At 31.5% G+C, this 141,025-nt stretch overlaps 20 protein-coding genes and 1 pseudogene across 27 annotated transcripts in view; 10 read left to right on the forward strand and 11 right to left on the reverse strand.

The window, feature by feature from the left end:
• Positions 1-558: 558 nt before the first annotated feature.
• On the forward strand, positions 559-3,395 carry LOC126673869 (plant intracellular Ras-group-related LRR protein 9-like). 2 transcript variants are annotated; one of them, XM_050368179.2, is made up of 4 exons: positions 559-1,526; positions 2,263-2,429; positions 2,506-3,169; positions 3,273-3,395. In XM_050368179.2, the coding sequence occupies exons 1-3, from the start codon at positions 762-764 to the stop codon at positions 3,152-3,154; spliced, it is 1,581 nt and encodes a 526-aa protein (XP_050224136.1). In that variant the 5' UTR covers positions 559-761; the 3' UTR covers positions 3,155-3,169; positions 3,273-3,395. The 2 variants fall into 2 exon arrangements, with proteins under 2 accessions (XP_050224136.1, XP_050224135.1); XM_050368178.2 differs by having other exon boundaries at positions 560-1,526; positions 2,506-3,395.
• Positions 3,396-20,674: 17,279 nt separating this feature from the next.
• Positions 20,675-23,426, reverse strand: LOC126673111 (serine/threonine-protein phosphatase 7 long form homolog). Its single transcript, XM_050367097.2, has 5 exons — positions 23,313-23,426; positions 22,457-23,223; positions 22,281-22,368; positions 21,790-22,185; positions 20,675-21,696 (listed from the first exon to the last, which is right to left on the reverse strand). The coding sequence occupies exons 1-5, from the start codon at positions 23,409-23,411 to the stop codon at positions 20,836-20,838; spliced, it is 2,211 nt and encodes a 736-aa protein (XP_050223054.1). The 5' UTR covers positions 23,412-23,426; the 3' UTR covers positions 20,675-20,835.
• Positions 23,427-23,602: 176 nt separating this feature from the next.
• On the reverse strand, positions 23,603-27,416 carry LOC126673109 (uncharacterized). Of its 2 annotated transcripts, XM_050367095.2 has the most exons (4): positions 26,893-27,416; positions 25,087-26,307; positions 24,579-25,013; positions 23,603-24,501 (listed from the first exon to the last, which is right to left on the reverse strand). In XM_050367095.2, the coding sequence occupies exons 2-4, from the start codon at positions 26,303-26,305 to the stop codon at positions 23,675-23,677; spliced, it is 2,481 nt and encodes an 826-aa protein (XP_050223052.1). In that variant the 5' UTR covers positions 26,306-26,307; positions 26,893-27,416; the 3' UTR covers positions 23,603-23,674. The 2 variants fall into 2 exon arrangements, with proteins under 2 accessions (XP_050223052.1, XP_050223053.1); XM_050367096.2 differs by lacking the exon at positions 26,893-27,416 and having other exon boundaries at positions 25,087-26,476.
• Positions 27,417-27,741: 325 nt separating this feature from the next.
• On the forward strand, positions 27,742-34,450 carry LOC126673114 (protein DETOXIFICATION 16-like). The gene is made up of 8 exons (XM_050367104.2): positions 27,742-28,096; positions 29,861-30,405; positions 30,606-30,692; positions 30,792-30,848; positions 30,919-31,157; positions 31,268-31,386; positions 32,007-32,093; positions 34,250-34,450. The coding sequence occupies exons 1-8, from the start codon at positions 27,818-27,820 to the stop codon at positions 34,298-34,300; spliced, it is 1,464 nt and encodes a 487-aa protein (XP_050223061.1). The 5' UTR covers positions 27,742-27,817; the 3' UTR covers positions 34,301-34,450.
• A 5,903-nt stretch (positions 34,451-40,353) lies between these two features.
• On the forward strand, positions 40,354-43,100 carry LOC126673113 (protein DETOXIFICATION 16-like). Its single transcript, XM_050367103.2, has 8 exons — positions 40,354-40,969; positions 41,059-41,603; positions 41,717-41,803; positions 41,879-41,935; positions 42,026-42,264; positions 42,338-42,456; positions 42,745-42,831; positions 42,924-43,100. The coding sequence occupies exons 1-8, from the start codon at positions 40,688-40,690 to the stop codon at positions 42,996-42,998; spliced, it is 1,491 nt and encodes a 496-aa protein (XP_050223060.1). The 5' UTR covers positions 40,354-40,687; the 3' UTR covers positions 42,999-43,100.
• A 9,627-nt stretch (positions 43,101-52,727) lies between these two features.
• On the forward strand, positions 52,728-58,675 carry LOC126673112 (protein DETOXIFICATION 16-like). Of its 4 annotated transcripts, none has more exons than XM_050367099.2 (8): positions 52,728-53,041; positions 56,236-56,777; positions 56,979-57,065; positions 57,149-57,205; positions 57,289-57,527; positions 57,621-57,739; positions 57,929-58,015; positions 58,499-58,675. In XM_050367099.2, exons 1-8 carry the CDS (start codon positions 52,751-52,753, stop codon positions 58,571-58,573), a joined length of 1,497 nt encoding a protein of 498 aa, XP_050223056.1. In that variant the 5' UTR covers positions 52,728-52,750; the 3' UTR covers positions 58,574-58,675. The 4 variants fall into 4 exon arrangements, with proteins under 4 accessions (XP_050223056.1, XP_050223055.1, XP_050223057.1 ...); XM_050367098.2 differs by having other exon boundaries at positions 56,233-56,777; positions 58,499-58,669; XM_050367102.2 differs by having other exon boundaries at positions 52,949-53,041; positions 56,228-56,777; positions 58,499-58,668.
• Positions 58,676-65,276: 6,601 nt separating this feature from the next.
• Positions 65,277-68,702, forward strand: LOC126673918 (protein JOKA2). The gene is made up of 7 exons (XM_050368235.2): positions 65,277-65,604; positions 65,909-66,858; positions 66,931-67,048; positions 67,146-67,367; positions 67,475-67,624; positions 67,713-68,321; positions 68,406-68,702. Exons 1-7 carry the CDS (start codon positions 65,569-65,571, stop codon positions 68,505-68,507), a joined length of 2,187 nt encoding a protein of 728 aa, XP_050224192.1. The 5' UTR covers positions 65,277-65,568; the 3' UTR covers positions 68,508-68,702.
• A 252-nt stretch (positions 68,703-68,954) lies between these two features.
• On the forward strand, positions 68,955-74,459 carry LOC126673920 (serine/threonine-protein kinase STY13-like). The gene is made up of 7 exons (XM_050368237.2): positions 68,955-69,661; positions 69,754-69,886; positions 69,969-70,164; positions 70,246-70,370; positions 70,469-70,627; positions 70,717-73,650; positions 73,823-74,459. Exons 1-6 carry the CDS (start codon positions 69,531-69,533, stop codon positions 71,029-71,031), a joined length of 1,059 nt encoding a protein of 352 aa, XP_050224194.1. The 5' UTR covers positions 68,955-69,530; the 3' UTR covers positions 71,032-73,650; positions 73,823-74,459.
• On the reverse strand, positions 69,842-73,516 carry LOC126673919 (pentatricopeptide repeat-containing protein At1g08070, chloroplastic-like; annotated as a pseudogene).
• Positions 74,460-75,667: 1,208 nt separating the features above from the next.
• Positions 75,668-76,156, reverse strand: LOC126672911 (uncharacterized). Its single transcript, XM_050366861.1, has one exon. The coding sequence runs from the start codon at positions 76,154-76,156 to the stop codon at positions 75,668-75,670; it is 489 nt and encodes a 162-aa protein (XP_050222818.1).
• Positions 76,157-80,134: 3,978 nt separating this feature from the next.
• LOC126673934 (pachytene checkpoint protein 2 homolog) lies at positions 80,135-84,129 on the forward strand. The gene is made up of 14 exons (XM_050368264.2): positions 80,135-80,509; positions 80,607-80,670; positions 80,778-80,884; positions 81,135-81,202; positions 81,321-81,424; positions 81,501-81,605; positions 81,722-81,811; positions 81,904-81,979; positions 82,518-82,587; positions 82,690-82,760; positions 82,889-82,979; positions 83,199-83,326; positions 83,615-83,743; positions 83,840-84,129. The coding sequence occupies exons 1-14, from the start codon at positions 80,323-80,325 to the stop codon at positions 83,978-83,980; spliced, it is 1,431 nt and encodes a 476-aa protein (XP_050224221.1). The 5' UTR covers positions 80,135-80,322; the 3' UTR covers positions 83,981-84,129.
• An 18-nt stretch (positions 84,130-84,147) lies between these two features.
• LOC126673933 (pentatricopeptide repeat-containing protein At3g48250, chloroplastic) lies at positions 84,148-86,220 on the reverse strand. Its single transcript, XM_050368263.2, has one exon. It carries the CDS (start codon positions 86,133-86,135, stop codon positions 84,282-84,284), a length of 1,854 nt encoding a protein of 617 aa, XP_050224220.1. The 5' UTR covers positions 86,136-86,220; the 3' UTR covers positions 84,148-84,281.
• A 15,404-nt stretch (positions 86,221-101,624) lies between these two features.
• LOC126671186 (protein DEHYDRATION-INDUCED 19 homolog 5-like) lies at positions 101,625-104,892 on the forward strand. Its single transcript, XM_050364920.2, has 5 exons — positions 101,625-101,869; positions 103,408-103,550; positions 103,760-103,837; positions 103,934-104,154; positions 104,475-104,892. The coding sequence occupies exons 1-5, from the start codon at positions 101,785-101,787 to the stop codon at positions 104,569-104,571; spliced, it is 624 nt and encodes a 207-aa protein (XP_050220877.1). The 5' UTR covers positions 101,625-101,784; the 3' UTR covers positions 104,572-104,892.
• An 837-nt stretch (positions 104,893-105,729) lies between these two features.
• On the reverse strand, positions 105,730-107,517 carry LOC126673123 (elongation factor Tu, chloroplastic). Its single transcript, XM_050367111.2, has one exon. The coding sequence runs from the start codon at positions 107,392-107,394 to the stop codon at positions 105,931-105,933; it is 1,464 nt and encodes a 487-aa protein (XP_050223068.1). The 5' UTR covers positions 107,395-107,517; the 3' UTR covers positions 105,730-105,930.
• Positions 107,518-108,245: 728 nt separating this feature from the next.
• LOC126674922 (probable serine/threonine-protein kinase WNK3) lies at positions 108,246-112,388 on the reverse strand. The gene is made up of 8 exons (XM_050369468.2): positions 111,962-112,388; positions 111,819-111,856; positions 111,465-111,692; positions 111,150-111,373; positions 110,891-111,048; positions 110,207-110,390; positions 109,746-109,874; positions 108,246-109,620 (listed from the first exon to the last, which is right to left on the reverse strand). The coding sequence occupies exons 1-8, from the start codon at positions 112,046-112,048 to the stop codon at positions 108,902-108,904; spliced, it is 1,767 nt and encodes a 588-aa protein (XP_050225425.1). The 5' UTR covers positions 112,049-112,388; the 3' UTR covers positions 108,246-108,901.
• A 1,510-nt stretch (positions 112,389-113,898) lies between these two features.
• Positions 113,899-116,307, reverse strand: LOC126671100 (50S ribosomal protein L19, chloroplastic-like). The gene is made up of 5 exons (XM_050364811.2): positions 115,983-116,307; positions 115,495-115,704; positions 115,319-115,405; positions 115,061-115,194; positions 113,899-114,268 (listed from the first exon to the last, which is right to left on the reverse strand). Exons 1-5 carry the CDS (start codon positions 116,136-116,138, stop codon positions 114,163-114,165), a joined length of 693 nt encoding a protein of 230 aa, XP_050220768.1. The 5' UTR covers positions 116,139-116,307; the 3' UTR covers positions 113,899-114,162.
• Positions 116,308-119,009: 2,702 nt separating this feature from the next.
• On the forward strand, positions 119,010-119,927 carry LOC126672912 (uncharacterized). Its single transcript, XM_050366862.1, has one exon. The coding sequence runs from the start codon at positions 119,010-119,012 to the stop codon at positions 119,925-119,927; it is 918 nt and encodes a 305-aa protein (XP_050222819.1).
• Positions 119,928-121,063: 1,136 nt separating this feature from the next.
• Positions 121,064-126,100, reverse strand: LOC126675439 (uncharacterized). 2 transcript variants are annotated; one of them, XM_050370082.2, is made up of 9 exons: positions 124,608-126,100; positions 123,538-124,217; positions 123,255-123,460; positions 122,815-122,895; positions 122,623-122,709; positions 122,250-122,382; positions 122,085-122,156; positions 121,354-121,509; positions 121,064-121,255 (listed from the first exon to the last, which is right to left on the reverse strand). In XM_050370082.2, the coding sequence occupies exons 1-9, from the start codon at positions 125,027-125,029 to the stop codon at positions 121,185-121,187; spliced, it is 1,908 nt and encodes a 635-aa protein (XP_050226039.1). In that variant the 5' UTR covers positions 125,030-126,100; the 3' UTR covers positions 121,064-121,184. The 2 variants fall into 2 exon arrangements, with proteins under 2 accessions (XP_050226039.1, XP_050226038.1); XM_050370081.2 differs by having other exon boundaries at positions 121,064-121,258; positions 124,608-126,097.
• Positions 126,101-132,961: 6,861 nt separating this feature from the next.
• LOC126675559 (high-affinity nitrate transporter 3.1) lies at positions 132,962-133,992 on the forward strand. Its single transcript, XM_050370213.2, has 2 exons — positions 132,962-133,177; positions 133,277-133,992. Exons 1-2 carry the CDS (start codon positions 133,045-133,047, stop codon positions 133,756-133,758), a joined length of 615 nt encoding a protein of 204 aa, XP_050226170.1. The 5' UTR covers positions 132,962-133,044; the 3' UTR covers positions 133,759-133,992.
• Positions 133,993-134,577: 585 nt separating this feature from the next.
• On the reverse strand, positions 134,578-136,669 carry LOC126675306 (manganese-dependent ADP-ribose/CDP-alcohol diphosphatase). 2 transcript variants are annotated; one of them, XM_050369927.2, is made up of 2 exons: positions 136,463-136,669; positions 134,578-135,760 (listed from the first exon to the last, which is right to left on the reverse strand). In XM_050369927.2, exon 2 carries the CDS (start codon positions 135,725-135,727, stop codon positions 134,765-134,767), a length of 963 nt encoding a protein of 320 aa, XP_050225884.1. In that variant the 5' UTR covers positions 135,728-135,760; positions 136,463-136,669; the 3' UTR covers positions 134,578-134,764. The 2 variants fall into 2 exon arrangements, with proteins under 2 accessions (XP_050225884.1, XP_050225883.1); XM_050369926.2 differs by having other exon boundaries at positions 136,418-136,668.
• A 1,650-nt stretch (positions 136,670-138,319) lies between these two features.
• LOC126674089 (quinolinate synthase, chloroplastic-like) overlaps positions 138,320-141,025 on the reverse strand; it is a 3,890-nt gene continuing 1,184 nt past the window's right edge. Inside the window, exons 2-7 of the mRNA XM_050368464.2 lie at positions 140,949-141,025; positions 140,633-140,851; positions 140,351-140,530; positions 139,127-139,615; positions 138,816-138,977; positions 138,320-138,731 (exon numbers count right to left, since the gene is read on the reverse strand). The exon at positions 140,949-141,025 is cut by the window's right edge and continues 208 nt beyond it. Of these exons, the coding sequence (XP_050224421.1) occupies positions 138,663-138,731; positions 138,816-138,977; positions 139,127-139,615; positions 140,351-140,530; positions 140,633-140,851; positions 140,949-141,025 (1,196 nt within the window). The 3' untranslated portion in view covers positions 138,320-138,662. The remainder of the gene's footprint in view (positions 138,732-138,815; positions 138,978-139,126; positions 139,616-140,350; positions 140,531-140,632; positions 140,852-140,948) is intronic.

Consider the following 141,025-nt stretch of genomic DNA (forward strand, 5'->3'; position numbering starts at 1 on the left):
TTGGTTCTAGGCTTTCTGCCTCCTTTCTTATACCAAAAAAAACATATTAGATATTTAGATTAAATATAACTACTAGTTGGTGATTAATAAATACTAAATATATAAGTTAATTTGATTAATTCAGGTGCAAGTATAGACGATGTGTATGATAATTTTAAATAGTTAAGTTTTTTTTGATTAAACATAAGTATTTATCTTCTATCGATAAGTTTTTATTTATAAAATATTTTTTAGCTTTATTTTCTTTTAGAATATGATTTTTAGTGAAGTGTAAAAATAATAAAGTTTTGAAGTAATAAAATAATATAATATCAAAAGTGAAACAATTATTTTATTCGTGAGATTATCTTCAATAACATATAATAATATATATATATATTTTATTTTATTTTATAAAAAATTTAAGTTTTCATTTAATAGATAATATTAACCGATACCTATTTGTTTTATTATTAGAAAATTTAAAATTAAGTAAAAGTATAAAACAAAATAATTAATTTATTTCCAATACTTTTTTTCTAGTAAAAGAATAAAACAAGACAAAGGAGATCAGCCTCGGGTTTTTCACCCAATGTCCACGTCAAACTGCCGCTCATCATTTTTCGCCTTCAACTTCACCAAAAACTGTAAATTTGTAACTAACTAACTAACCAATTCATCATTCACACACTCTAATCTAAACTTAAACATCTCTCTGCCAAATTTCATTCGTAAATCACAAACCCTAATTTCATCCATTCTCTGAAAAGTCAAACCAAATCATGGATCCGAACCCGAAATCCTTCCCGATTCTTTCCTACGTCATGGCCCGACTCCCCTCATTCCGGCCCAAATCCCCGTCCGCCACCGGAACGGACACCTCCTTCGACATCGAACAACCGCCGCCTCGCTCGCCTTCCGATCCTTCCTCAAGCCAATCGTTACAGCTCACCTCTCAATTACCACACTTAACCGACCCGAAACTCTTGGAATCAATGACCCAAGCCATATCCGACGTGTCACAGCTTCGATCCGTACTCCAAACCCTAGGACCCCGACCCGACCACGAAACGGTCGACAAGGCGAAATTAAAACTCGCGGAAATTGAATCGGACCTATCCAAACAGCTGGAGGAAATCGTCCTGACGCCGCGGCCGGTGGAGGTGGAGAGGGGGGAATGGCGGTCGCGGTTGGCGGATAAGGAGCAGGGGAGCAGAAAAACCGCGGAGAAAGAGACGAGTTTGTGTAAAATGGTGCTGCAAATGGATGAAATGCATCAACAGTATGAGAAGATGTTGAAGGATGCGGAGCAGCGGTTGGTTAAAATTTATGAGAAAGCAGAGAGGGGAGAAGATGAGGAAAATTATGTAGATGAAGATAAGGATAAAGAAGAGGTGAATGAGGAGGTGGTTGGGATAATGCAGGAGGCAAATGTGAAGGTTTTGGAGACGGTTGATTTATCGAATCGGGGATTGAGGATTTTGCCGGACGCGTTTGGGAGGATTTCCGGATTGAAAGTTCTTAATTTGTCGAATAATCAGCTCGAGGTTTGTTAGCTACCTGTTTTTTGTTAACATTATTGTTCTTATTGCATTGGATTGATATAATACTTGCTTAAATTTGATGTGTCCTTTTACATGATTGTAGCTATTAAGTTGCACTTGCTCTGGTGGGATTTAAATCTCAAATTATTTCTTGCTAGAGCTACTTAGAATTGGTTAGCTGAGAGCACCTATTTTGTGTTTTCTTTTGAACTCGAGAGCATCTAATCGATGTTGGAATAGCTATTGCACACCTTAGCTAAGGGCAGTGGAAGAAGTTACATTGTCTGTGTTTTGATGTATCATCAATAGATTGCATCTGCAGTTTAATGTGTGGAATGTTGTGCACTTTTGTGGCAGAAGATGTTTTGCTTCTGACTATAGATTCTGTTATTATATTGTTTGAATTTATAATTGGTTTTAGTTATAGTAGCATTAGAATCTGTTTTTTTGTCTGTTAGTTTACTAGGTATTATAGTTTGTAGCCAAGCTATCTCGCTTCTCCTTGCAGCAAATGATGATTCCTTATGCTCACCGAATGATATTTCATTAGTTATGTCCTATAAACAGTAATAATTCACTGATTTGTTGCTATGTGATAGTGTGATTAAGACAAACATCTATTCATCTTCTTGTTATGGTGCAGTCATGAAATATATATACACGCCCCTATATATATATATATATATATTCATGTGTATGCTATCTTCTTACATTTTCCTGACCTGTGCGAGGGGAACAGGCTATTCCTGACTCAATATCTGGGCTAGAAATTCTTGAGGAGCTAAATCTGGCTTCCAATCTTCTGGAAGCTTTGCCAGATTCTATTGGATTGCTACTCAACTTGAAAATTTTAAATGCATCCAGCAATAAGCTCGAGTCCTTGCCTGACTCCATTTCTCATTGCCGGTGAGCATAATTCGTTGTGAATTCATCCTCTTACCTTCTATCAACTTTTTATTCACTATGTATTTGCATGGTTTAGGTCATTACTGGAGTTGGATGTGAGCTTCAACCGTCTTAAATATTTGCCGACTAATATTGGCTATGAACTGGTGTATCTTAAAAAACTGTCAATCCAATTGAACAAGCTGCATTCTTTTCCCACTTCTATTGGCGAGATGAGATCTCTGCAGTACCTGGATGCTCACTTTAATGAGCTTCAAAGCCTTCCCCTTTCATTTGGGAGACTGGCAAATCTCGAGATCCTCAATTTGAGCAGTAATTTCAGTGACCTGACATCACTCCCAGACACTTTTGGTGATTTGACAAATCTCAAGGAACTTGATATCAGCAATAATCAGATTCAAGATCTGCCTGTTACATTTGGTCGGCTAGATAACTTGACGAAGTTGAACTTAGACCAAAATCCTCTAATAATTCCACCACCAGATGTCATAAAGGAGGGGGTTGAAGCTGTTAAGCTTTTCATGGCTAAAAGGTGGCTTGACATACTGGTGGAGGAAGAACGAAAGAGCATGCTTGAAGTACAAGAACAGACACCGACTGGGTGGTTGACACGAAGCACATCTTGGTTGAAGAACTATGCTACAAATGTTACTGACAATGTCTCGGAATATCTGACTCCAAGAGCAAGATCTCCAAGGGACGCTTATCTTAATCAGCAGTTTTGACATCATGGCTTGATGGTAAGATCTTATGCTTTTATGCAGTAGCTTTCATATTTCTATATTCAGCTAATAAAAGATGAAAATCTAACAAATTTTGTTTTGCTCCCATTCTTGTTCCTAGAGATGCTGTAAGTTCTGATGGAAAATAAATAGGTAGTGTTTACTGTTGTTTTTTCAATTTGCTGTTGAACTTTTCAGATTGTTTTATTAATGAGTATAAATCAAAAAAGTTCAAATTCTCATATGTAATCCTATAATTGTATGTGGTAAACTGGCATTTGTTCTTTGAAGCATTTGGCATTACGATTTGTGGAAAGTCTTGGAGACAATAGTTATGACTTTTATGTGGAGTGTTGAAGAGCTAGTATACAAATCTTAGAGCATCTCCACTCCATGTTCTATATTTTGTGCTATTTTTAGCACAAAAAATAGCATAATTCTAAATATAGCATAAATTATTAAATTTTGCTCCATTGCAAAATGTTAAATGAAATGCTAAATCTATATTTTTTTATAGTTAATTTTATTTTAAATTCAATAATCATAAATGTTCAACCAAAAATTCAAATATATGATCCCTAAAACCTACATAGATGATTAACTCTTAATTAATCAATAAAAACGAATTGTGCTTCTCTTTTCTTTTCTTTTTTTGTAAATCTTGAATAATCAATTTAGCCAAAATTTAGCCAAAAATGAGCAATCACGACGAATTCTTTTTTTATCAACAATAAGCAATTTATTCCACAAATTTTTAACAGTGGAGCTGAATTATGATGCTCTTCAAAAGAAAAAATAGAGCGATAGATAAAAAAAGAATGTACAATACAAAATTTGTTAAAAAATAATGGAGAAAAAAAATAAGAAAAGTAATTCGTAAACTTTAGAAAAATACACAAGTAAATAATTTCACACGTCATTATAATTATTAATGGCAAATCTGTAAATAATATGAATATATATTAGACTTTAGCATATGCTAAAATTCCTAACAAATTTGGCACAAGTTTTAGCATATGCTAAATTTAGCACATAGAATAGCATAGCAATGGAGATGTATTTTTTATTTTAAATGCTAAATTATAGCATTGTGAGATTGTTTAGCACATGAGTGGAGATGCTCTTAAGATTATCTTTACTTGCACTATGAATATTCAATTAGTACGCTCACATTTGATATTGTCAAAATGTTAAACTTCTTTCTTTTAAGATATTTTTGTAATCTTATTATATGAGCATCAAATATAATTGCTCCATTATAATTCACTTTCAAAAAAATAAAAGGAAATTGTACGAATTTTATTTTTGTGAAAGTGTAACTATTTTTTATTTTTACGGGACAAATGGAGTAGTACAATGCATTGAAAAAAAAATACTCCATTGTTAAAAAGACAAAAAAAGTTATTACATTAATAAGCGTATGTATGATTTTTTTTTACGAAAAAACTCAATTTTATTTAAACAAACTAAATTTTTTTATATATATATTTTTCATAAATTTCCCATCAATTTGGGACGGAGTAAATAAATAATATGCTGTGCTAATTGTATTCAATGGTAATATAAGACCGTATGAAATTAAAACAATATTTTTTTAAAAATAATTTAATCATAAATTTTAATAATTTTTTTCTCAGTCTAATTTAGAATTGATAGTTTATAGACAATTTAAAAAGACACAATTTTAATTATATTATTCCTTTATTAATTAATTGTGTATTTTTGATAAATAGTGTAAATTCGATCCGCTACTGCTCATTAATACCGTGGATTAATAAAGAACAAAGAAGAATGAAAAAAGATTAACTTCATGTATATAAGTTAATAACATTTGTTGCTTCAGAATTATAATGAGACATTAATTATCTTATAAATTATGCTTAGCCATTACAATAAAAAAAAAGGAGAAAAAATATTGGAAGTTTTAGTGTTTCAAGTCATCAAGTGTGACACTATAAAAATGACAACAAAATTTCTAAAATAGGAATAGAGGGACTAGTATTATTTAAAATTAAAATAGTCATAGTAGAATTTTTCTTGGGTGATCTTTCAAATCTTCAAACTTTTTTGTAATAATGGCAGCAAAAAGTATCACACAGTCTCCCATTAGGCTCTACCTCTGCTCTCACATTTTTTAGAGTTTGTGAATTTTGTTAAGCTTAATTGCTCTTGCAGTTCGAAATACATGGGGTTACTTGTTTACCAATGAGCTCGAAATTGTCGCATATTTGGCTTCTATAATGCCAATACTTGCAGCTACCAATTTCACAGACGGTATCGTTGGTTATTTTTCTTTGCTATTAATTTTTTTAATCTCCCTTTTTTTTTCTGCCAAACATTCTTATATATTTAGTCGTATATCCATACAATGACACATAATCATTATGATATCTTTCTTTTCTAGTTTTTATAATAAAAAATCTAAAAATTTAAATAAAATTATATATATTAGAAACTAATATCCTAATACAAAGCTTGCAACATCTTTTCTGAAAACAAAATACATGTATTGCGAGAGGATGTGGTTAGCAAAAGATTGGAGTTTATGTGAATTTTGGAGCTTATTATCTTATTGGTATTCCTTGTACTGTAGTTCTCACTTTTGTTTTCCATCTTGGAGGAAAGGTAATAAACATAAGTTTTGTTTTATTTTATTTACAAAAATAAATTTAGGTTAAGGTAATTTTTATTTGACAGTAAAATAAATTCAATTTTTTGTGGGTTATAATTTTATTCAAAAAATTTAATTTTTGTAATAATGTCCCGATTTCATTATTTCCTTACAATTCTAGCCAATTTTTTTACAATCAATTTTAATTTTTAATTTTATTCTTAAATTAAATTCGGAACTAATAAAATCCATTTTTTAAAATTTCAAAATTTAACTTTTAATGTTAAAAAAATCAATATAATGTTAAAATTTAATTCTAAATTCACTAACTTTTTCGGTGGTGAAGCAAAAAAAAAAGAAACAAATTTAAAACTAAAATGGCTAAAAAACTAAATAAAGCTAATAGGTATTTGTATTAAGGTGAAATATTAAAAAAATATACTGATTGAAAAAATGGATGAAATCAAAAATTTATATTTTGAGGTGAAGCAAAAGATATTATTACCAAAATAAATTTTTTTAAATAAAATTACAATAATTCAATAAAATTTGAATTTATTTTTCTATTAGGTTTTGTTTCTTGAATAAAACCTTCAAATATTTGAAGCTACAAATCAATAAATTAACTGCTGTAAGTAGCATCAGCTTTCTTCTAATTAATTTGATATTTTTGCTTTCCTCAGGCCAAAAAGGCAAGGGATAGAGTGTATGCTTCCAGCATCCCCATCAACGATAGTGCCACACCGATTTTACTATACAACTATCTCTCTGAATATTTGTAATTGTTTTGCTCCCTTCCCTTGTTCCTAGAAATGCTGCAAGTTTTGATGGAAAACAAATAGGTCAAAAAAGTTTTCGATTTGCTGTTAAACTTTTCAGATTGTTTTATTAAGGGATAATGTCATAAAAATTCACCAATATTACACGTTTTCTCATTTTAATCACGCAGTTTAAATTTTCTCATTTTCATGCACGAACTACCACTTTTTTTCAAATTCATACACGGTGCTGAGGTGTCATGGCTCCATTGGTGTAACTTGCTGAGGTGGAAATCATTTTACACCAATGAATGAGTGCCACCTCAGCACCGTGTATGAATTTGAGAAAAAGTGTCAAGTTCGTGATTTTTTTTGACATTAACCCTTTTATTAATGCGTGTAGAACAGAAAAGTTCTATGCTGTCCTACAATTTGCGGTTTACTGGATTGGTAATTGTTCTTTGGCGGCAAAACCCATGCGGAGGCCCCTCTAATTTACCAGTTTTGTTCGAGAGACCCCTCCTTCAAAGTTTGTCACGTCTGGATCCCTATACTTGTCAATTATCCAATTTTAAGGTTATTATATGGACAAAAAATGGCAAGTATAACTCACTTGCGTTATGTGAGAGTGTGAAAATAAAAATTAGTTTAATTTTGTAACTTTTAATCCCTCTAAAAATATGTACAATACATATAAATTAAAGCATCTCTAAAGAGTTTTTTCCTTTTCTTCATTTCGTACAAACGATGCGTTTAATTCTTCTTCTTCTTCTTCACTTTATCTTCTAAAATTAAGAGACCATCTTTTAATTTTTCTTCTGCTTCTTCCGTAATCACCAGCTGGCCAAGCTAATGCAGCTTTTGTTAATTCCACCACAACATAACATTTAAATCTATAAAAGCAAAACTGAAACGAAAAATCTAGTCAATTAAACAAAATCCAAAAACTGTAAGAATCATCAATTTCCAATTTGTCTATGATTTGAGCCTTAGCTATATCTAAGTTTCTACCTAACATCTTTTGCACCTAAATCAATGGCGCAGAATTAAAGACCAATAAATGCATAAACAAAAAACTTTCAGAACCCACACCCGATTTGAGGGCAATACAGTGGAACGAAATAAATGATGACCATAGAGCCAAAATTGCGAATTCATTTCTGGAGAATTCAATCAAAATTTTTTGAATAGATCAATAAGCATGAGGTAAATAAAAGTACCTGTATTATATTCATCAGGTTGCAGCTGCTTGGCCCGGGCCTTGTCGACTAACTCCTTAATTGCTTAGGCCGCAGACAAGATTGGTGGCGCCGGGACCGGAGGTGGCGATACAGACTCCAGGTTACACTTTGACGTTCGAGTGCTTCCACGAGGATGTCAGCTCCTTTTTGAGGCTCGTCAAGGGCAAAACGGGGAGCTTGAGAAGTTTCAAGAATGTTGGTGGTGGTGGTGGTGGAAGGGACAGCTGCGATGGATTTGGAAATCTCGTTGGAGATGTGCAGATGACTGTGGGGGTGGGATTTCGGGAAAAAGAAATGGTAAATCGGGAAATGGAGATTGATGATCTGGACAAAGGTGGAGCGGTGGGTTTGGGAATGGAGGTGGTGGCTGCAGATGTAGCCGTCACCCATTGATATCTGGATTCACATTAGGAAGAAGATGATGGAAAAATAACAATTTTACCATCAAATTTGTTTTCTTTTACATTTTTATATTAAATTGTGAGTTAGTGTGATATAAGTCCTAAAAAATAATGCCATGTGGACTTTAAAACATGTGAAGGAATGCCACATCGTTTTTTTCTGTTAAATAACGGAGAGTGGATTATACTTTCCATTTTTCGTCCATAAAAGGGCCTTAAAATCGAATTATTGACAAGTACAGGGATTCAGACGTGTCAAACTTTGAAGGAGGGGTTTTTCGAACAAAATAAATAAAATAGAGGGATTTCCGCATGGGTTTTGCCTCCTCTGGCATTACGATTTGTGAAAAGTCTTGGAGATCATAGTTATGACTTTTAGGTGGAGTGTTGAAGAGCTGGTATACATATCTTAAGATTATATTTACTCGTGCAACACGATCAATGAGTATGCCCACATTTAATATAGTTAAAATGTCAGAAGCCTGATGCCACTCGGGCCAATTAAATTTAAATTTTTAATATAAAAGTCCAAGATCTTTTAATTGTCTCCCGGATTGGGAGGATCTTAAAAAAAAAAAAGAAAAAAAAAGAGTAGGAATAAATTAATATTCCTCCGTCCAATTTAAAAAATCTCATTTTTATTTTTCACATATCTATCTATATCTATACTATATATAAAAGCACGGATGGGGGGGGGACATGCAAATTTACTGAATAATCCTTTTCAGTTTACTACTAAATAAAGGTTTTATAGTCATTAACTAATTAGTTATTTAATTAATCACTATTTTAATTAAAGTCCTAATTAGAATAAGTATTTAAATTCTCTCCAATTTAATTTTTAGTATGTAAAAAATAACTAAATTGTCTCCAAATTAGTAGGAATACCTATCTTTTAGTTTGATTGAACTATAAAATTAAAATACTGTATTTGGTCAAAATATTTTTATTTAAATTTCTATTTTATTATTTTTAAAAATATTATTAATAAAATTAAATTAATTATGGCTATTATGGCTATTAGTTAAAAAAAGAATAAATTCAATATGAAAAAAATTTAATAACCGAATATATTATATATAATATGTTATGTTAAAAAATTTAATTATTTCATCTTAGAATAGAATTGTATCATATATAATTAACCTATTTAGCTTTTTTTTTTTTTGAGAATACCTATTTAGTTCTTCATCATGCTCTAATCCGTAATATATAACATTGCTAAGATGAAATAGAAAGTTATATTACAATTTGACTATTTTTCTAGCCAAAAAAGTAGCCAATTGCTGTTTAGGACCAGAGACGGATCCACCTTAGGTACAACGGGTGCATTGGACCCCCCTTGAAAATTAAACAAAAACTATATACCGAATATTAGCACTTAGCATAATTAGCATAAAAAGGTGAGAAGTCAAGCCTATGAAATCAATTTAATGATATTTTTCGGAAAGTAATAATTATTTTTGGGGTCCAATTTATATAATTTTCAAAATTAAAATGGCTGGTGTTGGTAGAAAATTAACTTATTATCTTTTGGGTCCCTTTTTAGTATTATTTTAGAGAAAATTAGGTATTTACCTAAAATAAAAAAATAATAGGAAATAGTACCTCAACACGGAAAAGATATCAAAAATACATCAGAAAGTTAGGTTTTTTGTTTTTTTACTCTCCGGGTCCAATTATTTATAATTATACTCTGGCTATATTCTCTCTTACTCTTACATAAACTGACACAACACTTGCACCTCTCTCTCTCTCTCAGAACAGCTACAAAAATGAAAATAATGCTCGCATCTTTGTAACAAAAATGGAAAATCTGTCAAAATGAAGCTCTAAACACAATTATGTAAAGGAATATGAGTGATTATTTACCCTTATTAATGAGTTGTTGTGTCGCCTGTTTCCATTTTTATAAATTCGTTAATTTTGTTTGTGGGTTTGTAAATTTGTTTCTGTTAATGCTTTCTTATATGTAAAAATTGTTGTAAAGGTGACTTGGGTTTTATCCTTTGGCTTGATTTCAGTGTGATTTCACATGAATAAGAGGTTGATGATCGAAATATTTTTTGGTTTTTAATAATTGTTTCCGTTATGGAGCTCAGTCTCGGTTGTGATCGTGATGTGTGTTTTATGATCATATGGATATTTTTATGTTGATGTTTATAATTTTATGTTGATGTTTATGATTATATTTTTTTTATTATCTTATCTTAAATATTATCATAAGATTATCATTGTAAAAATTAATTTTACACAATTTATCATAACCTTACCATTATATTATAAGAATCTTATCAATGATATTGTTTTAATATTTTTTATATAATTCATGCAAAATTAAATAATATTATCATGATATTATTATAGGCTTATTGTAATATTATTTTAATATTTATAATTTTTTTTATTGTTCATAAATTTTTTACCATTATATTATCATTAACATTATCATGATATACTTTATCATGAAAGTACCATTACATCATCAATAACTTATCATAATTTATCATTTAAATTTATCTTACGTATATTATCATACTATTATCAATATTATCATAATTTTTTCATAACCTTATCATCATCTTATCATAATATTATCATTAAATTATCATAAAATATTATCATAACCTTATAATAATATTACCATAATTTTATTATAAATATTTATTTTATGTACTTTATCATAATATTATCATAAATTTAACATTAACCTTATCATAATTTTTTTCATTTTTTCCGCATAAACTATTTTACATAATTTATGAAGAATTAAATAATATTATCATAAAGTTATCATAATATTATTTTAACTTTATCATAATATTATCAAAGTCTTATTATAAAAATTTATTTTACACACTTTATCATAACTTTATCATAGTCTTATCATGATATTATCATAACCTTATAATAATATTATCATAATTTTATTATAAATATTTATTCTATGTACTTTATCATAATATTATCATAAATTTAACATTAACCTTATCATAATTTGTCTCATTTTTTCCGCATAAACTATTTTACATAATTTATGGAGAATTAAATAATATTATCATAAAGTTATCATAATATTATTTTAACTTTATCGTAATATTATCAAAGTCTTATCATAAAAATTTATTTTACACATTTTATCATAGTCTTATCATGATATTATCATAATATTAAATAATATTTTGGTTTTGGACACTATTTGTAAGTTTAATTAGAATGGTCTAATTCCAGGGGCATTCTTGTCTTGATGGATACTAAACTTCTAGTGTTTAGTATTCATTTTATTTCTTGTTATTTAAAGAGAAATTATGATTATGTAATGGAATTATTTGAAAATATAATTGTTTATAGTTTTAAGAAACTAAAACTTGATACCAAATTGTATCTTTTAGTAATTATTTTTTGGCAGTCTGGAAACTTAACTTTACAAGCGGTTGAGGTTATTACAATGTTGTCAATTGTGCAACCTTTATTGAGGAAGTCATTTTTTTATTTTTAATTGACACATAAGATCGGTTAATATTTTATTGCAATATAATCATGATTTTATTATGAAAATTTAGTTTACGTACTTTATTATAATCTTATAATTACATTATCTTATTGTTATCATTATATTATTATAACTTTATTATAATATTATCATAAAATTATCATTAACCTATCATAAGATTATCACTACATTATCATAATATTTTCATAAAATTATCATTTATCATATATTATCATTATATTATCATAAATATTTATCATAACATTATCGTAAGATTATCATAAATAATTTTATCATATTCTTATCATAAATAATTTTATCATGTTCTTATCACAGCCTTATCATTACATAATCATTATATTATTATAAAATATTATCATAACTTTATCATAATATTATGATTATATTATCATAATCTTATCATCTGTATTATCATTATATTATCATAACCTTATAATAAGTATTCTCATTATATTATCATAATATTATCATAGATCTATCATAATATTATCATAGATCTATCATAATATTATCATAGTTTTATCATAGATTTATCATAATATTATCATAGTCTTATCATAATATTATCATAACCTTATTTTAACCTTATTGTAAATTTATCATAATATTATCACAACCTTTATATAATTATGTTTTTTTTTATCATAACTATATCATAATACTATCATAACTTTATCATAATTATGTTCTTATCATAATGTTTGAATAATCTTATTATAAATTTTTCATAATTTATTTTACGTAATTTATACAAAATTAGATGACATTTTCATAAACAATATCATAATATTATCGCAACCTTATTAAAGTATTATCATAATCTAATCATAATATTATAATTTTATCATAATTTTTACATAAATTATTTTATAAGGATTATTAGCCTAATGATCTTCCTTTCAATAAAAAAGTCTTTAACTTAATTACCACTAGGAAATTCAAGATCTGAATTTGCCATTTTAGTATTTAAAAGTAAAAAAGGAAATGACATTTCTTTTACCAAATAACCAACAGCCTCCAAACCAAAAAGTATTCACTACTAATATTATCATTAACTAACTTTATCATAATATTTCAATACAAGTCATGTCTCATATATACCACCTACAATTGTGCTCAAAAGACGTAAAAAACGAATTCTGTTAGAGCCTTCTTTTCCTTGGCATGCGTCCTGTATTTATGACCTTTATCTTGCAATTTTTTTGTTTCCTGCCCAGTTTTGTTCTTCAATCAGCTCTAACCTTACAGTTTCTGTAACATGAGCAAATGATTTGTTAAATCCTTAACCGACTTCATTAAATATTAATGGAAACTAACACATACAACTTACACAACAACAACTAGTATCAACTTCATATCAGTGTCACTGTTATGGGATTTATCTTTTCCTTTGCCTAAAAAAAATTAAAACACCATCCATAGAGAGCACAAATGAATTGCTAGTAGTAAAATGACATCAACACCACCTTATTCTCGATAAGATCTCTCCCCTTAGTGGTAAAGTAGGCTCCACATTAACTTTTTTTCTGGAGTATTTTCTCTTCTAGTTGCAAGCAAGTGTTAACTAAGTAATCAATGAGATGGTCTAGACAAGAAATTGCAAGTTTTTCCATTGTATTAATAAGAAATACTTTTTTCGCCATCATTATACTAAGGACAACAAAAATTGATTAGAAACCATAAAACGGAAGCTAATTTGCAGATCAAAGATGATCAATAAACGTAAAATCAAGATTAAACATAATTTTTGAAATCAGTAACATAATCAAAAACCCAAAAAAATCAATAAACAAACTACTTAAGATTGAAATCAAACGATAAATCCAAAAAATAGGAATCGTGATCATAATACAGAGACCGAGGAGGATGATTGGAAATTAATTAAAAAATTAAAGATTTTTTAATTGCAAAGTTACAGTTTTGAGATCGAGAGAAAGATTGAGTTTAGAGGGATAAATATCAGCGTCCAAAAATTCTTGGCGATTACGCGGCTGTGAGATCATCCTCTTCGTCCTCGACATTGAAGAAAAAGAAGAAAACAAAAGAGAGGAGATAGGCGAACGAGAAGCAGAGTAAAATAATTCAAACTGATAAAGAGTATTTATTTTTATTTAGATAGGTAAAAGAATAATTAAATTAAATATTAGAGTAAAAACATAAAACATCAAAAGTTGGAGCGTATTTTCTTTAGCTTTTGGTGCGTGAGGTATTTTTTATAAATATGTTGAAAATAGGAGTACTTTTCCTAATTTTCTCATTATTTTATAAGTCCAAGAATATTATCAGAAGCTTAATGTATTTTTTGTTCTTTTAATTATTTGATTTTTATAATTACATATATATTATTTTAATTGAAAAAATATAAAACTAGAACAAAAATATTTTTTATATATATTTTATTTAAATGATATGAATTTTTCTTTTTAGATATAAAATAGTTTTATAAAAATAATAGAAGTGTTAAAAAAAAATTAACATCATTAAGTTAACACGTTGTTCAAAATTATATGATGAAGATAACGTTACTATTGATTTAATAATTACATCTATCAATCAAGAATTACGATGTAGTATAATAAGCTATCCACACAATTTGAGAGACCAAGTTTATATAGCTTATTTTTCAAAAAAAAAAAACTATATCAATATCGCCAGCATAAATTTTTTCAACGGACATATAGGACTTGGAAACGTAAATTTATTGCATCTTAATTTGATAAAAATTAGGATTGGGTAGAGAGTAACAGTACGAAATATGCACCATTTTATTTATATTGTTATCCTTTTTTAAACGTAGTGAAAAAGGATAAAATATTTTATAAAAAATAACAATAAAATTATTTTGTAGCAATTATACAAGCTGAAAGATTAAAAGAGAATACTATGATATACTTATATTAATTTATTAATTTTTAAAAATAAAATATTATTAGTATATATCTTTCATTTAGATGTCTATATATATATATATATGCTAATTTGGACCCCCCTAATATAAAAGTCTGTATCCGTCACTGTTTAGGACTATATATTAAGATAATTGACCAATAATACTAATTAAGGTAAAATTCTTTGACTATAAAACTAAACTTCTTTATAATTGTTTTTGAGGGTTCAAACGGTCTATATGTTAGTTTAATAAAGAAACAATTTTGTTTTGTCTATACTAAACTTCCGTATAATTGTTTTTGATGAGTTGATTTCATCGAGGCAAAATTGGTCCACTTTCTTTTAGTTTGTTTAAATTATCATATTAATTCATTAATAATTTATCTCCTAAACTATTTTAGTTTGTGTTGAATATGATACAACGAAAACTTATTCTACTTTTTTTTTATTGGTTGGCACTTTAGCCAATAAATAACAATATTAAATTTATAATCCAACTCATAAAATATATTTTCTAATCCAACAAAATTTATAACTAATAATATTAAGTATAGTACATAATTAACATAATTATAATAAATTACAAATAAATATTATTACGCCAATTAATTTTTAAAATTGATAAATTAAAGTATTAGTATTTATTTATAACAAAACTTGGACCAATTTAATATTAAAATTTAAATAAAATAATTTGATATAATTATTATAAAATTAATTAATATATAAATTGACGAGTCACGCTACCGCCACGTGCGTAGTACGTAATGCGAAACTAGTAATAAAAAAAACACAAAATACATATTCTTTCCGTCCTATAAATATAGGCCAAATTGTTGTTTTGGATGTCATAAAATATATGTCAAATTTTTATTTTAGTTATGTCAAAGCATCTCCAATGCAATGCTAAAATGGGAGTGCTGCCATAATTTTACATTAAATTTTAAAATGCAATTCCAATGTAGTGGTATAGTTTGATGCTATATCACATGCTAAATTTAGCACGGATTATAGCATATGCTAAACTATAACAACCAATAACATTTCTTCATAAATTACAATTTTACCACGGTTATTTTTTTGCATTTATTTTTTTAACATTTTTTTACCTTTTTACTTTCTTCATATTAAATTTTGTTTTTTAATTTAATTTTACGATCTCGATTTAATTTTTTAATAGTAGACCATATATCAATATCATAAAAAAATTATATAATTTATTTTTAAATATTTCATCGATTCTCTTAATTATTTCTTTTAAAACGATCATTATTATATAAAAAAAATTGTAAAAAATAATCAAATAATTAGAAATTTATAATATCAAAGATAATTATCTTAATAAATAAGTATAATATTTATTTTTAATTTTATGCATTGGAGAAAAAATATAGCATTTTACCACTTTTTCATGCTAAATTTAGCATAAAAAATAGCACTCCATTGGAAATTCTCTTAGTTAAGTTGAGATTTCAATTTCATCCTTCATTAATTCAAGTACTCAATAACTATTAATAATTACTTAAGTCAATATAAAAATTTATAACATTTTTTAAAATTTATTTATAATCTCAATAACCAATTGATGTTTTCAAATCATACAACTAAAACTATTTAAAATATCTAAATAATTAATATAAAAGTATAGTAGGAAGTTAATTAAAACTAATTAATTTGACTTCTATTTTTTAATTCTCACACACATTCAATTTGGCCTATATTTATGGGACGGAGGGAGTATATTTTTTCTTATTTTGTCCTTATTAATTGTGTTGTGTAATTGTACATATTATTAATACTGATAAAGTCTGCCTTCTGATTCAATACTTACACCTGCAATAGGGTCGAAGCAAAGCAGACGGTGTTTGTCCGATTAACTCTTTGATGCTAAAGTCAATAATGGATTGAGCAGAATTTTTGTGTATATTGTAATTAAGTTGTATGTTTAGACCAGTGTTTCAACCGGTTTAACCGGTTCAATGACCGGTTCAACCGGTTTAATAAATTTAAAAAAATTAAAAAAAATTCTAGTTAACCGGTTTTTTTACCGGTTCAACCGGTCCAACACCCGGTTTTTTACCGGTTCAATCCGGTCCAATCCGGTTCAGCCCGGTCCAACCAGGTCCAATCAAAAGATCTGTTTTTCACCTTTTCAGACCGGACCACTGACCGGTTCGCGGTTCAACCGGTCCGACCGGCCGGTCCGATCAGGTTTTTAAAACACTGGTTTAGACAATCCTCAATCTCTTTATATGATAGTAGTGTGTGAATACCACGTAGAGTTCAAATGAAAAAGAAATTCCTATCTGGCATGTGAATCTTGCCATAAGAGCCGCTGTTATAAACAGTATGGGCTAACATAATCTTGCCATAATTTATCGAGGAAATTACATTCTATATCTCATATATAGTAAAGTTATACATTAGTGACTCAAAAAATAATTATGTGCATTAATCTCTCATTGACTTATAAAAGTTTTCGTTTATACCTCAAAATATTTTTAATACTATTTTACCCCTATCTACTTACATCAGTTGTACTAATCTTGTCTTATACCTTCCATGACTACCAATAGCAACAGAGTAGACCACCATCACAATAAATACCACCGCCACCACCGCGCCGCCGCTGAAAAAATCATATCCTCCATCAAACTCTTCTTTTTCCATCTTTACCACTGTCTTTATCGGAGTTTTATCGACGGCATAGCCCATCGGCAACATCAAATACGCAAGCTCCTCCAGGAAAAGCCTTACCGGCATCACCATATCTATCTCTTCTCCAAAATCAACACCATGTTCTACACCACCACCATCAACATCGTTCTTTTCTCTGCCTCCAGCCGGAAATTAATCGATAATTGGACTTATTTCCAGGAAGACGGCGGAGCCGCCACCGGTGGCTGTTGCAATTATAGACGGTGTTCACGCTCATGCTCCTCAATATGATGAAGATTCAATTGTCATCGTTTGAATAAAGCATTTCGTTTCATGAAGAAATGTTGCGAAGAAGATTTGTACCAGATGGTGATTTTTAGTTTTGTCTTTTTTTTTATAAAATGAATTTTTAGTTTGTTTGACTTGCTGCAGCCTGCCATTGTTAGTTAAAAATGTGATCTAGGATAATAAGTAGTTCAATTTGATGATGAATGGACGCAAAGGGATTTATGGCAGATGGTAGTTCTAAATTATTTCACTATTATGGACTTTATGACTTGTTGGATCCTTTTCTCTGTTAGTAAAGTGTGATATCTTCTTGTTGCGTTATTTGCTTTTAGTATTATCATTTTCTTTTATTAACAAGTCTTTCCTTTGTTTTTATGTTGATTAGAGATCCCCACAAAAAGGTCAAAAGTAACATTCGGGTATCATGTGAAGTTCATACTTTATTTGTTAGGATTGGTTTCTAATTATGTGTGCACTTAAAAATAAAGAGATGTTCTTTATATGTCGCAGCCGCACCCGGTTTATAGGGGTTTGAAGAAGTATACACCAATTTATCCTTATTCTGTTTATATTTGATTGCCATTTTTTATTGTGCAAAGTCTATCTAAAGTAAAGTAAATTCGGCGTAATTTAATGTAATTTAAATGTCAACTAAAAGTAAAGTCAACTCAATGTAAATTAAATATAAATTTACAACTTTTGTTATTTTTCTTTTTTTTGTGCATCTTTATGATGGATTTTTGATTCATTTTCAAGTTAAATGAGTGTTTGTGTCCTCATTAAGAGTTCATGTTCTGAATATGTTGGATTAGAGCTTTAATCATTGTTCTATACAAGGCCATGACTTTCTTCACGAGTTTATTTTTAATTTGCTGAAATTTTTCTTATGTAATTTTGCTAAATTTAAAAAATAAATTAAATATCAACTGAAAATCAACCAAAAATCAACTGAAAATCAACCAAATGTCAATCAAAATATAAAAAAATTGACTTTTCATTTTTCTTTTGCAGCACATTTTCAAACCTATTATTACCATTTTTCTGCTTCCTTAAGGTTGACTAGCGTCAATTTCGACTGTTTAGATGAATTTTCTTTAATATGTTTGAGCTCTTATTTTATAATTTTGTCAATTTTAAAATTCAAACAAATGCCAACTGAACATCAATTAAATGTTAAAAGAACATCAACCAAATTTAACTAAATATTAATCAAATGTCAACTGAACATCAACCAAATGTCAACTAAATATTAACGGCAACCTAAGATTAGCCGAATGTCAAATAAACATCAACCAAATGTCAACTACATATTAACGACAACCGAATGTCAACTAAGCATCAACCAAATGTCAACTAAATATCAACGACAACCTAAGATCAACCGAATGTCAACTAAACATCAACCAGATGTCAACTAAATATTAACGACAACCTAAGATCAACCAAATGTCAACTAAACATCAACGAAATATCAAATATTTTTCATTGACACATAAGTTAGGACATAAATTAGTTTCAACTTGGATTGTACTTTTTAATGTTTTGAGCAAAAATTAATAGTACAGATTGAATAATTTTAAAATCAACCTAATATCAACTTAATATAATTTTTTAATTTATTATGTGTTTATAAAAATGCTAATTTGTAAATCATGTATACAAGTAGATTTAAAATAAATTCTAATGAAACTATACAGTTCTTTCAAAATGTATCAGATTTTATTATTGGATGAAAAAAAAATTAAAGTTTTATGGACATAAAAATCAACTAAAAAGAGTTCATATGGACTGTATTCAACTGAAGGACATAATTTTGACTATTAATGATATTAGAAACAATATATTTGTATACATGAAAACATAAAATGATAATTGCAATTAGTTATAGAACTAATTGCATGAAAAAAATATTGGATGTTGAACAAGTAAAGTACCTGCAAGAGTCTCAATTAACAGAAAATTTTCATCTAGATCATTAAAATTAACAATATTTACTTGACATCAGATGTTAATCTTTTGTTAAGTAAAATGTAATTGCTACTCTTATCTATTGATTAAGTTTCACATTTCAAAGTTTTATTACTGAAACAATTGCCATATTTGACTATCATTTGTAAGATTATTTAAGTTTGTAAGTCTCCATTAACAACACAATTGCAATCAGATTTCAGTAGCAGAATTGCAATTAAATTTCAGTAGCAGAATATCAGTGTTACATCGCCATCGCCGATAAACTTTTCTCCAAAAATATTCACCGCCACGGCCGCTGCCGCCATGATCGGAGATTCATCGATAGAAGATCTTGATGCAATGCAAAACAACAGTAACAAGGCGATTGAGACCAAAGAACACGAGCCCATATCTCTGCTCGACGCCACTTTCGGTGGCCGGTCGTTGAGTCATCTCTCGTCTTTTAGAGAAGCCAAATATTCTAGAATGGTAGAAAATGTCACACAACAAAATTACCGCTAATCAACATTGCAAAGACTCTCGACTCCGCGACCTACCTTTGTGGCTCCATCGTTGTTGTACTCTCCGTCCTCCAACACATTTATAGCCCAGAAATAGTCTTCCAGTTCATCGCCACTCGCCGGAGAGCTCAATTTTCGCCGCAATGTAATGTTGCCGTACTTAATTTGTTTTTCTTTGTGTTGGGAAGGAGGGCACAATTGTCCTATTTTATTATTAAATCAGCTTATTTAGATTTTGGGGTTAATGACCATAAAATTTGGTTTTTGTTAATTATTTCCGAAATTATCACCCAAAATTTCTTAATTCCAATTTTATGCCTTCCAGACCGCGGAACTGTTCCGCGGTTTGTGTAAACCGCGGAACAGTTCCGCGGTCTGTCCTACGTGGCTCCTCGCTGGAGGAGCCACATAGGAAAAGCAAACCGCGTAACAGTTACGCGGTTTGCTTTTCCAACGTGGCAAACCGCGTAACTGTTACGCGGTTTGCTTTGTGCAGTCAGGGAATTTAATTCCCTGACTGCACTGATTGGGAGAAGAAAAATTCTCCCAATCATTTTAATGTAATCATTTTAAAAAAAATTAAATAAATAAAATATTTATTTAAAAATGAAAAAAAAATTATTAAAAAAATTACGTTTTAATTGCTGAATTTTTTAAATTTAAAACGTTTGAATTAGTTAATTTTTATAACATTCTACAAAAATAAATTTATAAAATACTACAAAATAATTATATTAACAAATATTCAAATATAATTTATACTTAATAACAATAACATATTTAATAAAATAAAAATTACAAATTAAAAAAGATTACCACATCAGATAATAATGTACAAAGTACAAAAAAGAAATCATCTAGGAGTCCTATCGTCATATCTACTAGTGACCGGGAGGTTCGAGCGCAAGTTGTTTCTGTTACGGTTCGCCCGACGGCCTGTACTGATGGTGAGGTAACGTCGACCTGGGCGACCATCACCATCACCCTCTCCTGCATCGGCGTCCTCGTCGTCGGCTCCGTCGTCACCCTGCTGGTCCTGGGGAATGGCCGTACTCGTCGTTGCTGGTGGCGGGGTAACAAATTCTCCTTGTTGGCGGAACATCATCGCCTCCATGCTGTCTAGACCCAACCAACTGCTACCATATGACAGAAAGTCTGTAGTCCCAGGTGTCTGTGGAAGTCCCTGTGAAGCTGGAAAGTCCTGTGTACCCTGTGTAGGCTGATCCCACTGCACCTGAAAAGGAGGCACCGTAGGTGGTACATAAGCAGGCGGCGGAGGAACAAAAGGCGAAGAAGGTCCCGGTGGCACTGGATATGAACACGACCCCTGAAAATAGTGATGTGCCGAATCCCCGTAAAACTGGCCAGAAGAAGAAGGAGGACCCGATGAAAAGGGTGGCGGTGCAGAGCTGGACCCCGCGTAATAGTAATGCCCTCTGAAAGGATGAAAAACCACTGGGGGAGGCATAGGATCGGTAGGACGCTGAGGTGGTGCAGGGGGGTGACGCCGCTGTCGCCGTCGATGTCGCAGTGTAGTCGGATCTATCGGCGCGTCAGGTATGACTGGTAGTCGATGCGGCGGTATAGAAGGCTCGATAGGGGGCGATGTAACATCACGGCGGTCCTCTCTAGTGCCTCTCTGTGTGCTGGCTGCGAACCGCCGAAGCTCAGTGTCAACAGGAGCATCCCTACGTACACGCTCCACAAAATCGGCCTGCAAATAAAGATATAATACGTTAAAAAAGTAGAAAATTAACCCACAATTTATTGATTAATTAATTGAAAAACATATAATTTAAAAAAATACCTGTGCTCCGAGCTCAGCGCCCTGTCGTGTGATCCAGCGACGCGTGACATACCGAAACCAATCCATATACTCGGAATGATAATGAGGTGGGTCCTGGAGGGGCTGTCCTGAAATTACAAACCGGAGCCGGTCGTCCCACACACGAATGTAGTGAGAGTGTGTCTGGATCCAAGATGAGCTGCTCTTCAGGGTAAGGGAGTGTAGTGAGTGGTCCTGAAGTGGGGCGTCTGGAATACCCTGTTGCAGTCCGAACTGCTGCAGAACTCTGTCTGCCTGGTGCCACTCCACAATATGAAAATAAATAAGTGGAACCGTGGCCCGCCAAAAAGCGCGCCCATCTAAACAATACGCTGGGATAGTGTCCAGCATATCATCAGTGTACGGCTGCCAAATAAACTGCATGTATAAAATATAAGACATTTAGTATTAAAACATTCCCACAATGAGCTATTTAACATACGAGATAATAAAACCGAAACATAATTTCTTACATCTTCGTAGCGAGATGTGTCAAGCCGAACACGGATGTCAGGCAGCGAGTGTCGAGCCGCACGGCTGGCGTTTCTCCGGCCTCCCCATCTGTTATTCAAGAACAACAACACATTAATCCGTCAATATTTAAGAAATAGAATAAAATTAAAAAATATTAAATAACAGTAAAACACACCTGTCGCCGAGTGGTAGATGTGGTGAAATAGTGGGATCGGCAAGAGCGGGAGCAATAACTCTAAGTCGGTCCAATGCCCACAGCTGCAGTATCCACAACGGCCCGCCCATGTTGCGGCGATTCGCAGACCGCAACGAACATGAGCAAAGCTCGTGATATAAGTAAGCCAGTGTCGCTGATCCCCAGCTGTAGGTCCGAACTGCCGCCAAGTCCTCTAAAAGTGGAAGAATCCGTAACGAAGTCTTTCCACTACCGAGGTCAGTGAAGCACAATCCTGTGACAGCGAGCAAGAGATACGCCCGTGTGTACTGATGGACAAGCTCGTCAGTCGCCTGGTCTGGTAACGCACTGAAGTTGGGGAAACACTCTAGGATCCAAGAAGTCCGGACGGTGGAATTTGCAGGCTTAACAGGATATCTGCCCGCAGGAATCCCCAAAACCCTCTCTGCCACTGCAGCCCAATCATGTACAATACCTCCTGTAACAGCATGACCGTCTACTGGTAGTCCGGTCTGAATGGCCACGTCCTGTAGTGTAACCGTGCACTCTCCGCCGGGTAAGTGAAAAGTGTGGGTCTCCGGCCTCCACCTCTCCACAAGGGCTGTGATCAGCTGCATGTCGACGCTATAGTGACGCATAGCAAAACAGCCTGCAAATCCAGTAGGCTCGATCATCGACCGAATACGGTGGTCCAAACTAGCGAACGGCAAAACAGCGCTCCTTCTAGTCGTACAGCTAGTGCGAGACAGAAATCCCTCGTCAGATCCCTGAAAAAAATAAACATTAAGTTAGTTCAAAAATTTAATTAAGTTGCAAACGTAACTGTTGACAAAAAAAAGATGCAAACGTAAGTTACCGTGCCATCCCAGACATCCTGAGAGATATGGTCATGCTGTAAAAAAAGTAGCGCCGGTCTTTCAGGACCCGGCTGCATGTGATCGTGAGCAGCTGCCATGGCTGCAATTTGTTCAATACAAATTATTAAACAATTAAATCATAATAATATCAAACACTTGTTCACAAATAATATGAAAAAATTAAATAAAAATAACTTCATTAATTAAACTAAAAGGACATGGTAAATGGAAACATAGTACATGGTAAATGACTTCATTAATAAAAATATGAAAAAATCATATGAAAAAATTAAATAAAAATAACTTCATTAATAAAAATAACATCCGTAGTACATGGTAAATGGAAACATAAATTCTCACATCACTGAACTCTAAAAGGACATGAACTAAGGTTATGACCATATGTAAGACATCTTCTACAGTAGTTGCTATTCCGCCTGTCCCTAAATGTCTGGTCCATTTCATTCCTACGCCTACTCTCAACCGGCCTACCCTTCTTCCTCATCCACTGTCTGTTAGGAACAAATGGAATTTCAGTGGAATTGATCCAACGATTTCGATTCCATAAGGGTTCAAATGAAACAGAGCTCCACGCTAAGATTCCGTACTCGCATTTGTAATACCATGAAATGTAGTCACGGTAGTTCTCTCCGTATTGGTTGCAGGCAGCTATCGCATGGGAGCACGGAATTTTCCACTGTTGAAATTTTCCACAGGTGCATGTCCCGTCCAGTAGACGAACTTGCTGTGTATTGCCACCCTTTTGTCTTACATTGTCGCACTGGGTCAAGACATTGAATACCTTCTGTGCCACGTTGAACTGTGAAGCCGTATGAGTCTTTGACTTATTTTCCCAAGTCTCAATTCTGTGTGCACAGACTGGAGTCCACACGAAACCGGATGCCAACCACATTTTGTAGTCGTTCACATGCTTAATGAATACGGAGTTGACCTTGTTAAATATTGCTTCCAACATGGCTGTGATAGGGAGGCCCCGAATATTCTTTAACATCGCGTTGACCGACTCAGCGTAGTTTGTTGTCATCACACCATGCCGCATTCCAGACGTGTCGCCACTCATGCTCCATTTTCTAACATCAAGGCGGTCAAGATATGCATAACCCTCAGGTGAATCCGCCTCTATCAATGACATGTACCGATCTCTTTTATGCTCTTGGTATGCGCGTCCTACACGTCGATTAAACCGTCAATATTTTCCAATCAACCAAAAATTTATGTATTATATTAAATGACAAGAAAATTACCAGCTTTTTCAGCAAGTTTTTTGAGATATTTTTTCTTGAAGGCGTTGTGGAAGTTGCTCACTAGGTGTCTAATACACCACTTGTGGGTATCACCCGCCCACTCAGGCCCCTCCATGGCACTCATAATACCGGAGCCGCGATCAGATATGATACACACCTTTCGCTCACCCAAAACATACCTCTTCAACATCCTCATGAAATACCTCCAGGATGCGGCAGTTTCCGACTTCACAATGGCAAAAGCTATCGGCATGATGTGATTGTTCCCTTCAATTGCAGAAGCAATCAGCAAAGTCATTTCGTATTTTCCATATGTGTGGGTGCCGTCGATGTACACCACAGGCTTGCAATACTGAAAACCCTTCACCACTGGCTCGTACGTCCAAAACATATGCTTGAAAGTTCTGAATTGTGGATTGTTTTCAATTGGTGTACCTGTGCATACACCGTTATTAGTAATTATTAAATCGAACTTATTTTTAATACTCGAAATTTTTAAAAAAATTACCGGTAGCATGCCAGACTGTCCTGGGATTAGCAACGCTGACATTCGTCATAAAATTGCAAATCTCCTTGAAAGAGTCGTCCCATTGTCCGAACCTGTTTGCAATGGCCTTTTCCTTGGCATACCAAGTTTTTTTGTAGCCGGGCCTAACTCGCAGTTTTTGAAAAATCCCCTCTTGAAGCGTTTTAATCCTAATGTCACGTTGCAGATGCAATTGCGTGTCGATGTGTTCAGCTATCTGTCGCGCTCTTAAATTGCGATGGTCTTGGTTCATTGATTGGCCGCTGCATTGGTGGGGGCCGTTATATCTTGTTATTATCCAGTCTGACTCGCCTTTTAAAAGCGACGCACGCAACCTCCAATTGCAAGTGTCATTGTTCACACACACAAGAACTATTGTTTTACCAGATGTTACACTGCTCTTGTATTCTTTATTAGCTGCAATGTGATAACTCGCCGCGCATGTCTGGACAGCATACCTCGAACTAAAAACCATCCCCAATTCAAACTCTTTACCTGCTTCCCATATTGCATTTTCTTTAGGCCACAGATTCATATTGACACACATGTCGTCAACATTCTGATGCGTGTACTCATGAGGAAGGCGCGACTCAAAATGATCTGTATTTTGTTCCGTCCGACCACCGACATTCTCACCATGGGTGCCATCTCCATTATCACCACCGATGTCATCATCATCATCATTCTCGTTGTCATCAGCAACGGCCCCGTAGAAGTGTTCTTCTTCCTCATCCTCATCACTAAAATCATCACCATCGTCTACATCCGCACAGTCGTCTACATCCGCACAATCGTCTACATCCACAGAGTCGTCTACATCCGCACAGTCGTCTCCATCCGCACGTACTTGAGATAACGGATTGTACACAATATAAAACTCAAGTACCCTCATTTGTGGCGTCCGCGAAACATTACGCCACATTGCTTGCATATGAACATCTGTCTCAATAGGAAAACCATCATATTTTTGAAATCTTCCATGTTCATCGAACCGAGGCACTCGTAGATAAATCTTCACTATCTCGTCACCATCCTTCAGCCCAATTACCCTTTTAATTACGACTTGTAGTTGTGCAAAATTCACTACACTCGTCAGCTGAACCAGTTCTGATTTACCAGAAACATAATCAACTCCACCCGGAGTCGATAATATTGTACCATCCCAATAAATTTTTAGGGCTGGCAGCTCATTTGTCGTCATTACTACATTAAAAAAATATAATTTTAACTACATTTTTAGGGCTGACAGCTCATTAAAAAGAGGGTTACTCTCATTTAAAATATAATTCAAATATTCTACATGTCAAGTTCAAATTTTTAATAATTAGCCGATTTAAATGTAAATACGAATATTTTATGTTAACTTTTTCCCCAAACCTACAGTTATAAAAAAATTATATTTTCTCTAAATACTGTTAAAAACAAATACCTATTATATTTAATTTTTTAGTATCGAATCTATTTATATAATATAAAACATAAATTTTAATATTTTCACTAATTCCAACCTAATATATAAATATTCTAAAAATTTCATATATCCGATTTTCTAATTTTAATTTACTCTATTTTACATTTATATAAATTTTATACACATTATTCTAATTTTATTTACACATTAATCTAATTTATTTTATAATATATATTTTTAAAAAAATTAACTAAATCTAACTATATTTATTTAACTAACTACATTTCAAACACTATTTTAATCTAATTACATTTCAAACATCATTTAAATCTAACTACATTCAATAATTAAAAATAACATAAATATAAAAAACTCACCCGGTAATTCCGCCAAAAATTAATATTCTCCGCCAAAAAATAATATTCCGCCACGAAAAATAATATTCCACCACGAAAACCGACTCCGCAAAATCTTCTCCACAATAATTCCCCGATTTAATAAATTTTTCTCTCTCTATCTCTCTACAATTTTCTCTCTCTCTCACTATCTCTCTCTCTCACTATCTCTCTCTCTCACTATAAATTTTTCTGGTTTGTGAAAATATAAGGGGGAACGGATTCCCCCTTATATAGTAGTTGTAGACCGCGGAAATGTTCCGCGGTCTACAACTACTCAGTCAGGGAATAAATTCCCTGGCTGCCAACTACTCAGCCAGGGAATTTATTCCCTGACAGAGGGAATAAATTCCCTCTGTAAACCGCGGAAGAGTTCCGCGGTTTACAGTGACGTGTCACTGTAAACCGCGGAACTCTTCCGCGGTTTACACTGACGTGGCTCCATCTGCGTCCAGATGGAGCCACGTCTGCAGACCGCGGAACACTTCCGCGGTTTACAACAAACCGCTTAAGTGTTCCGCGGTCTGGTTGCTATAAATTGGGAAAATTAGCTAATCTCAAGCTAATTTTAGAATTTTTCTTAATTTTGAAAATAAAAACGTCATTAACCCTAGATTTTGAGGTATTTATGTAAATTTTTATTTTTTCTTGAGAGATTTTTGCATTTTTTTATTATGTGAGGTATAAATGATAACCATTTGATGTTTTGAGGGATTTATGTGCTTAGCCCTAATTTATCACCCCATGACCTGCATGTTTACATTATATAAAGCTTCAGATCTCCATCATATCGCTGGCTTATTAAAATTCCACCGCAAATGGCCCATACTGCCTTAATAACTCTCAATTACTTTGTGTTTACTCATACGAGAGACCAACACTCTCAAAACTCATCATCCGGATAAACATGGATCATGAAGACCTCCCTAGATCTACACTCGAGTCTCCTCTTGTTGTAAACCATGGAAATGGTGGCGAACGCGTCGAGAATATTTGTACGAAGACGGAGATTATAGCAGAGCTGAAGAAGCAGATGAGCTTGGCAGGACCTTTGATTGCTGTTAGTTTCTTTCAGTATAGTTTACAAACGATATCAGTTATGTTCGTTGGCCATCTTGGTCAGCTTTCTCTTGCAGGCGCTTCAATGGCTACTTCCTTTGCCGGAGTTACCGGTTTCGGTTTCCTGGTAAGCCTATTTTTGTTATCTATATTTTCACCTCAGATTTTTTAATTAAAATCCATAAACATACATATTTTTTCAGTAAAAATCCGGCTAGTCTCTGTTTGGCATCAGAGAAATTGATAACTGTATTTTTTTCAAAAAAAATTCAGTTAAAACGAGTCAAAATATGGAGTTCATAATTTTTTTAAGTAATAAATTTAACCTTAATTAAATATAATAAATTTTAAATAATAAAATAAACATTTATTGGTATTTCTTTCAACAGACTTCCATGCTGAAATGTGGTATATTAATTATCTTCTCTGCAAATCATTTAACACCGTCTAACTATTCGATCTGTCACACTATCTAATACTCCCTCCTTTTTTTTAATTGTTACTTTAGATAAATATATTTTTTCATCAATATTGTCTTTTTAGGAATTTAAGATAATATTTACTATTATCTTTCAAATTTATCCCTTCCCTAATAAATAATTATATGACTCAATTAATAAAAACATTTATTACATAATAAGGTTATATGAGTATTTATTTCTAAATTTTAAGACAAAAACTTTTTTTGCTAAATGGACAACTAAGAAAAATGGAGAGAGTATATCATATGGCATTCTAACTACTACTTACCCCAAATTAATACTCCATACCATTCTCTTTCCTTTAATTGTCCATTTAATTAAAACTATACAAATTAAAATTATGCTCTTTTTATCTTAACTTATAAAAATAATACTACTATTACTCCTTTCGTCTCAAAAAGATAGACAAAATGGCTCTTTTGGAAGTCCTAAAATATATACAAAATTAATATATTAATTTAAATAATACCAATATTACTCTTTATTAATTTTAACCACTTTTGATATATCTTATAAATTATCATTAATTATCATTTTAAACAATACATAATTTGATAACAAATTTATCTTTTCAAAATTTTAATGATAATTCCAACACAATAATTACTTTTCTCATAATATAAATTGATATTTACATAATTAAATTAAAGGTTATTATTTGAAGTTACTAAAATATACTCCCTCCGTCCCACTTTAGAAGTCTCATTTGACTTTACACACAGATTAAGAAAACATTAATCATTCTTGTCTTTTCATGTTTTTTCATGTTTTGCCCCTATTAATGATAGTGGAATTTTCCATAGAGCTCTTTTAAGATAACTAAAATAAGGGTAAAATAGGGTATTCAATGGAAAAATATTCTAAAAATAGTAATGGGACTTTTTAAATGGGACATCCCAAAATAGAATATGGAACTTCTTAAACGGGACGGAGGGAGTAATTACTTTAACCATCATTTTTTTAATTTATGTGCAATTCTATTTTGCCTATTTTTGTGAGATGGATGGCGTATTTTTTAAATCAAAACATAAAGTTATTTATCAGTAATGGGTAAATTTAGAAGATAAGAAGTAAAATCATTTTAAAAATTTAAATGGATAAATAAATATAGATAAATATATTTTGGTAAATGAATAACTAAAAAAAAGTAAAGGGAATAATAGTTACATGTGGGTGCTTGCACCATATACCGTCAGCTTTTGCAATTTTCATGCATTATTTTTTACTTTAATAATTTGAAATGAAAATAGAATTTCTCATATTTTTTTTATGGATGTGGGCGCTGCAGTATAGAAATTTATGATAATACTTTTAACGTCTATGCTAACAAAAGTAAATAAGGTTTAGACAACAAATCCTTTTCATTGATTGCAAATTGAGGAATTAATTTGTAATCTTTGGCAGTATAGCAGGGAATGGGAAGTGCACTTGAAACATTTGCTGGACAAGCCTACGGAGCAAAACAATATCATATGCTTGGCGTACACTTGCAGAGAGCTATTCAGGTTCTTGCACTTATGAGCATTCCGGTTTCGTTTCTTTGGGCTAATTGTGGCCATATTTTCATCCTCTTCGGACTAGATATGGAAATCGCAACTTATGCTCAAATTTATATCCTGTGGTTAATCCCAACCATTCTTCCTTTCGGTATCCTTCAGTGCCAAGTCAGATTCTTACAGGCACAAAAACTTGTGCTACCTATGTTGATTGGTACTGGAATTAGTAGTTCAATGCATATTCTTATGTGCTGGACATTCATACTCAAATTTGGCTTCGGCCACAAAGGGGCTGCTCTGTCCGTCGCCATCAGTTATTGGATGAATGTGTTGTTTTTGGCAATTTATATCAAGCTTTCTCCTGCATGTTACAAGACTTGGACTGGTTTTTCGAAGGCCGGCAGGGAAAATCTTGTTGATTTCATTAAGCTGGGAATACCTTCTGCTCTTATGTTCTGGTGAGTTTCATTCTATATAAAAATAGATTATAGATATGTCTTTTGGAGTTTCATAAACATTTTTAAAAACTAAAATAAAATGTCATAAGTACTATCTCAGATAAGTTTTCGTGCAATATAGGTAATAATAATTGAACCAACTCTAGCTAGGACTAATTGATGTACATTCAATTAATTGTTTGTATTTGGCCTTGTGTCAGTGCGGAATACTGGTCATTCGAAACACTGGTTCTGATGTCAGGTCTTCTTCCCAATCCAAAGCTAGAAACGTCAATGATGTCAATCAGGTTTGTAATTCAATTACAAAATGATTTCAAACTGTAAAAAAGAAAGAAAAAAAAAACAAATTATAACCGTTGATGAACTCTTACAATTTGCATATGCAGCCTTAATACAAGCTCATTGGTCTTCAGAATCCCGAGTGGTTTGGGAAGTGCTGTAAGGTAAATAAAACTTACTACATATTTAATGGTCTCGTAAACGATTGTACTGTCTCTTGCTTTGTAATAAAAGCACGAGAGTGTCAAATGAATTAGGTGCAGGGAAACATCAAAATGCTCGGCTCGCAGTGCGGGTAGTAATATGGCTGGCCGTTACAGAGGGAATTTTATTAAGTTCAATTGCAGTTGTAGTTCGAAATAAATGGGGTTATCTGTTCACTAATGAACCAGAAGTAGTTACATATTTAGCTTCCATAATGCCATTACTTGCGATATCCAATTTTAGTGATGGAATACAGGGTGTTCTTTCAGGTTATTTTTACTATCATTTTCTCAATTTCGTCGTTAATTTTTATCTTATCTAATGTTTTATTAATTTTCTAATGTATAATCTATGACATTATTACTGTATTAAAATACAGGTATTGCTAGAGGTTGTGGTTGGCAAAAGATCGGAGCTTATGTGAACTTAGGATCTTATTATCTTGCTGGTATCCCTTGTGCTATAGTTTTGACATTTGTTTTCCACCTTGGAGGAAAGGTAAACACAATGTTTGTTTCCTTAAAATGCTGTTGTTCGACTAATCTATATACTATATATTATATATTGTATTCATTTTCAACAGGTAAAACTAAAGTTGAAATAAAGAAATTATTAGATTATTTGGTTTTAAAAATTTATATCCTTGAACAATTACTAACGTTTTAAACTTGAATAAGTTAAACTGGTTTTTACATGAAATGGTTAGATTTTTATTAATTTTCTAAAAATAAATAAAGATAGTTTTTTAAAAATATATATTTAAGTTATAAAATGCGGAAGTTCGGATATGAACCTATGTTAAGCTAAAAGTATGTAATCTTACCAATAAGGTATAACTCAATTGGTATAAAGCTATAAGCGTTAGGCTGCAACCTTCTAAATTGTGGGATCGATTTCTCCCACAAACGCTCCCCCTCCTCTAATTATTAAAAAAAAGTATATAATCGTCCACCTTTAAATAGTTTAACTCTTTTCTTATATATTTAACTTTTTGATATATTATATAATACTCATTTTATGATCAATGTAAATTATTTTTCTTTAATTTTTAAAAATATTTCTTGTTTTATCTTTAATTATCCTGGTGTAACTAATAGCTTGCTTTGATCGTAATGCAGGGACTATGGATAGGAATAATTACTGGAAGTTCCCTACAAGCAATTTTGCTTTTAGTGATAACGATGCAAACAAATTGGGAGACAGAAGTAAAATACTATACCCCTTTTTTTTATGCTATATATCAATAATTTAAGAGATAATAATCAAAAATCCATGAGGTCTAAAATCACACATTTAAAAAAAACATTTTTTATGCATGGTCAAGTTTATTTACATTTTCTTTCAGTTACTTATGTTTTTTTTTTTAATAATTGGGGAGAGGGAGCGTTGGTTCAATTACTTATGTTGGTTTACTCTGTTAAGAGTAGGGGTGAGAAAAAACCGAACCAAACCATTAATCCGATCCAAACCAATCCGATTAATTTTGGTTTGATTAAAATGGTTAAAATTGATTGGTTTGGTTTCAAATTATAAAAAAGTATGGTTTTTGGTTTTGGTTTGGTTTCAACTAGTGGTTAACCGAACCGACCGAAAAACCGAAGTTTACAATAATATTATTTTTATTAATATTTATATATGTATAAATAAATATAAAATTTATTTATTGAAATATTTATATATAAATATAATATGTGTGTATAGATACATATATGAAAATAAAATATATAAACTAATACACACATATAAATAAAAATTATTACGTATAATTTTAATTTTTACGTATAATTATATATAATATTTATCTAAATCTATATTAACCAAACCGAACCAAACCGAACCGAAACCGATGCTAAAATTTGGTTAACCGAACCGAAATTTTACGTAAATATTTGGCGTGGTTTGGTTTTTATATTTTCCCTTAAAATATGGTTTGGTTTTGGAGTTTATTAAACCAAACCAAACCGAACCGAACCATGCTCACCCCTAGTTAAGAGTCAAAATGTTAAAAACAAAGTTCAGTTTAATCCAAAAATTTATCTTTCCTTCCTGAAGTCCATAAAATCATAGAATTTAAAAAATGTAATTATTTATAAAATTGTAATTATGTAATAATATGTCAAATCAGCATATTCTTATTAATTCTATTATTTATTATTACTATTAATAACAATTTAACAGTATTTTCAAAAATATTGTAATCTTGGTAACTATTTTTTTGTATATGTAATATTAATTATAATTTTTTTTATAAAAATACCAAAAAAGAAAATATTTTTATTGTATATATTATAAGTATAATTTTAGTGTATTTTACCGTTTACTATAAAATACTAATATTAGTAGTATAGTTTTAGTATATCTTAGTACATTAATAATTTATTAAATTTTCTATAATTTCTTACCAAATAATATAGTAGTAAAATATTTGAGATTACAGTAACACTATTACTACAATTTAATAAGATTGTAGTTAAACAATAAAATATATTAAGATTACATTAAGTAAAAACATAATGGCATTATTCTTTTGATATTTTATAAAAAAAAATTAAGTTTTTAAAATAGTCAACTACTAATTTTTTTTAAATGTGTTTTATTTTTTAAAATAATAATAATAAAGAATGTTTGTTATTGTTAAGAATGTGCTAACATAAAGTAAATATAAATAATTTATAATTACGTAATTAATTACATAATATTGTTCTAAATTTATTTATTTATTTTGATTTTATGGAATTTATGAAGGAAAAATAAATTTACAGATTATATTAAGTTTTATTAGTAGTTATTTGACCCTTTAGTTGAATCAACTGACGTAGTTAAGTCATATCAATAAACCTAATTAAATGTCAGAAAATTGATTTATATTTTTTAAATATAAAATATATTTAGTTGTTTAATTATTCTTTTGATATTTTATAAAAAAAAATTAAGTTTTTAAAATAGTCAACTACTAATTTTTTTTAAATGTGTTTTATTTTTTAAAATAATAATAATAAAGAATGTTTGTTATTGTTAAGAATGTGCTAACATAAAGTAAATATAAATAATTTATAATTACGTAATTAATTACATAATATTGTTCTAAATTTATTTATTTATTTTGATTTTATGGAATTTATGAAGGAAAAATAAATTTACAGATTATATTAAGTTTTATTAGTAGTTATTTGACCCTTTAGTTGAATCAACTGACGTAGTTAAGTCATATCAATAAACCTAATTAAATGTCAGAAAATTGATTTATATTTTTTAAATATAAAATATATTTAGTTGTTTAATTTTATCTCATTAATCTTTTAGTAATTATTCCATAATTTAATCTAATTATTTTTTCAATCGATCTTTCAATTTTTCTCAGGCCAAAAGGGCAAGGGATAGAGTGTATGCTTCCATCATCCCCATCAATTAGAGTGTAACGCCCATTTTATCATAGAGATATGGAATAATTACGACTAGTTTTAATTTGTTTGATAATAACAATCTCATATATCAAAGAAATAATTATACTATTAATTTAATGTTCAAATTGGCTGATAATAATATATATGCATTTCTATCAGTTCATCTTTAATAATAGGATAAGTCTATTTAAGGTCTCTTAACTTTACGAATTTCATTTATTTGGTCCTTAAACTGTCATTTGGCGTTATCTGGTCCATTAACTTTATATTTTTTTTTATCTGATCCCTGAACTTCTATTTGATCTTATCCGTCTCTGAACTTTGATTTTTTAATTTTTCCGGTCCTAAAAAATGTAAAGTTAAAGTATAGGATAAATAAAAAATATAAAGTTGAGGAATCACATAAAAAAATATAAAATTAAAGGACCAAATAAGTCCAAATGAACGTTTAAAAACTAGATAAACAAAATTCGTAAAGTTGTAACCTTAAAATAAATTAATCCTTAAAAGTAATAGCATAAAATAAGACGCATAGCCATAGGATAAAAAATCACTTCACCTCTTTAAATTGAAATTAAAAGTCAAGAAAGATAAAAATCTAAAACTTTCCATAATAATGAAATTAATGGTTAATATTTTTTTTTTTAGTAATAATTAATTTTAAAAAATTAAATTTGATTAAAGATTAACTGTAATTAATATTAAATTAAAATTTAACTGTAGATGTTTATAAATTAAAATTCCGGATACGTTTTTTGATTTCTCGACCTAATTTTTGTTATATAAAAAACATTAGATACATTATAAATTAATGAACTTATTTTCACCCAAGATTTCCATTTATTTTCTCTCTAGCATATTCTTAAGTTTTAATTTACAACTCAGCTACACTTCCAATTTCAGTTAAAATCTAGGGTAATGTCAAAATAATTCACGAGCTTTACACGTTTTCTCATTTTAATCATGCAGTTTAAATTTTTTCATTTTCATGCACGAACTACCACTTTTTTCAAATTCATGCACAGTGCTGAGGTGTCACAACTTCATTGGTGTAATTCGCTGAAGTGGAGGTTATTTTACACTGGCCAATAAATGAGTGCCACCTCAGTACCGTGCATGAATTTGAGAAAAAGTGGTAGTTCGTGTATGAAAATGAGAAAATTTAAACTGCGTGATTAAAATGAAAAAACGTGTAAAGTTCGTGAATTTTTTTGACATTAACCCTAAAATCTAACAGAAGTTCTTTCTTCAAAATTTAAAATAACATAGTTAAATCGTTGATGTGTGATTTAGTGAAAGTCACGGGAAAATATAGTAATTTAAAAGTTGTTGATTAAAATAATATCACCAATTAATTAACTTCTAAATTTTATTGATTCAAGAGTGAATATTAAAATTTAAACATCAAACATCGTTATTCGAATGAATACCAAAATTTGCAAAATACAAAAATTGTCTCACAAATATCAAAACTGCCGTTTATTATTTCATAATGTTGTTTAAATGCTAAAACAAACGAAAATCATTAACCGGGCAAAAAAGAAAATAAAATAGACAAAGTTTAAAAATCAGCTATAACCGAAAAATGCCATTTTGGATACCCAAACAATGATTTTGGCCCAAAAGCGACAAATCTCATGTATGGCAATCATTCGTCCATTTCCAATAAATTTAATTAGATTTAGAAATCGCCCTCGAACACCTCCAACTTTAGCGGAATCACGATAACACCATTATGCACCTTGTGCTCCCTTTTCTCCATGAATCAAATTATGTATCCGCAATGACATTAATGTGGTAGCTGATTTGTAACAAAAAAATAGAGAGATTCTTAGGTAGACTCGGTCTACCACGTCATTCGTGGACTAACCTATTACGTTATGACACGTCATTAAAATAGTGGTATTAGTGTAATTTTGTTTATTACTTATTTACACTTTTGAATGGTAATATTACAATAGTGCCACTATTTTAATGACGTGTCATAACATAATCGGTTTAGTCCATGGATGACGTGGTAGACCGAGTCTATCTAAGAATTTCTCCAAAAAAATAATCATAAAACACATGAGATATACTACCTCAGTTTCAAAATGGAAGGTTACTTTATTACTTTTGGCATCTCAAAAAAATTAAGCATGTATGTGTAGATATTCTTAAAGATAAATTTAAAGATTACAAATTAAATTTTCATTTAATAAGTATGTATAGGTATTCTTAAAGATAAATTTAAAGATTAAAAATTAAATTTTCATTTAATAAGTATGTATAGATATTCTTAAAGATAAATTAATTAAGCAGCATTTTTTTTTTGACGATATTAAGCAGCAGTTAATGGTTGATGAATATAAGAAAAAGAAAATTCATTGATTTCTTGCTCTTTAGTTTTAGTTTTAGCTTACTACAGCCTGCAGGTGCAGGATTCGGAGATTAAGGTTTTTCTGCTGTACATTTGTTTAGTGTTTCTGGATGCGTATTTTGACATCAGATTATAATATGCTTTCTATATGATTTTTCTTTGATATTGATAAAGGAGAAATTTGCTGATAATGAAATATAGTTTTGTTAGACATTTATGAACAAAGAAGATACATTTTTTATTTTCGGGATTCAGATTAGTTTCATTATTAATTTTGTGTTTGTTTTAGTCACTTAATATTTGTTGTTTTGATTAAACAATTCAAAAATTGTAAATAAACTGAAACATTGCAGACATAAAGAAAAAAAGAAAAAAAATTAAAAAAGCAGTTTGAAGAGATGATAAGTATAAATTAATGGGACCAATTAGCTATAACTCAAACGCTATTGAACAATAAGTTGCTAGGTCGTGAATTCAATTCTTCTCACGAGCATTCTCCTTTTTAATTATAAAAAAATAGAAAACGGTAACATGTCATTATAAAATAATTTTGTATATTTTTATTTTTAACGCATAAATTTAAATGGGATAAATTACAATTGCTATGTATGAGCTTTCTAAATCGACTATGTTAATGTCTGAATTTTTATTTATTTCACATTAATGTTTCAACTTTTTAAAAATCTATCAAATGAGTGTTTTTATTTATTTTTTAATTAATGGATTACTAATATAATAAAGCCAAAATAATTTTTAAATTTGTTGATATACATTTTAATATTATATATATAAAATTATTATTCCACATGCAATCACCATTTGTTTTACTTATAGGGCGTGTAAATTTAATTAAAAACATAAATTATTTTTATCTTTTAGTACATCGATGATGAAAAATAGTTAAAAACACTTGTTTGGTATATTTTTTAAAAGTTAAAATGCTAATGCGGAAAAAATAAAAATACAAACATTAAAATATAAAGTAAATCACAAAAATACAAACTAATTGATATGCATTTACACACATTACCACCTATATCACCTATTTTTCATTCTTACCATAAAACATAAAAAGTTTTCACTAGCACCATTCCATTAAAATAGGAACAGTGTATCAGTGAAGATTCTCTCTTTTTTCTCTACAATAATAAATAATACCTATCCACTATTGACACATGCATATTTAATTATTTTTAAATATATAAATTTTTATTAAAAAAAATACTCCGTCCGTCCCAAAACAATAATCCACCTTCTTTTTTTTTGTCCCAAAATAATAGTCTACTTTCCTTATAAATCACAATTTAGAGTGTTTATTTTCTATATTATTCTTATTTAAAGTGTATCATTTATTGTTATTAGTCTATAGTCATAACATTTAATAAGGGTATGATAGGAAAAATAAAAATAAATTTATGAAAACTTAGAACATTAATTGTATTTCTTAAACTGTGAAAAAATGAGAAAATGGACTATTTTAGGACGGAGGGAGTATACTGTTATAAAAAGACGCACGTCAGGTCTGATGTGCTAACCTGACGCGGGTCAAGTCTGCTTACTCATTCATGCATCAGTTTAGTAATTGATGCATGAGTCTTTTATTTAAAATAAAGATTCTTTTTATTTTAATAAATATTTTATATTAAATTATATTAAAAATTTATTTATTATATATAAATTTATTTTTAATATTAAAAATTTAAATATATTTAATAATAATAATTAATTTTTAAAAATATAAATATATTTAAAAATTAACTAAATTTTAAAAATATAAAAATACAAAATAAAATAGTTAAAAATTTGTATTAACAATTTATCTATTTAATATATTTTAAAAATATATCTATTATGTATAAAGTATGTATCATCGATGTATCTATTAAGTATATTTTTAAAATATATACACCGTGTATATATTTAGTAAAAATATATCTATCATGTATCTATTTAAATATATCTATCATGGATAAATTATATATCAACGATGTATCTATTAAGTACATTTAAAAAATGTATCTAACATGAATAAAATATATATCAGCGATGTATCTATTAAGTACATTTAAAAAATATGTCTATCGTGTTTTTTTTTTGGATGACTATCACATATAAATTATGTATCAAAAATGTATCACATATGTATTTGAGATGCATCAAATATATATTGGAGATGGATCAAATATTTATCTAATATTTTGCACTTCTACTCGTTTTTTTCCCTTCCTTCCACCTAGGGCTTTCGGTCAAATCATAAAAACAAACCAGTCAAATATATATAAAACAATAAATGTTTGGTTCATTTTAATTAGTATTATTACATATATATTTATAACCTTTTCTAAATGTAAAAACGAACAACTCGAATTAGTCAGTTAATTCAATTAATGTATCAAATATGTATCTATCATGTATAAAATGTGTATCAGAGATGTATTGAAAATATATTCGAATTACAATTAAATGTATCAGAGATGTATCTATTAAATAAATTTTAAAAATGTACTTATCATGTATCGGAGATGTATCAAATATGTATATATATATATATAACATAAAAATATTTCGACACATCTCAAAAATATATATAATAAAATATATAAAAAAATAAGAAAATAAGTTTGAATAATATTTATCCAAAATATATAAATAAGAAAAATATATTATACAATATATGAGAGACGTATCAAATATATATTGGAGATATAAAAGAAAAAGAGGGATATATTAATATTTTTAAAATTTAAATATAATAACTAAATTTTTTATACAATTTAAATTAACATATAAATCTATAAATATATAAATTATATTAAAATAATAAAAAAAAGAGTATGTCAGGTGCAGCAAAAGGTGCACCTGAAAATTTGTTAAGAATGACCCACGCGTGATGCGCGGGTCATTCATTATAGCAGATGGTGAATTTTAATTTTGATAAGGTAGTCATGTGTAGTGGAAGGCCTTTTTAGTCCTTTTATTACGCATGGGTCCTTTTATATACAAGAGTCTTCTTGGTCCTTTTTTATGATTTTTCTTTATTATATAAGACACATGTGGTGGACACGTGTTGGTTTGGAAGAAAGATGGTGTTGGTTGAAAAGTAACAATAGAAATTGATATTTTATGAAAGAAAAATCGTAGTAAAGTAAATAAATTAATTAATATTGCATTATGTGAAATAGTGAGTTATTAATGTGGCTTTTTTATTATTTTCTCTAAAATATAAAATCTAGAAAATATCGAACACCATAGATATAATATTTCCATTTATATGAAGGTGTATATATATGCCATGTATTATTTATTTTTAAATTTGTATGCCACATAATTAGTTGTTCTATTAAATATCACTTCAGATTTTATTTAAATATATTTTAAGGATTTTAAAAAATACTGTTATTTTATATTTTGCAGAGCACAAACGATTTTGCTGGATTCTAATTGAAATTATGAGAGTTTAAGGGATATGGTCAGAGAGAATATAATTGAAAGACATTGGATGAAAATATTGATCAAAGGATCCAATCGTATAAAACGTTGATCATTTTGATTACTCCTTAATGAAAGAATAATGAAGAGTGTAATATTATAGATAATTATTTTAATATTTCATGTAAAGTTGACGAAATAAAATATCAAAATGTGACAAATTTTTAAATGTAAAAGTCAAGGATCTTTTAAATTTCTTAAATGAAAGAAGAATGAAGAGTGGGAATAAATAAGTGGTCTGTTTGAAAGGTGATTGCCTTTTCCTGGGTTCCTTCTAAAATAATATGGCCATGTGCTATATGGTAATCAATGGCTGATCATAATCTTCCTATATTTTATATGGCGTGAACAGCATGTTTACAGTTTTATCAATAAAAAAAAAAAATTATTGCGGGCTATTATATCAGTTCAGATACTATGTAATTAGTGGCTCGGCAATTGTGAATATTATATCAAAAATAGCTGGCTGCTGAGATTAATTGTTAGATATATATACACTCCAGCAGACTGATGCACCATAATCTAGTCAGCTTGAGGCTCCATCAGCATGGATCAAGATGATCACCTCTCTAAATCTACTCCTCTGATTCTAAGCTATAATGGCGAATGCAATGAGAATAATCTCGTCAAGAATGTTTATTCAAAAGCAGAGGTGATAACAGAACTAAAGAAGCAGATGAGCTTGGCAGGACCTCTAATTGCTGTTAATTTCTTTCAATTTAGTTTACAGATGGTTTCAGTTATGTTCGTTGGCCATCTTGGCGAGCTTTCTCTCGCAGGGGCGTCAATGGCTACTTCCTTTGCTGGAGTTACCGGTTTCAGTTTCCTGGTAAGCCTAATTTTGTCCACCTTCAGTAAGATTCTGGTGTTATAGCCGATTCTGTAAATCGAATTAATACGATATCTTTGTCAGTACAGCAGGGAATGGGAAGTGCGCTAGAAACATTCGCTGGGCAAGCCTACGGAGCAAAACAATATCACATGCTCGGCGTTCACATGCAGAGAGCTATTTTTGTTCTTGCACTTATGATCATTCCCATCTCGTTCCTTTGGGCGAATTCCAGACATCTTTTCATGATTTTTGGATTAGATACAGAAATTGCTAGTTATGCTCATATTTACATCTTGTGGTTAATCCCGGCCATTCTTCCTTTCGGTATCCTTCAATGTCAAGTCAGATTCTTACAGGCACAAAAGCTTGTGCTACCTCTGTTGATTAGTACTGGAATTAGTAGTTCAATGCATATTCTTCTGTGTTGGACACTCATACTCAAACTTGGCTTTGGTCATAAAGGGGCTGCTCTGTCTATAGCCATCAGTTATTGGATCAATGTGTGGTTTTTGGCAATATATATTAAGTATTCTCCAGCATGTGAGAAGACTTGGACAAGTTTCTCAAAGGCTGGCAGGGAAAATCTTGTTGATTTCATGAAGCTTGGAATACCTTCAGCTCTTATGATCTGGTGAGTTTCATTCTAATTCGCACGTAAGTATGTCTTATTGATCAATCGGTTAAAATAAAATGTTGTTGTTGGGAGAATTGTCAGATTTCATCTAACATGGTCATTTGTATCAGTGCGGAATCATGGTCATTTCAAATACTTGTTCTGATGTCCGGTCTTCTTCCCAATCCAAAGCTGGAAACATCAATGATGTCAATCAGGTACGTAAATTAAACGATATAATGATAACACCAAATCATAACCGTCAATGACCCCTTCATAAACTTTGTATGCAGTCTTAATACAAGCTCATTAGTCTTCAGAATCACTGTTGGTTTGGGAAGTGCTGTAAGGTAAACAAAGCTAAATCTAAGTTATACATATTTACCTAGTCTGAAATTATAATGCTAATGTATCTTTTGTCTCTTGTTTTGTAATAACAGTACGAGAGTATCAAATGAATTAGGTGCCGGAAACTATCAATCAGCTCGATTAGCAGTGCGTATAGTACTATGGTTTGCGGTTATGGAGAGTATTCTGTTAAGCTCAATAGCAGTTGCAGTTCGAAATGTATGGGGTTACTTGTTTACCAATGAACTTGAAGTTGTCACATATTTAGCTTCTATAATGCCAATTCTCGCAACATCCAATTTTATTGACGGAGTTCAGGGTGTTCTTTCAGGTTAATTTTTACATTATTTAATGTTTTATTTATCCAAATTTATAGATTGTAACTCTTTTTTTTAATATTATAGGTGTTGCGAGAGGATGTGGTTGGCAAAAAATGGGAGCTTATGTGAATTTAGGAGCTTATTACCTTGTTGGCGTCCCATGTGCTATAGTTTTGACTTTTGTTTTTCACTTTGGGGGAAAGGTAAGCATGATAAGTTGATAACTATTTTTTTTTTATTAAGGTAGATTTTATTTTAAATAGAACCTTAAAATGTTTTCTATAAATACATATGAACCAAATGTGTGTTAATTTATTATCGGGTAAAATTAAAGTTGAGTCTAATAACTTTTAAAACCTTAAAACTAATTTAAATATAAAATCGAGATAATTGTGTAAAATTCACCTTTCAATTATATAAAATTTATTAGTATAATGTTAGTTCTTTTAGAATTATAAAATGCAGGAACTAATAGCTAATTTAATTTGCAGGGACTATGGATGGGAATAATTTCTGGTAGTTCGCTACAGACAATTTTGCTACTAGTAATTACGATGCACACAAATTGGGAGTCAGAAGTAAAATACTCATGTTATGCTATAGGTCAATATTTTTTTGTTATTTCTTCTAATATCTGTTCTAATTTGCTCATTTTATTTTCTTTTTTCAGGCCAAAAAAGCAAGGGATAGAGTGTATGCCTCGAGCATCCCCATTAATGGGAGTGTCACGCCCACTTTACTATAGAATTATATCAATGTATATCTTTGTTTTTCATTTGAGAATTGTATGTTTTTAATTATATATTAATTTAAAATTCATTTTATTCTTAAATAAACTCATTTTAGAGATTATTTAGACTAAACTATATTCAGCCGGGCTCAGTAGCGAGAGCCTGTAATCCATGTGGAAGCATTGAGATGATGGAATGTTGGGCTAAGCTGCTTGGTTGGGCTGTTAATGTCTCTCGACTGGCCTGCCTGTAAAAAAAATATTTAAATTTATAAAATCAAATTTTAAATAATTATGATAATACAAAGCAAATTACTCTCAAAACCTCCACATGTAACACAATTCACAGTTTGATATATTTTATTTAACAGTCCTAATTAACAGCCTCTCACTTTCTATTCCGTTAATAATTAGGGATTTTTGTGAATTCTGTTAATGATTTGGTGCTCATTTTCACACAATTTGGCACCTCATTTTCACTTCCGTTAACAAATTGGTACCTCATTTTCAAACAATTTGATATTTCATTTTCAATTTCGCTAACGATTTGGTATAAAAAATTAACAAAACCTCCTAATAGTTTACATAATTAAACTGGGGTTATCAAATAGGATTTTTAAATAATAAATATCAAACTATGAATTATGTTATATAGAAGGTCTTAAATTAATATGTTCTAAATCAAATTGAATCGATAATTGTTTATAAATACATTTTGTAGAATTAACCAATCTATCTATATCTATAACAAATATAAAAGTGTATTCGTGGGGGGAACAGTTCCATTCACGGACAAAAATACCCTTTACATATTTTATCCAATATAAAAATATTCGTACTTAACAAATAGAATGATGACATTCCTAATTCATAAAGTAAACATATTAAAAATAATTATCGCAGTAGCTACCATTATGTATTAAATTCCATATTCTAAAAGGAATTGTGCAACAACTATCATTATGTGTTAAATTCTTAATTCTAATAGGAATTGCACAGATATATCACTATATATAAAAGAATATGACGAGTTTCATCAATATTAAATAATTATATTATAATATTTGTGTTAAAGCTTTAATATTTTTTATATTTATTAGTTATTTACAATAAAAAATAATATAAATTTGTTTCAATTATATTATCATTTTTTTAATAGCAACAATATCAAAAATTAAATATATTGTTTAATTCTAATTTTTTAACATTTCCAATAAAAGAAATTAAAATTTTATAAAATAATTAAACAAAACAAATAAAAAATACAAGTCTAATAAAATTTAAATAATAATATATTATTAAAAAATATATAATTATAATATTAAATAACGGATCATATAGATATCGTTAACGTGCGTAGCACGTGACAAAAAAAAACTAGTTTAATAAAAAAAATGATAGGGCTATTAGTTTTGATATTTTGCTGGAACAAGTATACAAATCTTAAGAGTATCTTTACTCGTGCGACATGATGAATATAAAATTAGTATAATCACATCAGATAAAGTCAATATGTCGAAGCCGAACGGGATCCAATTCAATTTTCAGTTTTTAATGTAAAAGTCAAAGATCTTGTGGATCAATTCATGTAGTTCAAGAAGGACGACTGGACGAGGAGTGGGAATAAGCAAGTGCTCTGTTTGGAAATTTTGAAATTATATGCTCATGTAATATGATGTAATGGCATCAATATAGGGATGGCAATGGGAGGCAATTTCCAGATTTCTGCGGGGACCCGTCTTTAATGGGACGGAAAATTTCCACCAATTGTCTCCATGGATACGAGAATGGAGGAATATTATTTTTCATCCACAGAGGTGGGAAGGGGATAGGGGTGTAATTTCCATCCCATGGGAATCCCCATCTCCGTCTCCATGGGGACCCGGTTTATTTTTATATAACTTATATTACAATTAGTAATATAGCTTTTTGATTTTTTCTACCAAAAAAAATATATTATTCATAATTTTCAATAATTTAATTATATTATTTAAAAAAATAACTTTTTTGTTTGAAGAGATTTTTAATTACTCATGAAACGAGATAAAAAAGTTTAGAGAACTTTTTATTTTGTTTTGATTATTTTATTTTAATATTTAAAACTGCTGAATATTTTAGATAATTAATTAATTTTAAAATAATTTAATTTTATAATATTTTATATTATTGATATTAAATAGTTTATATTTATTTTTTCAAATGTTTCATGAAAATAATAAAAATATTAAATATTTATATTAAAATTATTTGGGGATGTGGGATCCCCATAAGGATAGGAATTGATTAATCCCCATCAAATAAATGAGGATGGAGATGAGTATTTTCCATAGAAGCGGGGACGGAGATGGCAATAGCCTCCCCACTCCCACCCTGCCCCCCCCCCCCCCCCCCCCCCCCCCAACCCCCATTGCCATCTTTAATCAAATAGACTCATGGTTAAATAAATTTTTTCTTTGAAATAATAGATTCAATGTGTAATTAATATAGTTTAACTCTTGTTTAAAATTTTCATTTAAGAATAAAATTTTATATATATATTGAACACGTTGAGATTTGTGAAAATTTTTAAATTTTAAATGGAAGTTTTTGTGTCTGCAAGAGTGAGAACACCCATTTGTGTATATAAGAGTAGAAAACTTGCATTGTCTGAAAAAATTCAAGAAATTAAATTTATATTGTTGAACACTCTCAGTTAGGTTGGGTCAAGAATTATCCAATTTTATGAGTGCGTGAAGAGAAAAATATTTATCGAATCACCATATGTGTGTCGTCTGTTCAATCGGTCGGCTGGTCTGGCTTGATTGGTTTGGTTTTAAACTTATTATTTTTCTTTTTATATTTTTGATAAAATCATGATTTTGTATTAAATGATATTACCTTGTTTTCTAAAGAAAATATATTAACAGTTTTTTCAATACTATTTATAAAATAAAATAGAGTGTAGTTAGAACGATTATTCACAATGCAATATTAATTGGTTTGAGAATGTTTTATCATGAGAACAACGTGGTTGATCACTTGTTGTATCTCGAGCCTGAGCAAAACGTCTTAAAGAGAAAAATCTAATCTGCGCCGCTAATGAATTAAATTGTAATTTGTTTCAATTTACATAAATTGTTTTAACAATCAATATGTTATTTTCTTTGTTTGTTTAAACAGTTTCAACAGAACCTCATTCTTATAGTTATTAATATCGGATGTAAGAGATTTTGTGGATGCTTTGCTTCAACTGCAAAAGGAATAAATTATGACTCGGAAATTTTGATTCGATCGGTTTGGGTTTAGTGTTTTTAGATTTCAGCTTTTCAATTATCAGTTCAGTTTGGGATTTAGATTATCTAAATTAACATAACCGAATAAATAAACTGAATATCTATTAATTGTTTATTTTTTATATTAATTTATGAGAAAAACATATATTTGTAAGAAATTCGGAAAAATTAGTCAACCAAACTCGATGACATGCTTACAGAAATAATTATCAAATTATTTTGCTAACAAAATATAATTTTCAATCAAAACTTCTCTATCATCCGCATATTGATTTCTGGTCATATCAAAAATCACATTTACAATATCCGATTCAACCACCATCCGAAATACCCTTCATAAAAAAAAGAAATAAACTTTTTATAAATAAAGAACAAACAAAATTATCATAAAAACAAACAATAAGATAAAATATTTTTTTAAAAAATATTATTACCCTAAATGACTTCATTTTTATTATTGAAAGCTAATTGATTTATCTTCGATTTTTAATTTACGATGAACTGAATTTGATATGTGCTTTGTTGATAAATATTAACCAACCAAAACAAAAGAAAAATTGGCAATAATTTGGTTGCTATTACATTTTATGAAAAATAAAGCACATATGAATATGGGTGAGCGGAAAAACCGGCCGACCTAATTAGCTTATCAAACCGATAAATTTCGATCGGTTCAGTTTGGTTAATTTTTTGGCCAATTCAGTGTTTGTATAAAAAGGTTTGGCTATTCAGTTATCGGTTCCATTTGAATTTTAAAATATCTATATTATCTGAAATGACTGAATAAACCAAAATTTATTTATTTTTTGATTTTTTTTAGTTCTTTCTCATATATAATTTTGTCGGTTTTAACTGAACCGACTGAATTAACAGATCTATTCGGTCGGTTCGATTTTGAAGTTTTTTTCATATCTTATTCGATCGGTTCAGTTTTTGCTATTTGGTCGAACGGTTAATTCGGTTATGGAGTTCGTTTTGGGTTCGGTTTTGAACGAACCGACCAAATGCTCACCCCTACCTATAAAGGAGATGATTACTGTTAACAGTAAAAATAATCTACTAATGGCAGCCGAAGAAAACGCGCACACTCAACATAAATTTAAAATATAGAGGGAGTGTTTTCCATATGTAACGTTTGTGTCATGCTATTTTTGAACATTTCCAATGAGTGTTTATAATATTATAATATTGTTTACTTTTTTTATTAGATATTCTAATATTACAACGTTTTATTATTTGTTGTACGAATAACATGGTATAAGTGTTTAATTTGTATAATTATTCATAAAGAGAAATGGACAGTATTTTTTTCAGTATATGAATGATAATTAAATGATAGATAAAGATTCCATTTATATAGGTTGGTGATATTGTTATCTCACACTTTGCATGTGCACTATTGCTCTTAATGAATTATTTTTTGTAAAATTATTGATAAATCACTGAAATCCATGGTAGATCTATGAAGGAAGCGTCGCCTGAATTTGATAAACAACGGTTAGAAAAATTCTGGAGGGAGGTTTTCGGGCGTTCGCTCCGATACTCAAATCAGCCTCTTAATCAGGGAAAGAAGAAAGAAGATAAAGAAATAATATTTGGTGAGTAGAAAAAAAAAGTAGTTTAGAATTTTCTCATAGTATGACTTATATAGTCCATATCTAGTGGTCACCTTTTTCCTGATAAGTAGGTCACGTGTTATATTTTTCATTTCTCGGTATTAAAGGTAAGTCCTTTCGTGTTAGAGATACAAAATACGGATAGGTTATATTTCGGTATTTGTATCTCAAAATCTAGGAGCGAACGCGAGAGAGCAAGTCGTGTTATTCATAGCAGTGATACAAGATACATGTGGACCATATTTCGGTATTAATATCTAGGTTATCGTGGATCCTTATAGGATATATGTGTTTGTATCTCGTCCGAGTGTATCTGAGTCATCCTAGGTATCAGGGATTGTGTCCTTGATGAAATTATGTTTTTGTTGGATTTAGTGACCTCTTATCTAGTCGAGGTTTCTTCGCCCCTATAATGCCACGTTATCAGGAGATATTGTTATCTCGCACTTGCATGTGCACTATTGATCTTAATGAATTAATCTTTGTAAAATTATTAATCCTTATATACTGTAAAAGAAAATAAAATGGGTATTTGCATTTTTCAAGTGCAAAGAAGCTTAAACTTATAAAAAAAACAAAGAAAGGACCAACACGTCCCTTGAATTTATAATTAGGGTCATTTAATTCAGTTTTTACTTTTTTGAGTAACTAGCCCCAAAACTCTTCATTTTCTGGTCAGATTATCCATAATTGTATTTTTAAAATGCTTGAAATAAAAATTGGAGTTGAGGGATGCGAAAAAAATTAGAAAATTTGCTAATTGTTGCGATAAAATTATTTTAAACCTATTTTTTGCAATAAAAATATAAATTTTGGGTTAATATGATTAAAAATGAAGATTTTTGGGATTGTTCAAAAAAATAAGGATGAATTAAATGACCCTGTGTTACAAGTTCATCGAGCGCGTCGACCCTTTATTCAAAATAGAACTGAGTGGAAAAGAGAACTAAACACGAATATAGACTTATAGCAAAAATAGAACAAAGGATCAATTCACCCCCTCAACTCGGCACGAAATATCAAAAAAGTCATTTTGGACGGTTTTGGATCAAATAGACCTGTAACTTGGCAAAACCAAATAAATCACACCTTCCCTCAGAGAGTGTAACACTCTCTGAATTTGAAGGACAAAAAGTTCAAAATAGTGATTAACATTTTTTTTATTTTCTAAATTAATACTTAAGTTTTTTTAATTTTCAACTCTTCCCTTACATTTTAAAACTTAAAAAATCAAATTATTTTTTAAATAAAAATTAAAGGACTTTTATTAATTTTTTTACATTACGTATCCACCGAACCCGCCGCCGCCGTCGTAGGAGGAGGAGCTCAGATCCGCTCCTTCTCAGGCGATATGTGTTTGGTTTAAATTAAGAGCAAATTACTATGAAACCCCTCACATTTGACATAACTTCACACTTTAATCCCTCCTATTTGAAAACTAAACTATGTGGCCCCTCACTTTTACTTCCGTCAATATTTTAATCCCTCTATACATTTTTAGTGTTAGTCAACGAAGTCAAACAACTTATGTGTAAATTAATTATCAAATTTGAGGGGTGAAATCGTTGAGAAAAACAAAAATGGGGGACCATATAGTTTCGTTGACTTCGTTAACTAACATCCAAAATGGACGGAAGAACTAAATCGTTGATAAAAATAAAAGTGAGGGCTATATATAGTTCAGTTTTTAAATAAGAGGGACTAAACTGCGAATTATGTTAAATGTGAGAAATGTCATAGTAATTTGCTCTTAAATTAATGTTCACAATTTAAATTTGTATTTATATTCGAAATATAATATCTAATTTATTTTATTTTTTTAATTTTATTTTGGTGACGAGGAAACTCCCGGTGGAGCCCGACCACCCTTTAGGGCGAAGTCCGATCACCTGGGTAAATCCTCAGAAGACTAGTCTCGACACCCCACCGCTCATACCTATCACTTAATATGAGCCTTTCAACAACTCATTTAGAAATGCTTTGAATAAGTTCCATTTGTAGGATATGAGATTCGAACCTTGATTCTTCTAAATCTCATGCTTACTGTCTATACTTGTGTCCAATTGAGCCAACCCATCGTGGGTATTTAAAATTAATTTTATCTTTTAAAATTCAAAAAACCAAACACTAAAATTTATTTTTAAATAATTTTTATTTAAAAATAAAATGAAATGAAAAATTTTTTATACTAGAATTGATTCAAAGAAGACTCTTACTACCATATATTTTTGTATACTTTGTGAATTTTTTAGTCATTTCTTAAAAAATTCATCCCCAATTGGGTGTTTATTACCCCTTTATGGGTGTTTATATCTCATATGGCGAGTTTTCTTTATCACGTCTACTTATGCAAGAGGGGCTTCTCAAATAGCCCCTCTAGCTCACATCCTTCCTCGGGTACCTCATTGGACACCGCTACTGTCAGGTAAGATCGAATTAATTTTATTATTGTTTTAATTTCAATAATCAGGTATTTTATTATGGTGATTGCTGCTCTGGATGAACTCGACATTTCAATTTTTGCTTCCTTACAAAATCAAGGTAATATTTATAGCACATTAGCCGCTACCAACTGTAAGTAATTTCTTCATTTTTTAGTATTTTATGTTTATTATTCATTATTGCTACCGTTCGTTTAACAAATTATCTATATATTGGTATTAAATTTGTTAAATGAATGTGTAATTGGATGGCTCAAATAGTAGCCGCGAAGTCCACTTTTAGTTCTTTTATTTCAAGAGGGTTTCATCATCTTCATGAGATGGCCTTTCTTATTATATGTTTATATATTATTATCTTTGGCAAAAAAAAAAAAAAAAAAAAAGAAGACTCTTACTATCATAACATTAGAGAGCATGAAATGGTTGGTTTGGTCAGATAAATTGATGGTGAATTGGTGAGAGATAAGAGAACAGGTAGCTGACCCATTTATTTTGAGCAACAAATTCCATAAATGAAGCATTTAAAGCTATGACTCGAATTGGAAACAGAAAGTGATCGACGTTTTGAGCAATTATTCTTTCAGCCTTTTATTTTTCTTGTGTTGGAAAAATTTAACAAAACCAAATTTTTAACTTAACCCCAAGGGTCTAACCGAGGAGACGGCGAGACTTATTAAAAATGTTGATCACGAATTTATGTACATTTTAAGAGATGAAAGGCTTAGTTGTTCTACTTGATAAACATAGAGGGCTTATTTCATCATTTTTCCTTTATAAAGATACTGTCTTTGTCAAAATATTAAGCAATGGCCCATTTTGTCTAAATAATTCATAAGATATGTTTAGTGACTTTAGTCCTCTAATTTTCATTTACACAACTCATTCTCAAAAATTCTAGAGAAATATTTATTTGTAAATAAGATCTTTCATAAGAAGATCTAATTTTTTATTATGGCCTTAATAAAAAAATGACTTAGAAATATGTACAAGTTGAATGAACCGGTCAAATGACCCAATGCTGAAAATAGAAAAATGAAATAAAAAACAAAATTAAAGATTTAAATTTTATCTTTTGGGAGAATTTTATTTTTATCAAAAGAGCTATGATGTGTGTAGGCAATGATAAAATAAAGATATAAAAATTAGAGGTTAAAAGATGAAGTTAAGACGTTTGGAGAGATTTGAGAAGAATTTTTTTTATTGCTAATAACGAAACTAAAATCAAAAACCGTTACTCTTTCCAACCGAACTGTTATTCCTTACTAATTAACCAAACCAAACTTCAGTATTTGATTCTGTTTTAATTCGAACCCTCGATCTGGTTCAATTTTTACACATACCAACATGTAACGTCAACGGATTACCATTGTAGGTGTTTGCAAACCTTTCGTGATTGCGATTTCTGAAGACATTGTTGTTTACTGTGTAATCCTCCATTTCCTTCTTCAATAAGAAATGAAGCTAGCAAATAATTGATTCAATTTGATCGGTCATTTTTATAGAAATGAATTTTATAAATCCTAGAATCTGGATTTTCCTACAGTTCTGATAAGTTCACTACTTAACTAAAGATGGATGGCTTAATTAGTCTACTTAATAAATATAGAAGGTTTATCTGATCCTTTTTCCTTTACAAAGCTGCTCTCTTTGTCAAACAATTAAGTAATGGCCCATTTTGCCTAAATAATTCATAAGATGTGTCCGGTGACTTTAGTTTTTTAAAAAGTGTTACAAATATCTCCATCCTAATACAATTATTTACTTTTTTAAATATTTATCCATTTTTAATAAAATATATATTTAAGATGACTTTTTTAAAAAATATATTTAAAGTTCATTATTTATTGTCATTATTTAAACTTTAAAAAAGTGAATTAATCAAAGTATTTAATTAAAATAAAATAAAAAAATAAAAATAAATTTATAAATTTTGAACTATTAATTGTATTTTTCTTTTAATTGTGTAAAAATATCAAAATTTGACAATTATTTTAGGATGGGCAAAATACTAACTAAAATTTATACATTTATTAAAAAAAGAATTTAAATTATTAAAGAATAATGTTAAATAAATTATATATGTTTTTAAATTTAATCACGAACTTTAAAATATGTCAAATGGATATTAAATACCCTATATCACTGAACTTATCTGCTATTATAGTATGGGTACTAAATTTTATTTTGTTATAAAAAGGTCACTGAGTTATACCTTTTATTACAACGGGAGGTCAAATTTTTGTATATGTTTGATACTTTTTACGAGTGATTAAACTAAAAAAACAAAATAATAATTTATAAATTTATCTAATATTACACCAATTATTAACTAATTATGGCAAAAAAGTGGAGACAGTTGAATAGTTGGTGTAATTGTCAGCTATAAATACACTCAGACTGACCCTCCATAATCTGGTCAGCTAGAGGATTCCATCAACATGGACCAGGAAGAGCTCTCTAGATCTTCATCTACTCCTCTAATAGTAAGCTACGGAGGTGGTGGTGAATGCGATGAGAATAATGTCGTCAACAAATTTTACTCAAAAGCAGAGATTATAACAGAATTGAAGAAGCAAATGAGGTTGGCCGGACCTTTAATTGCTGTTAGTTTCTTTCAGTATAGTTTACAGATGATATCAGTTATGTTCGTTGGCCATCTCGGTGAGCTTTCTCTCGCCGGCGCTTCAATGGCTACTTCCTTTGCCGGAGTTACTGGTTTCTGTTTTCTGGTGAGCCTAACTTTTTTTTCCTGTTTATATACATCTTCAGTTCTTCATCTATGATTCTGGCGTTATTTCCGATTCTTGGCATGTCTTAAATGCAGCTCCACCTATTCATTAAATCCACCACGTGTACACTTCTAAAATTTACATAAAAATGTTACTAATACTATCTACTAAATCGAGATATTATATGAATTATTACTTTATAAAAAAAATTATATTAAAAAATTAATGATAAAAAAAATTACTATATAACCTAATTAATGGTATAAAAAATGACAATAATATAAACTTACTATTTTTTTAGAAAAATTAACTTGTTATATTTTATAAATAAACTTAAACTTAAATAAATCTTTAATTTTTTTTTAAATCAATTGCCTACACGATAACTAAAAGAATTACCTTGCTTGTTTTTAAAAGTTCTTGAGTAAATTGGTTATACAAATAATTTTTTGAGAAATGTTAAACAACACAAAGTGGTTAAACACGAATTACACTACTTCTGGGCAAGTGAAGTCAATTAATACCAAATGGTTAAACTTCTATTGCCTGTGCTTACGTGTATAGTATAAGTTGGTGTTGTGTTTACATTTAAAAAGCAAATTTCAGTTTTTTTTCTTTTTATTATTTGTTATTTATTTTTTAACTCTTTATTTTATTATTTTATATATATTTGTTCTGTGGTTTATTTTATTAAAAAAAATCAATAAAAAATTATAAACCTGACTTTTTGTTTAAAAAAATCACTTAGTCATGAGGGGTGAGTTTCACATGCGGTGTGAGAGTAGGCGAGGGTGCATGAGGAATGTGTTCGACCCGGTTTGATATTTCGTGCCAATTGAGAGGCTTTTTTTATTTTTTGTTATTTTATTATTGGTTATTTATTTTATAACTCTTAATTTGTTGATTTGCAAAAAAATTAGTTTTTTTAATCTTGATAGTATTATCTGTTAATTATTTTATAATTTTTTATTTTATTTTTCTTTATTTTTTGTATTAATTAATTATAAAAACATTTATTTTAGCTAATTATACAATTAATATTCACAAAATTTAAAGATAGATGACTAAGTGATTTTCTAAACAAAAAATCAGTTTTATATTTATTTTATAACTTTTTAACAGGACAAATATATAAAATAATAAAATAAATAGTTAAAAAATAAATAACAAATAATAAAAAGAAGAAAAACTGAAAATTTGCTTCTTTAAGTGTAAACACAATACCAACCCCTACTATACACGTAAGCACATGCAATAGAAGTTTAACCATTTGGTATTAATTGCCTTCACTTGCCAAGGAGTAGTGTAATTCGTGTTTAACCACTTCGTATTGTTTAACATTTCTCTAATTTTTTTTGGTGGATTTGGTGAAAAAAATATTACAACATCACTAATATTTAGTAGTTTAGATTTTTAAAAACCTAAGTTCCATTTTTTAAAATAAAAAATACGTTAATCGAAAAATATAATAATATAAGGATTTGTGAAAATAAGAAGTATAAAACTGGAATTTTTACCAATACGATAATAATATTTGATCAATTGAGATAAAAGGCTTTTGTTGTGAAAATATTCCGGGATTGGGGGAGCGCATCGAACTTTTTTATTGGAGCTTAATCTCCAATAAGAGTTATCAAATATTATATATTAATTAATTATATTAAAACATTAAAGATAAAAAATATACTATTATATACTATTATATATATATATATATATTAATTATATTAATTATATTTTAGAAAATAAAATGTTACTAAATAATTTTTTAATATAAAATTTGTATTATTTAAAACTTGATTATTGATGTAAAAGATGTTCTATTTTTTATTATATAATATCGAGGTATTGTGTTTCGTTTTTACATTATCTTCTCGTAAAATTAATTATATAATGTTTTTTGTGTTAGTTTTAATATTTTTATGAAAAATAATGATTAGGGTATATTATATTCATGTGAAAAATTAATCTATAGTAATATAATACTTAAGTCTTTAATTAAATAAAAATAAACTATAAATATGAAATTGTAATTTAATTAAATAACAAAATATTATAAATAGTGATTTTATGACTAAAAACAAATCACCTAATTTGATAAGAAAATGTATGTATGAATAGAGAATTATGAGTCATCAAATTAATATTGATGACCTTTCTCGAAGATATGGAATCATCAAATATTAATTTAATGATCCTGTTGGAGATGCCCTGGATAGCTGGAACCCTAATAGTAATAATGCTATCAAATCTTCAATGGCTTATGTAAGACAAAATCCTGAAATAGAAAGCAATTTTCATATCCAAACTAAATATTTCATTCGTTACAAAATAATTAACTATTTTTTTCTTTTAATCCTTAATATTTATTTATTTTTAATAAATTACGATAGTTAAAATTAATTTTCTATATTATTTTTATTTAAAGTACACTGTTTATTGTCATTATTTCAAGAAAGTAAACTGGTCATTGTATTTTTTCAAGGATATAATATAAAAATTAAGAGAAAATTGTAGAAATTTAGAATATCAATTGTATATTTTTAGATTGTGTAAAAATAACAAAATTGATAATTGTTTTGGAACATAAGAAATATTTATTTTAAAATAAACTCAAACTTTTAATTAATCTTTGCTTAAAATCGGTAAACATACATATGTTTTCCGTAAAAACCGGCGAGTCGTGTTCATAAAATGGCACTGAGAAATTAATCATCCTGTTGGTTTATATTTCTTTATTTTATTCATCCTCCTTTGAGAGATTCTTAGGTAGACTCAGTCTACCACATCATCCGTAGGCTAACTTATCACATTATGACACGTCATTAAAATAATGGCACTGTCGTAATTTTGTTTATTACTTATTTACACTTTTGAATAGGAATATTATGATAGTGCCACTATGTTAATTACGTGTCATAATCTAATAGGTTTAGTCCACGGATGACGTGGTAGACTGAGTCTACCTAAGAATTTGTCCCTTTTCAAACGTGAATTTCCATCAATAATCAATAATCTCATTAATACTTCACCAAATTAACATCCTAATAATTAGTCATAGTAATCTAACAGATTATGTTAAAACTTGAACAAAGAAATCGTAACATGGGTGTAGATAACAAATCATCTTCATTAATTGCAAATTCACAAATTGATCAAATTAATTAATTTCACTTTTACTGTCAGCACAGCAGGGAATGGGAAGTGCATTAGAAACATTTACTGGACAAGCCTACGGAGCAAAACAATATCATATGCTGGGCGTACACTTGCAGAGAGCTATTATTGTTCTTGTACTTATCACCATTCCCATTTCATTTCTTTGGGCTTATTCTGGGCATATTTTCACGATCTTTGGACTAGACATGGAAATTTCAAATTACGCTCAAATTTACATCTTGTGGTTAATCCCTACCGTTCTTCCTTTCGGTATCCTTCAATGCCTAGTTAGATTCTTACAGGCACAAAAGCTTGTGCTTCCTCTGTTGATTGGTACAGGAATTAGTAGTTTAATGCATATTGTTCTGTGTTGGACGCTCATATTCAGATTTGGCTTTGGCCATAAAGGAGCCGCTCTGTCCATCGCCATTAGTTATTGGATCAATGTGTTGTTTTTGGCAATGTATATTAAGTTTTCGCCAGCATGCGAGAAGACTTGGATTGGTTTCTCCAAGGCTGGCAGGGAAAATCTTCTTGATTTTATAAAACTTGGAATACCTTCAGCTCTTATGATCTGGTGAGTTTCGTGCTATAGAGCCTAAATTGTTTCATTTTAAATGTGCAAATTGGCTCTCACTAAAGCCATTTTTGGTTTAGAAGTTAGGAGCTAATCAAACGGTTGAAATAAAAAAATAATTGGAAGAACGGTCCATTTCATCAAACAACTCTAGTAATAGTTTATGTTGCACAATTAACTTTTCAAATGGCATTGTATCAGTGTGGAATTCTGGTCATATGAATCACTGGTTCTGATGTCAGGTCTTCTTCCCAATCCAAAGCTAGAAACATCAATGATGTCAATCAGGTTCGTAAATCAATCAATTGATTTTAAACTAACAAAGCAACCATAACTGTATATGATCAACTCCTATATTATTTTATGTACAGTCTCAATACAAGCTCGTTGGTCTTCAGGATCCCGTTTGGTTTGGCAAGTGTTGTTAGGTAAACAAAGCTCAGTCCAGATTTAATTGTTTCCTCGGAATTTACAATGATTGATTAATACGTTTATTGCTTTGTGATAAAAGCACGAGAGTGTCGAATGAATTAGGTGCAGGAAAACCTCAATCTGCACGCCTCGCAGTTCATGTAGTGATATGGTTGGTAGTTATAGAGGGAGTTTTGTTAAGCCTATCTGCAGTTGCAGTTCGAAACATATGGGGTTACTTGTTCACCAAGGAACTAGAAGTTGTCACATACTTAGCTTATGTAATGCCAATACTTGCAGCATCCAACTTTATTGACGGAATTCAGGGCGTTCTTTCAGGTTAATTTTTAATCTCTCTATTAATTTTTATTTCATTTGATGGTTTATTAATACCCTAAAGCAATTAACTTTTTTTTTTTGAAAAAAGAATAGGCGTTGCGAGAGGATGTGGCTGGCAAAAAATTGGAGCTTATGTGAATTTAGGAGCTTATTACCTTGCCGGTGTCCCTTGTGCTATAGTTTTAGCTTTTGTTTTTCATTTTGGAGGAAAGGTAAATATAAATATTTATTTATTTTCTTTCGATTAGGAATTTTTGTAATTTTTGATAGAATCTTAAAAATGTAGGTTGACCTAATCTACATACTCTATAGTATTAATTATCTGTCTAAAGTCATGTTATTGTAAATTTTAACATCATAAACGCAGGAACTAATTAGAGCTAGTTTCATTGTAATTGTAGGGACTATGGATGGGAATAATTACTGGAAGTTCCCTTCAGGCATTTTTGCTATTAGTGATTACGATGCACACAAATTGGGAGATAGAAGTAAAATACAACGCCCCTTATTTTATAGTATATTATATATCAATAATTAAAGGGTTAATTCTAATCAAAAAATTTAAAATACTATTTTCCGATAAGTATATTTTAATTTTATAAACTAATCATTCATTTATTTATAAAATATTTAAAAAAATTCAGTTCGTTTCAATTATGACCATTTCGTAATTTATATTCTAATTTTGATGAGTTTTTAAATGAAAAAGGTTAAATTTGTTAGAATTAAAAATATTATAAAAAATGATATTTTTTTAAATAAGAAAGAGTGATTTGCTAAAAATAAGAATTTATTTATTAAAAATTGACTAAAATTAATATTTTTGAAAGTCTTAGTTAGAATTAACTTCATCCGAACTTTTTTTTAAAAAAAAAACATTAAGCTATAGTTTAACTACTGCAACTAAACCATCAGATCTCTTCTAATTACAGTATTCTTTAAATTTGTTTTTTCTTTTTTGCTTTTCTCAGGCCAAAATGACAAGAGATAGAGTTTATGCTTCCAACATCCGAAGCAATGAGAGTGACACACCCACTTTACTATAGAATTATATCCATGCGTACTTGTCATATTTGAGAATTATCTGTTTTAATTAAATTTTGATTATAAATTCATCTATTAAAAAAATTATTTGAAAGAATAATAATATTAATGTTTATAATTAACAATTATTTATAAATAAATTCCACATATCAAATCTATTTAACCAATTTGAAGAGAGAATGTTATTGCCATGAGTTTTGATTTGTTGCTTTACGAGACAGATAGCATACTTATTTTCTTCGTTCTGGTAAATGCATACATGATAACTGCAAATACAGATAGTTACAAAAAATAATTCAAATATTTAGGGGTACCATTAAATCGATATTTCTTGAAATTTTTAATAATAAAGTACATTTATCTTTTAAAATTCTTCAATATTGACATTGGGTCACAAAATTATGTGTAAAATGTGCATGAAAAATTACTAAATTTTCTCCCTAAATTTATAGTTAATTTATTACCAAATAACTAGAAATTTAACCATTTAACAATTTAGTTCATAATATTAATATCATAAAATAAATTAAAATTTACAAAATGAAAACAAAATAGTTATTATTTTCAATATAATAAATTTCACGGTGATAATTTTTCTGTCAATTTAAACCAAACCTTTTAATTTTCAATATACAGTGCGTTAGGCATATGAAAAATTATATTTATAAAAAAAATAATAATAACTAAAAAATTCTCTAACGTAAACTTGTTATAAAAATGATGTGGCGTAACAGTTTGATACTTGATAGGATAAACACTCAATTTTAGAATACCACTAGTATCAGATGTTAGGAGGCGATGACACTTGCTCTGTCCAGGAATATTTGGTTATCCACACACCTTGTTTTCTTGTTTTACACCTAAACTTTAAATATATACATACAATTACATTGCTTACGAAAAATTTACAAATGTTTTATTAGTTCACGTAAATTTTTGATAGAACTGGTACATCCTTAACCTAAATTATTAACTGGTTAATCGAACCATAGTTTAAAAACTTTAAATCCTTAACCTAAATAATTAAGTGTCAATTTTAAAATTTTAAATCTAAATATAAATTTTAAAATTGGTTAATCATATTTTTCAATTTGTATTCCAATATCAATTCATTTGATCAGTTTTTTTTTTACAACCCCTACTAATTTGTGATAATAAAAAAAGTATATTTTTTTTTTTGAAACTGAGTATAGATATACATAAAAGTTAAAACCACAATACGATACCGTGAATATAATACTCCTAAAAATCATGTGTATCGGATAAGGAAATACAATTAGAATGCTGAAATTGATATCTGTAAATTAGGAAATTCCTGATATCAATCCCAAGGTTCCAAATTCAAAGTCTCTAAATCCTAATACAATATGGTTTAACATTAGATTAGCCACTCACTTAGCACCCAACCGACTTATTTACACACCATTAAATACTCCAAAGTGCCAACTTTTCCATGTGCCTTCACATGCTTGCCAATTCATATACTCCAATTATACAAATCACAATCAAACAACTCTCCGGTTCATCATTTTTCTTACGACCAAACATGTTTGAAACAACAATTTCAAGAACAGTGCTACTGCTGTTCACAATCTTCCTTCCTTTTTCTGTTTCTGTTATGCACTACTCTACTGACAGTGCCGCCAACTGGCGGTTTACGGCTGTTCTGGCTGCTGGGCTCTTGTTAGTGTCGATATTGGTGGTTGTGGCGACGGCGCGTGCGACCATGTTGGCGTGGATCACTGTGCTGGTGATGCTTGCCTGCGCCGGGAAGCGTCGGAAGGTGCTTGTTCGACAGGGGAGGAAGATTACTACTGAAGTGATGTTGTTATTTACTTGTTCTAGGGCTGACCTGGAAAATCTTTAGCTTTTTTCGCTAACTGCTTTACTCTTAAATCGTTGCGCAAAATAGGTTTTCTTTTGTAAATTTTGATTTTCAAAATTGTTCTTCAAGAATTTTCTTATTCTTTCTTTGTATATGAAGTGACCAATTAATACAATTCACATATAATCTTGAATTTGTCTCTTAATTATTCTTGTAATTTTGTTTTTCTATGTTCCTCACCAAAAAAAAAACCCACATACAAAATCAATTTGAAATTATAAATATATGAATATATTTTATAATAATTGAATTTATAACTAATTCATCATTCATAAAAAGAAATAATTATCAATATTTTTATTTAGAAGGTGCAATTTCAAATGTCTTCAATTTCAAATATCATAAATTTTTATAATTTTTTTTTATCAAATAATTAATTTTGAAAAAATTATGAAAAATTATGACATGTAAAAAACATTTAAATTTTTTAAAAAACATTCATGAAAAGTATTTTTCATAAAAAAATACTATAATTCAAAAAAATTAATTATTGCTTAATTATAAAAAAATACAAAGAAATAATCAATATCAGATCATAATATAAAAATAGATGATTTTATTATTTAAAAAGTAATCTCTTATAAATATGCTTATTTTTAAAATTGAAAAATATTTTATTTTACATTGTACAGGTAAAAAAATATTTTCCTTAAAAGGAACTTTATAAGTTTATAGAACAAACCGCGTTAGCTCTTAAAATTCGACTTTCCAGAGTGGAAAAGGAAAGTGCATATTTGGAAATAAATAATGGAATGGTAAAAGAAAGGAGAAGAAGAGGCCCATTTTGATGAAAAGGCTACCCACCAACAACGGACGCTCAGTTCCTTTTTCCGTAGGCCTAATAGTAACGGGTCAGCCTATAATGCTAAAGGCCCATTTAAACGATATCACAATTTTCAGAGCCCAAACATCCATGTTATCATTGGGAGTAGGACAACTATTTTTTTTTTGTCAGAGATAACAATATATAAAAATATGTAAGAATGACCATCCCATGAAGAAAATGAGCCATTCTTTAAATAAATAATAATATGTGGACTTTGTAGCTACTATACGAGCCATCCAAATACACATTCATTTAACAAATTTAGATAAACCAAAGTTTAAATAATTTATTAAACAAACGGTAGAACGATAAAATAAATTGACAATAATAAAGATGACCAAGATACGTACCGTTTGGAGAAATGATATGATACTATAGTAGTACCTGATGCTGGAGGAGGCTTTCCGAATTATCTACCGAAAATAGGAGTTAGAGGGGCCGATTGGGAGGCCCCTCTTACAAAAAATTAAAAACTCTACAAAATAATAAATCAACTATGTGATATAGTCACCCACAAAGAGGAAAGAAACACCCAAATGGGAATGAAAATATTATGCTCCGTAATTACGCATATGTATTCTCCAATCTATTACTACCAACAAATTACGTTGATAAGAAGTATCATGACCATGTAAGGTTTTTGGATATACTATTTAAAAATGTCAGTTAATCAAAAAAATTATTTCAATTAATGCAGAACCTCATAAGAAATGTAATAACCTCACAAGAAGTACAGAATCTCATAAGAAGTACAATAACCTCACAAGGAGTATAAAACCTCACAAGGAGTACAATAACCTCATAAAGAGTACAAAACCTCACAAGGAGTACAAAATCTCACAAGGAGTACAATAATCTCACAAGGAGTATAAGATATTTGTGCGTTAGATTAATAGCAATGAATGATGAAATATATAAAATATGAATTCAAAAATGAAAATTAAAAACACATTTTTTATGTTTTTTTTAAACAATTGGTCACTATCAACTAATACAAGTTAAGAACCAGTTTTTATTTTGACATATGAAATAGTTATCGAAAAATATTCTAGCAAAATTTTGAAAAAAAAGTTCTCTCAACTTATTCGAATACATTCGAACAAATACGTAAAAAGTCGATTAAAATGACGGACAACGAGTACAATTCGTCGGGTAACGAGTATCGACGTTCGGAAACAATTTGTTCCGGCTTTTCCGAGATAAAAAATAATTTTTAAATTTTTTTTTTCTATTTTTTCGGTGTCCCCTCCGCCTGAAAAGGGGACGTCCGGCGTCCCCTCCGGAGGAGAGGACGCCGGACTTGACCGTCCGACGTGGGAGATCCACGTCCCCTCCTGAGGAGGGGACAGTGAAGTCCCACGTCCCCTCCTAAAGAGGGGACGAGAGGAGGGGACGCCGCCCCCCAAAAAAACTGAAAAAAAATTATTTATTTCGAAATTTTTTTTTAATAAAAACTTATCGGGATTTGTCAATCTTTATCTCGTTCAGAATCCGACATTGTCGTAGAATATGATGTTGAATATGGTTGAATGGGTTGAGAGGGTTTAGGTTTTTTTTTTATGATTTGGTTTTCTATTCAAAAATTGAAAAGGGTAAAAGGGTAATGTGCCTGTGCGGTATTAAGTAAAAACGGGCGGTGTTTAGCAATTCAGTTAACAATATCAACTGTTTATATAGTTTGACAAGAGCTAAATAGTGATTTGAAATAAGTTTAATGGTGACGGTGGTGATGGCAGTTATGTAAATTTCTTTGGAAAAAATGAAAATGAAAAACGGTTATTGACGGTTAGAATTGAAAAATTTGGTTGAAATGGAAGAAAATCAAGTTTATAGAATTCAATTATACAAAAATTCCTGCCGTTTCTTGGATTTGGATTTATGGAAAAAAATTCACACATGTATGTATTTTAGACCAGACGAAAATCAAAAAATGATCTCAGAAATATGAAAAGTATTATACCGGTGGAATTGGTGCCCATAAACAAGTTAATCAATGAACAATCAACATAGATCACACTTACTAACCCATTTTATCATCATTCATAACTGTTATTTCATGGCGGTACTGGGCAGAAGCGACGGCGGGGGCCAGAATAATCGCTTATCATAATTGTGTGATTTCAGATTTCCGACAAATACTTTTAATTGAAAAAGTAATAAAATGGACTTCTACATGAAAATTTATTTTTTCCCTGTGTATTCTGGATTTGCTAGCCTCTGTTTATATCATAATCAAACTTGATTTTTATAAGGTCTCTACGGTAGATAATTCATTCATTCATTATAATTCTTAAGTATAGCCAGTTATGGACCTCTAGTACTTTTTGATTCGTTGATTACCCTTAAGCCTTTAAATTACAAGTTTCATTCAAAATATCCTCGCATGTATGTAAAATCCTATCTTGCATGAATATGCAAAATGTTGAGAAGGAGAACAAGGTAACTACATTCTTAATAAAATAGGTTATAATTAAAAAGTTTCATATTTTAAAGGAACATACAATTAATGTTGAAAATGTAGAATTCAAGTATTCACACTTAAAGCATTTGTAAAAATTCCTATAAGTGGTTTTGAAAAATTGAAACTAACTACTATTAATCATTAGCAGTATAAATGTTATCACTATTAACAGTAGAAAAGAAACATCAAATTATAACAAAAAAACATGACATACCAAGAGAATGAGATACTATAGAAGTTTAAAATATTTAAAATAAAGTTACCGGAATTGGCAACCTTCGGCATCTTCAAACAGGCAGTTTTTTTCTAAAAGTGGTTGTCTATGACAGTAGATGTTGTCTTCAACATTCCCAAATGGCTATCGATATTCTGCGCTTAATTCATTGTAGAAGATAATTGGAAATTCTAAATTGCATGCAACAAACAGGAATAACTGTGATGGATTGATCATTTTCTGGAGAGAAATTTGACAAGAAATCAAAAACCCAACCCGTAACCGTTTTTTCATTTCTATTATTGAAATGTGAATTGCAGGTGGTTGGACTGTGATGAGAAATTTTTTAATGGACAACTAATTAAAATATGAGCAAATTACACATATGCATTTATATATATTATAGTTTATATTTTTATTCTTATAAAAATTGAACCATATAATTTTTTATTTTTAGTTTGTTAATATTTTTGTTTTCTTATCATTTTATTTCATTGAGTTTTGGTCTCACTCAATTAAATTAAAAATGTTCAATTTAAATTTATACTTTAAAACAAGATTAAATTTATAAAATACAAAATTAATAAAATAAATTTTTTAGTGTTTCAGATAATCAAAAGTAATTAAAAATTGGTAAAGTAAATAAATAAATTATTATGAGACTCTTCACATTTGATAATTAACACTTTAATTCCTCTTGTTTAAAAATCAAATGATACGGTTTCTCATTTTTATTTCCGTCAACAGTTTAGTCCTTTTATACATTTTTGGTATTAATCAACGAAATTAAAAAGCTTCGGGATGAATTAATTTTTAAATATGAGGATAAAATCATTAACAGAAACAAAAATGAGGGATGAAATCGTTGACATAATTAAAAATGAGAGACCATATAGTTTCATTAACTTGGTTGACTAATTTTGAAACAAACAAAAAAATTAAATTGTTGATATAAATAAAAATAAAGTACTGATATCATTTGATTTTTAAACATGAAAAATCAAAATATGAGTTATGTTGAAGAACTCATAATAATTTGCTCAAAAGAAAACAAAAAATTAAATCATATTGTTAAAAAAAAAAAATTATTCAACTTAAATTTTAAACCTCAAAAGTCAAATCTATAAACAAAAATTATCATCTAAGCCGAAATAACAAAATGGGTTTTATCGTCCGTATCTAAAACCTTGCTGTTAGCCAATAGATTCTGTCGACGTATGGAATCAACATTAACAACAATGAGCTGATTCTCACACAATCAATAAATTTGACTCTATCTTTAAATCAATTCCTTAATCAATAAGGTTATCTTCCTCAAAACGGAAATAAAATTAAAATAAAAATAAAATATTTCTTACCCAACAAGCCAATTAAACAAAAATCGTACTATAAAGAATCTATCCAAAAACACCCACTTAACGAAGTTTCATCAAACTCTTCTTCTTCTTCTTTTCTAACGCTAATAGCGGCTTACCGGTACGCTTTAGAAGTGTAATTAAACAGGGTCTCTTTTTTTTCTCTTTTAAGAATCATAATTCTCCTTTTAAATTTATTAGAGGGTTTTGATTTTGTTTTTGCGCGGCTTACTGGAACGCGTTTATTCTGTTCATCATGGAGTTCATGTTGAATCATAATATGGTGATCAAGGTACGTCCTTTAATTCTCTTGGTTTTATTTTAATTATTTAGCTAATTGATTCTTTAGATTATTTGTTGTGTTCTTGTTTACCATGTAATAAAGATTAAAGCTTTTTAATTCTGTCCTTGATTGTATGTTAATCATGGTTTAATAGCTTTATTTAGTCTATGGATGAAATTGGGTATATGTTTATGTAAGTTGTTTGCATTTTGAGAATTATGTAAAGGTTAAAGCTTTGAACGTTGCTTGGTGGAATTGAAAAGGGATGCTAATTAATTATGATATTTTGTGTTTGATTTCTGGGTTGATTCAGGCTAAGTATGGTGATACATTAAGGCGGTTTAGTGTTCCGATTAACCGGAATGGGCAGCTTCATCTTGACATGGCTGGACTAAGGGGAAAAATCCTTGGTCTTTTTGATTTCGCTCTTGATACTGAGATTGTTTTAACTTATATTGATGAAGATGAGGATGTGGTAACGCTTGTTAATGATGATGACTTAGTTGACATTATGAAGCAGCGTTTGAAATGTGTGAAGATCGATGTACAGCTTAAGGAGGATAAGTTTGCTAAGTCGTCGAGTGGAGCTTCAACACCTATGAGAGCTTCTCCAGTTCCATTGTGTAGTTTAGATCCTGGTGCTGCTGAGGTTTTGAAATCTCTACCGGAGCCTTTTCGTGGGGTTCTTACTAAGTTATCGACTGAGTTGGCTAAGAAGGCCTCTAGTTCTAATCCTGCGGTGGCTGAGGTTGTGGACTGTTTGTCGAAACTGTTGAATCCAACTCAGCGGTCTGGTGCTGGTGCTAGCTCAAGCACCAATGGAGGTGTGGGAAATCCAACGGCTTCAGGTGTGCCTGAGACTGCCCAGGAGGCTAATGCCGCTAAAGGTGTTAGTTCGGCGCCTTTTCGGCCTATCCCATCCCCTTTTGATTTGCCTTTGCATACAAACTCTGTACCTCCACCTCACATTAGACCATTTAACGTTGATAACTTAAAAGAAAGTATGAGAAGAAATATGAAAGGGAGTGTTCGTCAACCCATTTACTACGGCGCACCCTTTAATACTTTTAATTCAATGAAGCCGTTTGGCGGTGAATGCCCAATTAGTGGAATGCCTATGACGAGCAACACATTTCCTTCATCTCTCCCATTTCCTCAGGGATATTGTCCCGGTGATTCTACGCTTGGGATGTTTCATAAAGGTGTTCAATGTGATGGTTGTGGAGTTCTCCCAATTACTGGACCGCGATACAAGTCCAAAGTGTAAGATAAATATCTAGATATTTGTTTCCAAGGTGTTCAATGTGATCTGTTACATCTGTTTTTTTTTTGCAGTAGAGAAGATTTTGATCTTTGCAGCGTCTGCTTTGTACAAATGGGCAATGAAGCTGACTACAATAAGATGGACAGGCCAGTGCCTTATCGACATCCAAGGAAGGGGCTTGCTGATCCTGTATGTATACTTCCCATGACATTTATGTTGCATGGTTAACTTAATCAATGGCTCGTATTCTTTTGCTGAATTAACTTTCCCGTTTCCCATATATCAGGTCATGAAACAGTCTGTTCTGAACGCATTCCGGGCTAATAAGCTAGACAGCCGCTTTATTTTGGATGTGAATGTATTTGATGGCACTATGATGGCTGCATCAACTCCATTTACCAAGATTTGGCGGTTGCGTAATTGTGGCCGCATTGCCTGGCCTCAGGGATCCCGGTTATTGTGGATTGGGGGAGACAAAATCAGCGAGGCATCTTGTGCAGAAATAGATGTAGGCATTCACATTTTTTTAAATTGCCATTTTACTTTTTTCAATTTATTTTTTTAATTAACTTTGAGACTCATTTTTATTTTTTTGGTTTCATCAATTCCTGCCAGATTTGTTCAAGTGGTTTTCCTGTGGATGGGGAACTTGATATTGCGGTTGATTTTGTTGCTCCAAAATTAAGTGGTCGATATCTTTCATACTGGAGGATGGCAGACCCATCAGGTGTAAAATTTGGGCAACGTGTCTGGGTTCTTATCAATGTAAGCCCATTGTTAGTGCTTGCCTTTACTTCTGTTTTTCAGGTTTTCAGGACATATAGAAGGTGAAATTTATTATTTTTGTTTCTAGGTTGTTGATTCCATGAAAGACCCAGCTTCTGATGGAGTTCAAGGTTTTAATTTGAATATGCCACCCGAATGCTCTGGCACCAAATCCCCTGAAATCGTTAATATGAATGGTCAGCCAGCTAGGCACATTGGAATTGATCGTTATACTACCCCTCCCACAGTGTTTGTTCCAATGAAGCCTGAGGTGGATGCTGAATTGCCAGAGAAGGAGCAGGAGCTTAACTTTCCCATAAACAACTCTCTGTTAGTTGGCGATGGTCTGTCTGCCCCTGCTTCTTCCATGGCGTCCCCTTCTATGTCATCTCCAGTGGCCTCCCCTTCTGTGTCATCTCCCGTGGCTTCCCCTTGTATCTCATATCCTGTTGTAGACTTGTCTGAAGCAGGGCCCTCTGAAGCTGTTGCTGCAGTGGATATCCCAACTTCATCTGAAGAGGCTGATAACCTTCATATTGAGACGACTCTTCTCAAAGAACTTGAGGAGATGGGCTTTAGGCAGATCGATTTGAACAAGGAGATCCTGAGGAGCAATGAGTACAACTTGGAGCAATCAGTGGACGAACTCTGTGGTGTTTCCGAGTGGGATCCAATTCTCGAAGAGTTGCAGGAGATGGTTAGGTCTTCCTCCTACTTACGGTTAATTCTGATATGTAATATTATCGATTCTTACAGTTTGTGTTTTATGGTTCGGTTGCAGGGTTTTGAGAATGATGAAATGAACAGGAAGCTGCTTAAGAAGAACAACGGAAGCATCAAGGGTGTAGTGATGGATCTCCTTACAGGCGGAGAGAAGGCTTGATTTGATGCACTAATTCCCTTCTGAAACGTTTTATCTATTTAGAGAATAAATGTAGTCTTAAGTAGAATTAAGACCGGTTGCTGAACATTACTAGTTCTATTATGTGGATAGTCTTGGTTATGTTTTTATATTATGGATTATATTCTGTTATTATAACGTTGGACTCTGTTAGAAATATAATGCCTGCTTCTCTCCTGTGGTTGTGGTCTGTTTCACAGATAATATTCGACGCAATGCTTGGGTCATATGTTTTCGCACAGAGACATTAATTGCGTGAAATAATCACTCATGTTTAACGGGACTGCATGTAGTTCTCGATGCATCGAGTTTTGGTATCAGTCATTTTTGTGTTGCAGTAATTTACTTTTATCCCGAATTTTTCCTGGTAAATCATTGATATTTAAAAATAAAGAAATAGAAGGTGAGTCATAATTGTGTCCCCAATGTTAGGACATAGATCAGTTTGCATGTGCCATTGATAGTTTATTACTCACACTCGTCTCTGTTCTCTTTATTGAACAGACGCAATCAACTCCATGATTTTGTCTGTAGATCAAGAGTTAACTTCTGTACGTACAAGCAAAGATTATTAAATTTACTTTCTTCAGTGGGTCATGGAATTTTTGTGATAAACAAATAATAAAATATGCCTCTCTTTAATTATTTTCCCCTTTCTTGGGGAGTTTCCTCTCTCTTCATATAGTAACCTCTTTGGACTTTGAGCTTCAAATCTTGCTTTTTTGGCCTCTCTCTCAACTGCACATGTGGGTGATGGATATGCTATTAAAACCACAAATCTGTGATCTTTTTGTAAGTGGGTGTTGGTCTTGAGATGCGGTTGTTAGCAGAACATAAGCACAGACTTCAGAGCATATCTGGTTATCCCTCTGTTCAGCTGTCAGCTTATCCACTTGAAAATGAGGTTTTCAAAGTTTGAGGTGGTCTATATGATGATTTTAGTACAAAATGTATGATTGTTATTAGTAGTTGAACTAGGAAAAGTTGCTGTCTTTTAGTATAAAGATGGAATCTGGGAATAGGTTTTATTCATGTGATGAGTTCAAATTGGATAATAAATGGTTGATTGATGCAAAACATCTTTTTGTTGGTCCAAGAATTGGAGAAGGAGCTCATGCTAAAGTTTATGAAGGAAAGTAAGTTAACAATTCTTTTCAAATTTAGATCTTTTTATCCTTGTTATTATAAAATCCGACTGTCGCACTTAACTTGGTCGATTTTTCTTCAGATATAAAAACCAGACTGTTGCCATAAAAATTGTTCATAGAGGAGAAACTCCGGAGGAGATCGCGAAGAGAGAAGCTCGATTTGCAAGAGAAGTTGCAATGTTATCGAGGGTTCAACATAAGAATTTAGTGAAGGTCACATTTGATTTTATTTGCTTTACATGTAAATGTTCAATATGTTATAGCAGTGAATCCTGAAATCTTGTATCTTCCACAGTTCATGGGTGCTTGTAAGGAACCCGTAATGGTCATAGTTACTGAGCTTTTATCAGGAGGGACATTGCGAAAATACTTGCTGAACATGCGTCCGAGGTGCTTAGAAACTCATGTCGTCATCGGTTTTGCTCGTGACATTGCTCGTGGGATGGAATGCTTGCATACTCATGGGATCATACACCGTGATCTGAAACCGGGTAAGCTTTTTATACTTTATTGACTAAGAAACTGTAATGTGATGCACGAGATTTCGTAATTACCTTGATATCATTTTGCAGAGAACTTGCTGTTGACTGCTGATCACAAAACTGTCAAACTGGCAGATTTTGGGCTAGCAAGAGAAGAGTCCGTAACAGAGATGATGACTGCAGAAACAGGAACGTATCGTTGGATGGCACCGGAGGTACTTTTATGGGCATTGATTAATTTTTAAGTGAGAAAATAACAATTGCTTGCTTCTGTTTTTGAGTAGTCCTTAATTGTGCAACTATTTGATGGCAGTTGTACAGTACTGTTACATTAAGACAAGGAGAAAAGAAACATTACAATCATAAAGTGGATGCCTATAGCTTTGCAATTGTGTTATGGGAGCTCATACATAATAAGTTACCATTTGAAGGCATGTCGAATCTCCAGGCAGCATATGCAGCAGCTTTTAAAGTAACTATCTCGACTCTAGTCTCGATATCTTTATCTTGTTTCTACGGTTCGTTAATTGATAACTTAAGACATGGATTACTCTGGTGCAGAATGTGAGGCCTAGTGCCGAAAACCTCCCGGAGGAACTGGCAATCATTCTAACATCATGCTGGAAGGAGGATCCCAATGATCGACCGAATTTTAGCCTGATAATCGAAATGCTCCTTAATTTTCTTGCTGCTATTGCTCCGCCTAAACCAGCTATTCCTCATCGAATATTCACTTCTGAGAATAACTTCTTGGCGCCAGAATCACCGGGTACAAGTTCCTTGATGGCAGTACGTGATGATGCTGTGGAAACCCCCAAAGCAACATTGGAAAACCAGCCAAAAGGTTTATTCTTTTGCTTCAACCAGTGTTATTAATCCGTTAAAAGAAACACGAATGACTGCAACCCTTGTCCTTCTTTGAGGTCGAACGTGGTTGGAGCGAGATTAGTAGAATGTAGGCTTTAGTCTCGGGGGTATATTTTTGCTGACTGCTTAAATATTCAATAAATTCTCATTTCTTCCATTTCCACACTGTACTTATATGACGCTGATGTTAAATTAACTGCCTTCATAGGGTCATAATAGTAGAACATAACTCCGCGTGGAGTAGCAGGTTGCGGTTATGATTCAATGTACATATAATCAAAATGTGTAAGATGGAGGTTGACTCGACACCAACTTTGGTTAGAAAACTACGAAATAAACAGTTAATTGGGAGATAAACAGATGTTAAAACACGTCTCTGAACTTGCTAGCTAGTTACCAGTAGTCATTGCAGGAACACGACCCTTCTTTAAAGTGATGGAAGCGATTTCTATCCCTGAGGATAATTTCTCTGTTATATACCTTCGATATTATTTTTGCTGCATTGTGACAATCTGTACACACTCTGAGATTTTTAGATACTCTAATCGTAGTTCTGGGAGGCGTTTTTAAAATACCAAATGCAATGGCCAGCTTCTCACTATGATGGGACACTGCCACTTCCTTATCAGCTTCCTCTGCATCTAGTCTTGCATATGCTGTGTTGGGGACATATCCATCAGACTTGATTCGTTTCATTATATCCTCAGTGGCAGCATAAACTTCTTTCATCGGATGAGCTTTCTCTTCAGCCAGAAATTCATATATCTCTCCATCTAACTCAATTGAGCTACAACCAGGTGCTTTCTTGATCCGCTTCTCTTTCATCTGATTCCTGGTTTTTATTGCGTCCTCCAACCTACCCCGCTGATGCATAAATATTTGACAACAGAATGTAATCCCCGCTATGCATTGGTTCTAAACTAACTAAATGTTTAGCTGCTACTTCCCCTATTTCGATATTTTTATGAGCTCTGCAAGAAGCCAGCAATGTTCTCCATATAACGGCATTGGCTGGTATGGGCATTTTCTTGATGAATTGATAAGCTTCCTCAATCAATGCAGCTCTGCCTAGAATATCTACCATGCACCCATAGTGTTCCATCCTTGGTTTAATACAAAATTCTTTACTCATACTGTCAAAAAACTTGCGCCCCTCATCAACCAGACCCACATGACTACATGCGGAAAGAACTCCAATGAAAGTAACATCATTTGGTTCGACATCATTTTCACGCATCAATTGATAGAACTCAAGAGCCCTTTTACCCTGTCCATTATTAGCAAGACCCTGAATTAGAGCTGTCCATGAGTATACATTTTTCACAGGCATCATCTGAAACACTTCAACTGCATTATCTATTTGTCCGCATTTTGCATAAAAGTCTATCAGAGCCGTCCCAAGTGTGACAGTGATCTTCATCCTCTTCCTCCTAATATACAAGTGAATCCATTTACCAGTCTCCAATGCTCCAAGGGCAGTGCAACAAGAGAGCACACTCACCATAGTTACCTCATTAGGATCCAAATTCGCCATCTGCATCTCATTGAAAAGATCAAGTGCCTCCTGGCATCTCCTTGCTTGACTATAACCAGAAATCATAGCACTCCATGCAACAACATCCTGTTGACCCATTCGATCAAACAATCTTCGCGCTTTATCCACCTCACCACATTTCGCATACATATCAACAAGAGCAGTTACTAAATTCACATTCGCATCAAGCTTATTTTCCCTCACATACTCCGCAATCCACTCTCCCAATTCTACATCAACCAATCTACCACAAGCCGCCAAAACGCTAATTAAAGTAACATCATTAAACCTAACCCCCAACTCTTTTATTTCATAAAATAGCCTCACAACATCCTCGTAATACCCACTCTTAACATACCCAGAAAGCATTGAATTCCACGCGAAAATATCTCTCTTAGGCATTTTATCAAACATTTCCCTCGCAATCTCAATTTCACCACAATTCGCATACATATGAATCAAAGTGTTCCAAACAATACAACTAGACCCGAACCCACATTTCACAATCTGGGCATGAATCTGTCTCCCTTCTTGTCTCCCACGCAATCGAGAACAAGCTTTTAAAACAGAAGGAAAAGTGAATTCATTAAACGGCACTGAATTTTCAAGCATTTGTTTAAAGAACTTCAGAGCTTTTTGAGGAGAATGTTTTATAGTGAAGGCCCTTATCATAACATTATAAGCAGAACAATCAGGGGTTTGAATTTCTTCGAAAATGGAGAGTGCGTATTCCATGGTGGTGGTGGGGAGGATAATGGCGGCGGATTCTAGAAGATTCTCGGTGACTGAAGAGTCGAGATGGCGGCGGGTTTTGAGAAGGTGGGCGTGGACTTGATTTAGGTCTTTGACTGTTTTGCATTGTTGTAGGATTAGGGTTTTTGGGTTGTCTGGAAATTGGGTGATGGTGATTAATGGAGTCGGAATATTGGCGGGAAATTGAGCTAGTGTATTAGCAGCCATTTTTCTTTGGGCTGTTCTGGTTCTTGAAACGTTTATAATACCGTTACAAAATAACAGTCAAACTGCCAGGTATATGGACTTGCGGGCGGTCCATATCCCGGGATTTGACAGTGGTCTTGAGTTTCGGCTCATGGGTGAGTCCTCGTCACCAAAAAAATAACACTCAAACAATGTCGCTTTATTTTGTTCTTCCAATGTTCAATGATTTACATCAAAGAATATTTTGATGCTCTTCTTTTCTTGGCACTGATTCCTCTAAAATAAAAATTATGTTGATACTATCCTGATATTTAGGCAATTTGGCAGATGATGGTAGAATCAGATGCAACTTTATCTCCAAGGAATAAAGCTACACAACATTCTGTCTATAAATTCAATTTGATCTATCTTTTGATCAATTAAACTAAGTGAAAATCATCACGAAATGGCTGAATCCTCAGTCTACTACACCAGGCAACATGGTTGGGACACAACTTCTACTGACTACCATATCCATGTTGCGACTATGGAGAGGATGACTACTATGCCTTCTGATGTGCCTCGCTATCCGAATGTTCACCGGGTGTTCAACAACATGGTCATTTTAGAAAAAGAAGAGGAAGCTGAGGTTATCCAGCACGAGCGTACCCAGAAGAAGAAGCAGCAGCGAAATCCACCTAAGGCTGTTAAAAAGGTCCATATGATTGAGAAACGAGAAATGATTCCCCAAGTTATAGTTGAAGAAGAGAGTATTGATTCGGAAACTGATGGGTTTCTCAGGCAGAAGCATAAGGGATTTGAGCTATGCAAATGGAAAAGTTTCAAGATGCATTAATTCATTATTAGGCTTAAGAAACATGCATGTTCGCGTTAACAGGACAGGGAAAGTATCCCATGTTGCTTTAGTGTTTCTAGCACAGCTTTATATCTGAATAAAATTGCCTGTCTTAAATTTGTTACTAAAGCAGAATTTCTATCTGTGATTATTTATATATGTGGATTTGTATTGTATATATCTATAGCATTTGGCTGGTTTCATGTACTGACTTGCCTATGAATATAGCAATTACTACTACATTACAGATTAAGCTGAATACTCTCCAGCAATCAATCAGGTGCCCCTTCGACTCCTTCGTAAAATATTTTATCTCAAATCTGAAAACAAAGAACAGATGCTAAGCCAGGTAATACAATTATTTCCATTTAAATCTCAGAAGTGATATGAGCAAAATAAAATTGTATTCAAACCCTCTGCTGGTGTTTTACCCAGAGATTACTATGACACTACTGTACTGTATATATAGCTATGATATCATTAATCATTTCATCATGTCTTGTCTTAGATTATTACGCAGGAAACATTGAACAAATCTGTGAAATTAGTGAACATCTGATTTAATTTTCAGAAATTTGTTTATTTAGGAGACTTATTTGCAATTTTTGTATGACAATCTGAGATTTTTTTACTATACCTTCTTTCAATTTCGACATACTTTGAATCATGCCTATTTTTGTGGTAGTCTACTGATTGAACAAGCTAATAGAAGACTACGAACTAATATTCGTGCGTTATCTAACAGTTCAAGGTTAATTATCCTTTCGACTACAAGTTTTGCTGCATCAGCTAGCTTAACATGCGGTTTTGCAGCAACAAACTCTTGGTAAAAGTTAGTTCATGAGATATGACCGAAACATCCGCACCACGATGGAATAGGATGCCATGCACAAATTGTTCTTGATACAAGGACATCGGCCAAAGTTTCTGATTCTATTAATCAGTATATGAACCAACTTAGTTTGTGGTCACAGATACCTTATTCCCCTGCTATTTCCTATGGCCTGACATCATGTCGGAACGCTTAATATTCTTCATTTTGGAAAGCTACAATATTATGACAATTCAGTGATATCTTTTGAAATATGCCGGAGAAAGAACTAATTATATTCTTATATGATATTGACAAATTGAGGAACAGAGTAGAAATTAATGTTTTATCTACAAGTTCCTGTTCTGAACACTTGAACAGCATTAGCAGTTTAGCACAATAAACTAAAAAGACTATGTTTCAGGTTTTCCTATGAAGAACCTTACAGTTAACACTTACAAAAATCAGAGTTCTTTACTGGAAAACTTGAAGAAAGGTTGAAAAATAATAGAATCAAAATTGATTGTTATATATCTCTTGGAGGGTAATCATTCTCTTCGAATCGCCTTGATGACAAACGATTAAACAAACTTCTAAGACTATTCTTACTCTCTTTTCGCTTTGTCCGAACACTGCTCCGACTCCGATAATCTAACAATCCCGACAAAGGCTCATCATCTAACAACACCATACCGCTTTCTAACCGTTTAGCCATAGAAACAATCTCATAAGAATCAAGCAAAGATTGCTTGAAATCCCAATCTCCACTGCTAGTACTACTGCGAGCACCTTCCCCATTCAAAACCATTAATGACAATGATTTTTTCTTGTTCATTGCTTCTACCTTAAATCTTGACGGCTTGGTCTGAAAATTCTGACGATGAGCATCGTACTCATTGGTTGGTTTGGTTGGTCTAGAAGTGCCGGAATGACCATGCCATGCTTGAGCAACTGCTTTGAGGATTTCAAGGTAGGGATCATCATCTTCTTCCTTATGCTCTGATAATGTCTTCATGGTTTCATGATTTGTCAAATTCAAAGTAGAACCGTATGTTTATTGGTAGATAGATAGTAGACGGGGACCTTTTTTTTCTTTTTGATAATATTTTTGAAGGCCAGCGATGGATAGGCCGTAAAGGGATAATGTTGAATTTGTTTGAATATGGGTACTTGATTTTGTTGTGGACCTTGTTTTTCTTTTAGTTGAAATTTTATTCGATTATTTTACAGCAAAGTAATTATGAATTGATCAAATTGTAAGGTAATTTTGATTTATTTTTTCAAGTAAGATTTGTATATCAACCTCTTTTTTTTTTAATTAGAGAGGGTGAATGCTTGTGTGAAGAATTGAATCTACGACCACCATTTGAACTATAGTTCGTTAATCAACCCTTCATTTCAAGTAAAATGTATATTTTAAGGCTTGTTTTGTCCAAAATGTCCATTTTAAAAATATTTTTACTCAAAACTATGGCTTTGAATTTTTTTGATCTTTTATTCCGATTTTAAGGAGAAAAATGAACATGTGTCCATAAAATTACATGTTATTCACAATATTTACATCTAAAGATAAAGGTATTTTGCAAAACACCAATATTCTTACATCAAATTGAAGCTATATATTTAACATAATAATTTTGAATGATATATATAAACTTTACAATTTTAGTTTTTTTTATTATACTATAAAATAAGAGATATAAACAATGAAATTTCAGATTGTTAAATATAATAATTTTATTGTAATGTTTAAATATTAAAATTTCAAGTTAAAATTGTTACTCCTGTTTATTTGTATTTTTATTGCAACTAGTTTCGCATTACGTGTTATGCACGTGGCTCGTAACGTACTGAATTTATTCTTGTTTTGGTTTTATAATAACCATAATTAAATAATGGCTTAATCACCAAAAAATGTCAAACCTATACGTTTTGTGTCAATTATAGCCAAACCTTAAAAAATCACAAGATTTAGCCAAACCTTATATGTTCTGTTTCTTTTTTAGCCATTTTTGAATCGAACCGGTTTTTCTGACACCGTGTCGTCCACGTCACCGCCAACTAAGCAATTGGCTGGCATGACAGCTGAAATATTTAAATAAGGTTTGGCTATAACTGACACAAAAAAATAGGTTTGGTATTTTTTGGATGAATAAACCTAATTTTAAATTCAAGCCAATTTTTAAATTTAATAATTAATAAATTAATTATATCATTATGAAAGTTATATATATTTAAAAATAATTAATATTTACCTATTTAATACTAATTAAAATTAATTTTAATTTTTTATTAAACCTATTTAAATCTAATAAATTTATATTTTAATATATTTTAATGAATACTCCCTCCGGTTCGTAATATTAGTCGCATTTGGAAAAAAAATTTGGTCCATAATATTTGTCGCATTTGGAATATCAAGATAAATTTTATTTTATATTCCAGATTTACCCTTAATAAATGTACATTGAAATAATACAATACACAAACAAAGAATGAATAGTGCAATTATCAAAAAAAAAAGAATGAATAGTGCAACTTCCAAGAATTCATCTCTCTCGCCTACACAAACATGCACATATATATACTGTATGTTAGTTTCAACTCCTTGTTTCAAAAAGAATATTGAGGATTCCAAAACTTGATTACGTAGTAAAGAGTTTTTATAAAAGTGTAATTAATAGGGTTAACTTGGTAAAATTATACATAAATTAAGACATAATTATTGTTTTCTTAATTCCTGTGCCGGAGCTAAATGCGACTAATATTACGGACCGGAGGGAGTATGTAATTAAAAAAACGAATTAATGTATTACTTAGGAATTAATGTTGAATTAAATTTGGTGAAAGGGTTTAGTATTTATGACGATTTTGAACTTGATTTATTATTTTTAATGTTTTTGAGATCTTGTTATGACTGAGTTTAGGTAATAAAAATAGTTATGTGTAAATTTAGGTAAGTTTTTGGCTATGCCGAGTAAAATGACATATGCGTTTATGCTTATAAACATCATGAAATATATTGGTTACACCATAATGAGCTTCACTTTTTAAAAAAAAAAATAAAAAAAAAATTACACTCGTCCTTTAAATAAGCAGTCTATTCAGTGATTATTTTTATGTTTATGTGTGTATAGTTGAATTATGAATACTGTCGTATGTTTGTTGTGTATATTACTCTCAGATTGTTCGTCGGAAGACGAACAATTGGGTCTCAAATGGCGGCGGTGTCAAAGAATCGACGACTGGAATTTAAAAAAAATAAATTTTAAGATGAATATGACATTTTTTATTTTTAATAGAATTTAAATTAATAATATATCCATCAAATATGTAAAAAATATTTATTAAAATTATTTAAATTTAATAAAAAATAAATTAATTTTAATTAGCATTAAATAAAAATATTATTTTTTAAATATATATAAATTTTATTATGATATAATTAATCATTTAATTATTTAATTTTAAAAATAGTTTTATTCACCAAAAAATACTAAACCTATGCATTTTGTGTCAGTTATAGCCAAACCTTATTTAAATATTTCAGTTGCCATGTCAGCCAATTGTTTAGTTGGCGGTGACATGGATGACACGGTGTTAGAAAAACCGGTTCGATTCAAAAATGGCTAAAAAAGAAACAGAACATATAAAGTTTGGCTAAATCCGGTGATTTTTAAAGGTTTGGCTATAATTGACACAAGACGTATAGGTTTGGTATTTTTTGGTGATTAAGCCTTAAATAATTAACTTAATTTTATTAATAATATTTTTAAAAATAATAAAATAGAAATTTAAATAATAATATATTGACCAAATACAGTATTTTAATTTTGTAGTTCAATCAAATTAAAAGATAGGTATTCCTACTAATTTGGAGACAATTGAGTTATATTTTACATATTAAAAACTAAATTGAAGATAATTTAGCTACCTATTATAATTAGGATTTTAATTATAATAGTGATTAATTAAATAATTAATTAGTTAATGACTATAAAACCTTTATTTAGTAATAAACTGAAAAAGGTTATTCAGTAAATTTGCATGTCTCCACATCCGTGTTTTTATATATAGTATAGATAGATTGATTTGGCAAACGGAAAGATGATCATGAGATTAGGTGTTGTCACATAATGTCATAATTGACCTATAACTCAAATAATTCAAACATTTATCATTTTCATTAATACTAAAAAATTCTAAATTAATTAATATAGTCTATTTTGAATAATTTTATTTAATTTTTAAAAATTAAATTAATTAAACATAATTTTACTCAAAAGAAGCAACTGCATTTACTTGAATCAAAAGAAGGAAAAAATGTTGAATAACTATAACGTGAGTAAAATTAAATTCAGTGGAATAATTGAACTGATTTAGTTACAGTTAGATTATTTTATTTCTCTCATGCAAAATATATTATTTTACAAAGATTTCAAAAATAGTTAATTATGATTAAATTATTATACTGTTACTAAAATGCCTTTCAAATCTTTTAAAGCAAATTATTATGGGCTAATTTTTTTTAAATTAACGTCACTGTTTTTATGCATACACATACAATTATAGAAACATTTTAATAGTTTTTATAAATAATTATATTAAAGGTTGTGGCTTTTTTTATTTTTATGGGATGCTAAAAATGATAACTTATGTTATCTTTATTTAATATCTGCTTTTAATTTATAAAATTAAAATGTTTGATTAGTTTTTTATTTTTGTCAAAGGCTAAAATTCTATTAAATGAAATGTGAGAAATGCTGAAATAAACAACTCCTCATTTCTTAAAATAATACTAATAAGTAGTGCAATTGCAGTTATCGATAAGGGCTTTTTTAGCCACCAAATAGGTCATCCAGTTATATTTACAAATCATAAATTGAAATCTAATTTTATAAAATTAAAAAATTAAATTGATATAACTACTTCGACATGTATGTTATTAGTTAGAATAATAGAATTGATAAATAGGGTTGTTTTTTTCTTTCATTTGCACAAATTGTAATTACACACATTCATAATTAATTTTCCCGCCTTGCCTTTCAAAAGTAAAACAATTCCTCCTTTCCTCTTCTCTATCTTCTCTGTACTGATTTAGGGTTTACTAGTTTGTTTGCCTCTTCACCATCATCACTCGTCGCCATATGTAATCGCTAAACCCTAACATCGCCGCTGAAGATGACAACTCCTATGGAAATGGAAATATCTACCATAAACCCTACTATTACTGATGAAACCTCCCTCATTTGCCACCAAAACGGTGTCGTTGAAGTGCCCCTACAGCCACCGCAACCGCAACCGCAACCAACACCACCACCACCTCCCCCTCCTTCCACCCTACGCAACGATAAAATTCTCGTTTCTGGTACCTCTATTCTGAGGTTTCGTTATTCTTTGATTGTTTAATTGATTTAATTGCCATTTCTTTTTTTATTAATCAGTTAATTTTTTTATAATTTCAGTTGAAGTTTGCTTAAAACCGTCGAGCACAGCTCGAGTTGAAGACATCCGATCCGCCGTTGAACGGTATGCCGTTTTATCAATTTCAGACTTGCGTATTGTTTTCAGAGCTCTGCTTGTTAATAATAAGCTATTCTTTCGCTTTGTTTTTTAATTTTAATTACTGTGAACAGAATGCTTGAGAAAAGGAGTTTAAGCTATGCCGATGGACCTATTCCAGTGCCTGTTCATGATTCGTTTCTTTCAGAGAACGTTCAAAGAATCTCAATTTGTGACACTGGTTTGTAAATTTAGCTTTACCTTAATAATATTTCAGTCTAGGTAGCATGGACACTTTATTCAATCAATGTTTTCCGTTTTGGAAATGTGTTGGAAACTTGTTTCAGACACAAAACTTCATTTTTAACATAGAAAATCGTAAAATACAACCGTTTTGCTTCTAAGTATCTCGTTTCCCGTGTCTGTGTCCATGCTACCTAGCACTCAATCAAAGGTGTGGATTAGAATTGTAATTGTTTCTCATTTCGTAGATGAATGGACAAAGAATCACGACATTCTTTTATTCTGGCAAGTCAAACCCATTGTACATGTCTTTCAGGTAGTATGCTTTAGCTCTTTTTCCCCAAATATTTTTAAGCAGTAAAAGTTTTATGTTCATTTGTCTTTTGTATTCAGCTATTGCCAAACTATAATGCTTTGACCTTATCTTTTGTCAGCTTAGTGAGGAAGGACCATGTGAGGATTTAAGTGGGGATGGTCAACTTTCTAGCTTCAATGAATGGATTCTTCCCGCTAAGGAATTTGATGGCATGTGGGAAAGGTTTGTTTTGTATATTTTTTACTTTTTCTTCATGTTTAATTCATTTCCATACTGATTAGTGACATTTTTGTTGCAGTCTTATTTATGAAACCGGTCTCAAGCAAAGGCTATTGCGTTATGCGGCGAGTGCACTTCTCTTTACTGAGAAGGGTGTTGATCCTTTCTCTATTTCATGGAATCGGTAAGCAACATGTTATTTGGCTAATTTTTCAGTTCTAGAAAGTCACTATGCCAAATCTGCATATCATGTAATGATCAACAATTGGAATGTTAAATTAGAATTTGTTTTTTTTCCAGCATTGTTCTTCTACATGGACCTCCAGGGACTGGTAAAACATCTTTATGCAAAGCATTGGCTCAAAAGCTATCAATCCGATTCAATTCCAGGTTACTGGATTTCCTGTCCTATGAATGTATATTTCTCTTAGTAAGCTGATAAAAGACAAAGTCATGACATTTATATATGCTAAACTGGTCAGATTTCCTCAGTGCCAATTGGTTGAAGTAAACGCTCATTCATTATTTAGCAAATGGTTCTCTGAAAGTGGCAAACTGGTAAAATTCCATGCACCTTGCTGTTTGAAATATTTATATCTTCTGTTTGTTGCAATTTCTTATTGCATCTCTTTGTTTAGCAGTTTTAATCATGTAATCTGTCCATATTCAGAATGAATTAGAGCTCTGTTGTTTGCTAGGCAGCTAAATCAATATCTTGCTCTGAGTTCTGCTCCCATATGATAAATAAAAGTGTCACATTTTCTTTTCAATCTCTTATCAGTAAGATATTAAATTAGTTGCAGAAATTATGTTAAATAAACTCATTTGAGTGTTTTATTTCTTTTCCAGTTTGATGACAGGTTTTCTAAACATAATACTTCCTTTCCATAATTCTAAATTCCTTTACTGTATCAAGTCATCTCCTTCCTTGTTAAAAACTATCATTATAAATGCTGGAGCTGGTACCTTAACTTATGCCAGCCCAGCTGTCAACCCCCTGAGCTTTGATTACTATCTACAGTTATGATTTTCTTTTCCCTCCTTCTGTACTACACCGCTAAAAGTTTAATCGGGCGTCATATGGTTACTGCATCAGGTTGCAAAACTCTTCCAGAAAATTCAAGAAATGGTGGAGGAAGAAAACAATCTGGTATTTGTTTTGATTGGTGAGATTTTATTAGACACTTAATAATTTTCTACATTTGTGACTAATCTTTCTTCCTTCTATGATAGTATGTTGATACCTTTTAGATTCTGTGATGTTGCAGATGAAGTGGAAAGCCTTGCTGCCGCCAGAAAAGCTGCTATATCTGGTTCTGAGCCTTCTGATTCTATTCGAGTATTTCCATCTCACCTCCGAAATTAATTTCTGGTTTATGATTCCTGAATGTTTAAAAAGAGATTAATTTTTCTTACGAGGCACAGCTGCTCATATTGTAATGCATAGTTTACCTTCAATATTACCAGGTTGTCAATGCACTGCTAACCCAGATGGACAAGCTGAAATCCTCACCGAATGTGATTATTTTGACTACCTCCAATATAACTGCTGCTATTGGTAAGCCCATCTTCAAGTTTCTAGTCTAACAGAATTTTATGGAATCTGAAATGAACATGGGAAAATATTTTCCAAATTCTTCTTTTGATAAATTTTTTCTTCAAAGTTCTCATTTTCGCTTATAGTACTTCTGATAAATTCCATTGCTTCATCGTCATTAATACATATATGTTTCACATCTACCATTAGAATTTACTCATATCCATGCTTGCGTTGCAGATGTTGCATTTGTGGATCGAGCTGATATCAAAGCATATGTTGGTCCTCCAACTCTTCAAGCTCGTTATGAGATTCTACGATCCTGCATGCATGAACTAATACGAAAGGGAATCATATCAAATTCCCAGGTGTGAAACATATCTGCCGCACTTTCTGCATGTAGAACCATGTTTCTACACTTCGATATTGTCTTCAACTCTATCAGTGTTCACATGGGCGAATAAGCACCATTACTCATATACTGCATTACCAAACTCTTGCTCCAGCTCAGTTGGTGCCTGGGGGAGAGAGTCTTAGACTGTCATTTATTAAAGTGTTTCTGAATGAAACATTCACTCCTCACTGCAGCCTCATCGGCTGCATAGATATTGCTCTTTCACTCTGGTTCTATTACTAATGAAGATTTAATGTTGTAGGACCCTGATCACCTCATGCTTCCAGATTACTCAACCTTGAAAGATAAAATGAATGGACTTGCTATGCAAGAAGAACCGACACCAATAAACTTGTCCAAACAATTGCTTGGAGCTGCAGAAGCATGTGAGGTGAGGATTGAAAATCCTTAATACCCTGTAGTGACCTGAAAGATTAATATTATTACATTGACTAGCATGTAATCGCATTTTTTTGAATCTCTACAGGGGCTTAGTGGAAGATCATTGAGAAAACTCCCATTTTTGGCACATGCAGCTCTTTCAGACCCATATAGCTGTGATTTTAGTAAGTTCTTGGCAACAATGATTGACACAGCAAGGAGGGAGCGGTCTGAGCTACTTGAGTGAATCTCATTTCTACATGTAAATTGTAAAAGATTAATCGTAATTAGAAGGAAATTTATATGCCATTTGTGTCGAACATCCTGATAACTAGATGTTTGTAATTGGTTCAATTGTACTTGCAATATAATATGCTCATACAAAGTTGGCTTGTACTATACAACCTCCGCATATACAAGTGAAATGTATCAGTAGATTAAAAAAGGTTATGCTCCATAAATCAACTCAAGTGCTACAAATCATTAGTATTCTTAAAGGAATGTGAAAGAATCTTTATGAGCTACAGTACAAGGATAAGAAAATATAATCAAGAAGCTACATTGCCAGCTTCTGCAGAGCCAAACAGTTCACTGATTTTCGGATGCTTCCGTATATGATGAGGACACTTAAATAATAGATCTTTGGCCTCAGAATGTTTACCTTCCTTAAAAAAGGATTCAAAAACATGAAGGTAAGCTGGAGTTGATGGATATTCCTTCACACTCAGTGCCTTGAAGAAATCTACAGCATCCTCCACAGTCCCAAACTTTGATATATATTGAACAAACGGCTTAGGGAAAGGAGGATGATTGTGTTGCTTCATTAATCGAAGTAGGTTTAGCGCTTCCTCGAGTTTTCTTACTTCTAGAAGTTTTTCGATGAGAAGTTTGTAAGTAGCTTGCCAAGGTCTTAAACGAGCCTTGTTTACCATATCAAGAAGCATAGTGTACGCACCGTCTATCTTGTTTTGACTGAGAAAACCGTCTATTAACACAGCTAGTAGATCAGCGTCAGGATCACAGTTTTTCTCCATCATATTGGCAAAACACATCAATGCCTGCCCCAGTTCGTTAGCAGCACAATGTCCCTGAATCAAAATAGTCCATGTCTTGATATCGGGAACACATTCGTGTGCTTCCATTTCATCCAGAACCTTGCATGCTTCTTCCAGTCTCTTTGCTTTACAAAGTCCAAAAACGAACTGACTGTACGTAATGTTATCAGGCTTGTGCCCTGCATTTTTCATAACCTTCATCAACTCCCATGCTTCATCAAACTTTCCTGCAGCAGTCAACGACCTATGTATTCCATCGTAAATAGCCTTAGAGAGGGAATTTCCTGCAGCTTCATATTTCTTCACGACTCTAAAGACCAAACTTAAATCCGGATTATCACTAGCTGAGATACTCCTCAAGAGGATAGTGCAGTCTTGAACCGAGGGCTTGAACGGACCATCCATCATAAATTCAAAAAGCTTCACAGCTTCCTCCATCAACTTGATTTTCTGAAACTGCCTCGAAATCTTTATATAAGAGTCGATATCCAGCTCATGACCAGCATTCTTCATCTCCTCAACAACACTCCAAAACTCTCCAATGGAATCATCCCTACCAAGCACTCTAGCCATTGCATTATATGTAATAGTATTACATTCATAACCTTCGCACTTACCGACCCAACGAAAAAACTGCAACGCTTTCAAAGGATAGTTCCTAAGCTCCTTCAACACCCTAATCACAAAATTATCACCTAAAACGATTCCCATATCCCCCAATTGTTGCTCAACCTCATCGCTCCACTCCGTTTTCATAACAACATGAACTACATTCCTTACAACACTATCCATAGCATTCTCTTTAACCATCCTCTCAAAAAAATGTTTAAACGCCACCGAATCACTATCCATAAACTTTTTTTTAAAAGATCCTAAAATGGTCAAATAAGTTTCCTCATCAATATAAAACCCTTCTTCTTTCATTTTTCTTAAAGTAATCCAAAAAGGCTTCATGTAATTCTCCAAAACCAAAATCCTAAGCATTAAACTATATAACGGAGAACTCGGTTTAAATCCATTTCTATTACAAACCCAATTGAAAAATGGATAAGCTTTATCCGGGTCATTATCTAGCTTCTTCAAAACATAAATAACTGTCTCATGAGTCCAACTCGGATTTGAATTTTCTAACTCGGTCTCTAACTCAGGTGACCAATCATTGGTCGATAATAGCTCCACAAGGGAGCTTGATTTTGAAGAGAAGTATTGCTTTTGATGGGTATTATAATAATAAGATGAAGAGAACTGAGTCACCTGAGTTAAGACTGGCCGGATTGTTGAGAGCCGAGTGGAGGTCCGGTGACCGGAAAGTCTAAGAGATGCGAGTACTGTCCTTGCGCGGTTCATAGCTGCTGGTTCTGATACAAAATTTTGGTGCAGGAATTAAGCAAATGGTGAAAATGATGAAGATTCAAAGGGTTTAATGGTTTTGCTCTGTAACACTAAAACCTCGGATTTATTGGGTCTTGGCTTCTTTAGGCCCAATTAAGGATGGACAGAAGAGATCTTTGGTGTGTAATGCACTTGGATAGATAGCCCAACAAAGAGTGGAAAAGGGCTTGATTCCATCAGTCCAGCCCATTAGAATAAGGTAGGGAGAATTACAAAAAAGTCCTAAAATTGAGATTTATATATCTAATCTTCAAAAAAGTCCTAGAAGTCCTATGATTTTATTAAATAAATTTAAATAAAATATGAAAAAAGAAAACACACACACACACACACACACACACACACACACATATATATATATATATATATATATTTAATTAAAACCTATTCTCGGGCATACAATTTTTACTTTAAAATTTAAATAAACTTTCCTAAATTGAAATAAAAGTCAAAAATTCAAAGTTAAAAAAATAAACATAATTCAAAGTTAAAAATATATATTTTAATTTATAAAATTAACATAACATAATATATAAATTTATCTTTTGAATATTGATAAATCACCACCGAGCTCCGAGCTGTAAAGGGCCTGAAAGCACAAAACAAAAGGGTCAGAAGGAACACCGGTTGAGGGTCACCGGATATCCGGTCCGACAGTTTAGTCAATATTCAGTGGATAAAGAAGAAGAAAGGAAAGTAGAAGAATGGTGAAAAAATAAGTATCTTTACGGTTTGCACATAAGGTGATTTTCATAGTTTATACTCATAAAACCTAGCTGAGCTGTTCTCTCCTTTCTTCTCTTGATCCCCACTTTTTTGTTATGCTTACGAGTCTGATTCTGCTTCGTTCGGAGCGGTTTGGTAGGTATGCTTTGCGCGGGGGACATTCTCTTTTTATTGTCAGAGATTCTTCTGTGGGCCCTAAAAGTTTGTTAGGTTTACTCACTGCTCGGCACATGACCCTATTTGTCTTTATTCACCTGATCGAGGAACTTCTTGTAGACCGATAGGTCAGATTCTATAGCCTGACTTCTCTTTGGTGCTGGGCTATAACTAATTATCTAGGCTGAGTTATATTCTGCAATCCGATGAGTATATGGTTCTCGACCTTAGTTTTAGTGGGACTCCCGGGCTATAAAACCCGAATTGCTAATTTACTTGGTATCTCGACTGAGGTGGCCATTCTTTTGTCCGACTTAGCGATAGATTGTTTGAGTGGGGTTACGTCGTCCCTAACCGATGTTACTACTACATTATCAAATATATATTCTAAAAAATTGTTTGAAATTATGGGGAAAAAAACTAAAAACATGAAAAGTACCTCTCATTATCTTGATCGATTTGCATATTCCGTTAGTTAAAACAAAATTATGTATCAGTCGATTTTTAAATGACATCAATTGTTTCATAAATTGAGCTAAAAAAAATCACACCTTAACAAAAAGGTGTAAATTTTTTATTTAGTGGTAATCGTTTGATCAAACAATCGAATTAGAATTAACGTCACAAGTTTTATTATTTTTAGTGAGAGCAATTATATATGAAGAAGCCATTGTTCTTGTAGCACAGTGGTAATATATAGCCACATGTATTTTGGTAAGAGGTTTCGTGTTCGAGCCTAACTCCCCCCTCCTTAATTATCAAAATATATATATATATATATATATATATATATATATATATGAAGAAATAGTTGGATCGGATAAATCAATTGTCCCATAATGAAAGTTAAGTTGGATAAAATCGTATAACCTATAGTTTTTAGCTTAACTGTAAGCGTTTAATCCAACAATTAATCCTTATGAATTAAAGTCTAAGAAAAATAGTAAGAGAGGAACAAAAGTTGAAGGGCTTCAGTGGAAGTTACTGAAAAGAAAAGGTAGAGTTTCTTTGCGAGACAATTAGCATATTTTTGTAAAGAAATATTTTTGTGGACAAAAAGAGTCCCACACATAAATGGGCCCGCCTTGATTGTCTTCCACGCTTAGACAAGGGAAGCAGGTCCCACCCTACTTCCTTTATTAACGGGCGTGCTAGACAGGTCTGAAAAATTTAAGGACACGTGTCATTTATATTATGGCCAGCAAGGGTTGGTGGGCCAAAATTGGAGTCCAAGTGGAATCTGTAAAAGAAGAAAATTTTGGTCTCTCACGCAATGCACCGTCGAATGAGCATGAATCCAGATTTGCAATATTGAACTCGAATCCTGATTTCTATAGCAAAATTCTTCTAATTTACATTGGGATCACAACAGATTATTAAATAGTAAAATTTATATAAGAGAATACATAAAAAATAACATTTCAATATATAAATTAAATTTCATTTCAATATAAAAGCGAGTTGGACTTTACTAGTCTGTACTGAGTTCCAGCTTGAGCTATTTTAACAAAAAATTCAAAAAAATAGAGTACAATTTATAAGAAAGTCAGGATTATATAGCGAGTTAAGTCTAGACTATTAAAAAATTAAAAATTAAACTAACTAATTCAAATGTCATTTAGCACGTGCTGTAAATGAATTCCAGTTTTGCCGTAGAATAACCATTTATCATTTATTTTGAAGTATATATGCTATTGTTGGGTTGATCTACAAAAATATCATATTTTAAACATTTAATATTTTTAATTTAGACTGGTTTATATTTTACTTATACACCGTTTAAATGAATATATACTTTATTGAATATTTGATTGATTGAGGAGAAAAATCTTAAACTACAAGACAACTCACATAATTATATACATAATTGGGAAATGATTACAAAATTTGGTAGTAAACGCATGAAAATCCAAATTAACAATCATACAAAAAAATCACATATCATTGCCTCAGTATCCATAGTCTTAAATAGCAGACTGCAAATTTGAAACTTGAAACGAAATTAGGAGACATAAAAGTAGAAAAATAAGAATTTAGTAAGATATGTACATTATGCCCTAATGAACACATCCAACCGAAAACATTAAAAAAGGACCGGCAAAAATAAAGTATGAACCACTACAGATTATGTAAATACAAAGTTTGATGTAAAAAGAGGCTTTAAGGTGGGCAACAGAAGAAAAAAGAGACCTAGCTTTAAGGGCACCATACCCTTCTTTTCAAAATTTCACTGTCTTAATTTGCTTTTATAATGTGGAGTCGTGCCGGCACTGTATAGTAAAAGTGGAACGTTGCATGCGGGAATATAACACATTTTACCCTCTCTATATATATTAAACTTTGCCCTAGCTTTCTATTTAAGTGTTTTTAGAGACTTACTACGTTCTAAATTATATATTATTCTCAAATTCAGTAACCATGACTGTATTTTTAGGGTTACAGAATATAAATTTTACGTCGTTGGTTCAAGAAATCGAGTTGATGAGCCTTTTCTTTGGCTTCCGTAAGTTGATGAACGGCCATTCGATCAGTTACTTACACATATCTTGAAGCTAGTTAAGGATATGGAAGCATCCATGAGAGGGGAATCAAGAGCTCCTGGTCCGATCGATTACGCGGTTTACTTTTTAGTTGTAAGATTTAATTTCTTCATTTTTTAAGAGTTTTTGATTGAATTTGGCTTCATTTGTTTTAGGATTTATGTATTTGTAGCGATTACTATTTATTAATTGCTAGTACGTACGAGTGGTGTTGTAATAATGGGTTGCGATTAATAAGTAGTTTTGCTGACAAAGATTGTGTTGTGAATCAGTTAAAGATGTGAGGATGTAATAAGAGTAGTGTTTGCGAGTGCTTAAAATGCAATAAATTACATGTTCTACTTCCGTTTTATACATTTGAATTAACGTTCTTCAATCTATATTCTTAATTTTCTGAGTTTACTGTATTATGTGCTATATATGTACAGTTAGCAGTTGTAGTAAACCGTCTTAATCTCATACTTCCGTACGTAAGTACCAAAAGAAGGAAAACTTAATTATAAAATGCAGTTTCGATCTGCAAAAAGCTGTTTAGAATCAAGCATTCGAGTCTTGTAATTAAAGCAGAAAACATTGAGACATGTTAATTACTTTATGAGAACAATTCATGTTCATTCATATCTATCAAATAGTAATTACCAACCAATGGTGTTTGGTCCAAATGGTAAGCGGCTTGATATCGATTAAGCAAGATTTCGGGTTCGAGTTTTGTGAATGCAGAAAATCTCCACTGGAGACTCACCCACCATGCCAGGTGCGCGAAACGGATCGGATCCGGATTAGTCAGGGCGAAGTTTTGGAAACCGGATGAGCTGACAAAAAAAAAATAGTAATTACCAAACCACCTGAAAGTTCAAACTATTAGGTGAGACTTCAACAATAATACAATCCGCATGCGAGTGCTAATTTCTTATGCACTTATTTAATCAAACAATAGTTGTCAAAGCGAGATGAGGTTAAATCTAACAATTGTTATTATTATCTTTACCAATTATCTACATAAATAATATTTCTAAATTAAACTAGTAAAATGAATTCATTCTTTATTTAGAAACAACAAATTGTGTATAGCATATGCTTGAAATAAATACAATTAGGTTTTGATTTTTGATTCATTTTCATGGACTAAGTACACCAATGTATTTCTCCTTCAGTCAAAAGTTTTTGGCCATTAGATCAGAATCACTATTCTAACTTTGTTCTGAAGATGATGAGGGAGATAAATTTAATTTTAGTCTGATCATATATACTATTTCTTACCCTACCATATGTATATGATTGTATTTTCATAACTTCAAAGGTTTTGTTTTTTTCCATGATGTTGTTGATGACAGCATGATAGCTAGCTAGGGCTACTGAATCAGCTAAGTTTACCTCCCCCACCTGAAACACAAAATAGATACAACCCAAAGACTTGCCATCAAATGAACATAACCACACACTCTAATGGCCATTCATTTTAGTCTCATCTTTTGCCTTTTGTTTTTATGGATAAATTCGTAATTATATCCTTTAACTATTTATATTTTGATTAACTGGTACTTGATCTTCAATTTTGCTATTTTTGGTCCATAAACTTTTATTTTTCATCAATCATAGCCCTCTTTTGGATATCCGTCTTTCGCGTAACAGAAAACTATAGTATAATTTTTCACGTTTGAATTGGTATTACACTAATTTTAAGGTTTCTAATAAATAATTTTTTCTAAAGTATAATAAAATAGAATAAATAATGCAATGAAACTATTTTAAACTTTTTTTAGAATATTTTTCTTAAATATGTATGTATTATTATTTTGAGGATAAGGGTCCTATACCCTGGCGTTTGGATTCAAAACCATCCATACCTTCATATTGTTTTTAGACGAACTCTCATGGTTTGAAAATGTGCATATATAAAAACATTAGCGACATATATGCACCTTTATGAATCATGATCAAACGTTAGGGGTATTATATAAGATCTCATTTTCTTTATTTTTATCTTTTTTTTATTCTTAAACTATATATACTGTTAAATTAGATCCTTCTATCGATGTTCGTTCAACACGTTCAACTAATTAAAATAATATATATTTAAATTTAAAATAAAAAAATATCATTGGGAATACTGTGTATATAAGAGACTCTTTTAGATCTATTTTTATTTTTTTGAATTATTTATGAGTAGTCCAAATTTACCAACAATATTCCAATTTATATGTGAAATCACCTGTAACTATCAATGTTAAATTAAAAGGCATATATATAAAAAATATTTTTGCTATATATATAAAAGGGCTTCTTACATAAATGCTCCTTTTGGTGAGACTCCCTGCATTTATACGCTGAAGACAAAAAGTATGCAAAAATACGCTTTTTCAAAGTTTCTTCTTTCTAATATACTCCACCTTTAATTAACTGAATCATTTTGTCTCAACAATCACCATCACACAAAGTAATTTCCTTCTTCAACATCATATTTTGAGCTAAATTATATTTTTCCTCCTCCAACAATTAAAAAAAATCAAATTGTGGCAATTAATTTTCAAAATGATAAAGAAAATTGTCCGATTTCTACTCCTAATTTCTCCATAATTGATGTTGCTGTTGTAACTATTTTATTTTCTGATCAGTAGCTGAAATTCCATTGCCAGCGGCGTTTCAAGAGAAGTTAGTATACTTACCTATATTATTTGGACTGGACAAATACTATCAAATTACATTAGCCCGACTTCGTCTCCTTTAAAAAGATGTTTGGCTTTGATCCTCCGATGGGGTTTACCTTCATGCTTGATTCATCAAGATTTTCCTTGATCGACGAGGTTGGGTTTTCTTTTTTACCTTTGCCTTTTCATGTTTAATGTTTGGTTTGCAATTTCAATCTACTGTTTATTGTTTGTGCATATCTGATTTTTTTCGGTTAATTTGATGTTACATTAATTATTGTTATTATTCATGATTGAATTCAATTGTGTTGTTTATAGTGGAATGAAAATGCAGTTTCATAATCATGCTTTCTTTTTCAAACTTCCTTAAATTTATGATATTTGATTCTCAAAAATCACGTTTTTATACAAGTAAATGAGATCCATGGTTATTTTTTTAAAATTTGAATATCTATCCTGTTTTTTACTTTAGTAGACAAATAGATCCATTGCTTAACAGTTTTGTTATGATTTTCACTTCATTTCTTTATATGACAAGTTTAGATCTAATTCATTTTAGTTGTTATTGTGATGTTATGGTATTGCAGGTCCGACCATATTGTTTCTTATTCCATTTTAGAAAACTATGAAAAATAGAAGATGAATGACATTATGTTGTGTTTTCTTATTGCAATTGAGTATGACGTTGCTCAGCTATTGCTTTTTTTTACTGCTGGTTTTTATGTCTTCTTATTACATTTTCTTGCAGTTTCTTAATGTATTATTTTGGTCTAGTTTAAGTAGCTTTAAATTAGTTTATAAGTAGCTAGCTCGTAGCTTTTAATAATTATTTTCTTTTAATGTTATTGTCATAATAATAAAAAATTTAAGATGGAATTTTGTATATATTATAGTAACATGTTCGATAAAATACCTAAGAGAATAGAATATATCCATGAGATGTCTTGTTATTTATTTATATGTTACTCCATTCGTTTGGAATTTGTTGATCGTTTGTTATTGATTTGAGAATTTGGTATCAGCTCAATATTGTATTTTGTTTCAATAATATATACACAACATTAATATGCTTACTCTAATATAAACTGGTGCATTATATCATATAAATTAAAATATCTAGTAGAAGGTGTGACATTACATTGTATTTTTTATCATTATTTTGTCTTTTTTTTATCATATAGCATTACTAATTTAATAGATAAGTCGTAGGCTACTTTTTGAGTAGCTTTTAAGTAGCTTATGAGTAGCTAGCTCGTCAGTACCTTTTAATATTTCTTATAAATGATCATTGCTTGGAGGTATCAAAATCGAACCAATGATTTAAAGTTGACACTCGAATCCTGTCGCAGATACCATCATATGTGACAAAAAAAGTACATCTGCGACATGGTAGAACCGAAGTGTGAAAAATTTAAAAAGAGAAATATTATAAGCATAAAAACTTCAAAAATAAGAAGAGATTCATCAGACGAGGAGTGTTCGAGCATAATAGGAAAACATGTAGGAATATTAATAAAAATGATCGTAACAATCATTTTAGCTATATCAATTATTATATAATTTTGTTGTGTTGCTTAAAAATATATGTAATTCATTAATGAATTTATTATGACTAATTATGTTTGTATTTTTTTTTAGTGATTGTAAATACAAAATTTTCAATAGTTCGTTAGTATCTTTTCAGTAGCTTGTCAATAGCTTTTCAGTATCTCGTCAGTATTTTTTTAGTAGCTCAACGATAACAATCTTTTTTATTTAACATGGTAATATTGAAGTAAATTTCATGTAAATCTTTAATAGATTAACATATCTTAACAACATGTATTTTCATAGTAGTATAGTACTGAATTTAAATAGGATTAATTCCTAAAAAAATCACGAACTTTACACAAAGTTTTATTTTAATCATGTACTTTAAAAGTTGTCATTTAAAGGCACGAACTTTCATTTTGTTTCAAATCTATCACCAAAGTAAAATCCGATGTATTTTATCGAACAAAAAATTCCTAATCCTATATACTCTAACTAAAAGATAATAAGATTTAATGTCGATTTATAATTTGGGTCTTTCATTAATGGTTTATTTAAGAATTTAGTCAACAAAAATACACTGAAATGATAGATTTGAAACAAAATGAAAGTTCGTGCCTTTAAATGACAACTTTTAAAGGTCATGATTAAAATGAAACTTCGTGTAAAGTTCGTGATTTTTTTAGGAATTAACCCATTTAAATAATCATAAATACAAGAACATGAAGAAGAAGAATCATAATTCATTATTAATCTAAAATTACAAAAAGTATAATATTATTTCTCATGTTTACATATTTAATAGCAACAAAGTTATGAAATTTTGTCTCCGAATTTGCCAAGCTCAAGAAAAGAAATGACTAATTCATTATGGTTCACACAAATAACTATCGTTTCAGAATTTTCTTTAAAAGGCTAGACACAAAATTATGGTACGTCGACATGCTCTCAAACTTCTCAAAATAAGATTGAAGATTTCAATTTCAACACACCTGCATTTATCAATAAAAAACACGCATTAGATATAATTACCACTAATAGATGAAAGTTTCTTCTCAGAGACACAGTACAAACACCTTTCTAACACAAGAATATAAATGATTGCATTTTCTATTTCTTTCTTTGTTTTCAATCAATTTATGTGAAAGAAAAAAAAATAAAGAAAAAAGAATACTTTGACGCCCTTTTTTGGCCTGGATGCGTTTCATATCTGCTTGTCCATCTGTGTCTACAACATTGAACACAGAAGATTAACAAACATGAAAACAACACATAAAATTAAATACCTAAATAACAAAAACTCAGAAACAAAAAAAGAGAAAATCATTATTTGTAGTAATTATGAATTTAGAAAATTGATTAAAATTAGTCTTTGTTAGTGATTTTATACATTATATAAGAAAAATGAAAAGAACCCATAAATTCAAACACCCAAATAACAAAAACCCAGAAACAAACATTAGAAAAGACATTCAAATACCCAAATCCTTTTTTTACCTTTATAATAGAGATTGAAGCAATATTTTGAATGAATAAATAAGAGCACATATCTTAAAGAGGGAGATTCAGTCAGAAAGGGGGACTAGGCGAAGAAAACAATATAGAGAAAAGAGCAGGAAGACGACGAGCGAACGGTGTGGAAAAAAGCGTAAAAACGAAAAGAGAAACTTAAAAAAAGCGCACGCTTGAAAATCTAAAATCTGAAAAGGTAAATTTACAATTGTTTTGGAAAAGAGCGTGCAGCAGGTCATTTCCTCTATATAAAATTAACTTTTAATTTGGCAAAAAAGCACATCCTTGCATTAGGGAGTAGGGACCATGTATACAAATAATATATTTTATCGAATCCTAAAATAATATATTTTATCATAAACCTGTTAATCAAAATATTTTTTTTTTGATAAAAAAAAATAATTGTGGGTTTTTTGTTTTTAAGAAAAAAGAAGTTGTCTACCCATTCTATAATTTGTTTGCTAAATATATTATAATTTTTGAATTTTAGACTTAATCATTAAAAAATTTCTCCACTTTTTTGAGTTTTTTCGTTTATGGTTCAAATTTTAAAATTATCAATTTTAGTCCATTTTAAAAAAATTAATCTTAATTGTAGCTATTTGTTTGAATTGTAGAGAGAAAATATCTAAATATGTCCCTCATATTTGGAATTTTAGTGGTAAAAAAAGAAAATTGAAAAAATATTTAGCAATATGAAGTACATATTTGATTTTTTTTTCCAACAAATGGCTACAATTAAAACTGAAAATTGAAAAATGAGTTAAAACTAATGATTTTTAAAATTTAGGCCATGCACAAAAAAGTTGAAAATATAAGATTTATTTTGCATGATTAGTCTAAATTTTAACTGTTTGGTATATTATTTTTTCCTATCTTTGTTAAATATAACTACGACTAGTTTTAGAACCGATGCTGCGTAATATTACATTCACAATATTATATCACTTCATCTTCAAAACTGGATATATGAATATATTTTAAAATACTATAAAAAAACTAAGTGTTAACTGATACTCTCTCTGTTATACGTACAATATATGATGTTTTAAAATGTCTAAATTTTCAAAATATATGATGTTTTAGATATTAATGGTTGTTTTCGACAAAAATAACCTCCTCTTTTTGAAAAACAATTTGTTCTTTTCTTTTAAACAACATCGATAGCTGCATTGATTCATTTTATGACATGTTCTTTATTTTATCATATGTTTTTCATATTGTTATTTTAAAAGCAAATATTGTAAAAGTTTGAACAAATATTTCTTCCCCATGGAAGATGAGCTCTGCGAGTCCAAGGTAGGGGACGACAAAATAGAATTAAATTGATCGGTATTCAACATCATGCTATTGAAAAAAAAAGTCAAAAGATCAATAGTTTTTAAAACTATTTACCTTTCAAAAATATAAAAAAATAAGTCAAATTTCCATAAAAACAAAGCAACAAGTAAGAAATGAGGTGAGACACATGAGGATTTGGCCTAATGGCCAGGTCCTTATAGTGCGTGAGGTCGGGGATTTCGGCTCCTGACTTTCTCTCAAGGTGTGGTTTGTCGGATTAAAAAAATAAATTTGATATTAATTGCTGTTAATCCCTACTAATAATTGTAATTAACATAGAATAATTTTACCTCTTTTAAAAAACATGAAGTGGGAATTTGATGTTTTGTGTTAAGCCTTCTTATTTTTTCCTGTACAAATGGGACATGCATTTATTAGGGATATTTTAGGTATTTTTGCATGTATTAATGAGACCTTAATATGTGTGGATAACTCTAAAACATCAAATATTAAAAAATGGATGGAGCATAATTTAAAATTCATAATCTATTGATAAGTAAGTTACAGTTGATGGTGGACAAATTCAGGTAATAGATACTAGGGTACTCAACTATCTCGATATTTTATTTTAGGTAAAAGAAAATAACGTGACCGCTGAATTTTGCAACCAAATTGAAAAGAAAAAATTGGTAGCTAAAAATATATTAAAGTTTGGTGGTTAAATTGAAAATAAAATAAAATTTAGTGACATATTAAATAAAAAATCAAAATTTGATCACCAAAATAAAATATAACAATATATTGAATATCTTAGTGCCTATTAGTATCCGATCGAATTCATTTTTCATTTTTTTTTGATACAGAGTACATAAGATTTCCTGAACGGGTCTCAACTATGAGACGGCACCTTTAAGCCTTCCACATTCAGACTAATCCACACTCGAACCGTGTAGGTCCGTTGCGGGAGGCAAACTCTGCTCAAGTTTTAAACGGCTGCATACATGAGTACGGTTCGAACCCGCGACCTTACTTAAGTTAGAAGAGCGCTTTATCAATTCATTTACGTCTTGGGGTTCATTTTTCATTTCTTTAATCATTAAGAGATTACCAAGGTTGACCATATTGGTCAGTTTGTTGTGATCCCTTTCTAGTAACTTAATTATAACTAATGACTAAAGCTGTTGCAGATTCCTCAGAAATTAAATTAGGGTTTATCCAATCTGTCTGTGGGAGCACCATACCCATAATAAAATTATGAATTTTGCAACTTTATCACGATCTAAATTTATAAGTGGCCACTAACACTAAAAAACGGAAATAATTATTCCGAAACCCGTGATAAATCTATCAAAATTTACATCTATCACTAATTTCTAACAAACACGTATGCATTCATCAAATTGCACGTATAGTTTGTTTTTTTTACGTCCTTGTCAAACATCACAGTTCTTAATATGCAAAATAAATTCTTATATCAATAACTATGATAAAATTAATAAATATGTCAAGAATAAAAAGAAACTAACATGTTTTGCTTCGGCATTTTTATGTTGCAACTCAATTATGTTCAAAAATAAATAAAGGATACACAAAAAAGTAATAAAATAAAATGTAATTTAATTTAATATCTTAAGTTATTTGTATTGAAAATTTAGTTTGAAGACAAATATTCATAAATTTATGGGAAAAGTTGAAAAATACTTGATTTTGTTAAAATAATCTCAAAAATACTTATGTTCGTTTTTATTTGCGGACAATACTTACAAAAGAAAATAAATTGCACCTAGCACTTGATTTAATAAAAACATTAAACCTAACACTTAAAATCTTATTTTTCTAAACCCTAAATCATACTAAACCCTAAACCCTAAATCATGCTAAACCCTAAACCCTAAATTCCAAACTTTAAACCCTAAAACATGCTAAACCCTAAATCCTAAATTCTAAATCTTAAACCCTAAACCCTAAATTATGCTAAACCCTAAACCCTAAATTATGCTAAACCCTAAACCCTAAATCATGCTAAACCCTATATCCTAAATCTTAAACCCTAAACCCTAAATCATGCTAAACCCTAACCCTAAAATCATAAACCCTAAACCCTTAAAATTCTAAAATCTAAATTCTAAGTCTTAAAAAATGGAGTTAAATGTTGGATGAATAAAAAAATGAAGTTAAATGTTGGACAAAATAAAAAGATTGGGTTAAGTGTTGGATGAAATAAAAAGGTGAAATCAAGTGCTGGATGAAATAAAAAGGTGGAATCAAGTGCTAGATGAAATAAAAAGGTGGGATCAAGTGTTGACAAAAAAAAAAAAGATGCTCAAGTATTTTTGGAATTATTTTTGATAATCAAGTGCTGAGTCTAATTTCCTCTAAATTTATTGATAATAAACAATTAAGCTCTTTTCAGCATGAAAAAGTTAGGTAAAGGCTAATAATGCTGGACAACATGTCTAGTCCATCAGTTACCAGCCCATTTTAAAATGTCTCATTGCGCACAAAAACTAGTAATAGTGTAACTCATTTAGTAGTCCGTCATTTCTTTGGAAATAGAAAAAAATTCTAAAGACTAGGCAATCCTTTTTGTTTTAAACAATTTTAAAAAGTACATTCAAAAATGTCTTTGTATTAATAATTAAAATAAATTACAATAATATAAGATGAAATTCATGTAAGTATGAAAATTTCAAATTTCAAAATGAACAAATATATTAATTTAAGTGATTTTGTTTGGGTCCAATATAGGTGATGATATTGAACCAAAATCCTACATAGAAAGAAAATCGATAAACAAAATTAATTATAACATTCCATATAAATCTCTCATATTACAGTAAATAATCATCAATTATAATCTTTAACTCTTTTTCTTTCTGTTTTTTTTAATTATACATTTAATTATCACGTAGACAATTAGGCATAGTTAAATCATTTCAAAAATTTAAAACAGATTCATGTATTCCGAACTCGGGCTAAAGAAGGAAGAGGAGAAGGAACAAAGAAGGAAATATTGGCAACAATATGTTTTACTATAAGAAAGCTTATGATGTTTATACCGATTTATTATGCGCATGAGTAGGGCAAATTGTGATACATAATCAACTTTTGAAAGGTTTGATTTTTTCTTTTAAAAAAATTAAAAAATTGACTTTTTAAATAACGGAAGGAATCTTTAAAATAAAGTTCCATTACGGCCATTTGTTTTTCCCATGTCTGAAACTTTTAGGAAAAGATAGGGTGTTACTGTCGAGTCGGTTTAAAATACCGTCAAACTCAAATTCGACTCTAAAATTTTAAAATTTGAAATTCAACTCAAACTCGATACAGTTTCATTTTAAGAGTCCAAACTTGAACTCATTGGCATAATTTATATTTTTACCTAATTATATGTATAAAAAGTAAAAAAAATCAAATTGTATTATAATTATATAAAATTCGGCTAGGCTCATAAATTTATCAAATTAAATATTTAAATGCTCGAATAGTCCAATTTAAACGTGACTCGATATCATTAACCGGGTCTATTTAAAAAAAAATCAAACTAAGATTAAATTGTTTGACTTTGAGCGTTGGCTCGACTCGACTGCAGCATGGGAGGACAACACAATTTTAGAAGGAATCCATTAATGAACATTTCATCTTTTTCCTCTCAATAAGCAACTCATTGTCCAACTTGTAATATTCATTTATATTACTATCAGTCATTGTTAGGTTGTCTTATTCGCAAAATAAATGAATAAACTATATTGTTAATTAATTTCGTATTAGAATCTAATCACCTACTCAGCTTTAAAACCAATTTCTTAGTCAGTCTACACTAGATTTGACATCCAATAAATATAATATTTTGATAATGGGTTGTTACATCATTGTAATTTAATTGGTGGATGAAGCACATTTTGCTCATGACTTTACTAATCTATGTAATCGTGACTAATACGTTTGCTAATAACCAACTTTTTGCTACATAATACACATAAAAAATTCGAAAATGGCTCTTACAAAGTTATGAGTTGCATAGAGACTTTATGTAAGTTATTATTAATCCAAGCCCCATTATAGCAATCAATAATTCATTCCTTTTAGGGACACTTCTAATATTTTATGGTAGTATATGACAAATTTTTGGGTTTAATTAAAGTCAAACCCATCTTTATATCCCTATATTTTTAAAATTTTATCTATTTGATTGTTTTTAAAATTTGTGTCTCTGTGTAGTCCTTGTACTTTAGACATTTTGAATTTCTAGGTCCACTTAAAACGAAAAAAGAGATTGCATTACACTCGCCGTAAATATATGTGCGATTGAATTTAATATACAACTAACTTGACATATAAAGAAAAATATGGCACATCATAAACAAAAAAAATATAAATATATGGGTTTATAGAATTAACTTTTAAACCTTAAAAAAAAAAGAATTAACTTTTAAAAGTAATTTGAAAGTATAAAAATCTTTTATTATTCCTGACATAAAAATAGTTAATCAGTAATAGTGATTAGGTGGAATGCTCACAAATTCCGTAAAAGGATCAATAAAAAAATTGTTTAACTATATTTTAAATCCAAATCTTTGCATATTTTATCAATTACGATCAAATCATTCAACTTTTACAATTATGTCTAATTTGAATATATTTTTTGTAATTATGACCAAAACTTTAAATTTTATCTTTAAATTCAAATCTTTGTGTTTTTTTTATCAATTACGATCAAACATTTATATTAACTCTTTTTAGAAGTTAGAAAAAAAATTAAAATTGATCATAATCGATAAAAGACGTAAATATTTGATTTAAAAAATACAATTTAACATTTTGATCACAATTATAAAAAAAAGTTTAAAAAGTTTAATTGTATTTCATTAAAGATGCAAAGTTTGGGTTTTAAAATTAATTTGGCTAAAGACCTATTGAAATAAATTTTATATCAATAAAATTAAAAGTATGTGGGAGCATTTGATGGGTTAAGTTTTTTTAATTAAACTAATAACCCACGTGTCGACTATATTGAAGTAGCTTTGTGTGTCGGAGAAGCTTTTTCTAAATGTCAGAAACAGAACCACTATATATAAGTGAGTAAGCTGCAAATGCAAATACCAGAGTTTACCTAGCTTCCTTCAATCAGTAGTATAGTACCCATCACCGGAATCTGACGTTATTTGGCCGGAAATTGCTGACACTGTCTCCTGAAAACTTGCCGTAATCATGGAAATTGATTTTTGGCCTTCAACTAACCGTCATCATCATCTATCTGCTCAACTACAACAAGCTGCTACTAGATACTCCTCTGGTACTTTACTTAGCTTCTTTTTCTTGCAAATGATTAGCTCTTTAAACTTTTGTCTGAAATCTTTGTCTTATTACTTCATGACACCACTGAAATACAGTACAATTTCTTACATACTGATGTTTAGTTAATTTGTTAGTCTTGTTCTTCAATTTATTTGTTTTTAATTTTGAGCAATTTTAGGAGATTAGTTTTTGTGTTTTTATTTATTTAAATTGTTGATGTGTTTTTTTTATTATCTGTTTTTAAGATTATTAGTACAAAATTTGAGTTCTTATTTGGAAAGAAATCTAAGAATATAATATCATGGATATTCTCTATGAATAATGTTGTGGAACCGGTCCACATAATCTCAAGAGATTTCATTATGAAATTTTCTTAATTGATTAGAGGAAATTAGGGTTGTGGAGAAGTATATATAAGTTCTTGATGTTGAGCAGCTTGAGTGAAGGTTAATTATGCCTGAGGCTGGCTTAGAAATGATGAAAAAAACTACCCATCAGTATGAGATTGATTTATATATCTCAAATCTTCATATTACTTTAGATGAACTCAAGGCATTGGGTTTGTTGGTCTCCGAGTTAGAAAGTTTGAAACTTTCTAACCAATATTCACATCTTTTGAGGGAAAAAGCAAATCTTTTGATTGAGTCGTATGGTATCTCTAAATCCATAAATCTGCGAAATGGTAACAGTGTAGAAGAAGTATCTGAGGATGAAAATGGCGAGGAATCCTATGAAATTACTTTCATTGAAGGTGAGATAAATTTGGGGGAATTCTGGGTAGATGCTGCAAGTACAGTGATAATCCGATAGTAACTGATAACTCTGAATTAATTCATGAGTATTTTCCTAGAAATTTACATGTATATATTCTTGGTTCCGTTGTTTGTCGAATTGAAAATGTGTCCATGATAAACAATTGAAATATGTATTTTGCTCATGTAGAAACCTTGTTTCTAGGTGTGATAGAGAAGGATTAGAGGAGATTTTTCAAGATTTTGGTTTAAAGGTACTTCCGCTAAAGAGTAATTTGGTATTTACATTCCTAGGAACACATTTGGAAAGATTGTAGTATGTCTATGTGTGTGAAAGTTAAAATGCTGCATGAGATCACTGCAACTATTAGTTATATTCCACGGAAACTTGTCGGGTTTTTTCAGCAATCTATAACCTACTTTGTAAAATACATTATTTTGCCTGTGTCAATAATTTTCGTGTCAGTATTTTTCGTTTTAACAACATAGGCTGTTGAAATCCTTCAAATATTATTTATAAGGTTTACTTTTTGTTAGTTAATTGGAACCTCATGAGTGTCTAGTGCAACAGTTATCTCAGAAATGATGATTTTTCTCCAGTCCTTTGATTTGCATTGTTTATTGGTGGCCTGCTGTTAGTTTCCTCCTGGATTTGTCTTCCTCTCGAAGCATTGATGATCTCACTTTTGTACATGCTTTATTGGTTACTTATCGCTGATATTTAGATTTATATGTCAACCATAATAAGTTCTCAATTTTGCTTTGTTGTTCAATGTGTAAACAGATAATCATTCGCTAATAGATGATTCAGATGGAGATGATGATGTCAGAGCTTACTTTCCGTGCCCCTTCTGTTATGTAGACATCGAAATCCATGTGTTTTGCAGCCATCTGCAGGATGAACACTGTTTTAACTTAAAAAACGCAGTATGTACTTCTCTAGTCCTCTTTAGTACTTATCCGGTAAAATGTTGTTTTTAGGTGTCTCCTCTTCTTCTTGTGGATGCTTCCGTTGATCAGTATGAGCTTCATGATAAAGTGAATCTTCTGGTTTATTACTGGATGAAACTTGGAGTCAGCATTCTAAATTTTCCACTGAAATTTTGGGTTGGGCGCTGAATTAAATTTTGTTTCAGGTCTGTCCACTTTGTGCAGCAAATCTAGGGAAAGATGTGATTGGGCATTTCATCGTACAGCATGCGAGTTCTTTAAAGGTATTGCTCATACTTGGAAAAAAACTTAGCCTTAGTCTTAAACTAGTTAGTTTAACACCTAATTCATCAGAAAACGCGTTCCTTTATGCTTTACAGCGCAGGAGAAAATCATTAAAATCTAATCCATGGACTGGCAGTTCAGCTATGACAAACAAGGAACTGAGCTCATTTCTCTGGTCTTCAACAAATGGCAGGGTAAACACAAATGAAGCTGCACCAGATTCACTTCTCTCACCATTTCTTGGAGGCATATCCCATTCAAACATTAAAGTAAATGAGCGAGATGAGTCCCGCAAAAAAAGTGCTCATTCTGCAAGGTATGCTCCTCGTCTGTCTTAATTTCTCTGAGGTATATGTGCTTGATTATTTTCGCTATTCATAAAACATGACAGAAGCATCCACATAGTGCAATTTACTTATTTTTGGATTCTGTTTTTCTCTGATTTTTTGGTGAGTTCAACTGTTAGCTTGTGATATTATTGAGATATGAACATGTGAATTCTTGTTTCAAATTATTTGGCTATGCTAAAATTCTATTAAGAATCGAAAATCAGCAAAATTCGTGTAGAAATAATAAAATTTCAACTTCTTAGAATATTTGGCAGCGCGATGAACTAAGTGGACTTATTTTCTGCAGCTTTGAGATATCTTCTGTTGACAATGAGGTGGACTCTGAAGAGAGAAGGCAAAGAGCTACATTTGTTCAGCAGTTGATTGCCTCGACGATCTTTTAGAGCTTTGTCACAACTTGATACGATGCAGGGGGATGTATCGCCCATGTTCCAAACCTATGGATGATGATGATGATGGATCTACAGTCACTGGGATTTTTAGTACTAGTGCATGATTTTAGAAAGTTTAGTCTCCATATTAGATATTTAAGGATTTATATCCCAGTGGATGATGAGTTTTAGGAACTCTATTTTCGACCCTATCTTGTACCTAATGTATTATGTCTCATTTCTTAGTTTACATTTTATAATGTAATATCATTTAGAAACAGAGCATTCTCCGTCTTATTAAATCTTAGAAATAATTCTCACTTTTTGTATCAATTCAGTGTCTAATTTTTCTTTATCAAATCAGAAGTTAATAATTTTTAAATATTAATATGATATTTTTAATCAATTAAGTCTCATAAAAATACCAATTTTGACCAGTCAATATTTTGAAATTGCTAAAGTTGAGAGTTAAAAAAGGATTTGCTATTGAATCAAAACTACAATCTCTGAAGAACATCATCTTCACTGTCTGATCAATTATTAATAAATAAATAAATCTTCACTGCAGCAAGTAAATAAATGTTAATGGTAAACAGAATTGAAGTATCAGAAAGTGAAGCATTGAACACATATATTCAGCCAATAACCAAATATAAATGAAACAGTGTCAATCTTAGAACATATACTCAGCTGAGTAGTGAAATACTTTGCTGCATAAAAACAAATGATGCTTCCGTTGATGTGATGCCTAATCGAAGATCATTATGATTTATAGAAACTATTTCTTAAGCACTATCTTCAGTTCATCATAACTGTCAACAAGTTCAGCAAATTGAAAGTTTACTTCCTCAACTATTAAAGTATAATTATAAGCAAATAGCAGCAGTTTTTTAATTATCGAATCAAATAAGATAAACTCAGAAGCGGCATGATCAAGAACAAGAAAGATCGGATAGTGATAATGCACTAAACCATGCCATAAAGCAACCCAGACAAATGCACAAGCAAGCAAAATTTGATGACAATGATACAATTCCATAGGCAGAACATAAACATAAAGACACCCTTAGAAGTCAGAACAAGTAAATTCAGATTGCAGATTCTTCTCTGCATACATGTCATTTAAAGTTGTTCAAATTTAACAATTAGAAAGCAACCAAGCACAAGAAATGGCGACAAAGAAATCAAATTGAAATTATCATAAGAATATAATCCCGCTAGACTAAACAGCAAAAAGTGAAAGAAGAACAAAACTGCAAATTATATGACATTGGGCTCCGACAGTTTTTCTAAAATGGCGAAACTGATTGCACAACGATATAAAGTTCAACACCATTAAAGAAGCCAAGAAACAATTACTTTTAAGAGTATCTACTCAATGATAGACTGAATGACACCAGCTCCAACAGTCTTCCCACCTTCTCTGATAGCAAACCTCATACCCTGTTCACAAGCAACAGGCACAATAAGCTCGACCACCATCTTTACACGATCACCAGGCATAACCATTTTCGACTCCTCATCCTTATCGTTCATAATAGCAGTAACCTTCCCAGTGACATCAGTTGTCCTCATGTAAAACTGAGGCCTATAACCAGCGAAGAAAGGCGAATGCCTACCACCCTCTTCTTTCTTCAACACATATACAATCGCCGAGAATTTCGTATGGGGCAAAATTGTCCCAACTTTCGCCAAAACCATGCCTCTTTGAATATCAATCTTCTGAATTCCTCTCAACAACAAACCAACATTATCACCAGCCATCGCGTCATCTAAAATCTTCTGAAACATCTCAACACCAGTAACAGTAGTATTCCTAGTTTCCCTCAAACCGACAATCTCAACAGTCTCACCGACCTTAACGGTCCCTCGTTCAACTCTACCAGTGGCAACAGTACCACGACCAGTAATCGAAAACACATCCTCAATAGCAAGTAAAAAGGGCAAATCAACCTGTCTTTGCGGAATAGGAATATAACTATCAACAGAATCCATAAGGTCATAAATTTTATCAACCCACTGATTCTCACCGCGTTTAATAGCGGGATTAGCCATCAAAGCCTCTAAAGCTAACAAAGCAGAGCCAGAAATAATAGGAATATCATCACCAGGAAACTCATAAGAAGATAACAACTCACGAACCTCTAATTCAACCAACTGTAGCAGTTCCTCGTCATCAACTTGGTCCTGTTTATTCAAGAAAACAACCATATTCGGAACACCCACCTGTTTTGCCAACAAAACATGCTCCTTCGTCTGCGGCATAGGCCCGTCAGCGCCGGACACAACAAGAATGGCTCCGTCCATCTGGGCAGCTCCAGTAATCATATTCTTAACATAATCAGCGTGACCCGGGCAGTCGACATGAGCGTAATGACGATTCTCAGTCTCATACTCAACAGTAGCAGTGTTGATGGTGATACCACGAGCGCGTTCTTCAGGGGCGGCGTCAATTTCGTCGTATTTCTTGGGGGCGCTGTTACCCATGGAAGCTAGGGCCATGGTTAAAGCAGCAGTGAGAGTGGTTTTACCGTGGTCGACGTGGCCAATTGTACCGATGTTGACATGGGGTTTCTTTCTTTCGAATTTCCCCCTGGCGGCGCGGACAGTGAAGGAGCGGCGGCGGGTGGTGGTGGCGGGGGAGGTGGAGGAAGTGGGGGAGGCGGTGGTGGTGAGGAAGGGGGAAATGAAGGAGGAGGAGAGGAGGGTTTTGGGAGTTAGGGTAGAGGAGGTGGGTTTAAAGGAGAAAGAGGGGGGTGCTGGGGAGGAGGTGGAGGGGTGTGGGTAGGCCAGTTTTGAGGAGGTGGAGACTGTTGCTGATGCTGAAATCGCCATTTTTAGTGGTAAATTGAAGAGTGGGAACTGGAGTAGAGAAGAGAAGGGTGGGAGAGGATTGGTTTTGTTATCTCTTTGTTTTTTGGGGTCAGGGAGACTACTCAGTTTTATCCACTCTCAGGCTCACTTCGTTTTGGGTTACTCGAGGTGTTATGGAAATTCTGTCATATTTATCATCGTTTATGACACGTCCATATATGGGGCCTTGTTGGAATTGCTGACAAGGTTATTTAGCAAGGTTGTAAATTTAAAATTTACCAAAATTACTTTTTTTCTTTTTCCTTGTTTTGGTATGAAAATGGGATGAAAATAGTGGACCAACAATTCAATTATAATAAAAATAATCGATTTAATTCATTTATTATAAATATTTTGGAAAAATTTATTCTATTCGTTTTTAATATTAAAAGAAAAATTATACTGCATTATTTTATACATGTTCACAATTTCAAATGATTAAAATGTACAAAACAATTTCAAAAAAAAAAAACAGATTTTATCTCTTTAATTCGGTTTAATTTTATATTTTCTTCGAAAACTGAACGATGGTATTATATTTACTATCATTGAACCATACCGAGTTGAACTTAAGAGGCATAAATTCTCAGCACAATCCATAATAGAGAGGTTAAGAATTGTAGCAAGGCTGGGGCCAGTAATCTACTTGAATTAAATGTCATACTCGTAAGATTTGTGGCTATCAGCAGGTAACTCGTACAAATACTTGCCTCTATTGGAGCCACGTTTTCAAGTTTAGGTCCTTAGATTTTAAGAACCGGTTAGCCCCAAACTTAACAGAGCATAAACTGCGGTTGGTAATGGAAGCATGACAATCAACAAAAACCAATAGATCAATTAGAACAATCAATTCATAAATAGATAAGTGATTAGTAACATTACAATGCCAAAAATCCCTCAAATCTGTTGAGTTCATCAAAATTCCATACCATGCCAAAAAGCACCAACAAAAAGTAAGAGATTATACGTATAACTGAAACGAAAGTTCCGTAAAGCATATTTACAAGTATGTACTCCAAAAAATAGTTGACTAACCTAATCAAACGTAAAACGACAAGCAACTAAATCCATTGTATGCGGAAACGACATGCTAAAGGGACACCTGAGTTACCATACCTCTCAAAGCATGATGTTGAATCTAAGCTAAACTTTTTGCAGGATCACCAGTTCATTGATTCTCACCTCAACATGAACCAATCCAAGTGCATAATTTAGCTATGAACTTGCTCCATTGTTTCTTAAATCATAATTTCACAGCCATAAAACCGCCCAAAATCCGCATTGCCTTGTAATATCTTCATCTGCTCTTGAGAAATCTCCAGCACCATGATCATCTGTCAGTGGAATATCTAACCACTCAGATGTGTAATCTTTCGGGTCAGAATAGTGATAATCTAGTTAACATCTACTCTGAATTGGAAATATGCAGAAGCATGATATTCACTCTAAAGGAAGACCGTATCTCTAAATTGCATATCTTGCCACTGTCTCATAGCATTTTATAATCAGGTACGTTCAGCTTACATAAACTCAAAACTTGCCGTGCAATTTCTGGAGAAGCCTCATTCAGAAGGTCTGATATGGCTTCTTCATTCCTTCTTTTTAGGTCATCTAGTTCCTTTTGCTGCTCTACTAAAAGATTTTCAAGTCTTTGAACAAGTATTGTTACATCCGACTCAACATCCGTGAAAGTATTACTAGATTGTGAATCAACAGATCCGCCAGCTTCATTCTCTTCCTTGCATTCTTGACATACACACTCAGTTCCCAACTGATCACGTGAACAAGCAATGTTTGTACTATCACCATCTTGATGACTACCGAGAGAAGACTGATGAGACAACTGGTTTGATTGTCCAAGCTTGCTTGGAGAGCTTCCCTTGGGCGAGTCAGACCAGTACTTCCGACCTGAAGGCAATCTTTCCAGTTGAAGACTGCCTGAAGAATGAGTTGATACATTTGTCAAGGGTGAACCGTCTTTAATTTCGAAGGCAGTTTCAGATTCCGTAATCTCTGGGCACTGATTATCCAAAGAATGCTTTGTGGGTGCCCAGTCGGGCATGTGTGACCGAATTTCTGAGTCAATGATTTCAGCAAGTGTTGAAACATCTTGATCAGTTAGGTCCAACTCCTCCACCATTTCACTAGCAACTGCTATCGATGTATCCACCTCAGTATTAAAGGGGAAGTGGATATTGCGAATATGACCTGAGAACATGCACACATTTTTAAATTAACCATCCAATGCACACAGTAATGGACTCGATCTTCATTTCACGGGAGGTGAAAATTGAAGATAAGGGAAAGAGAGAGAGAGAAGATAATAGTTGAACCTGTTGAGTCAGCTATCCTTAGTTTCAGAAATATTGTTTTAATATCTTTCATCTGTCCTTGCACAGTAAAGTCCCTACTTTTCTCAGCTGGTTCATGTTCTTTAGCATCCATCTCATCAGAACTACTACCTGAAATTACCATTGCAGAATGCAGATAAAAAAACATTAACATTATAAATGGTTTGCAAGAAGAAGAACCAGGGAAAAGAACTCAGCAAAATTCTTCATTTTCTAATCCAACTGTTTTCAGGGACATGTGTAAAATAAGGGAGAATTAGTAGTTGTATACTTGTATTCTAATTGTCGTCAGGGAGCTTCTCTAACAAAAGAGAGCTATATTTTTCAGCAATTAACTTCTTTCTACATTATCAAAAAAGAAATTCTTTCTACAACGACTTTCCTCCAAACCAAATAGTGAGGAGACCTCAAAACTCCATTGTTCTAAGAGCCTAACAAATTACCTGAAATATGTGATTTCTGTCGTAAAGAACGTCCCACACTTTCATTTTCGTCATCAGGTCGGAGAAAAGGATCCATCATAAGTTCCTTTGCAGGCAATCGATCAGAAACTTTTGCAATACATTTTTCTATAAATGCTTTAACAGAAGGATCTGTAACTTTTGCCAATGATGCAGGCTTTATTCCCTATCAAGACAAGAACAAGTTAGAACAATAATCTCAGCACATATCAATAGAGATGTGACAGATCCAGTGAGTAAAAATATATGTTTCTCAGTGACAATAATAAAATAAGCATCTCAATTTATAAGTGGGTGGAAGCTGGTAAAGCACTCATTCCACATTCTTAAACCATCTTAAAATTTTACAGTTCAACGGCAGCTTATGGAGACTTTCCTATGAGTGTCTTAAGATTCTTCCTATAAGCAATTAATGAGCTGTTGAAATTCTACAAACCTTTGCTATAAGCAATTCATGATAGCTCATGGCAATGCAATAAGCAGCAACGGTTGACAGGCTTAAAATTCTACGAGTCTTTACATGTTACTAATATACTCCATACTCCATAAATTTTACGTGACTATGACCATATTGAACTGAATTATTCCAGACCATGAATCGATGATTTACATGCAACAATAGCAGATGGATAAAATAAAAATTGGAAAGGATATCTAATGCCTTACTGATGACACTTTCTTGTATATTTGAGCAGCATTAATACATTCAGCATATGGGTAATCAAACGTCACCAACTCCAGCAAGCACATGCCAAATGCATAAATGTCAACAAGCTCATTGTATTCCTCCTCATAAAGCTCCGGTGCCATAAACTCTGGTGTACCTAAAATCACATCAAAAAATAAGATAACTTGTCTCGTAATACAACAGTCAGAACACTCTCAATACCATCAACAAAGCAGATATCCATAATAGGTTCCTCACCAATGACACTATGAGCCGACCTAGCCTGCTGAAGAATGGCAGCCAGACCCAAGTCACCAATTTTCACCTCACCTTGATTCCCATTAACAAATATGTTGTCACATTTCAAGTCTCTGTGGATAACGGGTGGGTCATGACTATGAAGATAAGAAAGGCCTTCTAAAATCTGCCTAGACCATTTTTTCAATGCTCTCAAGTCAACATGCTTATGCTTCCTCCGATACCTACATTATCCATCAAAACAAGTCCTTCAATTTAAACACTATGATCCAAAATAAGTACAAATTACCGTAGCTATATGATCCGAAATCTTACTGCCGTAACGTCCCAGAAGTGAAGATTTCAGTAATGAAATTGATGTTCTCATTCTTGGTATCAACCCATGAATTATAAAACTTGATAATGTTTTTATGCTTAAGAGTCTTAAGCAAATGAACTTCGGAATAGAGACGTTCGAGATCATCAGAGCTACGGACTAATTCGGCCACCTTAACCTGATTCCACGCAACTTCAATTCCTTCCAATTCATCAAAAGCTCTGTATCTAATCATCGCCGTCAAGGATTAAACTAACTTCCACACCAATCAAACTCATTTAAACCAACATAGAAAAATTAAAAAAGATTGCTTTTTATCAATTAAATAACAAAAAAACAGCAAAAAAGGATACACTTTTTTGAAAGCACCTTTGCCTAGAACCTCTTTATACTGCAAAAAAACAAAACAATGTCACACCCACTAGCTATAAATCAATTTAAACACTAACCCAATTCAGAAACCAGCCAAAATATAAGGGCAGAATGAAAAACTGACCCGACCATAGCGACCAGTGGGATCAATTTCGACGAACTCGGCATCAGAATCATCAGGGTCTTGCTCCGATTGTGATTCTTGAGGCATCGCGTAGAGTAAGATGGGAGGATCAAAGGGTTGGATTAGATTGTGAAGAGGATATGATGATGAACGATAATAATTAATAGTAACAGACTTATGAATGGCTTGAAAGCAGAGGGGACAGACTGTTACTATGGTTGCTTGGCTTCTATTAATTAACAAAAAACGAATAAAAAATAAAGTGTAGTGATTTAGATTATAAAGTGAGGATTTGGATTTACATGTGAAAAGGAAACAAAGAGAATTGGGAGAATCTTGGTTTCGTCTCTGTTATAACTTCTCTTCCAATGCTCTGCTGCTTAGTATCACAATCACCGCCCTTCCTTTTCTTTTTATTAACTGATTTTCGTTTTTTTTTTAATTTAGATTAAAAGGGTTTTTTAAAATTGGGTTTTAGGTTTTTATTTATTTTAAAAATAATTAAAATGGTGTAGTAGTGAGGCTACCGAATCTAAGTTAATTTGCAAATTATCCAGAAGTGATTTTAAAAATATTTAAATGTAATTAAATCGAGCCAGAGTTAAAACTATTTGAGTCTATCAATGAGTTAAACTCAAACATCAAAATACTCTTTAAATTGACGAGTCTAATTGAATTATTATTATCATTATTGTTATTATTTATAATTTTATTTTTATATAACTAATTAAAAAAAATATTTATACATTTTCAATGAAATAGGTTTATGTTTATGTTGATCCAAGAAGTTATTTCATGCAATGCATAACGAATAATAATCAAGTCGACCTAATTCGAAATCAACTTTCAATATTCTATACAGTTCGATCTCAAACTCCTAAATTATAAATTTTAGAGTTGGATAGTAGTGTCTTGATTAGAATATGAATTTAGCTTTTCTATTATAGGAAATGGCAATTTAAAACTAGCTTGAAATATTATTATAACAATTAGTAGTATTGACAAAAACCAGACGTATGACACAAAATTGTCTCTACCAACAACCCAAAGGATCTAATGGCTGACAAAGCACACGCTCAACTAACATTTCAATCGTCCAAGGGACTGAAAAAGAAGAAGCATCCACAGATAATATTAGTGCAAATTCAATGATAAGGTTATGGCGATTCACATTTTAAGTGCAACACTGGGTCACCCTCATAATGCTTCTTTTCTGTCCTTCAACGCCACCAAGAGTCTTATCATATCATGATCCTCATTAACTTGCATCGCAAGAAAAGAAAATAGCCATTCTGGTTTGTAAGACGCCTTCAGCATCCGAAATGAGCTTGAAAAGTAATACTCGTCAATATCATCATGGATCAAATTGAATTCAAATTTTTATCTATTTAACATCTTTTTGATTGAGTTTAAATTAATGATAATTTATGTGATTGATGATACTATGCGCAAAGTTCTCATGTGCAACAAAATGACCAAGTTAACAAAATACACAGAAGAAAAGGTAGATTCATATTCAAGAAAAAGAAAAACGTAAAAAGGATTTGGGTCAAATGGTCGGCCATCTCTAAAGCTGCTAAAGTATTCTAAAATAAAATCACTGTAGCACCTTCCAGGCTTCCAGCTCATCAAACAACAACAAGAAGCAAGATATATGGTTGACTAATCTACCATAATAGGCCTTCACATTATCATTATAATAATTGACACCATGCAGATTTGGCAAACAGAACCACCGCACAGGGATGGGATCCAACAAACTCATCCACTCAGTATGGTCATCAATGGAGAATGCTGCTATTGTACGCAGCTAATCCAATCAAACGACGCCATAAGGGCAAACAAAACTCGGTTTGTTCATATCCATAATGATTAGATCATTACTCATACAGGTTAAGGCAAATACAGATATAGGCATATAGCTGTAACAAAGGAAGTTTAACAAAAGAAATTTTACCCATAAGATTAGATCGATCAATAACAAAATTAATGATAAATGGAATCCTTTAATTCATTATGCAGCTCTCCATGCATGCCACCGGCAGCTTCACATTATCCTCGTCTTACTTCTTACAATTTTCATAGGAAGAGAACCCAGCGTATAAAAGAAAATAGAAATGCATAGTTCTCACCAGCATGATCTAAAGCAGAAATCTTTCTTAAGGGAATGATCGTCAAAATCTCACCAGCTATATAGCATGCTACTTTTTCTTGAGTGCATTCATCTTGTCTCTCAAATAGTAAAGCTTGGCCCTTCTCACTTTCTTCTGTTCCAGAATCGTTATTTCCTTAATGTTAGGCGAATACCTATCAACCATCACTTATTTATTCAGTTATCATATAGACATTTAGCATCTCCATGAAAAATTGTGATAATAACACTTCTTTTGCGGGGAAAAATGACTATAGCGCTAGAGAAACCAAAAATAAAAAAGCAAGAATGAAGACTCCTCTCTTAATTGTGTAGCTGATTTCTTCTCTTCCTTGAAATTTCCAGACTACTCATAATTTACAATTCATTATTTACGCCAACACCCTGGCATTTACCATAACTCACTTACATCCCTCTTGTTTCAGGATCAAAATTAGTTTCAATAATGTAAACAAACAAAATGTTCTACTAGAATTTTATAATTTTTCTGTTAAAACTCCTTAATGGTCCATAATTATGTCCCTTTTTACCTTTTCCAATACTAAGTCCATTTCTTTTAAAATTTTCAACAATTTAGTCCCTTATTTTTATACATTTTAAAGAAAAATCATTAAATTCTAACATGACACTTTATTATTTACATTATTGAAATTAAAGGACCACATCATTTGATCCTGAAACAAAAGGGATGCAAGTGTGAGTTATGATATATGTCAGGGGTGTCTAAGTAATTTACTTTTCATTATTTATTGCCATTATCCACAAATTTTAGTTGGTCTCTAATCTAGAAAATACAGCTTAACCCAACTCAAATAATGGTTTACTTTCATCCTTGAGATGATAAAGTTAAAATGGTTTCTGACTGCCTTCAAGTACTATAATGAGCTGTCACAGAAAACAACCAAAATTGGCTCAAAACTTAAACAACAAGGTGCTTAAATACTTACAGCGGGAAGAGAGACTCGATTCCAACCCCAGCAACGAGCCTTCTTAATCTAAATGTAGTGCTTATTCCAGAATTACGTCTTGCTATAACAATGCCTTTCACAGTTGAAATACGTCTCTTATTCTCAGGTACTTCCTGGTCATATAAAGGACCAGCAGAGAGTAAATTGAGCTGACACTACAATTTTTTTGTCCCATCCTATTTGCAACAAACAAAATAACTAAGATTTACATGTTGTTCAAATAAAAACAAGGTATACCACTTTGAGTTGCACTATCTGCCCAGGCCTTATATCAGGTATCTCCCTTTGCGTCCTTACTTCAGACACTGCTTCCTTATCTAGAATCTGCAAACATTTATAAACACGACGATGAACAAAAATCTCTATTGAAGTAGTACACTCAATTCCAACAATAATGATGTAATAAGTTTTACCTGCATTATGTGCCTAGCAGTTTTATCAAGTCTTTTAAATTTGATTCTGGGGGATACTTCTGTGAGAGGCTGTGAAGGAACTGCCGAAGCCGACTCGGCAGGATTTCCTGCTGTTGTCATATTCCTACTGAGAGAACACAAACTAAGCCTAGTAACTGGGACACTGCCATGAGATAATCCCAATTTACCGATTGCGGAACCGAAGCTTGTCTACGAAATGAATATCAAATTAGTTTCTTGTTAGCAAACAGTTGTACGAAAATTCGATCTTTCTTTCAAAAAAAAAAAACTAGAAATTCTTAAAATCTAAAAATAACAATCCAAGCAATAATTCAATATCATATGCCAGAATAAGAATACCCACATAAAAATTAACCTAATTAGAAGTATATACAATTAACTCCGTAAAAGAAACAATCAAAAACCGACATTAAAACACAAATAAATTGATTAATAAACTTTAAGTGAAGATTAAAGAAAGAACATACATGAGATTGAAATGATCGAAACAACTGATTCTTGGAAGCAGAATCAGATATTAAAGAGGTTAATTGATGAACATTATAAGAAGCTGCTGCTGCTGCTGATTTGAAATGAGTGTTAAGTGATTGCCTGCTAATTAAACTCCTATAAAATGACTGCATTTTTTAAATTCTATGAAAGCAAAGTAGAAATTTCAGAAGTTTAGAACTTGTGCTTGGTTGCAAAGAATTTGAAAGGTCTCGTCACAATTTTTGTGCGTCGAGACGATCGAATGGGTGAATTTCCGGTGAAAGATCAAAACCCTCGACTACTTTGCTGTGATTTTGGGGCTTATGGATGGGGATTTCGGTTATGGGCTTAAATTGAGTTCACTCTAAAATTTGAACTTAAAGCCCTAAATGGGATAAAAAGGTCTTGGGCCCGGCCTAATACTTCTGCCCAAATTATTTTGTTTTAAAAATAAGATATGGGATAACAAATAAGTAAATTAAAAATATATTTTTATAAATATAAGTATATTACTTTTTCATAGAAACAATGATTATTACTTAAATTTCAAAATTTGTGTATGTTCTTATTAATTGTTAGAATATATTTAAAATAAAAAGTTACTTAAAGATGCATAATTACTATTTAAATAAAGAAATTTATTATAATATTTATTTACCCTAAACTTTCTATTTATTTGGAACTGAGTAAGTAATATTTTATCAGATAAAAAACAAATAAATCTAAATAATTGTAGGATTGTTGTTTATTGAAATATTTGCAGCACACTAAATCAAAATTAAGGTATTAAACTAGAGACTTGTTAGGTAAACCGAGTCTGACACGTCATTTATAGACTAAACTTATCACATTATAAAACGTCATTAAAATAGTGACAATATTGTAATATTACTATTCAAATGTATAAAAAGTAACAAATAAAATTACAATAATGCCATTAGTTCACGAACAACGTAATAAACTCGGTCTACCTAAAATTTTTATCATCAAACTAAGCACAAAATAAATCATCATTTTATTTCCTCTTTTGTTTTTAACTTTTCCTCCAACAATCATACTGCCAAGACCATTCAACACCAACTTATAACTAAATGCTTCTTTCATGGACCACCAATGATTCTAATTATGTTTGTGCTTTTACAAGATAAATAATTAGCATTTTGTCTATAATTATGCAATTTATATTAAAATAAAACTAAGTCAATAATACATATTAAAATGTTAAAAAGGAGAAAACTTTCTATATTACTCTGCTTAGAAAGAATATTTAGGGATGTGATGCCTCATATTATTACAGCAATTATACCAATAGGAGTATAATTAGTTGGTGCATTTAAACCATTCAATTGCCTTTTACTCAAATTGTATAAATGCTGAACATTCATGCTATGCTAAAAATATTCAACCTTCTAATTAAGTTTATACATATGCCTGATTTAATGCTTATGTAGTATAATTTATAATCTCTCAAGTAATTATATAATCACATTATAAAAACCCAAACCACGAGTAAGAAGTCAATAAGAATCGGAATTTCTGTAGGAGCAAATTATTGAAAAAAAATCAATGAAGTCTGAATATTTTTAGTTCTTTGAATTTATTTGTTCTATATTTTAAAGTATATTATCATATTGGCCATAAAGTAACAATAGCGCATGCATATGCAATGTAGCCATTGAAAAGGGCTAAAAGTAGGAGTGTGCATTAATCAAAGGTATAATTAAATTAACCGATCAAACGAAACTAAATTTCATCTTAGTTTGCTTTCTCGTTTGTTTGGTTCAATTTTGGGTCTGAATTTCTCAATTAATCAAATCAAACGAATTAACTGAATAATAAATAAATATATATATATATATATATATATATACCATTTTTTTAACTTTTAGAAATTTAAGATATTTTTGTAATTAAAATACATAATATAAATTTGTCATTAAATCAAATAAGTAATTAACACTAAAATTGTTATTACTATTATTTTATTATATTTTAGTTACTGAAATCAATGAAATTGTATTATTCGATTAACCAAAATAACTGAACAAACAAAACAATTACTTTAGTTCGGCTATTGTTTGGTTAAGAAAAAATAGAAAATTCGGCTTCAATTAATTCGGTTTGATAAACGAGCCTACACGGGTCCCCAGTACCCCTACTTAAAAGCACCAGTACTCAGTACATTTTTCAAAAAAAATTACAAATTTAAAAGAAAAAAATGTTCAAGATTTATGACCAAGAAGGAAAGTAAATAAGATTTGAAAAGGTGAGACACTAGGAATAATTTTTCCTATAAAAAAAAGGCTTACCCAAACTAACTATAAAATCCACTTTTGTATCCCAAACTTTTGCCTTGCTTCATGTTCATGTGCTTTCATGCTTCCAAGGAATCTACTGTGCTCGTACAAATCTATACTCCAAATCTGGTGAAAATTGCCTTTCTCTGCTTTTAACCCTGCATGGCAATAACCATTTTATTTATCTTTAACTTTCTACTACATCACATTCAAATAACCTTATGAAAAACAAATAAAATTTACGCCACCTAGACCAATGGATTGTATTTCAAATGATATAAGTGTTCGACAACATTCTGTTAAAGTCGTGCGTTCAATTCTTCGCACAAACGTTCACTTCTTCGCACAAACAGTCTCCTCTCCGGTAATAAAAGAATATTATCTGAACTAGGTCAAGGGAACAAAAAAGAAAATAAGTGTAATATCAATTATTACAAGAAATCCAGATAAGAAACTTAACTATAATTCAATATAAAAACAAGGGGCTCTAAGGCTCTTCTTCATTCAATCACTCACTCTCACTCACTGCCATCTATTTGCCACTTCATCAAATTATTTCTTTATATTTCCATTAATAATGCTGCCAAGAACACATCTCTGTCACCATCTGTGACTCAAATCTCATCTTCTCATAAACACCATAGCCACCATTCCCATTTCTTCTCCACATTGCTCTAAATTAAGCCAAACCAAATTTTCAAAACAGTTTGCTCATCAAAATAAGCCATGCAAGACCATATTCCTGCTTGCTTCACTTCCGGTGAAAAACCAACCGATGATCCTACTGCAATAACCAGATCAGGACAGAGTGTGTTCATGTCCGTTTATCGTACAAAGATAGCTGATCAGTGCCGTCTGATAACAGTAACATGGTGTAAGAATCTGTTGCTCCATGGTTTATCAGTATCAGTGGACGGAGTTGAAGGTCATGACAGTCAATACACGTGCAAAGTTGAGCTAAAACCCTGGTATTTCTGGAGAAAACAAGGCTATAAAAGGTTCCTAGTTGATGGAAAATCAGTGGATATATTCTGGGATCTCAAGTCAGCAAAATTCAACGGTGAAACTGAGCCTATGTCTGAATATTACGTTGCTGTTGTGTGCGATGAAGAGGTTGTTTTACTCCTCGGCGATCTTAAAAAAGATGCTTACAGAAAAACTGGGTGCAGACCAGCTTTAATTGATCCAATCTTAGTTTCAAGAAAAGAACACATATTTGGTAAGAAAAAATTCTGTACAAAAATCAAGTTTCATGAGAAGGGCAGGTTACACGAGATCTCCATTGAATGCAAGAACAGAAACATTACTAATGGTCTGAGTAATAATGGAGTTGAGCCGGAGCTCGAGATAAGAATTGATGGGCATTTAGCAATTCATGTGAAGCATCTTCAATGGAAATTTAGAGGTAATCAGTCATTTAATCTGAATAAACTAAGAGTTGAAGTATATTGGGATGTTCATGATTGGTTATTTAGTCCTGGTTTAAGACATGCTTTGTTTATCTTTAAGCCATTATTGACATCACCTTTATCAACTTCATCGTCGTCGCCATCTTCATCACCGTTGTCTTGTGGTTCCATAGAAGGAATTAATGGTGGGTCAGCTGATTTTTGCTTGTTTTTGTATGCTTGGAAAGTTGAATAAGAAGAAGAAAGGAATCTAAAATAGCGACGGCCAAGTTTTATAAGGGGTTATCTTACGTATAAATTCACGAACTATACACGTTTTTGTGATTTAATCACATTTTATAAAATTGGTACGGATGTTGTATTTTTTAAATGGTGTGCTTTATCGTGGCCAACTCCAACTTTCACATTATCAATTTATATTAAGAGTTGCTAAGATACAGTAATTGGTGTATATATTAAATTACAAAAACGTATGTAGTTTTTGAATTTTCATTCAGCTACGGTATTAATGAAAGATGATAAATTTATAATCATACGTGACGAACTACATCGATACCGATAAGCAGAGATGATGAGGAATGGGGGGCCCATAAGAGAGGTTGAGAGTTAGTTACAGCTGTGGGATGAAGAAGTGGACAAAGACAGATTGTTATCATACCCATCTCTCTGTTTCTTGATCTGGTCTTGATATATGAGCAATCTGTCTTTTTGGACATTGTATTTATCTATTACCAATATATATGTATTCTAAGATATTCCTATTTTTTTATATTTTTGATGACAAGGAGTTTTTCTTTTTTATTTCATAGGTTACTGAATGTCTGTATCTGCCAAATTATTCAATAATAGTGTACATCCATGTGATGATGATAGGTAAAAGGCAGAGCATATTCAATTGGCTATCATGTGCACATGTATAAAATTTGGCTCTTCTTAGGTAGATCATTCACTTCAAACCGAACAGAATAAATTTAAAATTTGAGGAAGTGTAATTTTTTAAAACCAACCCGAATTGGTAAACATAGCCGGTTTTTGGTTCAGTTTACGTTATAACTTAATTGAATTTTAATATCCAACCGAACAAGTTTTTTTCTAATACTATTAAACCGAACCAAACCAAATTTGTTGGTTCATATCGGTTTTTCACACTCCTAAATCTACCTACAAAAAGACAGGGCTAACCATAAAATTCCTGCTCAACCGAATTAGAGAAATATATAAAGACCCATTTTAGATAAGAAATTTTGTGACGTATTACAAATCTTGATTGGATATAATAATCCTCTTTATTAAATTTAATTAAGAAAATAAATTGAAAACTGATTTTTTTCCCTGACTGAATTTCTGTAAACAATTGATAAAGACTAGATATGCATCATCAACTATTATGATAATTATATGTATATATCGGTCATTTTCATAAGGTAGGCAAAAATCCTGTAAGAAATTAAAATCTTTCACTTTGATGAAAAATTAGGTTTTTTGAGGTCTGTCATTTTCCAAAACCAAACCACTTTGCTAGGAAGAATTTGTTTTTTCCACGAGTATTATCGGAGGCTGCTTCTGCTGCATAAATAGTTTCCATAATAAATTAAATATAACATGTTGAATACCAACAACTAATTTGCTAGTAAAAAGAATGTTTCCAAGTTAAGCATTACCTGGTTTCGGTTTTTGTGTATCCACGTTGGTTTTTGCATTTTTTACATGCTTAGGATTCTGATCAGAATTCTGTAAATGAGCTTGATTCTGAGAGGCAGAACTTGACCTCCTTTCTGATACCCTGTTCTCTATCTGCGATAAGCTGTCGCCCCCGCCTAATTGCAGACAATTTCGGAAAAATAAAATTAGTACAAGTGAATAATAAAATTATTGATAAAACAATATAAATGTAGTTTAATTGTTAATTAAATTTGTATAATTCAAAATAGATTGGTTCTTTTAATCTGTTAAGGTCCAACTTGTCATCATCAATCAAATAGAGTTTTGCTGATTTCATGATGAACCTGTTGCTAGCACATACACATTAGAATCTATTTATTACCAACTATTATAGGACAAAGAAAAAAGAGACACATTTGATAGATTGTTCCTAATCCCGCAAATTGCTCTAATGATTGATCAATCAATAACTTATCCTTTCGTTGGATACTAAATCATTAAATTTCTCTAACTACCATAATGACCAAATTTTCATTTTTTTTTCTTGTTAAATTGGCTCCGCCTCTGACTCCAACTTGACGACGACTTTTGTCTTCGGTGCTAATTGAGTTACAACTAAGGGTGTTTCATTCGATTCAAACCGAATAGAATAAAAAAAAGTTTGATATTTTTTCAAAATTTAACTGAATCAATATTATAAATTTTTAAGTAGGAAATGAAATTAGCTTACTTTCACTAGGGGGCTTTCCATAATTATACCGCAAAGCTTCAAAGAAGGACTTGTCCTTTTGATCTTGCGTCACTGGATACAGAAATATAAACAGAAACAAGAGAATTACAGATTATGAGACGAGAACAAAATTTCAAATAAAATTTTGATCAATGTAGTACTTACATTGATCAAAAAGGGTATTTCGGTAATTAGGGGATGAGCCGATTAGTAGCAACTGAACTGCTTCTGCATCTCTTGTCATTGACATTTTGGTACAAGCATTCAAGTTTAGTGTATCTAACAGGATTCCTGCAAGCTGTAAAAGATGAAGCTATTAATTTCAAGAGTTGCAACCAAGAATGCACGGAAACTTCTCCAGTTCTAAGTTTCATTGTTTCGTTTCTATTTTAAAAATGCTATGAAAAATCTGAAACTTTATATCTAATATTTTCTTGTAAAATTTTTACATTTTCGCTATTTTCGTTTCGGCAATTCGTTGTTTTCGGTTTCCATGCTATATAGTTTTCAATTGAGATAGAGTTTTGATCTCATATACCAGTAGTTTTTTGAGAAGTGGGGTCTGAAGCAAATGATAGGCATCTTCACAGTAATTATCCGTGAGAATAGTGCACTGAGATGTTTCCTGCATATAGAAAATGAATGGCATTAAGAGCCGAATTCTGAGATCGATAGTATAGTCTTGCACATATTCAATTCTAACTATTATAATAATGGTAATATAATTGACCTCAGTGTCATTTTTGAGAATATCTTGTCCAACCACAAGAATGCTCAATTTTCCTGACATAATTAGATTCTCCAAGTCCACCTGAACACACAGAGCAATTGTAAAGTCGGCAAAATTTTATAAGTATTTCCCTGAAAACAACTAAAACCTATTTTGCATCTAAAGGATAAACATAAAAATGAGAAACAGAAAATTTAATTTTCAACAAGAATAGATTACAAATACAAGTTCTGAAGTTTCAAAAGTGTTATAGAAAACGAAAGTAAAGCACAGAACATAGCTCGACAAGTTTCCGTACAACATAGAGTGAAACAACAGGAAAACTGACACAAAGAGTTATGTAGCTTTTCCAATTGATTAACAACAGAAAAACAGAAACTAGTTTTGCTGTCAGAATAAACAGAAATATTCAGATTATAAGAAACACAATCCTGCAGTACCTCATCAGCAAAGAGCAAAGATACAGCATCAAAGCCAAGATGGTGAAAGAGCCAAGCAGCTTGCCTTTGCTTCCACATTCTCCCTCTCCTTACATTCATCACTGGCACCACTACATACTCTTGTCCATTACCCTCTCCTTTATTCTTCATCATCTTGTTCTCCAACAACCATGCATAGCATATCGCCGCTATCATTGAACTTGTACCTGCAACAACAATCAAATTTCACTTATAAATAACATTCAAATTCTTTCCCTTAAACTATATTGTTCGTCTGCTTAACTGTTTGAAGGACCCGAAAGAATAACTTTGGCCTTGGAACTAATCTCCCCATTCAAGATCTTCTCGATCTTGATTCTTTGCTCCTTAAGAAATCCATTGAGATTAATGTCTCTGTCGCATTGATTCTCTTCTTTCTGCCACCCTTTTGTTATTGTATCAGGCTTTGGTGAAATTTTCTCTTTAATGGAGCAAGTTGACCTAGACAGCGACCTTCTATGAGCTGACTCTACAAGATTCCTCGGAGGAGACAGAGGGCCGTGCTCTAGTTGGGCACATGTTGATGATGATATTGATCTTCTTTGGGGTGATTCTATGAGATTTTTTGGTGGAGAGAGCAAATGGATGTCTGGTAATGGAGCTGGCTTGAATGTTCTACGGGATGGGACTGGTATTCCCTGAGGAACAGGTGCAGGAGGCTCAGTTTGGAAGCGGGATCTGCGATAAGTTGATGGTCGAGGAGGCACGGTTGGGGACACTGGATCAGTTAAGTCAATTAATTTGTTGGTGTTGTGATTGACATCGACATTGGTGGGCGGTGTAAGGATGTTAGAGAACCACTGTTGGAACTGAGATGCAGGGGATGGCTCTAATGGCAAACTGTCTATTGATTCTGATTTATTGCGGCTGTGTTTAGCAGATTTTATCAGTATTTCTCCACTGAACCCTTCTACTCCTCTGTGTCTGTACATACAACACCAATAAAATCAAGTGATTCTGTCAAATAACCAATTCACCAAAAATTGTTAAGTGAGGCTCCGACTATGATTTTACTATCATTTCTAGTATATTTTCGTACGCGAATGCACACTGAACTTGAAAAGTTTTTCTAATCATTAACAATCACAAATCCTTTACCTTGTGCTCAAATATTTTTAAATTCGATCATTGAGGCTCTTATAATCAATTCATTCAAAACTTGAGCTGTTAGGTGAAATACTAACTCTAGTTTTACAATCATCTCTAACAAGTTCAATGGTCAAGCGGTCGTCCATAGCAAGTGATGAGCCGAAAATTCCACTCTATCAGCACAAAAATTTACAAGTAACTAAAATTCAGGACATGCATATTTACCTTCTGGCAGACCTGGAGAGAGGATCCCTCCTGTCAAGAACTGAAGATGTCGAAAGCCTGGCAGGAACTCCACCTGCGAACCTCGGCGACCCAACGAGTCTGGTAGGCGATTCACATCGCGTAGGCGATGAAGCCATCATGCGTTTAGCCTCTTCAAGCCACTCCTGAGTCAACCTGCTGCTGTTACTCCTTGTGCTGTCATCGAAACCCGCTTCTTCTTCATCATCATTGTCCCAACCGTTTCCTGTCAGGTTGTAAGCTTTCTTCTCATTGGTTAGAGTCCCAAAAAACATGTCATTCATAAAATCCGTTATGTCAGGTGCTTTATCGGATTTATTTTTCCGGCGAGACTCCACAACTTTCTTTTGCAGGTTTACAGAACCACCTGAAAACTCCCTGCTCAATCTCTTTTCCGTCATCATGGCTCAGGAGACAACAGAAGAAAGGAACACAAGGTGTTTGATGTATCTGATGTATATATAATGTGTTTCCAACCTGAAGCATTGAGATCATCACCGAAATAAAAATAAATATTAAGTATATGAGAAGAATGTCGGCCGGCATTGGGCGGGGGTGTCTTTTTCATGGTGCTAGATTTTGTATTAGCATTGGAGAAGACGACAAATAATGTAATTCTATGAAGCTTTTAGTTTTGTTTTATGTTTTGTCCATGAAATTGCTACTAAAACAGAATAAATTAATCAAATCATCGCAGCAGGCAATTGTGTGTATCGGTCGTTACTCAAAAAACGGCCATGGCAGTTATGGAGGCAGAATTTTTTTAAATATTTTTCGAAATTTAATCTAACACAAAGAAATCAATTTAAAGGGCTGAAGTCTGAAGATGATAAAATCCGGCTATTAATCACTCATGCCCCGTATCTTCTACACCCTCTTACAACCTGCCTCTAAATTTCATAGATGATAAGGCTCCCACAGTTTTGACTGTGAGGGCAGTAAACCCCCGGTCCCCCACCATCCATTTCAGACTAACACGGTCGAAAATTCTAAAGTGGCACTTATAAAAAAGCCATTACACACGCAATCAGCTCCTCATCATTTAACACATTTTAAAAAAATCCTAGAAATATAAAATATCCAAAATACCCTTAAAAACCTAAAAATAAAATTTTAAATTAAAAAGTCCTAATTTTCAACCCGTCCCTCACCTGCCTCCACCACTCCACCTATCGTCGCCACCTATCCACCTGCAGCTATCCGCTCCCCGATCCTCCGCGAACCTGACGCCACTTTTTGGCGAGCTGTCATCCTCAAGAGGATGAACATCTGTTGTTCATCTTCGAGAGGGACGAACAGAGATGTGTCCGGAGTGGGTGTGGGGGCGCGACAAATGGGTATCGGCAAGTGGAAAGACGGCAACGGCAGGCGGACAGGTGGTGACCAGAGTGGGTGTTAGGATTTTTAAATCTTTAATTAATTTTAATATCTTTAACTCTAGAATTTAAGGGTATTTAGGGGTTTAAGATCATTTTTTAAAAGTGTTGCGTCAACAATGTTTAACGATTTTAAATGGATGGAAGGAGTTTACTGACCATAAAATAAATACTCAAAATGTTTACTTGCTGAAAATAGTTTATTGTAAGAGGATCTAAAAGTTAGAGAGGTCATGAGTGATTATTAACCGACAAATTCCGTTACAATCAATGTTTTACACTCCCTCGGTCTATATTTAATAGATTTAATTTTATTTTAAATCTTTTAAATTATAGATATATTTTCATTTTTGAAAATTAACGAATTTATTACATATTTTAAACTTTATTAGTTAACTATAATTAACTAAATTAAATTGATTATGCTTTTAATAATAATAAATTCAATATTAAAATTAATCTTATATGTATTTTACGAGTCGTTTTGAATCACTATTTAATAACAATAGGTTGATGTATTAAATGAATTAAAATTGATTATGCTTTTAATAATAATAAATTCAATATTAAAATTAATCTTATATGTATTTTACGAGTCGTTTTAAATCACTATTTAATAACAATAGGTTGATGTATTAAATGAATTAAAATATGGATATTAATTACGTAGTATGGAGTGAAGCAACCCGACAGTCTGAATAGTGCAACAATATTGAAGTTGACACAATTAAAAGCTCAATCAAGAAACACCTAACTAAAAAAGAAAATTTGAGATTTTTACCATCGAGTTAACTTGAACCACAAAAACTAATTCAACATCTAAGAACAAACAGAACTAAAATTGAGCTAAAGAGCTAATCATAGCTTATCACACACAACAATCTCTCGTCCGAGATTAACATATCACCAGAATAGACTGAGATAAACACAGTTCGAGCATGACTTGTCCAACAGGATAGCAAAGGACCATAGAATCGAAGGTTTCAATGACACGAAATATCTTTCGCGCTGCTCGCATGTGACGAAATTTTCAAAAAAAAGAATAACAATAAATTTATATAGAGTTAATAATCAGTATGGGAATTGGTGGAAAGTATCTGATGAGTTAGAACCCTATTATGTAAACCATTTGTTAGAATGAAACCTAATTACTTTTTTTTTTTCATATACTTTATCTCTCTTTTTTCTCTTTTCTTTTTCATATTCATACTGATTTAAGAGTCGGAGCGAATGGCTGAAAACTCCTTCGACGTTTTTTCTGACTTCAATTCTTTGACTTTCATATCACTCTTTTATTACCGAAATATCTAAAAAGCTATGTGATTTATCAGATTTTATAGATAGGCTTAATACCTTAAAAAATCCCGACCTTTCATCCCCTTTTCAATCCTACCATGACGTTAAAAAATTGTCAATTTTATCCCATTTTACATTTTTTTCATTTCAATTGTACCCTGAAGCATAAAATTGACCTTTATTTATTTGACAAAAGTTCAATAATTTTTTTTTTTAAAATGGTCAATTTAATATAATAATTTAATCTAATGTAAAAAGGGTCAATTCAGGGAATTTTTGCCAAGTAAAAAAGGGTCAATTTTATACTTTAGGGTACAATTGAAATGAAAAAAATGCAAAATAAGGTAAAATTGACAGATTTACAACGTTAGGGTAGGATTGAAAAAAGAATGAAAGGTCAGTGTTTTTTAAGACATTAAACCTTATAGATATATATATCTTTATTTTAACTGAAAATATAAATCTTTTAATATTTGTCTAGAGTAAATAATTCTAGTATTAATTATGGACGAAGAGAGCTTAAGTACTCATCGTCCAATCGACTGTTTCTCTCCACATGATGTTAATCTTTATAATACGAAGTACGACAGGTTGATCTATATATTTATTTATCAACACAAATCTTTAAGTAAAGGTTCTTAATTTTTTTTCCTTTTACAAAGAAAGAAGACAACAATATAAACATAATCTGTCGTATAAAATTTCATACAGATCATTCACGATATCGGCATTAAACTCTCAGGAAGGCATCATAAGTAGAATAACCAACAATTATAGATCAATAATTAGGTGATCATCATCAAAAATAGACAACGAAATTATCTCTAATTTAGTGCAATGTGTAGAAAGCTTTGTAGATGCTCTTCCATATGACAAATGCCTCGTTATGTAATATACTTTTTTTAATCATCAAATCTCATTAAATCGAAGATGAAACAGTTATATTAAAATTCAGAATAATTCAAAAACTAGCTTTATTCGCAGATCTTACCTGTAAGAACAAAAATAAATCATTAATTATTTCGCTAATTAAGTGTAGTCTTTAATCAATTTTCTATCAAACTTCTCAAATAACCTGCAAATTCACAACATCAGATTCAATCACCGCTTGATAACTCTTTCATAAAAAAGAGATAATAAACCTTTTACTAAAAAAGGCAAAAAAAATAAACAATGAAAAATAAATAAAACTAATATAGCTCATAAACGATTTTATTTTGTTATTGGAAGATCTTCAATCTATCTTTGATTCTCGGTAATTGAATTGCGATTTATTGATATATTTTATTCTATCGAGAAAAATGAAAAAGAATTGACTATTTATTATATTCTAAAATAACATAAATAAAGGGATAACTAATGTCAACAGAAAAATCAAACCACTAACGGTTGTCGAGAAAAATAAGAAAAAAAACTCAGGCGGATAGGATTTGTTTAGAGAGAAAAGAAAAATTTCTATTTTATCTAGATAGTAGTATTATTTTAAAAAAATTAAGTCGTCATGTAATATACTTAAATGGTTATTAATAAACCGTAGTCAATAATTATGTGGTAATCGCGTTAGTTTTTTTTATTTATGTGCAAATGTCACGTTTGAGTACGGATCCAAGTAGTACATAACACGTTAAAGTCAACTTTGTGTAACTTAATTTATGTCAACATCATTACCTATAGAATAACTAAAAAAATTATATATTCTAAAAAAAAAAAGCTAAAAAATTATATAAGAGAAATTCATGATGGATAAATACAAATATCTTTATCATCCCTCCATCCCAAATTAATAGAAATTATTTTGAATTTTTTTGTCCTAAATTATAGGCAGTAATTTATTGCTTAAATGCTTAAATGCTTAAATGATATATATGCCCTTATTAATTGTAATAAATTATATTAAAAAGAGAGAAAAATCCACTAATAAACAAAATCAACACTACATTAAATAGGGGTAAGTGTGGTATGTTTTTATAGAATTATTCATTTTGCATAGGTTTACTAATTATTATCTCAAACTTTTGCGATGCGGCGTGATTCAAATTGCTACGCCTTCCGATCTCGCATTCGACGATTTAATATTTGTATTTGTCCTAAACTGCCTATCAATTTGGGACGGAGGGTGTAACTTCTTATCTATATTAATCCATTTTGAATTACTCTCGTATCAAGTTTACGCTCAATAAATTGTCGTTAATTACTTTTATTAGAGCAATTTGTTTTAAATTTAATATAAATAATTTTTAAAATATAACTTTTCATTTACACTAAATTTACTATGAAACCGCTCTCATATAAAGTTTACATATATTAAATATAATATATAGTTAAATAAAATAATTCAGTATGAATGCAATCTAAGTAATGTTTTTAAACATAAAAATTGCTGTTTAAATAATATTAATTGTACCCCCTTGCATATATAATTTACCATTCATAAAATATAAAATCAGTACATAAAAAGGCTCCGTAAACAAAAAAAGATATTAGAAAGATATTTACCTAGAGCTGATATATGACTTAGAAAATTAAATTGTTGAAATATGTTTAAAATTTTAATTTTAATTTATATTAAAATTTTAATCAGTAAAGTATTTATAAAAAAGATATTTTAATTATTATCGGCTTATTAAAAAATAAAATCCAATTAGGATTAATACTTCTAATGTTATATAGATTATTTACAGCTCCCTATAAATACACTATCTTGTTCACTTTTTAGAGTACATCAAAATCGAACACACAATATAGACATTAATGCAAATAAGGAGAAAAGGGTTGTGTGTGATGTGAGAAATATAAGTTAATTCCAATCCTTTTGGATTACTTTTTTATAAAGAGTTAAACAATTAATGGTTTTTTTGTAAAGGCATATTTATTATAGATTTTTTTATTTGGTGACTTTCCACCAATTTTGTATTCTTTTTAATGATTAGTGGACGGTTCAATTCTTTCGTCCGTGCTTTAATGCCGAACCATGCTCTTGTATTATTTTGACATATTGTTATTTGTTGATTAGATTCATAATTAAATATCTACTTAATGGTTTTGATTCTGCTACGCATATCAATTCGGTCATGAATCGGTCACAACTAGGGGTGTAAACGAACCGAGCCGTTCGCGAGCAGCTCGGTGTTCGGCTCGATAAGAGCTCGGTTCATGTTCGTTCGTATTCTAAACGAACCGAGCTAAAACTTGATTTTACGTTCGTATTCTAAACGAACCGAGCTAAAACTTGATTTTACGTTCGTTAATATAAACGAGCCGAACATGAACATAGTGGTGTTCGGCTCGTTAACATTCATAAACAGCTCGAATAAAAGTTCGTGAACAAGTTCGTGAACGAGCTCGATTAAGAGTTCGTGAACGAGCTCATTTAAAACTCGATTAGGTGTTCGTGAACTAACTTGTATTTAATTAATTTATTTAAATATATTATATAATTATAAAATTATAAATATTTAACAAAACATCTAAACTATGTAGTTTTGAATAATAAAACTAATATGATATCAAAGAGCACATGATCCCAATTAAAAATTTGTAATTTGGAGAAAATCTTTTGGAATGTTTATTTCTATTGATTTTTTTGGATAATCGGTTGTTAAACTTATCTTTAGAATTTTATATTGCTTATGTTTTTTGTATTTTATGTTTGGATAATCTTTTGTTGGATTTATAGATTGTACTTTGAAATTTATTATGTGTGTCAAAAAAATCATTATTAGGTAAAACTAGTACAGCTTGTATTCATGTTTGGCAGAACAAGTCGAGCTCGTGTTAGTTCGTTTAGCCGTTAAAACGAGCTCGCGAACAGGTTCGCGAACAGGCTCGTTTATTACTTATCGAGCCCGTTCGCGAGCCTGTTCGCGAGCTCGTTTGTTTAGCGGTTAAACGAACGAACACGAGCTGAACATGAATGAACATGAACACTATAAAATCTAAACGAACCGAACACGAACACCATGTTTAAAGCTCGAACGAACATGAACCGAACATGAACACCTTGTTCGCTAAACGAGCTGAACATGAACACTCCAGAGCTCGGCTCGGTTCATTTACACCCCTGACTCGCAACCATTGATATGAAATATTTAACAATTGATATCAATATGAGTATATGACAATGTTACAACAAATTACTTACTCATTTTTTTATAAAAATATGTTTTCTCAATTTTTAATAAAAACAGTTTTTATTTTCAATATTTTTAGAAGTCTACTGAAAATCCACTAAAAATTTGTACTAGCTATTATATAACTCTTAAAGAATGCATTTTTGGCAATGACCTATAAATCAAATACTATATGCCTGGAATTTTTTTTTGCTGAGATCTTGAAATCAAATTCCCTTACAAACATGAAACATCAAAGATCCCTCTTTTTCCGATGCTAAAAAAAGTGTAAAAAATTTCACAAAAAAAATAATGAAATTAATTTTTTTTATCACGTCATCCATGAACATAGCCAATTATATTATAACACTTGTTTTTTTGAAATCTATTATAACATATTATTAAATATTAAATGTGTAAATTTTTAAATAAATAAAATTTAATTATCGCCATCATTTTACTATAATATGTTAAAATGTCATCTCTCATGTCCATGGATGACTGACGTAGTTAACAGAGCTTTTAAATTATTTTCTTGAAAAGATTTAATTTTATGATTAGACTTGTATACGAATTTGAATATTCCCGTCCATTTTTACTAATAGATATGATCGAAGTCCGAATTCAAATTTTTTGATAATAGATTTGGATTTTTATTTTAAATTAAATTTGACGAAAATCCAAAAAATGTATTATGGACATGTGTAAATTCAGTTCACAAGCCGGAATTGAATAATAAAACTTAATTTCGAATTATTTTTAAATCCAAATGTAAAAGTTCAAATTTTACTGAGTCTAGTCTGAATCCAAAGAAACAGAAGTCATAGTCTTGCAAATGTTGTACAAACATGGCTTTTCCCTTGATCAAGTAGCTCTTACCATTCTTCTCAACTCCTAACATTCTTTTGTTGATCTAAAAGAAATCTACTCTTTTAGATGCATTAGGAGACAAAACTTATTCACATAATCAAATAGAATATTCAAGAATCATCACATCATCAACTATACTATATACTCGCATCTTTCCTTCCAATACAATATTTCGTTATTTGCAAAGTCAATCAATTTACTAAACCCCAAACACATCAATTCATTTCACAACTTGTCCATTTAATATTAAAATCCCATCGTTTCCTTATACTCAAGGGCCATAGTCATTAGTCACTATCTTTTCCTTATACTAATTCTAATATTTTTTTGCAATTCTTTTTTGGAAGGTAAACCAACTATTCAAAACTATTCATATTCAGACTAATTTACAGTCGAGCATGATAAGTATTTTACGAGAAGTAAAATTCTGGTTTTAAATTTTAAACGACAACTTACGTGAGTATGGTTTGAACCGGCAACCTCATTTAAGACACTCTCGTGACTTAGCAACTCGAATCTAGATTTGTATTTCTATTTCCTTGAGAAAAACAGGAAAACTAATCGCTCTTCATAATTTTCAGAAGTTGCCACAGCCAACTAAGCAAATTGGGCCTTTTGACTCATTCTGCTTAGATCTTTATTTTAATGGCCTTAGCTTTGGTATATAAAGCCAATCCAAGCCCCCACTTTTCCATCATAATCATCATTTGCCTTCTTTTTCTTCAACTTTTTCTCTGATCATTACTTACCTCCAAAAGAATCAATCAAATGGCAACACCAAATGGATTTTTCTTGGCTACAATAGTTATCTCTTGCTTGTTGGGTTCTAATCATGGCTTTGAGTTTTTCAAAGACCTTAAAAACACCCTTGTTGTCACTGCTACCCCTTCTTCAAAAGAAGGTAATTTCATCATATTTTCAATAAATATTCAATCTTTCTTATCAATTTATTATCATGGTTTTTTCTTATTTTTATTAAATTTATGTTTTTTTCTTGCAGTTCTTAAAGCTGGTATTGACAATATTACCATAACATGGGGAGTTAACCAGACTGGAGTTGACTCGGCCTATAAGACCATCAAGGTGAAGTTATGCTACGCGCCGATCAGCCAAAAGGACCGCGCCTGGAGAAAAACTGAGGAAGAGTTAGAGAAAGACAAGACTTGCCAAGTTAAAATTGTTGCTAGGCCTTACAACGCTGCTATCAAGAAGGAAACTTTCACATGGACAATCGAACGTGACGTGCCTACTGCTACGTACTTCGTACGCGCCTATGCTCATGACGCTAATGACCATGCAAAGGCTTACGGACAGAGCACAGATGTTCACAAGACTACTAATCTTTTCCAGATTCAGGCAATCACCGGACGACATCTGTCGCTTGATATTGCATCAGTTTGCTTCAGTGCTTTCTCCATTATATCCTTGTTTGGATTCTTCTACAATGAGAAGAGGAAGGCCAAAAACTCTCAATCTAAGTGAAGAAATTAAATTTGTCCAATTTTATAAGCTTACCAATGGATTAATTGGGTTTGCATGGTTTTAATTTGTATGTTTCTTGTATTGCATATTAGGGTTTCACATATTTGATTTGTCAGTTCATACTTTTGTAATGGGGAAATGCTTAATCTTTCTTGTTTTACAAGCAATGTCTGAGAAAGTTTATTTAACTTCTGCTGATTGTGTAATATGTTCAATAAAAATGTTTATTGATTAGTGGTGGTCATTCTCAACTTTATGTATGCATAAAGTTTTAAAATGTTAAGGTCAAAACATGTACTTGGATGATGTATTAGCTAAAATTAAGGAAGGTGAGCTGTATCAGATTCATTGACTTCCAAGTTTAATTATAGTTTAATTAAACTGTTTAATATATGTAAGATCAGGCTAATGGCTTAAGATAATAGAAGTTGTGATGGTATTGATCGCCACTCACATCCACACAAATGTTTAATGTTATTATAGATAGTGACAAAGTTCAGTATAAATTAGAATCTTGAGAATGATGGCTGCAGAAAATAAGCATATACTTAGGTATACACATCAATCATTTCAAAAATTAGCTTTTAAATTAAGAATCTTGGCAAAGGATGATGTAATAATAAGCTAATGTGTCCATCATTTGGTTATAAAATTGCAAAAAAGGCTGCCTAATCAGCAATGGATGATCAATCTAATTCCAATACAAAACCTATCAAATCTTCTACCTATGATTCAAGTTTTCTTGCAGCAGAGACAGTTTATCAAAGTTCAAAGATATGGCTCAAGGGCATATATAGATATTAAAAACTACACCATGTGTTACACTTTAAATGGATGGTTCGTAAATTTGGACTTGATTCACTTAAGAGTTTCTCAATAGGTAGATGATTACAAACAATAATGAAGCTCTAGACAGAGCACCATATGAACGCAAGTATGCATTGCAATATGGATTTTGAAATAATTAACCGGAAACTATCACAATGATGTTTAGATAAGCGTACACTCAGTGTTTAAAGCACATGACGGTGCTCTCCATTCTATCAGTACCGAAAAGCACTAACCTGTCGTCATAAACATCAACGTATCCGAATGCATCCGTACCAGGAGGACACTCCAGTGCTGCTTCAAAGGACCTGTGGTGTATTCCGTGGGAATCAACTGAATGGCCACCTTTGTGATCATGTCCAGAAAAGCAAACCTTCACGCAATTATACTGGTATATCACAGACATTACTTCTCCGTAATTCCAGAGAAGCGCTTCTCGATATGATGCACCAGGATCTAAAGGCAGATGGCAACCAACAATCACTTTCTGCTTTAACTTAGTTGCATCCTGAAGTATGCCATCCAGCCATTCTAATTGTTCTTCTCCAACAGCTCCATTATACATAAGGAACCTCCGTTCCAGTCCAACAAGTCCCTCAGGGCTGTTCTTCTCTAAATTCGGGTTCTTCTTCTCGAGAAACTCTAATGCCTGTAACGTTTTGGGATGGCTTTCAGGCCATCCAATGGCACTGATATCATAGCCATCGAGAATAACAATTCTATAGTCTGGACTCGGTGAAAAATCGTAGTAAGCAAGACCATTAGGATTTGAAATGTGCAACAATGGGAGCAATTTTTCACGGGGAAGGTTGTAGAGGCAGTGATTACCGATCATGTGATAGACTGGGCCATTGAACTTCTTATATTCACCAGTTACTTTCTTAACAGCAGTTAGAGAATTATCTCGAGGGCATTTTCCGTCAACAATATCACCAAAGTCAATCACAAATTTAAGCTTCCCATGGCTGTTCCATTTCTCTACAGCCCTTTGTAGTATTTGAATGCTATGTCGATAAAATCGAGGGGTGCCATGGAATGAGTACCCGTCAGGAATATCAGCATATTGGACATCAGAAATAACTCCGAAGGAGAAAACCGGCTGCTTTGCTTGTCCACTTGCTAATATACTCGCAGACCCCATAGTGTAGCTAACATATATGTCTCAGTAATCAAACTGCATACAAATTTACTATCAGCCGAGTTATTATCATGCTACAAAATTAAAGCATACTAGCCAAGAGTTCAAAACAATGTTAAATCATAGTCTCATAGTCAGAGCATAATCGAATCCTTGCCGGTTCGCTGAAATTTATCATTTTCCCAATCCATTTAAATGTTATTTAGCAATAAGTACTCACCTATGTAGCAAGAATACGGGGAAACAGAACCCTTGGACATGCACACGGGGAAATAATGTTATTTAATTTAAGGTTTCCTATGTTAAAAATAGAGTTCTGTATCCGAAATGCCAAGTTCCCGACACGTTTTTGAAACAAAAATGCTGATTGAATGAGGTATCCGTGCTACTCAGACACTCACCCATTAACTCACACTAATCTCTTTCAGAACAAATAACCACATTGAAGTTCCAGAAGTAATTATAAACCTTCAAGCAAGATTTAACAACTAATTAATTGTTATTTTGCACAAATATGAACCGCTACCCTATTTCAATATTAAATTTTTCTTCGCTCAATTCTCATAGATTTCTAATTCGATTATTTCATCAAAACTGGGTAATTGTACCTTTACAAACAAAAAAACTGAGCAACTCTCAAATCAAACAAAATCCACAATTAGAATTTATATAAAATCTTGGTTTAAAAATTACCGAATAAGCAATATCTGTTGGAGTCAAATGTAACAGAGAACGTACAATTGATTCCTTTTTCCTTTTCTGAAGATAGCGATGCGAGACCTGAGGCAGTTCTGGTAAAATCGTTGCTGTGTGCTTCACCCGATGACTGAGTTTAACAAGTTTCTCATTTTTATGATTTGACAAACTTTTTGGTCGATGGAATTGGTGGTTGAATTATTGATCCGACGATCCCACATGAAAGAATTATTTTGTAAACAAATGAATGAATTCCAAATGCAAATTGAGGATAATAATACCTTTTTTTAGAATTTATTTATAAAAATAATTTTTTAAAAAATATTTTTATTTGACCATTTAAATATTTTTACTCTTTATTTAAAAAAGACTGCATTTATAAAAACAAAAAAAAAAACTAAAATTACACTACTACCGGAATCTGGTCGCCAAAGTTTTTTGTCGATGGCGGTCATCGGATGGTATGCTCACACTGTTAACGAGTGGAGTACTGATTGGTTTTCGTTGACTATAAAATATTGGTATTTTTTTAGGTTAAATGTCGTAAAAAGGTCAAACTTTTTATAAAAATTTTACAAAAGTCCTGCCCTTTTAATTTTGTCGATTTTGGCCTAAACAGATTATTTGGTTTCAATTGTGGCCAACTCTCAATTTGATTTAAATTTGCCTATGTGGCGCCTACGTGACATGCACATATATTGAAAGGTCATGACTTTTGTGAAACCAAATAATCCATTTTTGTCCAGAATCGACAAAATTGAAAGGTCAGGACTTTTGTGAAACCAAGTAATCAGTTTTTGCCAAAATCGACAAAATTGAAAGTTCAGGACTTTTGTAAAACTTTTGTGAAAGGTTTGACCTTTTTACGATATTTGGCCATTTTCTTATAGGTGTATGTATCTTAAGAGTTTTTTTATTGGTTTTTTGTGTATTTTCAGTGTTTTTATAAATATCGTTTACGAGTCTTTTGATAAATTATTTTCCGTGCTAGATTTTTGTAATTTTTTCGAATAATTATGCAGAAATTCTATTATATATATTTATTATTGAATAATTAAATAAAATATTAATAAAAAAATTCAGAATTAATAAATTTTAGCTGATAGGGCTACCACAGTTCCATGTAATAACATAACTTAATTTTTGAATTAATTGTAAACAAATTTAATTGATATTTTATATAAAAATTTTATATAAAAAAAATTCATACAGCTCTCCGCTAAAATCATCAAACCTTGAACAGAGATAAATTTATAAAATAAAATTGATGATGAATGAAATTATTAATTTTAAAATGATGTGATGGAATTATAATTTTATATAAACATCATGAATTTATTTACAATTAACTTTTGATTTTATATAAATTGACTTATTACTTTTAAATGATTTTACTTGTAAGTCAAATTACGTTTTATGTATCAATCAGATATAGTTCAGTTACGTAAAATAAAATTATAATTATAGCATAATTAGTATCATTTAAAAAATTGAATTGAAATTTAGTTTTCGAGATTTAAATTTGATGTTTTTTTTGTTATTTCTCTATTATACTCGTTGTGGTTTAAGTATCCATTAGTTGAGCTGTTTGAGCATACAAATCACTAAATTGCACATAAATTATCGCGATTGAAGACTGTAAATATGAATTTTTATTATATTTTAATTTTTTTATGTATATTCTTTTTATATAGTAATATTTAATCAAGTTGTGCTTTAAAATGTTTGTTACTATTTTTTAACAAATCATAGCTAAATTAGCATTTTGATGAAGAGGGTATTGAGTGAGGTTTGTGGCTAAATCCTCACTCCTCCCTTTCTCTTACCATCAACCATGCAGAGTGATAAAACTTTGAAACTGATGGCAATTCATAAAAAACATAAGCCTACACACAAAAGTTCATGAGCAAGAACCACATTTTTTATTATATATTTGGAATTGATAAAGATGAACAATGGAGCTCAAAGAGAAAACCATGAAGAGCCCTTTATCATGCACTTACAACAGCACAAGAATCTGACATTACTTTAGATTCTGATGCCTGTTTTTATTATCACAAAAAAAAAGGCTAAATACAATATTGATATCAAACTATACTAAACACCAACTACATATTGAAGAAACCTCACTTCTAAAATGTAAGATGATGCTGCTATGAAAAATCTTCATTTCAAGGAGAAAATTAAGAATCCTCTACTCGTATATTAACTTCGCTTCAACTTCTAAGAAGCGGCTTTTCATTCAGGCCTTGCCATATAGGCTTCCCGTTTGAACTTGATCGACCAGCTTCTCTGGCAGTTCTTTTGTAGTCTGCAGATGGAATATAAAGAGTCAGCCTTAGATCTCAAAATCCGCCATATTAGAACATTGATTTAAAGATTCCTAAATGCTTACCTGGAAATGTCTCATATGCAGAATAGGTTCGCATCCGACTTCAGCAATTGATTTCCCACTTCGAGTTGGCTGCTTATATCTATCAGCTTTGTAGGCGGCAAGGGTATTTTTCTCATCAGGCAGGTTATGGCAAACTTTTAGAAGCGCGTGGAGAGAATTCATCTGGTGAAAGACAGCCATGTCAAGTTAGAATTGAATATTAGGAGTCTTCCTTTAGCTTGGTTAATCGAAAAGTTATGATCGAAATTTTAAAAATTATGACAAATTTGATTAATTTAGGGTGAAAGTGTACTAAGTAGAACATTGCTAACCTTCATATATGGACATGAAGCACATCCTCCATGAATAGAACATCCCTCCCCACTTGCTACTCCCGGTACGACAGGTAACACAAACTCCCCAGCCTTTGCTGGGGATGAATTACTTGTCATTGCTTCTGATGACACCGGGAAGACAATTTCAACATTAACTTTTGGTCCCCCGGAAGACTTTGCAGAACTGAATAAATCCCGAACTGCTGCGACAATTGCAGTGATCATTCCTGATTCCGTTCCTAAGACAAACTGGAGATGATCATCGACATTTCTATCGAGAGCTTCTTGAACTCTCTCTTTTATGAAATCTAATATGTTTGAAGTAGAACCAACAACACCCATTCCTCTTTTCTTTGCATCCATGGCCAAGGAAAACATTTCTCCAGGGACCTCAAGATGAGCAGTTAGGAAAGCATCACAATGCATCTCATTTATCTTCTCCACAACTTCATGTCCAAAAAGATGATGAACACTACACATTCCGTCCTGATACAAAATTCCCATGTTAGTTTTTTAGAGAGAAGAAAGAACGTTAGGAAATTAACCCGAAGAAAATAAAGACAAAGAAGTTCCATTAACTTCACTCAACCTTATATTATGGTAAACGAATGAGGTATTAAAAAACTGTAAGCTTGCAGTACACTTGTCAAGCAACAACCTAAGGATGACACTTTTCCAGCATAATGCAATTACATATGTGGTAAAAGATTTATATCTACCTAAAGTTCACTCAAAATCCTAAAATTTGTGTATGTGTTCGAAAACCAGATAGATCTTTAGGCTTCATCCTGATCCAATTTACTAAGATATGAAGAATTGATTTGACAAATAGTCGTACTAACTCCAAAAGCCTCTTGAAACTATAAGAATCAGGCACCACAAAGTGATGTAGAATTAAAAAATTCCCTCCAACTTTCTCTTCTAATTCTGGAATCTCATAGCATTACAAAAGAATTGCAAATTAAACCCTCAAAGTGCTGAGCAAAATACTTCAGAAATTTGAACAAATGATGGCGAAATGTTGGTTAGTGACTGACAATCGCAAAGCTGCTTATGTACTAAAAACAGTCCATCTTGTCCTATCTGTTTAAACTAGTATACTGAAAACAGTTATGGTACAAAAATGCATATAACCAAAAATGCATATAACCAAAAATGCATATAACCAAAAGTAAGATCCCAAACACTTTAATGCTGCTGAGAATCAAAAAGAGAGATCACCTGATAATAATGCAGGCGAGGTAGCAGTGACTTGATGGAGTCTCTATTATGATCTGGATGCACCTCAGCAATTTCATCATCAGTCATCAATGTCATTTGTTGAAACAATTTTGCAATATTAGCACCCATGTAAGAATCAGGCCCATACCACACATTCAAATCTGGAACTTGAGAAAAGGCCTGTAGATGAAGATAAAGAGGGAAAGGGGAAACCTGTGATTAGAAGCTCTAACATCACCACAATATGCACAAAATTATATACAAAGATCATGATAAACTGACCTGCAAGATAGTCTGCACAACATTAGAAGAAGTACAAGTGACTGTAGGCACAATCTCATGAGCAAAAGCTTTGGTCTCAAGTGATGTATTAATATAGACGACGTGCAAAGAATTTGGCGTCTCAGAAGCTACTTCAAGATAATTCATGTAATCAATGCTAGATGCAGCATCTGCCAAAGAACAACCAATCCGTTCATCCGACATCCTATAAACAGTAACCTGATGCCACAATGAGGAGAAAACGAGAGTTAAGAATTGCTTTATCAAACAATCAACATCAAATTCAACAAATGAATAGGAAGAACGGTATGTATACCTCTCCGTATCCAGCCTGATCAAGAATTGCCCTGACATTCTCAGACATAAAATCAACACCCAAAACTGCAATGTATT

This window comes from Mercurialis annua, linkage group LG3, assembly GCF_937616625.2.
Source record: "Mercurialis annua linkage group LG3, ddMerAnnu1.2, whole genome shotgun sequence".
NCBI lineage: Eukaryota > Viridiplantae > Streptophyta > Magnoliopsida > Malpighiales > Euphorbiaceae > Mercurialis > Mercurialis annua.

Excerpts from the sequence above, each read along its gene's own strand:
- LOC126673869 (XM_050368179.2), top strand. The coding sequence starts at position 762 with ATGGATCCGAACCCGAAATCCTTCCCGATTCTTTCCTACGTCATGGCC. Across the intron at positions 1,527-2,262 it reads TGTCGAATAATCAGCTCGAG|GCTATTCCTGACTCAATATC; the intron begins GTTTGTTAGCTA and ends CGAGGGGAACAG. Across the intron at positions 2,430-2,505 it reads GACTCCATTTCTCATTGCCG|GTCATTACTGGAGTTGGATG; the intron begins GTGAGCATAATT and ends TGCATGGTTTAG.
- LOC126673111 (XM_050367097.2), bottom strand. The coding sequence starts at position 23,411 with ATGGCAGCTGCTCACGATCACATGCAGCCGGGTCCTGAAAGACCGGCG. Across the intron at positions 23,224-23,312 it reads AGGATGTCTGGGATGGCACG|GGATCTGACGAGGGATTTCT; the intron begins GTAACTTACGTT and ends TATTTTTTTCAG. Across the intron at positions 21,697-21,789 it reads GCGCTGAGCTCGGAGCACAG|GCCGATTTTGTGGAGCGTGT; the intron begins GTATTTTTTTAA and ends CTTTATTTGCAG.
- LOC126673109 (XM_050367095.2), bottom strand. The coding sequence starts at position 26,305 with ATGACGACAAATGAGCTGCCAGCCCTAAAAATTTATTGGGATGGTACA. Across the intron at positions 25,014-25,086 it reads GACAGTCTGGCATGCTACCG|GTACACCAATTGAAAACAAT; the intron begins GTAATTTTTTTA and ends GTGTATGCACAG. Across the intron at positions 24,502-24,578 it reads AAAACTTGCTGAAAAAGCTG|GACGCGCATACCAAGAGCAT; the intron begins GTAATTTTCTTG and ends ATCGACGTGTAG.
- LOC126673114 (XM_050367104.2), top strand. The coding sequence starts at position 27,818 with ATGGATCATGAAGACCTCCCTAGATCTACACTCGAGTCTCCTCTTGTT. Across the intron at positions 31,387-32,006 it reads TTTTCCACCTTGGAGGAAAG|GGACTATGGATAGGAATAAT; the intron begins GTAAACACAATG and ends ATCGTAATGCAG. Across the intron at positions 32,094-34,249 it reads AAACAAATTGGGAGACAGAA|GCCAAAAGGGCAAGGGATAG; the intron begins GTAAAATACTAT and ends AATTTTTCTCAG.
- LOC126673113 (XM_050367103.2), top strand. The coding sequence starts at position 40,688 with ATGGATCAAGATGATCACCTCTCTAAATCTACTCCTCTGATTCTAAGC. Across the intron at positions 40,970-41,058 it reads TTACCGGTTTCAGTTTCCTG|CAGGGAATGGGAAGTGCGCT; the intron begins GTAAGCCTAATT and ends TTGTCAGTACAG. Across the intron at positions 42,832-42,923 it reads ACACAAATTGGGAGTCAGAA|GCCAAAAAAGCAAGGGATAG; the intron begins GTAAAATACTCA and ends TTCTTTTTTCAG.
- LOC126673112 (XM_050367098.2), top strand. The coding sequence starts at position 52,751 with ATGGACCAGGAAGAGCTCTCTAGATCTTCATCTACTCCTCTAATAGTA. Across the intron at positions 57,528-57,620 it reads AATTCAGGGCGTTCTTTCAG|GCGTTGCGAGAGGATGTGGC; the intron begins GTTAATTTTTAA and ends AAAAAAGAATAG. Across the intron at positions 57,740-57,928 it reads TTTTTCATTTTGGAGGAAAG|GGACTATGGATGGGAATAAT; the intron begins GTAAATATAAAT and ends TTGTAATTGTAG.
- LOC126673918 (XM_050368235.2), top strand. The coding sequence starts at position 65,569 with ATGGAGTTCATGTTGAATCATAATATGGTGATCAAG. Across the intron at positions 67,049-67,145 it reads GGAAGGGGCTTGCTGATCCT|GTCATGAAACAGTCTGTTCT; the intron begins GTATGTATACTT and ends CCCATATATCAG. Across the intron at positions 67,625-67,712 it reads GTGTCTGGGTTCTTATCAAT|GTTGTTGATTCCATGAAAGA; the intron begins GTAAGCCCATTG and ends TTTTGTTTCTAG.
- LOC126673920 (XM_050368237.2), top strand. The coding sequence starts at position 69,531 with ATGGAATCTGGGAATAGGTTTTATTCATGTGATGAGTTCAAATTGGAT. Across the intron at positions 70,165-70,245 it reads ACACCGTGATCTGAAACCGG|AGAACTTGCTGTTGACTGCT; the intron begins GTAAGCTTTTTA and ends ATCATTTTGCAG. Across the intron at positions 70,371-70,468 it reads ATCGTTGGATGGCACCGGAG|TTGTACAGTACTGTTACATT; the intron begins GTACTTTTATGG and ends ATTTGATGGCAG.
- LOC126672911 (XM_050366861.1), bottom strand. The coding sequence starts at position 76,156 with ATGAAGACATTATCAGAGCATAAGGAAGAAGATGATGATCCCTACCTT.
- LOC126673934 (XM_050368264.2), top strand. The coding sequence starts at position 80,323 with ATGACAACTCCTATGGAAATGGAAATATCTACCATAAACCCTACTATT. Across the intron at positions 81,980-82,517 it reads TCTCTGAAAGTGGCAAACTG|GTTGCAAAACTCTTCCAGAA; the intron begins GTAAAATTCCAT and ends TTACTGCATCAG. Across the intron at positions 83,327-83,614 it reads GAATCATATCAAATTCCCAG|GACCCTGATCACCTCATGCT; the intron begins GTGTGAAACATA and ends TTAATGTTGTAG.
- LOC126673933 (XM_050368263.2), bottom strand. The coding sequence starts at position 86,135 with ATGAACCGCGCAAGGACAGTACTCGCATCTCTTAGACTTTCCGGTCAC.
- LOC126671186 (XM_050364920.2), top strand. The coding sequence starts at position 101,785 with ATGGAAATTGATTTTTGGCCTTCAACTAACCGTCATCATCATCTATCT. Across the intron at positions 103,551-103,759 it reads GTTTTAACTTAAAAAACGCA|GTCTGTCCACTTTGTGCAGC; the intron begins GTATGTACTTCT and ends ATTTTGTTTCAG. Across the intron at positions 104,155-104,474 it reads AAAAGTGCTCATTCTGCAAG|CTTTGAGATATCTTCTGTTG; the intron begins GTATGCTCCTCG and ends TATTTTCTGCAG.
- LOC126673123 (XM_050367111.2), bottom strand. The coding sequence starts at position 107,394 with ATGGCGATTTCAGCATCAGCAACAGTCTCCACCTCCTCAAAACTGGCC.
- LOC126674922 (XM_050369468.2), bottom strand. The coding sequence starts at position 112,048 with ATGCCTCAAGAATCACAATCGGAGCAAGACCCTGATGATTCTGATGCC. Across the intron at positions 111,857-111,961 it reads CCACTGGTCGCTATGGTCGG|TATAAAGAGGTTCTAGGCAA; the intron begins GTCAGTTTTTCA and ends GTTTTTTTGCAG. Across the intron at positions 111,374-111,464 it reads ACTTCTGGGACGTTACGGCA|GTATCGGAGGAAGCATAAGC; the intron begins GTAAGATTTCGG and ends TGGATAATGTAG.
- LOC126671100 (XM_050364811.2), bottom strand. The coding sequence starts at position 116,138 with ATGCAGTCATTTTATAGGAGTTTAATTAGCAGGCAATCACTTAACACT. Across the intron at positions 115,705-115,982 it reads TTCGATCATTTCAATCTCAT|ACAAGCTTCGGTTCCGCAAT; the intron begins GTATGTTCTTTC and ends TTCATTTCGTAG. Across the intron at positions 114,269-115,060 it reads ATCGAGTCTCTCTTCCCGCT|GTATTCGCCTAACATTAAGG; the intron begins GTAAGTATTTAA and ends GATGGTTGATAG.
- LOC126672912 (XM_050366862.1), top strand. The coding sequence starts at position 119,010 with ATGCAAGACCATATTCCTGCTTGCTTCACTTCCGGTGAAAAACCAACC.
- LOC126675439 (XM_050370081.2), bottom strand. The coding sequence starts at position 125,029 with ATGATGACGGAAAAGAGATTGAGCAGGGAGTTTTCAGGTGGTTCTGTA. Across the intron at positions 122,383-122,622 it reads CACTTCTCAAAAAACTACTG|CTTGCAGGAATCCTGTTAGA; the intron begins GTATATGAGATC and ends CATCTTTTACAG. Across the intron at positions 121,259-121,353 it reads TACACAAAAACCGAAACCAG|CAGAAGCAGCCTCCGATAAT; the intron begins GTAATGCTTAAC and ends CTATTTATGCAG.
- LOC126675559 (XM_050370213.2), top strand. The coding sequence starts at position 133,045 with ATGGCAACACCAAATGGATTTTTCTTGGCTACAATAGTTATCTCTTGC. Across the intron at positions 133,178-133,276 it reads TACCCCTTCTTCAAAAGAAG|TTCTTAAAGCTGGTATTGAC; the intron begins GTAATTTCATCA and ends TTTTTCTTGCAG.
- LOC126675306 (XM_050369927.2), bottom strand. The coding sequence starts at position 135,727 with ATGGGGTCTGCGAGTATATTAGCAAGTGGACAAGCAAAGCAGCCGGTT.